This window comes from Orcinus orca, chromosome 16 (genome assembly GCF_937001465.1).
Source record: "Orcinus orca chromosome 16, mOrcOrc1.1, whole genome shotgun sequence".
Classification (NCBI taxonomy): Eukaryota; Metazoa; Chordata; class Mammalia; order Artiodactyla; family Delphinidae; genus Orcinus; species Orcinus orca.
The window spans coordinates 52009175-52115782 of record NC_064574.1 but is presented as its reverse complement, the minus strand read 5'-3'; the positions used below and the strand labels follow the sequence as shown (position 1 = coordinate 52115782).

At 47.5% G+C, this 106608-nt stretch overlaps 4 protein-coding genes and 11 non-coding genes across 28 annotated transcripts; 4 read left to right on the top strand and 11 right to left on the bottom strand.

Annotated features, from left to right (window-relative positions):
* The first annotated feature begins 3203 nt into the window (after positions 1-3203).
* Positions 3204-16404, top strand: ZNF200 (zinc finger protein 200). 3 transcript variants are annotated; one of them, XM_033428989.2, is made up of 6 exons: positions 3204-3396; positions 4114-4440; positions 5071-5162; positions 5461-5584; positions 5731-5798; positions 14123-14313. In XM_033428989.2, the coding sequence occupies exons 2-6, from the start codon at positions 4194-4196 to the stop codon at positions 14168-14170; spliced, it is 579 nt and encodes a 192-aa protein (XP_033284880.1). In that variant the 5' UTR covers positions 3204-3396; positions 4114-4193; the 3' UTR covers positions 14171-14313. The 3 variants fall into 3 exon arrangements, with proteins under 3 accessions (XP_033284880.1, XP_004270300.1, XP_033284878.1); XM_004270252.2 differs by lacking the exon at positions 5731-5798 and having other exon boundaries at positions 3211-3396; positions 14123-16404; XM_033428987.2 differs by lacking the exon at positions 5731-5798 and having other exon boundaries at positions 3212-3396; positions 4033-4440; positions 14123-16404.
* Positions 16405-28389: 11985 nt separating this feature from the next.
* Positions 28390-29341, bottom strand: LOC101274594 (olfactory receptor 1F1). Its single transcript, XM_012533141.1, is given in 2 exon segments — positions 28390-28506; positions 28508-29341. Coding segments are annotated over 2 exon segments (951 nt in total).
* A 24434-nt stretch (positions 29342-53775) lies between these two features.
* On the bottom strand, positions 53776-53848 carry TRNAR-UCU (transfer RNA arginine (anticodon UCU)). The gene has a single exon. It is a non-coding gene; the product is annotated as a tRNA-Arg (tRNA).
* A 3630-nt stretch (positions 53849-57478) lies between these two features.
* TRNAK-CUU (transfer RNA lysine (anticodon CUU)) lies at positions 57479-57551 on the bottom strand. The gene has a single exon. It is a non-coding gene; the product is annotated as a tRNA-Lys (tRNA).
* A 5188-nt stretch (positions 57552-62739) lies between these two features.
* On the bottom strand, positions 62740-62811 carry TRNAP-UGG (transfer RNA proline (anticodon UGG)). The gene has a single exon. It is a non-coding gene; the product is annotated as a tRNA-Pro (tRNA).
* An 851-nt stretch (positions 62812-63662) lies between these two features.
* TRNAK-CUU (transfer RNA lysine (anticodon CUU)) lies at positions 63663-63735 on the bottom strand. Its single transcript has one exon. It is a non-coding gene; the product is annotated as a tRNA-Lys (tRNA).
* A 4140-nt stretch (positions 63736-67875) lies between these two features.
* Positions 67876-67948, top strand: TRNAR-CCU (transfer RNA arginine (anticodon CCU)). Its single transcript has one exon. It is a non-coding gene; the product is annotated as a tRNA-Arg (tRNA).
* Positions 67949-69889: 1941 nt separating this feature from the next.
* On the bottom strand, positions 69890-69962 carry TRNAP-CGG (transfer RNA proline (anticodon CGG)). The gene has a single exon. It is a non-coding gene; the product is annotated as a tRNA-Pro (tRNA).
* A 1157-nt stretch (positions 69963-71119) lies between these two features.
* Positions 71120-71192, bottom strand: TRNAK-CUU (transfer RNA lysine (anticodon CUU)). The gene has a single exon. It is a non-coding gene; the product is annotated as a tRNA-Lys (tRNA).
* A 2195-nt stretch (positions 71193-73387) lies between these two features.
* On the top strand, positions 73388-73459 carry TRNAP-AGG (transfer RNA proline (anticodon AGG)). The gene has a single exon. It is a non-coding gene; the product is annotated as a tRNA-Pro (tRNA).
* Positions 73460-78174: 4715 nt separating this feature from the next.
* Positions 78175-78246, bottom strand: TRNAP-AGG (transfer RNA proline (anticodon AGG)). Its single transcript has one exon. It is a non-coding gene; the product is annotated as a tRNA-Pro (tRNA).
* A 10893-nt stretch (positions 78247-89139) lies between these two features.
* Positions 89140-89212, bottom strand: TRNAR-CCU (transfer RNA arginine (anticodon CCU)). The gene has a single exon. It is a non-coding gene; the product is annotated as a tRNA-Arg (tRNA).
* A 304-nt stretch (positions 89213-89516) lies between these two features.
* LOC101285938 (mediator of RNA polymerase II transcription subunit 10-like) lies at positions 89517-90561 on the top strand. Its single transcript, XM_033429458.2, has one exon. The coding sequence runs from the start codon at positions 89579-89581 to the stop codon at positions 89984-89986; it is 408 nt and encodes a 135-aa protein (XP_033285349.1). The 5' UTR covers positions 89517-89578; the 3' UTR covers positions 89987-90561.
* Positions 90562-91211: 650 nt separating this feature from the next.
* ZNF213 (zinc finger protein 213) lies at positions 91212-106107 on the bottom strand. Of its 12 annotated transcripts, XM_049699013.1 has the most exons (10): positions 105756-106098; positions 103762-104261; positions 102883-103006; positions 102623-102690; positions 102298-102421; positions 100602-101241; positions 98226-98354; positions 97602-97689; positions 94767-96439; positions 91212-94374 (listed from the first exon to the last, which is right to left on the bottom strand). In XM_049699013.1, the coding sequence occupies exons 2-7, from the start codon at positions 104158-104160 to the stop codon at positions 98306-98308; spliced, it is 1404 nt and encodes a 467-aa protein (XP_049554970.1). In that variant the 5' UTR covers positions 104161-104261; positions 105756-106098; the 3' UTR covers positions 91212-94374; positions 94767-96439; positions 97602-97689; positions 98226-98305. The 12 variants fall into 12 exon arrangements, with proteins under 12 accessions (XP_049554970.1, XP_049554971.1, XP_049554966.1 ...); XM_049699014.1 differs by having other exon boundaries at positions 91212-92044; positions 94300-94374; positions 94767-98354; XM_049699009.1 differs by having other exon boundaries at positions 94767-94886; positions 96176-98354.
* On the bottom strand, positions 92115-92187 carry TRNAR-CCG (transfer RNA arginine (anticodon CCG)). Its single transcript has one exon. It is a non-coding gene; the product is annotated as a tRNA-Arg (tRNA).
* Positions 106108-106608: the final 501 nt, after the last annotated feature.

Genomic DNA, 106608 nt, shown 5'->3' with positions numbered 1-106608 from the left:
TTCAAAAGGGACAGATTAGCATGCACACAGCTAGTTAGCATGACCTTGGTGTCTGGGAAGAGAACTTCATCTTCAAAGGAGTACCAGCACTGGCATCGTGGGGGCGGGGAAGGGGGGGCACTTATCCCTATCTTCAAAGTGGAATTCTAAACAATCTGGTAACTGTATTCCTTTTTCTTTTTTCAAATGGTTAAAGCAGGGCTTCCCTGGTGGCGCAGTGGTTGAGAGTCCGCCTGCTGATGCAGGGGATACGGGTTCGTGCCCCGGTCCGGGAAGATCCCACATGCCGCAGAGTGGCTGGGCCCGTGAGCCATGGCCGCTGAGCCTGCGCGTCCGGAGCCTGTGCTCCGCAACGGGAGAGGCCACAACAGTGAGAGGCCCGCGTACCGCAAAAAAAAAAAAAAAAAAAAAAAAAGGTTAAAGCAGATGTATAATGTATGTTTGACAGGCCATAAGACAGGCCTATTCTAGTTAGTATAAAGGTCAAGCCAAATCACGTATAAGCCAGAATGACTTCCCTATACTTCAACATGTGAAAATTGCTTCCATCAAGTCTATAAAAATGGTACAGGTCCTTTAACTACTTGCCATGTGGACTCTAGATTTTGAACTTAGTTGTCTGTAGTACTTCTTCATAAATATTTTACATACTAAACATTTGTATTTGTAGGACGTAATTTTCCCTGTCTGGTGGTCTTTTTTAATTGAGATATAATTCTCATAGCATAAAATTCACCCTTTTAAATACACAACTAAGTGGTTTTTAGTATATCCACAATGTGTACAAACATCACCACTAATTCCAGAACATTTTTATCACCCACAAAACAAACCCTGCACTGCTTAGCATTCACTTGCTATTCCTCTCTGCCCCCGGCTACCACTAACCTTTTTATCTCTATGGATTTGCCTATTCTGGACATTTCACATAAGAATCACACAAAGTCTTGTGTCACTGGGTTCTCTGGCTTAGCACAATGTTTCAAAGTTCATCCATGTTGCAGCATGTATCACTGCTTTGTTCCTTTTTTACTGCTAATAACCCATTATACGGATATACTATATCTTGTTAATCTGTTCAATAGACAGGTTGTTTCTACTTTTCAGCCATTATGAATAATGCTGCTCTTCAGGTACAAGTTTTCACTTCTCTTGGGTTTATACCTAGGAATGGAATTGCTGGATCCTATAGTAAGTAAATCTATGTTAACATTTTGAAAGACTGCCAAACTGTTTCCAAAGTGGCTAAGCATCTTTTCATTCTTTCTTTTCTTTCCTTCCTTCCCTTCCTCCCTTTCTCTTTCTTTCTGCCACACTGCATGAAGGGGCATGCAGGATCTTAGTTCCCCAACCAGGGGGGGGGAACCCATGCCCACTGCAGTGGAAGCACAGACTCCTAACGACTGAAACACCAGGGAATTCCCATTAAGCATCTTTTCAAATGTTAATGATCATTTAGTTTTCCTCCTCTTTGGAATGACTTCATAGCTTTTGCCTTAGTCTTTGGTCAGTTAGCAGGAGCTCTTTGAATGCCGGGAATGCCTTAGTCTTTATCTGGTTTATCTTCTACAATTATGTCCCAGTCTACTGCTTGATTTTATTGTTTTCTAAAGTTTTTTTTTTTTAAATACAGTCACACAAGCTTATATTTTACTTTAAGGCACCTCAGTTTCCTATTTTGCCCAATATTAAACTTAACCTTCTCTTAAGCGTTCTTTCATTGGCTATTAAATTCCATCTTTTTGTATGTAGTGTAAAGACAAGAGCCTTTTTTCCCAGAAGAATCATTTCTGCTAGCACCAAGTTAAATGCTATCCTTGCATACAGGTCGACATATATTCAGATCAATTTTGGCTATACTGTTCTATTTATTCACGTGTAGTTCAAACTACACTGCTTTGATTAAAGAAGGTTTTTTTTTTGTAATTTTGATGTCTGGAAAGACAGGTATTCGTTTTGTTTTTTAAGTTTTGTTGCCACACAGTTTTTTCTTTCTTTCTTTTTTATTTTATTGATTGATTAACTGATTGCTGTGTTGGGTCTTCGTTGCTGCGCGAGAGCTTTCTCTAGCTGTGCTGAGCAGGTGCTATGCTTCATTGCGGTGTGTGGGCTTCTCATTGCGCTGTCTTCTCTTGTTGAGGAGCACGGCCTCTAGGCACAAGGACTTCAGTAGTTGTGGCTCAGGGGCTCTAGAGCGCAGGCTCAGTAGCTGTGGCACACGGGCTTAGGTGCTCCGCCGCATGTGGGATCTTCCCGGACCAGGGCTCAAATCCGTGTCCCCTGTATTAGTAGGTGGACTCAACCACTGCGCCACCAGGGAAGCCCCTGCCACACGGTTTTGACACTACTCTCTTTATAACATGTTTTAGATCACAGCTGAGTGAGTCACCTACAGTTACCGTTAATAAACACAACTCATATTTTCACTTTAGTCATCCTACCTGAGGCTGGCGTTTACATAGAATAAGGCAATCCCTGCTCTTGTGTGGCCCCAATTCCTGATCACTGCCTCACTGGAAAATGAACCGAGTATGGGAACAATGCAGAAAGAAAAGACGAATTGAGGACGGTAACGGAGATGGACAGCTAGAATTCCTGGGAAAATAAGATGGCCGGTCCAGACCTCTGTGTAGAAGTTGGTCAATAGAGGAGGGGAGCTTCGCCCGGCTCTGACCGAAGGGCCGCCCCTGCCGAAAGGGACGGCTGTAACAGGACCCTAGAACCAACAAAAACCACAACCTACCACCACCTCGCCGCCACCGCAATTTTTTGATAGACCCAAGGGTCTGGGGCGGAAACTGCGTCGGCCTCTCACAGACCTTCCGGTCCGTCAGACGGCCCGCTTCCGGTCGAGCCCCGGCCCTGCTCCGCCCCAACCGCGGCGCCTGGCGATCTCCCATTGGCTGTTTAGCACCGAACTACATTTCCCAGTAGCCCTTGCAGCTAAACCGTCCGTACCTGGAGTGGTGCCAACCTGTCTTGGAGGGTTTGAGCCAGCCTTCTGCTTTCCATTTCCCAGGTACAGCCGCAGAGAGAGTGGCTGCTGCCAACCTGACCTCCCTGCGTCCCTGAGAGCTCCGCCGGCCGGCCTCGAGCCTCGCCTTCCCAAGCGCAGACCGCTCGCTCCAAGCGAGGAGACCAGGCTTCCGCACCGGAAACGGGGCACCGGGCGTGACGTCACTGCTGCCTAGGCGCCCGGCCTCCCAGAAAGCACCGCGTCCCTGCCGTCCTCGCCAAGTGACGGCGGCGCACGCCAGTAGTCGCCGGCAGCCTGTGAGGACATTCCGAAGGGCGAGGGGTGGGCTTGCCCTCTCGAGCCTAGTTTCCCGGTCTCTCCCCGAGTCTGGGTCTTTGGGCTGTCCCCAGTGAGCGCCAGGGGCGGCAGAACCCCAAGAGGTGAGGGACTCCGGGAGGGCGGGAACCAGGCTGAGGCGGCCTCTGGGGAGCGGAACAGAGTCTGTTGCTAGGGGAGCCTGGCCGGATAGGTAGCCGGGAGCGCACCCCAGGCAATGCCACCAGCTGGGCTTTGCGGTGAAGGTGCCCCTTGGCCACTGGGAGAGGCTGCAGAGCGGGCCTGGCCTGGTGGGCCCTACTGGGATGTCCCCTGTCGCTCTTACAGGGCTTTGAGGGCGGAAAGGAGTCAGCAGGCCACACGTAGACACCTCATGCGGCCTTGCGTTTGCTCCTTGAACCATCAGCAACCCCCGGAAGGGCATCCGAGGGACCTGCGGTCCAAGGGACGCAGTGAGGCCAGATTCGGTGGCCACGTTGACTTGTAAACAGATGCCCTCGGTATTGGACCCCGGATTTCCTGTCTTCTGGCCCATTGCTTCTTCTACCAGCATGAGTTAAACCTTTCTTCCCAGTGGAGTTTGCACTTCATTTTCTCATGAGGATGGCCGTTGAGGTTTGAACATCTTATGCTTTCATTCTCAGGATATTCCTTTCAGGCCTTGCTAAGAGTATCGGGTCAGGGATCTTCCTTACGGTTGTGAGTTCCCTACCGTAGTTTATCTTTCCTTTTTGATTTAGATCTCATGTGGCCTCACTTTGCAAGACACATACTGGAGTGCAGGCATCTCCAGCCTGACTCATGGTTTCTCTCATCTGCAGCGTGACTGACAGGTTTCCTCCAGTAAGAGGTGACTCTTGAAGCTCTGCAGAAACAAGTGTGTGTGTGATTTCAAGGCACGATGGCTGCAAAAGTGGTTCCTATACCCCTAAAGCCAAAGAGGTCCTTTATACTGAGAGTTCCTCCTAACTCCAAGCTGGGCCAAGATCTACTCCGAGATGCTACTAGTGGGCCCAAGACCATTCACCAGCTGGTTCTGGAGCACTTCCTCACCTTCTTGCCCAAGCCAAGCCTAGTCCAGCCCAGTCAGAAAGTCAAGGAGACCTTGGTTATTGTGAAGGATGTGAGCTCAAATCTTCAGAACAGAGGTAAGAAGCACATACTGTTTTACTAGAAGAGAAGGGGATGGTACTGGGGGCTGAGCTAGACTTCCTTGTTAGTAATGAATTCAAGTTAGGTTGGTGGGTGTCGGAAAAAAAGAGTTGATTCCAATAAGTCAACGTGCCAGGGAGAGGGAGTATTTTTTTTCTCAAGCTGGAGCTTGAATGGTTTGCTAAGTGTGTGTAAAGCCACAGAATAAACAGTGTGTATCTTTTCTGTAGTGTCAGTTTTACCCAGACATTGGGGGAGGGGGAGTATCTTTTTAGGATAAAGGAATGTGGATGAATTATTGAATTGACTTCAGCTTATGTGGAATTTTGTTAACTTTTGTGCTTGCTGTGGGCATCTTCAGACTTTACCTTTCCCTATCCTTCCCCTTAGTAGTAATGGGAATTGTAAAAGGTGCTTAGGGGAATATCCTTTTCATAGTGAAGAGACCCCATATAGGTTCAAGACCCTGTGGTTTGTGGATTGATCTCTGACTGGGCTCATAGGAACAGAAAAAGCCTTGAGTTACCTACCAAAGGAATGAGGACAGCCTGGATTCAAGGTGTGGGTAGAGTCTCCATATTAGAGTCACTGACTTTTCTATTAACTACAGCTTCCTCTTTCCCCAGTGCAACCTCATCCCTTAGTGAAGCTTCTACCCAGAGAAGGAATCCAGCAGAAACAGGAGACAGTGTCTCTGTGTTTGAAAGCTGAGTCTGAGGTGGGTTCAGTTTTCCTGTTCAGTGTTTGAGTGCATCACCTTCTCTACTCTTGCAGCCCTCCCGTATATATAAACCCACTTTTGGGAGTCAGCAGGGAGATGGGGCTCTTTCTTCACTGCCTCCTTGGACAGTCATCTTTTTTTTTTCCCTCTGGCTCCTCTCTGAGCCAGGCTTTCCTGTCTGCATGGGACTTCTAGATCCCTTTTGCCATCCCTTCCCTGATCTTGGTCTTTCTTAACAGCAGGGCTGTCAAGGAACCTCTGTTACTAAGAGGAAGGGGGCCTTTTGCTCTTTCAGGAGCTGGTGGTCTTTGAGGATTTGAATGTATTTCACTCCCAAGAAGAATGTGTAAGCTTGGATCCTGTTCAGCAGCCCACCTCAGAGATTCAAGACAACAGCATTGGGGAGATGATGTTACTGGGTAAGAAATCAAGTCTCTTGTGTGTTCAGATTGAAGGCTATGGGAAAAGCATGTTCTATTTCATCTCAGACTTTTTTGAGACATTGTTCACACCAGCTAAGTACATGTTTATGCACATTTAATTTTTGATTTATTCCATGTGGCAGAGCCTTCTCCAGCTGTGAGTGGCCATTTTCCCTGTATCTTGGGGGCAGTAAGGAGGGGACTTCTCTTGGTAAACAAGACTTGAGGTTGATATACTCACATCAAATATTTAAACAGATAGAAAATGCGAGTATACTGTTTCTGAATCTCTGCACCCAGTGGTATTCTCCCCACAGATATATTTTACATCAGTATATTTATTGGACACATGACTAATTCTTTTAAGTCTTTTTTTTTTCTTGATGTTCAATAGCTGTGAAGCCTACTAGTGAAAGAGAAAATATATCCTACTTTTGATGGAAATAACATCTGGTACTTACTAAGCACTTGTGTGCCAATATGTGCTAGACACTTCTAACTACTTTGCATGCATTTATTATCTCATGTAATTCTTATTATAGTACTGTGGTGTATAGGAATCATTACAATTTCATAGATGATGGAACTGAAGCAGAGAGAAGTTAAGAAATTTGCTAAAGGTCACACAGCAGTAGGTAGTAGAGCAGGGTTTTGGACTCAGGGAATCTAACACCAGAGCACAGTCTTGGCCCAGTACAGTACTGCCTCCTTGCTGCATTTCTCTTAGTTTCATCAGTGAATTTCCTATATGGTTGGTGAATGAAACCTTCTTCATTTGTACTCATTTCCCAGTAGTGGCTAACAGGTGCTACATAGGAACTCATCTGGCAGCAGCTTCTCTGTAAGCTGCTTAGAGATGCTTCAGTTTTTCCCTAGAAATATACTGCTACCCTAGAGCCAGGGTCCCTCAAAAATCATTTTGCTGAGTGCCTAATACTTTTTACCTTGCCTTCAAGACTGGTTCTGAGGCTGAGGTTTTGTGAGTTGCCTAGGGTGACAGAAATACATAATGATTACTCAACTCTGTAGTTGTCTTATCCTGTATGGTTGGGGTGGTGGTACATAATAGGCCTGGTTAATTTCCCATAGATTATTATATGTAATATTTTATTTTAGGAAACTGTATAAACAGATCAGATTTATTACACTGAGTTTTTCCTGAGTCTTAGGCAAAGCTAGCATTTATTTTGGGTGACTGACTGTTGGGCATGTTGCCAACTCCAGGAACACTTTGGCCCTGCACGTTGAGGACCTGAGACCCAATCCTCACCCTCTCCTTTCTTCTCCCTTATCCATACTCTGAAGCTGATGATTTAAGCTTAGAGTCATTCACCACATTTAATAAATGCTGTTTTACCCTCAGGCAGGGTTGGGTTTTGGAGTTGATATTCAGGAGGTTAAAAATATATATAATGCTCCATTTCTACTCTCTAAGAGCTTCTAAATTACAGCTGTAAAGAGCTTTGATAAGTCAAGGCAGGATTTGGACCCAGGAGCAGAGTTTGGAAGAACACGGATTTGATTTTAAATGAGATTCAGTCCATGGCAGGAAATAAAATGAGGTTATCCTCTGGGCACTTGGACATTGGGGATTGGAGCTCAGATGTAAGGATGTAAAGATTTGGGAGTCATCAGCATATAGCTGATAGTTGAAATAGTAACATTTGGTCGGTTTGCAAAGGCAAAAGTGTAAGGGAATGAACCTCGTGGGGACAGGAATCAAAAGGAAGGCCCTTGACAGAGGAAGACAGAATTTGTGTTTCAGTCCAAGTAAACCACATGAAAACAACCAAAAAGGTAGAGCACTTAAATTCTCAGTGAGATAGTTCTTATGGTTGTATCTGCCCTCTACTGTGGTAAGAGAATATACCTTTCCAAGATTGATACAAATTGACTACATACTATGCAACAAAAACACAATAGAGTCCAAAGAGTAGAAATTATACATTAGGATCTATCACAATGCAATACAACTAGAAATTAATAATGAAATCAGAGAAAACAATTTCTTTCTACCAGTAAAGTTTAAAACTATTAAGTAACTTTGGGTCAAAGGAGTAATACAAATTAAAATCACATAATTTTTCTGCATAACACTGTATCAGAATCTATGGTATAATCTAAAGTGGTACTCATAAGAATATGCAGGGATGAAAAAAAATGTATACTGGTTTACAGAAATTAATTAAGCCTCTGATTTACAGTTAGGAAAACAAGGTAAGGGAAAACAGGAACAAAATATTAATAAATACAAACTTAGAAATCAATAAGTTAAAAATAGAAAAAGTAGAGGAACTAATAAGTAGAATGATTTACACACAAATAGATAAACCAATTTCCATAGAGGAAACTGAAATTGTCAGAAAACTAGTCCCACACACAAGAAAAAGGACCAGCCTTAGTTTCACAGAAAATTCTTGTAAATCTTTAAAAATCTGACAGTTCAAATTCTGTGAGAACTTTCAGAGTATAGAAGAAGAAGGAAAACTTCCAGGTTCTTTTTATGACATTAGTGTAACAAAGATATCACAATCTGATGAAAATTGCAATGACCAAATAAGATTTATTCCAGGAATACAAAAATGATTTAGTCATAGAAAGTCTATTTGTTATAAGTCTATCCATCTGAAAATAAAAAGAAATAGCCTATGATCATTTTCATAGTTATTGAAAAGATACTTGACAAAATACAAACCTCTTCATAAGAACACTTAACAAACTAGTGACTAATGGATACTTCCTTAATGGGCTACATATCCTTTCAGCCAGCATCATCTTTAATGGGAAACACTGGGGGCATTCCCACTAGAATTAGGAATACAACAGTGAAGCCCACTACCACTACTACTGTCTAATATTTTGCTTCAGGTATTACCCAGTGCAGTTAAATGAGAAGGAAAATAGCCGTATTATAAGAACTTAAGAGAAAGATAAAACTACACCTATTTACATATAATATAATTGTGTAGCTGGAAAATCCTAGAGAATGTCTGAAAGCTTATTCCAGATAATAAGCATTTAGTAAGGCAATGAGATGTAAAATTATTATACCGAAATCATTCATGCAAACACAATCATTTAGAAGGTATACAGTAGGAACAAAAAAGATTAAACACCTAGGAATAAACTTAAGAAGTGCGCAAAAATTGTGAGGAAAACTTTAAAACACTTCTAAAGGACACAGAAGTAGATTTGAATGAATGGAAAGAAGTATCATGTTCTTGGTGGGGAAGATTTTAACATAAAAAAAGGTCAGTTCTCCCCAAATTGATTTATGAATTCAATGTAATCCCTTTAACAAAACCAATAGGATTTTTTCCCCTGGAACTAGGCAGTCCGATCTCAAATTCAAATGGAAAAATAACTACAAGTAACGGAGAAAATTGAAAAGAAGAGCAGTGGTGCAGGAGGGTTCTAGCCGTATCAGGTATTAAAGCAGCCTCTAAAGCCTGTCATGAAAACAGTATATAGTATTGGCATGTGACTAGATAGATCAATGGGATGGAATAAGAAGTCCAGGGACCTCCCTGGTGGCGCAGTGGTTAAGAATCTGCCTGCCAGTGCAGGGAACATGGGTTCGATCCCTGGTCGGGGAAGATCCCACATGCTGCAGAGCAACTAAGCCCATGCGCCACAACTACTGAAGCCCGTGCGCCTAGAGCCCGTGCTCTGCAACAAGAGAAGCCACTGCAATGAAGAGGCCGCAGACTGCAACGAAGAGTAGCCCCCGCTCTCTGCAACTAGAGAAAGCCCCACGCGCAGCAACGAAGACCCAACGTAGCCAAAAATAAACTAATTAATAACAAAATTAATTAAGTAAAAAAAAAGTGCAGAAATAGGTTCAAATACACATGAGGACTTAGTTTGTGATAAAGTTGGAATCTCCAATCAGCAAGGTAAAGAGGGACTTTTTGATAAAAGGTGTTGTGACAACTTAGTAGCCATTTGGTGAATCATACCTTATTTTGCACACCAAGAAAAACTCCCAGTGGATCAAAGGGTGAATTCCTTTATAACTGTGGCCTAGGAAGGCTTTTCTAATTAAGACTCAAAAATCCAGAAGTCTTGAAAGAAAAGATCAATAAAGTAAATACATAAAAATTTTAAGGGCTTCCCTGGTGGCGCAGTGGTTGAGAGGCCACCTGCCGATGCAGGGGACACGGGTTCGTGCCCCGGTCTGGGGAGATCCCACATGCCGCGGAGCAGCTAGGCCCGTGAGCCATGGCCGCTGACCCTGCGCATCTGGAGCCTGTGCTCCGCAACGGGAGAGGCCACAACAGTGAGAGGCCCGCGCACGGCAAAAAAAAAAAAAAAAAAAAAAAAAAAATTTAAAACTTCTGTATGACAAAATAAAAAATATCTGAGCAAATAAAATGCAGTAAATTGGAGATAAATATTTGCACCTTATATCAGACAAAAGCCTAATTTATTAAGAATTTCTAGAAATTGGGAATTTATTAAGAATTATTAAGAATTTCTAGAAATTGGGAACAGAAAGATCAACAGATTTTCTCAGAAATACAAATTACTCTAAAATACATGAAAGAGGGCTTCCCTGGTGGCACAGTGGTTAAGAAACCGCCTGCCAATGCAGGGAACATGGGTTCGAGCCCTGGTCCAGGAAGATCCCACATGCTGCGGAGCAATGAAGCCCATGCGCCTAGAGCCCGTGCTCTGCAACAAGAGAAGCCACTGCAACAAGAAACCTGCACACGGCAACAAAGAGTAGCTCCTGCTCATCGCAACTAGAGAAAGCCCACAAGCAGCAATGAAGACCCAACGCAGCCAAAAATAAGTAAATTAATCAATAAAAGAAATTTTAAAAATAAAATAAAATACATGAAAGATGTCCAGCCCTTCTCATAATTAGAAATGCAAATAAAACCTTTACTGAGTTACCTTTTTTAAAAAAAATCTATCAGATTTATAGAAATCAGAAACTTAACACATTGGTGGTGAGGTTGTTGGGAGATGGGTATATTGCTGGTGGGCATGCAGAATGGTACAGTTCCTGTTTATGAGAATCTGTAATTCCCCATATTACAGATGCATTTACCTTTTGATCTAGCAGACCCACTTCAGGGAATCTGAATTACAGATAATAGCAATAGCACACATTCAAAATAATGTACAAACAGGGTTTATTCATTGTGGTATTGTTTGTAAAAACAAAGTTGAAAACAATCCAAGTGTTTCTGCAGGGGGCTGGTTGAATACGGTATGTTTCCACACATCATACCATGATAATCTCTGTGCACTGGAATATAGTGACTGAAGTAAGGCAAGTAGCAGAAATATACATAGTGTACTACCTTTTATGTAAGAAATGGGGAGAAAAAGAAAACGTATTGCCTAAAGAAACAATGGGAAAACAAAAAGAAATTAATAAAAACTGCTACCTGTCTGGGGAATGAATAGAATGGATGGAGAGGTATGAGAGTAATGCTCTCTGTGTATACTTCTTCATGTTTTGACTTTTTGAGCCATATAAATATATTAGCTACTAAAATTATTTTATTTTTAAAGTTAGTACAGTAAAGGAAGGTAAAATACAGTTTCCCATGAACAACACAGGGATAAGGGGTGCTGACCCCCCCAGCAGTCAAAAATCAATGCATAATTGATAGTCAGCCCTCCATACCCGCTGTTCCTCTATATCCATGGTTCTGCATCTGCAGATTCACCCAACCTTGGATTGCACAGTACTGTAGTACTTATTGTTGAAAACATTCTGCATATAAGTGGACTTTCGCAGTTCAAACCTGTGTTGTTGAAGTCGACTGTATTTTCATTGACCCTTTCAGAAAAATCAGAAAAATCTTATGAGTTTCAACTAATTGTTCTGAAAACAGATATTTAGCTCTTTAGTATAACCTAATGTTTATAATCATTCATAAAACGCTGATGATAATTCCTGAAAACTGAGAATAAAGAAACCTGCTATCACTATTAATATCATTAACTAATTTTCTAAAGCAAGAAGATAAGAAAAAGGGGTTGAGAAGAATGAATATTGGAAAGAGAGGGAACCAAAATATGATTTGTACTTAGAAAATCTAAAAGGATCAACTAAAACATTATTATATTTAATAGTTTTAAAGTAGGTTGATAGGAATAAGTATTTAACAATCAATAAATAACATTCTTTTTTTTTAATTTATTTTTGGCTGTGTTGGGTCTTCATTGCTGTGCGTGGGTTTTCTCTAGTCATGGTGAGAGGGGGCTACTCTTCCTTGCGGTGCACGGGCTTCTCATTGCAGTGGCTTCTCTTGTTGCGGAGCACAGGCTCTAGTCTTGTGGCATGTGGGCTCAGTAGTTGTGGCTTGTGGGCTCTAGAGCGCAGCCTCAGTAGTTGTGGCACACGGGCTTAGTTGCTCCGTGGCATGTGGGATCTTCCCGGACCAGGGCTTGAACCCATGTCCCCTGCACTGGCAGGTGGATTCTTAACCACTGTGCCACCAGGGAAGCCCAATAAATAGCATTCTTAAATAAACACAAAATAATGAGAGCTGTCATTCAGAATGACTGTAAGATAGGAGTAAACTAGAGAAATGTTTTATTGGTAAATAGAAAAGAAGATTCTTAAATATTGGAGAGAAACAGGTCTAAACTGGAAAACTAAAATCATGTAAAATAAAGATAGCAGTGCCCTCCAAATTTATTTATACTGTAAATACACTCAGTCAAATTTGTGAAAAGGTAGAAGTGGATGTTCTGACTGGTTTTACCAATATTAGACATGTTACAAACAACAAACAGTGTGATACTAAACTCCAAATGTATTAGACTTAACTGTAATAATAAGGCATAAAAGAATGGCTAGAGGACTTCCCTGGGTGCACAGTGGTTAAGAATCCACCTGGTAATGCAGGGGACACAGGTTCAATCCCTGGTCCAGGAAGATATCTCACATGCCGCAGAGCACCTAAGCCTGTGCACCTAGAGCCCGTGCTCCACAACAAAGAGAAGCCACCACCATGAGAAGCCTGTGCACCGCAACGAAGAGTAGCCCCCGCTCGCCACAAAAAGAGAAAGGCTGTGCACAGCAACGAAGACCCAATGCAGCCAAATAAATAAATTAATTTAAAAAATACCTTTTTAAAAAAAAGTGGCCAGGAAACAATAGAAATTTATCAGATTTTAAGACTAATTTTTTTTTCTGGTTTTAAGTTGTGGAGTTATTATAGAGGGAGACTTCCATTAATATATCAGTAGTGATTGATAAAGTCTCAGCCCAATAGATAAATTACTAGTTTGCAGTAATCAAAGTGCAAAGTAAAGCAACAATGAGAAACCATTGTATACCTATTAAATATTTGAAAATTATATCTACTGCCAGCAAGATTAGGTAAAATTGATAACCACATGTTGATGATTGTATTGAAATTTGTAGAGCTTGTTTGGAAAGTAATATAACAGTTCATACCAAGAGCTGTGATAAAAATTGGCATGTGCTTTGACCCAGCATTTTCATTATCCTAAGGGAATCATTAAAAGAAATAATTTAAAAGAAAAAATTCTATTGGTGTGAAACTGCTAAATCCAGCAGAGATTCATATTCTAGCTTCAGGTTCAGTCACATTATCTAAGTGGTTGATTTAATCCTTTACTTTAATCTCAGTAAGTTGCCTAGAGTTAGACAAATCCCTTGTCACGTCACCTGTTCAGACCATACTTTTTTTTTTTCATTTTGTTGCCTAGTCTTTATAATTTGATTTTACACAGACTTTTTTTGGGAAATGCAAATGCAGAAAAGTCTACAGATCCTAAGTGTACAGCTCAGATTTTCACAAAATGTACACATTTATCTAACCACACCCAAAATTGACTATTCCTAACAGCCCAGAAATCCCTCTGTGCCCCCTGCTCAGTCACTGCTCTCCTTCCTCCCCCAAAATGACAACTATTGACTTCTAACATAGTTTCATTTTATCAATTGTAGTAATGCTTTAGTGTCCAAATAATAATCCATTGTGTGAATTTGCTGTACCTTCTTTAGTTGTGGTCATTTGAATTTTTCCAGTTTTTCACTATATTGGATATTATAATATTCCCTAATACTATAATATTTTAATATTTAATGTAGTGAAAACCTGGAAGTAACTCATCTTACCATTCACTTACTAGCCTCCTAAAGATTACAAGTAGTACCCTTTAGTATTTATGTCCTTCATCCCCTGGTCCTTATTAGCTCAGTGCTCTACACAGAATATAAGGTCAGTATGAACTTGTTGAATGAGTAGTTGGTGCTTATTCAGAAAACAAACAAATGAAATATTTTAATGTAGTCCCACTCATTCCAATTTTTAAAGAAAAGTAAAAAGAGGACTGTGTGCTTGCATTATGGGGTATGCAAAGATTTATCAGTCATGTATCCCACCCTCATTAAGGGTAGAAAAGTGTTGATGGCAATTATCAGCCAGTCCTCAGATTTCTGACTTTCAAGGTTATTGTTTCATGAGAAATCTGACTTGTTTTTTCCTGCCTGGTATCATAGCCCTCAAAAGTTATTAAATTCTCTCTCTGTTTCAACAGTCAGTGACAGTAATCCTGAGGGTGAAGATCTTCAGAAAGAACCTGTAGAGAATGAAGAACAGAGAGAAAAGTCTTCAGATTGTGATGAAATTGATTGCTCCGTGGTCTCTGAGCAACCTCCAGATTGCCAGAAAGAGGAAGGACTAAATACATGCATTCCAAAGGAAAGGAAAATGAGAAATCTTTTAGTTACCATCGAAAATGATACTCCACTAGAGGAACTCTCAAAATATGTGGATATCAGTGTTATCGCACTTACCAGAAATCGGAGAACAAGAAGATGGTATACTTGTCCACTGTGTGGGAAACAGTTTAATGAAAGTTCTTACCTTATTTCCCACCAGAGGACTCACACTGGAGAAAAACCCTATGACTGTAGTCACTGTGGGAAAAGCTTCAATCATAAAACAAACCTTAATAAACATGAGCGAATCCATACAGGAGAGAAACCTTATTCATGTTCTCAGTGTGGGAAAAACTTTCGTCAGAATTCTCATCGGAGTCGCCATGAGGGAATCCATATAAGGGAGAAGATATTTAAGTGTCCAGAATGTGGGAAAACCTTCCCAGGAAACAAAGAATTTGTGATTCATCTGCAGAGTCACGAGGCTGAGAGGCCATATGGTTGTACAAAGTGTGGGAGGAGGTTTGGTCGGCTGTCAAACTGTACCCGGCATGAAAAAACCCATTCAGCATGTAAGATCCGAAAACAGAAGTGGGATCGGGAAAGGTCTGATGGTCCTGCCTCAACCTGAAATATTCCTTAAGGAATTCTGAATTCCCAGGCCATCTGAAAAGATACAGATAAGAAAACCTCATTATAGCCAAAATTGGATAAATACCCATGTTTGCTGAAACCTCAAGTTTTTAGAAAATTCACAGGGGGGGAGAAAACAAAAACAAAAACATCCTCAAGGGCTATACCTCAGTTAGCAACCAGGCTTTTTGGACTAGAGCTTTTGTGAACTTTTATAACAATGTACAGGTCACAGACCCCTTCCCTGAAAAATGCTTTGAAATATAAGTCTGGGGGCTGCTTACCTTCAAGGTGAAGAGTGATGAGTGTCCTGAAAGTATATCCAGCTTTTCCCCCACATAGGAATTCACACTTGAGAAATAATGTAAACGTCCTTATCTGGAACTGTGTTCCCCTAAAAGAACCAAACTACTGATTTGTTAGGTCAACAGCTTGTACTAGCAACTCATATAACCCTCTAAGGATACCCTTAAAGCCTGAGAGTTGAAAGGGGTTGTTTACTTTGGAATTTAGGAAAATACAGCAAGTGAATGTCAAGGACTTACTCTGTCATTTGTATGTGATCTAATGATGAATTTCAATAACATTTGCAGTTTGTGGTGAAAAGTGACTGTTTTACAGAAATCCTTTTCACAGCATTATTTAAAAGTGTCTGCTGTTCTCACTGTATTTTGTTCCGCAATTAATTGCTCACACGGCTCTCTCATGCCTTTCCCTTGCCAAAAGAAGTTTGGGTTGCTCAGGCCTGGCCACCCAGCCCCGCTCCTGGAAAAGCTCTTTAGAATCTTGCCCCTCTGTTGAGTCTAGAAGAAAACCTGCTAGGAAGGAAACCGCAAGAGGAGGAGGAGGACGTTGGCTTGGATCCATGGCTGGTCAGTAAACTTGCCATATGCGTATTTCCCATCAGACCTTTGGCAATGGGTGGTCACTACCTCACAAGCAAAGTGTTTTACTTTTAGAAATTATGTCTCCAATAGCTAGCTCACATTACCCCTCAGGAGACAGGGTTCCAGTGTCCTCATTGTAGTGGATATTTGTTCTCTTTGGCCTCCTGATACCCAGACTCCTGACTTGTCTGCCAGAGGCAGGGCCAGCGGTGCCTTCACGGGACCGATCCTGTGGTGCGTCATTTTAAGGATTCTTGATCAGTCTTGCTATTCTTAGATTTCCTAAGGTTTTACATTGGTATTTTGATTGGAATAGGTTAAAATCCTATATATCAGTACTATTGGGGGAAAATTACCTTTACAAATTTTGTTTCCTATCCAGAAACATATCTTTCCATTGATTAGAGTATTCCTAAGTTTTTCTAATTTTCTTCATGTAAGTTCTACACAATTTTGTTACTGTAAATAGTTTTTTTCATTATATTTTTCTAGTTGGTTATTGCTCTTACATAGGAAAGTTATTTTTAATTATATATTTGCAAAACTAGCCACTTCTCTGAATGTAATGTTCAGTAATTTTGTAATTTCTCAGTTCTGTTAAAATTTGTGGTTAAAAATTATACCATCTACAAATAGTAGTTTTGTTTCTTCCTTTATGCGTATTGCTCTTTTTTGTTAAAATATGTGGTTCTTAAGCTTTGTTGTTGTACAGAGCATGCTAAAAGGACATTTTATGATACAATTCAGTCCTGAGTCCTAATTAAAGATAGAAAAAGAAACCCCAACATTTAAAGCCACACTAAAACAGCCTTTATCAATGTTGTCTTTCAAGCCTACTGTATCCTTTAAAATAAGGGACAAAACTGGCTGCCAGCATTATTCTCTTATTCCTTTGCAAGTCTGGCCAGAGTCCACCCAGTTATTGTGCAGAGGGACCCACCTGTGCACCCAGAAAACTTAAAAGGCTAAATGGCTGCCGGGCAGTGACAGGAGAGGGTGAGGTCCTGGGGGCAAGATGGTCCTGTTCCCTGCCCAACAGTCAGGCCACAAGGTCCCCAAGATGTTTGGGTTGGTGATACTCCCGTGACCCAAACCCCCTCCCTACACCCAGCAAGTGTCTTCCGTGCCCTGCCAGTAAAGTGTGCAAGGTCGAGGTCCCTGGGAGGGCACCCCGAGAAGCTGTTGGACAAGTAAGTGCTTGATAAGGAGCCTGACAACAGCTAATGAGAAAAAGTAAACACAACAATGAATGGTTTTCCAGTAGAGCAGCAAAGTCCAGTTAGAAAATATGAAGGACCAAAGATCCTATTCCTACAGCAGCTATAAATCTAAAGCACACATCCTCTAAAGCCTTGGCACCAGGCCCTGGGTTGTAATGGGGAGCAACAAACCCATGGAGTTTCCCAGGGTGTGGGGTGCCGGTGGGGGAGAAATTCAGTAAATCTCAAAAACAGGTATGCAGCTACACACAAGTGCTAGGAAGGAAAGGCTGCTAGGAGTGATACCGGTGGGTTTTCTAGGGAGGACGTCTGGGGAAGTGACATTTAAACTGAGACCAGAAGGATGAGATGGGGGAGGAAGGGAGCAGCGAAGGGATGTTCTAGTAATAAGACATGAACAGATAATCTTCAGATAAACATGAGTGGCTAAAAGAAATACATGAAAGAACGTTTGGCCTTAATAGTAATCTAAGAATTATATATTGAAAGAACAAGATACCATTTTAGGTGCATTAAATGAGCAGGTTTTGTGTGTGTGTGTGTGTGTGTGTGTGTGTAAATGTTTGGCTTGGCAGAAGAGGGATGACAGCAGCATCCATTTACTGTGACAAGAATGTTAAAACTATTACTCCTTGACCCAGCAATTCATCTTCTATGTACAAGGGGAGGTATCACAACATCATAGTGCTGAAAAAATTAGAAATGACCTAAATGGTTGGATAAATAGGGTGGCATATGATAAAGCTAATAAAAATAATGGTTTTCATTAACCTTAGTCATCAGGGTGAGTCTCATCCTCTCCACTCTCTCGAGCCCACTCCAGCTTCACCTCCAATTCCAACACTTCACTAAACATATATAGAATATTTCACCCAACAAGAGCAGAATACACATTCTTTTCAAACTCACATGAAGCATCACCAAGATAGACCACATCTGGGCCATGGAACACACCTCAGCAAATTTAAAAGAATAGAAATCACAAAATATGTTCTCAGATCACAATGAGATTAAACTAAACTAGAAGTTAATAACAAAGTTGGCTGAAAAATCCCAAAATATTTGGAGATTTAACAACACACATCTAAGTAACAAACGGGTCAAAGAAGAGGTCTCAAGAAAAAATTTAAAATATTTTAAAGTAAATGAAAATGGAAATAAAACTTATGAAAATTTTGGGATGCAGTGAAAGCAATGCTTAGAGGGAAATTTATAGCATTGGATACATATATTAGAAAAGAATAAATATCTAAAATCAATCATCTAAGTTTCTACCTTATGATCTACAAAAGAGGAAATTAAATCCAAACAGAAGAAAAGGTAAAATAAAAATTAGAAAAGAAATCAAAGAAATTAAAAGTAGGAAATCAACAGAGAAAATCAACAAAATCAAAAGCTGGTTCTTTGAAAAGATCAATACAATTGATAAACCTCTAGCCAGGCTAACTAACAAAAGAAGAGAGAAGGCACAAATTACTATTATCAGAAATGAAAAAAGGGGGCCATCACTATGAATCCTGTGGGCAAGAAAATGATAATAAAGGAATATTATGAATAACTCTATGCCTATAAATTTGATAACCTAGAGGAAATGGACCAATTCCTTGAAGGACACAATCTACCAAAACTCACTCAAGAAAAAATAATCAGAATAGGCCCATATTAAAGAAACTGAATAATTAATAACCTTCCAAAACAGCACTGGGCACAGATGGTTTCATTATGAATGCTATAAAATGTTTAAGGAAGAAATTATGACAATTCTCTACCATCTCTTCCAGAAAATACAAGCAAAAGGAACACGTCCTAACTCATTCTGTGAGTCCAGCATTACCCAAATACCAAAACCAGACAAAGCCATTACAAGAAAGGAAAACTACAGCTAATATCTCTCACGGATATTCACACCAAAATTCTCAACAAAATATTATCAACTTGAATCCAATAGTGTATAAAAAGAATTATCTATGACGATCAAATGAAATTTATTCCAGGTATGCAAGTCTGGTTCAACATTTCAAAAGCAATGAACGTTAAAAAAAAAAAAGAAGAAGAAAAATCATATAATCAGATCAGCTGTAGAAAAAGCATTTGACAAAATCCAACACCCATTTGTGATAAAAACCCTCAGCAAACTAAAAATAGAGGGAAACTTCCTCAACTTGATAAAGAACATGTATAAAAACTTACAGCCAACATCATAATTAATGGTCAGAAACTAGATGCCTTCCCACTAAGATCAGGAATAAGAAAGATCAGGAACAAGGATATCCCCTCTCACCACTCCTATTCAACACCTACTGGAAGTTCTAGCAAATGCAATAGGACAAGGAAATAAGGACTTCTCTGGAGGTCCAGTGGTTAGGACTCCGCGATTTCACTGCTGAGGACCCAGGTTCAATGCCTGGTTAGGGAAATAAGAGCCCACAAGATGCACGTTGTGGCCAAAAAAACAATTTCTTTGATCCTAAGACCAATGCCACATATTTTAGGCTTTTGTTACGATACTCTCCACATCTCTGTACTGAATTAGTCAGTTATTGCTGCAGTGGTACTTAGGGAAGATATCCCAAAACTCAGTTGATTATAGTAAGCATTTGTTTTTCTCACTCCTGGGTCTACAGGTTGGTTGAGGTGGCTCTGCTTCACCCTAGACTTCAGGTTGGATTGAGGTCTGATTCTCGTGTCACGTTCTGAAACCTGGACTAAAGGGGCAGCAGCTACTTGGTGAAGTCCTTCTTGTGGTAATCATGGCAGCGCAAGAGCCAAACCAAGCTGCACAAGCAGATTTAAGGTCTCATGTTTTGACTACTCACATTTTGCTAAGGAAAGTCACACAGCCAAGTTCAAAGTCAACAGAATAGGAAAGTATATGTTACCCCAAGGGGAAGTGAGTGGGGACTAAATATTTGCCAAACAATAATAGAAAAGATTAAAATCCTTGTCCTCGTAGAGATTACATTCTAGTAAAAAGGATAAATATAGACAACTCAGAAATGAAGATAGTGTGGTCAGATAGGATATTCTCGCAAATGTAAGCAAAGGTACAGACACAAGGATGTCTTACACAGCACATTTGTAATGATAAAACACTGGACAAGGGGCTTCTATGGTGGCACAGTGGTTAAGAATCCACCTGGCGATGCAGGGGACATGGGTTCGAGCCCTGGTCCTGGAAGATCCCACATGCCACAAAGCAACTAAGCCCGTGCGCCCCAACTTCTGAGCCCGCATGCCATGACTACTGAAGCCCACGCACCTAGAGCCCATGCGCCACAACAAGAGAAGCCACTGCAATGAGAAGCCCGCGTACTGCAACGAAGAGTAGCCCCCGCTCACTGCAACTAGAGAAAGCCCGTGTGCAGCACCGAAGACCCAAAGCAGCCAAAAATAAATTAAAAAAACAAAACTAAACTAAAAAACACTGGACAACCTAAATGTTCATCAATCACAGCTATTTAAATAAAATAATATGTCAACTAAATAGACTGGTGGGGAGGTTCTTTATTACTTATTTTGATAAAATATTTTGAAAAATATTTCAATTATTTTGAAAAATAAATGGTATACATTTCCTTTAGAAACAAGGTTAAGTCCGTATGTATTAACATGAAAAGGTGGAACTGATGAAGAGGTTTGGGATATCTCTCCTAAAATGTTTATGCCAATATAATCCTTTATTTTCATCTACACTAAAGAGATGAGTTTGTAAAACACTCCTTAAGTTATATCTTGGGAATTCTTTGCACATCAGAACTTACAAATCTACTACAGTCTTTGAGTGGCTGTACTGGATTCCATAAGGATGGATCATAATTTACTGAATTGCTCCCCTTTAGATGGACACTTGGGGTATTTCCAAGTGTTATATCTATTTAGTTTTACAATAATAAACATTTCTATACATGCATCTTGGCATAATTTTGCAAGAATAATCTACCAGATATTGTGAAGTATTATAAACTTTTTAAAAAGCCTCAAGCTAAAATAGCATGGTATTAGCCCAATAATAAAAGCTCATATCAGTGTATCAGAACAGAGAATCTAAAAATATATCTATATCTCTCTATACCTATATTTATATATCTACATCTATTCATCTCTATATGAATTTATAGAGGCATTCAGAGGATGGACTTGGTCATGGAGCTGGATATGTCAGAAACCTGATTCCACCATGTCCTAACTGTGGGACCTTGAGACAGTCATTTAATCTCCTTAAACCCAGGGATGTCCTTGAGTGGGGATGATAATGATACCCCATGGCTGCAATATTAAAATAGATATGAAGAGAAAAGTCTCGGCCAACTGGCTAGCACATATTAAGTTCCCAATGCATATTAGATACAATGATCAGCATTTTACAAATGATAAAAGTGGTGTTACAAAGAGTGAAGTATGGAAAGGTTATTAAAAAGTAACTGGAGCAATTTTGTAAATATACGAAGAAATGAAATTAGAACCATAAATACAATTTATCGATTTAAACTGCAAAAACCAAAAACAACTAGAAGAAAATATAGCTAAATATTTAAGTAATGAAAGAATGGGGAAGAAAAGCCTAAGAGAACTGGAAGAAAATGCAGCACTTTCTGGTTATAATTATATGAAATTAAAATATATCCAAAAATAAGCAAAACTGAAAAGTATAAACTAGGGAAAGCTAGTTGTAGTATTTGTGAAAGGGTGTCTGACATGCTCAAAAAATATGGTTCAACAATTTGCTATGAAGTCAACATTTAAAGAAATCTCACAAATAACAATAAACAATTTAAGGCTTCCCTGGCTCAGTGGTTAAGAATCCCCCAGCCAATGCAGGGGACACGGGTTCAAGCCCTGGTCCGGGAAGATCCCACATGCCGTGGAGCAACTAAGCGCGTGCACCACAACTACTGAGCCCGTGCGCCACAACTACTGAAGCCCACGCGCCTAGAGCCCGTGCTCCGCAACGAGAAGCCACCGCAATGAGAAGTCTGTGCCTCACAAGGAAGAGTAGCCCCCACTCACTGCAACTAGAGAAAGCCCGCGCACAGCAACAAAGACCCAACGCAGTCAAAAAAAAAAAAAATTTTAAGTGAAAAATGCCCAGGAAGGAAAATGTAAATCAAAGATCCTATATCGAGCAAAGCTTTCAAAAAAAAGCAGAACTGCTCTACAAAAAATACTAAAGGAATTCCTTCAGGCTGAAAGCAAGTGACCCCAGATGGCAATTAAAATCCACACAAACAAAGAGTGCTGATAAAAGTAGGTAATTATAAAAGATAAGTGTTTTTTTTTTCTCCTTTACTCTCTTAAGTGATTTTGAAAGCAACTGGATAAAATAATATGTAGGTAGTGTATTGTTGGGTCTATAGCACAAAGAAATGTAACATATGTGTAATATATTTGCCAATAACAGCACAAAGGAGTTGGGTGTGAGTAGAGCTGTAATGGGCTAAGGAAATGACCACAGATGGTAAGGTAATAATTTAAGAATGTATTGTTGAGTTTATAACATTGATATAATATGTGAACTGATAATACACAAATAATGCTTAAAATGGGGAAAGGGAATAGAGCTATATAGGAGAAGCTTTTCTTTATTTATTTTTTAAATATTTACTTATTATTTTTTTATTTGGCTGTGCTGGGTCTTAGTTGCAGCACGTGGGATCTTCGCTGCAGCATGCGGGATACTTTAGTGGCAGCATGAGGGATCTAGTTCCCTGACCAGAAATCGAACCCAGGCCCCCTGCACTGGGAGCATGGAGTTTTAACCGCTGGACCACCAGGGAAGTCCCGAGAAGCATTTCTTTATATCACGCGAATTAAGTTAGTATAAATCTGAAGCTGATGTTGATAAGTTAAAATGTATATGGTAAAACCTAGAGCAACCACTAAAAAAATCCAAAAAATATAGTGAAAAAAATTACTGGGGTTAAAATGCTACATTAGAAAATATACAATAAATGCAAAAGAGAGCATTAAAGACACACAAAAGACACATAGAAAACAAAGTTAAATGGCAGACATTAATATTAAAGGTGAATGGGTTAAACAATGCAACCAAAAGTCAGAGATCATCACACTGGATTAAAAAACATGATCAAAGTATATGTTATCTACAGGGTACACACTTTAGATTCAAAGACACATTAGATTGAAAGTAAAAGGATGGAAAGAGATGTGTCATGCAAACAGAAACCACAGGAGAGCTGGAGTAGCTATACTAATATCAGACAAAATAGACTTTAAAACAAAAAATGTTACTATAGATAAAGATGGATATCTTATAATGATAAAAGGATAAAACAAGATTATATAAAATTTATAAACACACATGTATCTAATAACATGTATCTAATACATAAAACAAAGGCTGGAGGTGTCTTTCAAACTTTCAAGGAACAGGTACTGTCCATCTTATTATAAAGAATTCTTGGAAATATAGACTAAAAATTGAAAATGCTACCATTTATTCCTTTAGACAAAAATATCAATACACAATTATGGCAAACATAAAAAAGAAAATCATATGAAACTCAGAAATGGCCTCTGATTCTGAATTTTGTCCATTTTCATACAAGATATCATCTTACCTATCTCTCTGAAATTAAGGGGAACTGCCCTGTTTTCCTCTTTGTTCCTCAAAATCCAGAGCATTCTGCTCAGTGATGTTTTAACCAGTTTCATCTATTTGTCAATATTTTATTCTCTGCAATCATTTTCAAAATAAATTTAAAGTCATACTTTCAAATAGTAGTAAATTTCCTTTATGTTTTAATTCAAGAACAGGATTACTAGTGAGTACATTTTGCTAGAACAACTTGAAGGAATTACTAGGGGCTGGAAAATAAAATTGTGGAGACTATCCAGCAATTTAGAAAGGTTTTATTACAAAATGTAAGTGGAAAATCAGGATATAAATAAGTATCTGTGTAAAATATCACAGTGCATTGACATAAATGGAACAGAAGGTGGAAAAAATGCAGTTGATTAACACGACTGGGCATTGAGAATTTTGGAGGATATTTTCTCCTTGTTTAACTTACTCATGTGCCTGTCATAATGTTGCGTGATACATAAAGCTCAGATACAAAGGTAAAAAAATAACTAGCTTGATAGGGGTGGTGACGGCGGTGGTGGGATGAATTGGGAGATTGGGACTGACATATATACACTAATATGTAAAAAACAGATAACTAGGGCTTCCCTGGTGGCACAGTGGTTGAGAGTGCGCCTGCCGATGCAGGGGACACGAGTTTGTGCCCCGGTCCGGGAAGATCCCACATGCCACGGAGTGGCTGGGCCCGTGAGCCATGGCCGCTGAGCCTGCGCAAACCAGATAACTAATAAGAACCTGCTGTATAAAATAAATAAATAAAATAAAATTCCAAAAAAAAAAAATAACTAGCTTGAATGTGTGGCAGAATTAGGGCTTCCTGGAGCCCTTAAATGAACCCTCTCCTTCCTGCCCCAACACCAGTCCGACCCTCTCATCACAAGTGCCTGTATCTCTGTGTCTCTGTTGTGAGAAAGAGAAATCAGCCCTGATATCCAGGAACCAGCCTAGCACTCACAGCTAGGTCTTGGTACTTTCTTTCTTTCTTTTTTTTTTGCTGTGCCATGCAGCACGTGGGATCTTAGTTCCCTGACCAGGGATTGAACCCATGCCCCCTGCACTGGAAGCACAGAGTCTTAACCACTGGACTGCCAGGGAAGTCCCTTGGTGATTTTTCTTTTTTTTTTTTAACATCTTTATTGGAGTATAATTACTTTACAATGTTGTTTTAGTGTCTGCTGTATAACAAAGTGAATCAGCTATATGTATACATATATCCCCATATCCCTTCCCTCTTGTGTCTCCCTCCCATCCTCCCTATTCCACCCCTCTAGGTGGTCACAAAGCACTGAGCTGATCTCCCTGTGCTATGCAGCTGCTTCCCACTAGCTATTTTATATTTGGTAGTGTATATATGTCCATGCCACTCTTTCACTTCGTCCCAGCTTACCCTTCCCCCTCCCCGTGTCCTCAAGTCCATTCCCTACGTCTGTGTCTTTATTCCTGTCCTGTCCCTAGGTTCTTCAGAACCTTTCTTTTTTTTTCTTTAGATTCCATATATATGTGTTAGCATACGGTATTTGTTTTTCTCTTTCTGACTTACTTCACTCTGTATGACAGACTCTAGGTCCATCCACCTCACTACAAATAACTCAATTTGTATGGCTGAGTAATATTCCACTGCATATATGTGCCAAATCTTCTTTATCCATTCATCTGTTGATGGACACTTAGGTTGCTTCCATGTCCTGGCTATTGTAAATAGAGCTGCAATAAACATTGTGGTACATGACTCTTTTTGAATTATGGTTTTCTCTGAGTATATGCCCAGTAGTGGGATTGCTGGGTCATATGGCAGTTCTATTTTTAGTTTTTTAAGGAACCTCCATACTGTTCTCCACAGTGGCTGTATCAATTTACATTCCCACCAACAGTGCAAGAGGGTTCCCTTTCCTCCACACTCTCTCCAGCATTTACTGTTTGTAGATTTTTTGATGAGGGCCATTCTGACTGGAGTGAGGTGATACCTCATTGTAGTTTTGATTTGCATTTCTCTAATGGTTAGTGATGTTGAGCATCCTTTAATGTGTTTGTTGGCAATCTGTATATCTTCTTTGGAGAAATGTCTATTTAGGTCTTCTGCCCTTTTTTTTTTTTTCATTTTAACATCTTTATTGGAGTATAATTGCTTTACAATGGTATGTTAGTTGCAGCTTCACAACAAAATGAATCAGTTATATATATACATATGTTCCCATATCTCTTCCCGCTTGCGTCTCCCTCCCTCCCACCCTCCCTATCCCACCCCTCCAGGCGGTCACAAAGAACCGAGCTGATCTCCCTGTGCTATGCGGCTGCTTCCCACTAGCTATCTACCTTACGTTTGGTAGTGTATATATGTCCATGCCTCTCTCTCTCTTTGTCACCGTTTACCCTTCCCCCTCCCCATAGCCTCAAGTCCATTCTCTAGTAGTAAGTCTGTGTCTTTATTCCTGTTTCACCCCTAGGTTTTTCATGACATTTTTTTTCTTAAATTCCATATATATGTGTTAGCATACGGTATTTGTCTCTCTCTTTCTGACTTACTTCACTCTGTATGACAGACTCTAGGTCTATCCACCACATTACAAATAGCTCAATTTCGTTTTTTTTTATGGCTGAGTAATATTCCATTGTATATATGTGCCACATCTTCTTATCCATTCATCTGATGATGGACACTTAGGTTGTTTCCATCTCTGGGCTATTGTAAATAGAGCTGCAATGAACATTTTGGTACATGACTCTTTTTGAATTATGGTTTTCTCAGGGTATATGCCCAGTAGTGGGATTGCTGGGTCATATGGTAGTTCTATTTGTAGTTTTTTAAGGAACCTCCATACTGTTCTCCACAGTGGCTGTATCAATTTACATTCCCACCAACAGTGCAGGAGGGTTCCCTTTTCTCCACACTCTCTCCAGCATTTACTGTTTGTAGATTTTTTGATGAGGGCCATTCTGACTGGAGTGAGGTGATACCTCATTGTAGTTTTGATTTGCATTTCTCTAATGATTAGTGATGTTGAGCATCCTTTAATGTGTTTGTTGGCAATCTGTATATCTTCTTTGGAGAAATGTCTATTTAGGTCTTCTGCCCATTTTTGGATTGGGTTGTTTGTTTTTTTGATATTGAGCTGCATGAGCTGCTTATAAATTTTGGAGATTAATCCTTTGTCAGTTGCTTCATTTGCAGATATTTTCTCCCATTCTGAGGGGTGTCTTTTCGTCTTGTTTATGTTTTCCTCTTCTGCGCAAAAGCTTTTAAGTTTCATTAGATCCCATTTTTTTTTTGTTTTTATTTCCATTTCTCTAGGAGGTGGGTCAAAAAGGATCTTGCTGTGATTTATGTCATAGAATGTTCTGCCTATGTTTTCCTCTAAGAGTTTTATAGTGTCTGGCCTTACATTTAGGTCTTTAATCCATTTTGAGTTTATTTTTGTGTATGGTGTTAGGGAGTGTTCTAATTTCATTCTTTTACATGTAGCTGTCCAGTGTTCCCAGCACCACTTATTGAAGAGGATTTCTTTTCTCCATTGTATATTCTTGCCTCCTTTATCAAAAATAAGGTGACCATAGGTGCATGGGTTTATCTCTGAGCTTTCTATCATGTTCCATTGATCTATATTTCTGTTTTTGTGCCAGTACCATACTGTCTTGATTACTGTAGCTTTGTAGTATAGTCTGAAGTCAGGGAGCCTGTTTCTTCCAGCTCTGTTTTTCTTTCTCAAGATGGCTTTGGCTATTCGGGGTCTTTTGTGTTTCCATACAAATTGTGAAATTTTTTGTTCTAGTTCTGTGAAAAATGCCATTGGTAGTTTGATAGGGATTGCACTGAACCTGTAGATTGCTTTGGGTAGTATAGTCATTTTCACAGTGTCGATTCTTCCAATCCAAGAACATGGTATATCTCTCCATCTGTTTGTATCATCTTTAATTTCTTTCATCAGTGTCTTATAGTTTTCTGCATAGAGGTCTTTTGTCTCCTTAGGTAGGTTTATTCCTAGGTATTTTATTCTTTTTGTTGCAATGGTAAATGGGAGTGTTTCCTTAATTTCTCTTTCATATTTTTCATCATTGGTGTATAGAAATGCAAGAGATTTCTGTGCATTAATTTTTTATCCTGCTACTTTGCTTGGTGCTTTTTTGATGAACACAGAGAGTTGCACAGAATATCAGTGTCACACAAGGCCATTCTGTGACTGTTACAAAGTAAGACAAAAGAAGACCACTCTGTAAGCATGTGAACACTAAAACATGAACACTGTCCAAGCCACAAAAATGACCAAACTCCCCCTGTGCTGGTGGATATGAGTGACTGCTACTTCTTTGCCAGTCACAGCTTTGGCCTCAGTCTAGTTTTCCCTCCTTCTAGATAAAATATATTAAGATAGTGAACCAAAATTACCCTCACTTTGTGACATCTTTGAATCCAGAGCAAAGACCCAATCCTTACCAAAATCACCTTATACAATCCCAAGTCTTTTAATAAGTCCTTTTGAGCACCTTCCTACTAAGATACCTCACTATTCCCCCCATGGTATGTGTAACTCCCTTGTTACATGAGTAATAAACGCAACTTATTCAACAAGAGGTGTGCTCCTAATGGGTTTTGGCTGGAGGGCACTGACGGTTGGAATAGTCAAGTTATTTGGTACATGGATCTCTCTTTCCATCTTTAACCTGAAGAGGCTGTATCAAGTTTTGTACTCCCAAGACAGATAGTAGATGATTCTCTTACAAAAGACAAATGTTAACTTTTGCATAATCAAAAAAACAAAAACATGATTTTCTTATAAATTAGTTCCCTCCATGATTTTCTTAGTCTATTTCACTACTGAGTAGAAAAAATTAATAGCAACCACTTTTCCAAGAGCCTCTTTTATGTCCTGGTTTCTCAGGCTGTAGATGAAGGGGTTCAGCATGGGAGTCACCATAGAGACATCGCATCGCAGCAGCTGCTATGTCTATCTCAGCTGAGTGGGAGGATAAAGGGTTGAAATACAGAAATATCATGGTGCCATAGAAGAGGAAAACCATAGCCAGGTGGGAGCCACAGGTGGAGAAGGTTTTCCATCTTCCCTTTGTGGACTGGACTCTCAGGACAGCACAGTTGATAAGGATATATGATACCAGGATGCAAACAAATGGGGTGCTCATTACTGGCCGTGCTTCATTTAGAATCATCACCTCACTGAGGTGTGTATCAGAGCAGGAGAGTTTCAGGAGTGTGGTCACATCACAGAAGAAGTGGGGGATGGCATTGTCTGCACAGAATGAGAGTCAAGCCATCAGCAGGGTATGCAACAGCATATCCAGGTTGGCAATGACCCACGATCCAGTAACCAGCAGGGCACAGAGCTGGTGGGTCATCTTTGTGTAGTAGTGTAAGGGGTGGCATACAGCAACAAAGTGGTCATAGGCCATCACAGCCAAGAGGAAATTGTCCATGTCCATGAACGTGAAAACAAAATACATCTGCGTGAGACACCTAGAGAAGGGGATGGTCTGCTTCCTGAGTATGTGGTTGGCCAGCATCTTGGGGACAGTGGTGGAGGAGAAGCAGATATCCACGAAGGACAGGTTGCAGAGGAAGAAGGACATGGGGATGTGCAAGTGGGAGTCCGTGCTGATGGCCAAGAGGATGAGCAGGTTTCCCAAGACTGTGGCCAGTTACATGCTCAGGAAGAGCACGAAGAGGAGCTGCTGCTGCTAGGGCTGCCTGGAGAGCCCCAGGAGGAGGAACTCAGAGTTACTTGACTGGTTTGTCTCTCCCATGGGGCTGGACTCAGATGCAGAGAAGAGAAGCAGAAGTCAGAAACCTAGAAGCAAAGGGTTTGGGTGCAATAACCCAAGCTCCAGCCATGGTCATGTTAATAAAACCTACATTAGAGTTGCTCAGTCAGAATCTGCCCCTAATCCCTAAACCCTCAACTTCCGACCTCCAGTCCTAGATGATGCTGGTTCCACTGGACTAATTTTTTTAATTATATGAAATACAACATAAAAACAACACACAGGCACATACACAGTCCTTCCCTGACATTATGTGCATCTCTATGAACATTCCCAGGCTTTTGCCCACTTAGTAGATCGTAGAGAGAAGAGAAACAGCTCATTGGTACTGGGTTTATCACAAGCAACAGATGAGGGATTCAGGACTTTTACTACTACTCCCTGGATCTGGAAGATTTAACAAAGGAGGTTCTTCAGAGAACTTCACCGGGGACTTCCCTAGTGGCACAGTGATTAAGAATCCACCTGCCAATGCAGGGGACATGGGTTCGAGCCCTGGTCCGGAAAGATCCCACATGCCTTAGAGCAGCTAAACCCACGCACCACAACTACTGAGCCTGCGCTCTACAGCCCGTGAGCCACAACTACTGAAGCCCGCGTGCCTAGAACCCGTGCTCCGCAACAAGGGAAGCCACTGCAATGATAAGCCCAAACACCACATGAAGAGTAGCCCCTGTTCGCCGCAACTAGAGAAAGCCCGCGCGCAAAAAAGAAGACCCAACGCAGCCTAAAATAAATAAATTATTTTTTTTTAAAAAAAGAACTTCACCCATAAGTAAAGAAATATTGACATCCCCACTGTTACAGTCTTACCTGGGAGAAGTTCGTGCTGTTGCTATCAAGTGTTCTTCACCTTTGAGGAACTGGACAGTGCTCCTCTTTATTATAAGGTTTGGAAAGTCTTGGAAATATAGGTAGGTCCTAAGCAAATGAGGAGCGGAGATTCATGGCCTTAGCTCTCCGTGCAGGATGTTTGGGGGTATCAGAGATGGATATTTACAGTAGCCTCCATGGCCACTGGGACCAGATTCCCTGAGAGCCTTATTAGAGACAAGCAGAAAGTAATTGTCCCACCTATTTCCTGGTCCCCATGAGCCCAACCATGATGAATGACAAAGCATATGATCTAACTCCTGGGTCAGAACTTGGAGATAAAGCAATCTGGGTGGAAGAAGTCCCAGAGAAAACTCCCTGAGATTTCCAAATTCATCACCTTGCTGATCTGGGCTTATGTTTATGTATTTGAAAGTTCAGTTATTAAAAGATTTTTCTTCTCATTTTCTAGCTCAGAAACTGGGGTTATTGCAGTGTTATCTGAGTCAACCCCTAATATCTATCCAGTCATTTACTGATTAGAGCTAGTGATGCATTTGCAGACGGGGATGCTGGGGTTGGGTGGGGGTGGAAGTACAGAGTTGTGCTTAATCCTGTAAAGCATTTGATGTAAAGGATTAACCTCGTGGGAGAGATGTATCAGAGAGCACAGCATACCAGGATTGAGAAACTCCAGGCTCCCAGAGTAGACTTCTTTGGAGATGTCTTTGCAGCTCACAGTGGATCACCCTTTTCTGAGGATGGTCCCCAATCCACAGAGTCACAGGGGTGTGAGCTCCAGCAGCCCAATCTATAGTCCACCACCTCCTGCCCAGTGAGGATTCACGATTGGATTTGGGAACCTGGCACTGAGGTGCGGACCTGCGGGTCATTCTCAGTATGACTTGGCCTGGATGTGGAAATCCAGAAGCTTGCAACTCTCTCCTGACTGCCCCATAGATGGAGAAGCAAAAGTCTATGCAGAAAGGCCAAAAATGCACACACACAGAGAGAAATAATGATGAGATGGAAAGAGTACTAGTGGTGGCCCAGTTCAGGGTTCAAGTCCTTTTCTGATGATTGGTTACATTGTGGTAGTTCTTAGACGAAAATAATAAAACCAAAGTCATGCTGATTAAGCAGAAAAGGATTTCTTGAAAATGATAGCTCATACTTCAAAACCACGGAGCAACTGGAGAAGCAGGCTCAGGAGGTCACTCGGTGCCCAAATCATACCACAGCACAGGTTTGATTAGCATGTTCCTGCTGCCTCCAAGCATAAATCTTACAGTTCATGGCTCTGACACAGCTAGCCACTGGACATAGGGTGCCACCAGTAGCACTGTTACCCGGGGATCCATTTTGCTGCAATGGCTGCCACTGCTAGAAAAATTTCCTCCGTGTCTCCCTTTCTTTGTGTCAAAGGCTGAGTCAGGATATCTAATGGGTAGGCACATGCCCACAGCTTAGCTGCTACAGGGGCTGTGAGATAAGTTATTCAGGGTTTCCTGTGATACAGGAAGAAGTAGGCTTTTCTTCCCAACAAGAATGATGAAGTAGGGTATTACCTGAGCTTTGGAAGGGGTCACAGAAGTTGGGAAGCCAAAAAACAAGATAAATGCCCACTAGAATCCACCCCTCCAGTTGTATAACATTAACACACATCCCTCTTACCAACTTACCCTTCAGTAGAATAGCAATTCTCTGGTCTAACATAATACAACTATCCTTCTCACAACAGGGGAACAACTCAAAATCCCATCAGTTACTGTATCCAGGTCCCAAACCAAGATCTTTCCTGATCCAATCATGATCCCATCCTGACATTCTATAACTTCGGAATCAAACCTGAAAGCTAACCAATAACTACATATCCTATGTATATGTAAAACAGAGGGAGGAAGGGAGAGAAAAGAAGAAAGCTAGGTAGCTAAAATACATAAATATATAGGTAACAAAGGAAGGAGGAAAATATGACTGACAATGTAATCTTCATTTCCACAGGTAGTCATGAACAATTAATTGATATTAATAATGTTCCTTAACTACAATCTAATTCATGTTCCCTTTATCTTTAGCCAGCATCTCAGCTACGCAAGATTTTAAAAATCTGAATAGTGACTTTAATTCTCGTGTGGGAGAGATCTGACATCCTTATGATCTTGCCCATATAAGATTGTCCTAGTCTTTCATTAACTGCCATCACTGGACATGGCAATTCCAGAATCCTCTCAAGGAGATCTTTCCATCCATTATCCTCTCTGCTACCACTGTGTAGCAGAAAAACTATTTTCTACTGATAGTCAAAGTTATAACAATATTAGAATCTCCTTTTGGTCAGTTTATCCAAGTAGCAAAAGGAGCCCAAATTGGCCAGCAAGAAGTCTCTTCAGAGCCCAGTGTTGCTGGGATAAAAAGCAAAATTTTGCAAGTAGATCATTAGGTAATACAAAAAGAGGTGCCCACTTTTACCTCTTGTTTCCTTGCCCCATAAATTCCTGGTTGGGAGAAAGTTCAGCACATATTGTCCACTGGTATGAAACTTATACTGTATCCTGTAAAACAGCACCCTAACCTTACAGGGTAACATCAAAAATTGAGGTACCAAAATTGAGTCTTTAAAAGACCATTTCTCTGTTCCATAAGGTCAACTGCTTCTGGTGATGGTGTAAAAGTAAATGCTCGGACTTTCCTGGTGGTCCAGCAGTTAAGACTCCGTGCTCCCAATGCAGGGGCCCCAGGTTTGATCCCTGGTCAGGGAACTAGATCCCACATGCTGCAACTAAAGATCCAGCATGCCCCAACTAAAGATCCCACACACCACAACGAAGACCCTGCCTGTCACAATTAAGACCCTGTGCAGCCAAATGAATGTATTTTTTAAATTTCCCCCCAAAGTCCTTTAAAAAAAAGAAAGTAAATGCCAAAGAATCCTATGGACACTAGCCTTATCCCTTGTATTAGTCATCTATTGTCAAGTAACAAGTTACACCAAAACTTTGCAACTTAAAACAGTAAACATTTATCTCACACAGTTCCTATGGGTCGGGAATCTGGTAATGGTTTAGCTGAATGGTTCTGGATCAGGGCTTCTCATGAGATTGCAGTTAAGTTATCTGCAGGGGCTCAGTCATCTGCAAGCTTGACCGTGGGTGGAGGATGAGTGTCCAAGATGGCTCCTTCACATTGCTATTGGCAGGAAGCCTCAGTTCCTCTCGTGGACTTCTCCATAAAGCTAACTTGATAGGTCCTTGTAACAAAGTAGCTGGTTTCCCCCTGAGCAAGTGATTCAAGACAGCAAGATACAAGCCACAATATCTTTTATGAGGGAGCTCCAGAAGTTAAACAGCAACATTTCCACAACATCCTATAGTTCACACAGTGCTACGGATTGAATGTGTCCCCACAAAATTCATATGTTGAAATCCCAACCCCCAGGGTGATGGTATTAGGAGTTGAAGCCTTTGGGAAGTGATTAGGTCATGAGGGGAGAGCCCTCACCAACAGGATTAGTACCCTTATAAAAGAGGCCTGAGAAAGCTCCCTTGTCCCTTCCACCATGTGAGATGGAACCGCTATCTATGAACCAGGGAGTGGGCTCTCACAAGACAACAAATGTGCCAGCATCTTGATTTTGGACTTTCCAGCCTCCAGAACTGTGAAAAATAAATTTCTGTTATGTATAAGCTACCTAGTCCATGGTTTTGGCTGTGCTGGGTCTTCGTTGCTGTGCAGGTATTTTATCTAGTTGCGCTGAGTGGGGGCTACTCTTCGTTGTGGTGCACGGGCTTCTCATTGTCGTGGCTTCTCTTGTTGCGGAGCACGGGCTCTAGGTGTGCAGGCTTCAGTAGTTGTGGCATGTGGGCTCAGTAGTTGTGTCTTGCAGGCCCTAGAGCTCAGGCTCAGTAGTTGTGGCACATGGGCTTAGTTGCTCCGTGGCATGTGAGATCTTCCCAGGCCAGGGCTCAAACCCATGTCCCTTGCATTGGCAGGAAGATTCTTAACCACTGTGCCACCAGGGAAGCCCCCAGTCCATGGTATTTTGCTACAGAAGCCCGAATGGATTAAGACACAAAGTCAGCCCAATTCAGGATGTGAAGGGATTACACAAGACTAGGATCGCTGGGGACCATCTTGACAACTGTCTACCACATTCCTTTTATTATAAAGTGAGTTCCTTGGTTAGAAACGATGTTGGTGGGATGCCAAGTTGATGAATAGATCCATTCATCCCTAACACACATCCTATTAGTCTTTTTTTTTAACATCTTTATTGCAGTATAATTGCTTTACAATGGTGTGTTAGGTTCTGCTTTATAACAAAGTGAATCAGCTATACATATACATATGTTCCCATATCTCTTCCCTCTTGTGTCTGTCCTATTAGTCTTTCAACCTCAGGTTGATTAAGCACTTCCTGTGTACATCGGTTGGTTTTCCTTTCCTGAATACTTCTGCACATTCCAAGATACCCATGCTCACCATAGGTTTTCTACCTATATCATCTTGATTAAGTAGTAGGTGATGCCTGGGATGTCATAAATATCCCGAGTCTGACTCACAAGGCTCAAATCTTAACATCTCCTTTACGTCTGCAGAACCAGCCAATTACATACATCAACATTGCCTCCTAGACTAGAAATCTTGGGAAGCTTAAAACAACGATTCTCAAACATTAACGTGCACAGAAATCACCTGCAATGTTGTTAAAGTGAAGATTCTGACTCAGGAAGTCTGGAATGGAGCCTGAGATTACGCATTTCTAACAATCAGCCAGGCAATGATGCCTGGTCCTCGGATCACACTGAGTAGTAGCAAGGGCTCAGCACTGGAGTAAAAGGAGCCTTTAATCTAAGATGGGTACACCTGTTTTTGCGATACTGGCTTCCCAGCCAACCTCGCTTTTTGAAAGGATTTCCCGATTGGAAGTCAGACCTTGACTTCCGACGGTCCCAGCCTGTGGAAGCAAGAGACAAGAATCTTGAACACCTCGTGACCCATCCTAACCGGGAAGGGCAGACAGAAGGGGCAGAGACCAAAAGGACCGGGATCAGGTGAAATGTGGAAGGCTCATGGGACCCGCCAGTTGCCCAGGTTTGGCGGGCACCAACCCCTGAGTTTCTCCTTATACCATTTCGGGGTAAAGAGTCAGAGCCACTTACTGCAACGCAGAACACCCGCTCCTTACTGGAGCTCCCAGCCCGCAGTACTTTCGGTGAATGACGCAGTTGCGCTTTCCCAAAGAGATTGTGCAGAGCTGAGGCCCCGCCCCCTCCTTTCTAATTGGGCAGGAGCACGTGGGGTGTGGGGGTGGGGGCGCTGGTCCGCTATTATTGGATAATTAAAGAAAGGTCTGCAAGGGTCGGGGCAAGGAGAGCCATACAACGCAGCCTCTGATTGGTCCCGGTCGGTCGAGGGCGTGTGCAGCGCTTCGGGGAAAGAGGTCCGCCGAGTCTGCGCCTCCCGCACTGCGCCTGCGCGTGAGGGGCCAGAATAGGGAAGTCCTCTTACGTGCGGAAGACTCTTGACACTGAGGGGATGGCAATGGAGGTGCAAAGCTCTAGGGGTCCCCAAAAGCTTAATATTCAAGATAAATCATATTTCAATGCAGTGGTTTTAAAAGCAAAATTAGTGCAAGAAATCTTCGAACAAAATATCAAAAATTTAAAGACAAGATCAGTAAGATGGATGTTAATTTAATAGTATTTAAAGAGCTTCGGTTGATTGAGAAATTGTCAAAAATGGTAGTTCTCTCTGTTGAGACCGAGTTGGGCAAAGAAGTAGATTTTAAAAATATTACTGATGTTTGGGCTTCCCTGGTGACGCAGTGGTTGAGAATCTGCCTGCCAATGCAGGGGACACGGGTTCTGAGCCCTGGTCTGAGAAGGTCCCACATGCCGCGGAGCAACTAGGCCCGTGAGCCACACTACTGAGCCTGCGCGTCTGGAGCTTGTGCTCTGCAACAAGAGAGGCCGCGACAGTGAGAGGCCAGCGCACCGCGATGAAGTGTGGCCCCCACTCGCCGCAACTAGAGAAAGCCCTCGCACAGGAACGAAGACCCAACACAGCCAAAAATTAATTTAATTAATTAAATTTTAAAAAAAGAAAAGAAACTTGTTTAAAAATATATATATATTACTGATGTTTGGTTCCACTAAAACTAGTGTCAAATATACACACTAGCCAGACATTAGTTAAAACAGTGAAACCGATTTTATTACAGTAGTTCCCCCATTTATCCTTGGTGGGGGTAGGGTCCAAGACCCCCAGTGGCTGCCTGAAACTATGGATCTACTGAGCCCTATGTATACTATATTTTCATACACATACATACCTATGATAAAGTTTAATTTATTAATTAGGCATAATAAGAGATTAACAATAATAATAATAAAATAGAACAATTATAACAATATACTGTAATAAATGTTATCTGTTATGGTTCTCTCTCAAAATAACTTATTGTACAAGTCTAATGCCCGTCCATCTTAACTAAGCACTCATTACACACTGTGGCATATTTTTTATAAATGGCATATTCATTTCTAATATGTATGTATATAAACTTATTTATTCATCTATTTTTGGCTGCGTTGGGTCTTTGTTGATGGTTGCAGCCTTCCTCTAGTTGCAACGAGCGGGGGCCGCTCTTCGTTGCGGTTGTGCAGGCTTCTCACTGTGGTGGCTTCTCGCAGAGCAAGGGCTCTAGGCGTGCGGGCTTCAGTAGTTGTGGCACATGGGCTCAGTAGTTGTGGCTCGTGGGCTCTAGAGTGCAAGCTCAGTAGCTGTGGTGCATGGGCTTCACGGCATGTGGGATCTTCCCGGACAGGCGGATTCTTAACCACGGAGCCACCAGGGAAGTTCCATGGCTGTAACTTTTGCAATTTGGGGTGCAACAGCAAAACTAGTGGGAGGCCCGTGCACCGTGGCGAGGAGTGGCCCCCGCTCGCGGCAGCTGGAGATGGCCTGCGCGCAGCGGCGAAGACCCAACGCAGCCAGAAATGGAAGTGAATGAATGAGTGAATTTATTAAAAATAAAATAAAATACATTAAAACATGCACATAGGCTTCAATATGGCTTGAAAGGTGGTAGAGAGCTGAGACAAGCCCATCAACCCCTTCAGGAAACTTTCTCCTCTTCTCCCCATACTGATTCAGTCATATAATCATTTACTCAGGCAAATAATAATTGTTGAGCAACCACTACATCCCAGGTACTGTTGAAAAAACTGGGTTCCTGCGGTCATGGAGATACAGCCTAGTCAGGGTAGGGGGCATGAGGAGAGAAACAAAAAACAAAATAATTTCTTCAGGGTATTGATTTCTGCTATTTACTCATTCTTCATGAAACATTACACACTTCACGTGAACCAGACCCAGCGCCCAACACTGAGTGTACAAACGTGAATAATGACCCATTTCTTATCACAAGGATGGAAGACCCAAGAATGAATGCAAACAACTGCAGGAGAAGATTGTACAGGAAAAGACAAGCAATTCTACTGGGATGACATTTAATTTCCAAGGGCTGCCATAACAAAGTAGCACAAACTAGGGGCTTCCCTGGTGGTGCTGTGGTTAAGAATCTGCCTGCCAGTGCAGGGGACATGGGTTCGAGGCCGGGTCCAGGAAGATGCCACATACCGGGGAGCAACTAAGCCCATGCGCCACAACTACCGAGCCTGCACTCTGGAACCTGCAAGCCACAACTACTGAAGCCTGCACGCCTAGAGCCCGTGCTCCACAACAAAGAGAAGCCACCGCAAAGAGAAGCCTGTTCACCGCAACGAAGAGTAGTCCCCACTCACTGCAACTAGAGAAAGCCTGTGTATGGCAACAAAGACCCAACGCAGCCAAAAATAAATAAATAAAAAAATTTTAATGCTACAAAGTACCACAAACTAGATGGCTATAAACAACAGAAATTTATCTCACAGTTCGGGAGGCTAGAAGTCCAAAATCAAGGTGTTGGCAGAGTTGATTCCTTCTGGAGGTTCTGAGGGAGAACCTTTTCTACCTTCTGTAGCTGCAGCAACACCTGGGATCATTTAAGGTTGCTTAGTGCCAGCAATCCAGGTGATGCTTGTAAATGCATGCCTCACTCCAATCTCTTGTGTTTACAAGAACTTCACAACCACTGGGACCAGATTCCCTGAGAGGCTCATTAGAGAAAAGGATAATTGTCTTGCCTACTTCTTGGTCCCTTTGTACCAAATGATGATGATAAAGAATATTGTTTAAGGTTTAGATGTAACTCTTGGGTCAAAACTTGAAGATATTACAAATGAAGCCAGGGCTATGGAGATAAATCCCAGACAAAATTCCCTGGGACCTCAAACCTGGGACCTGGCTGATCTGGGCCTGTGCCCATAGATGGGGAAATTCAGTTATTAAATCCTAGCTCTCCTCACTTCCTGCGTTCAGACCTGGGGCTATTCTTGAGTTTCCTGTGTAATTCTTGCTTTCTTATGTCTGGTTATATCCAGAGAAGATAAGTGATGCCTAATCGTCTCCATTGTGCAGATGGGAATATTGAGAACCCATTACAGAGCTGAGCTTAATTTATGATCACACCTGGGTTAAAGGACAACCTGATTCTAAGGGAAGTTGTCTCCAGGAGAACGCAGCATACTGTGATTTACGGACTCCAAGCCCCAAGGCAGATACCTTTTGGACTGTCTGTCCAGCTTACATTGTTTACCTTTTTTCTGAATGGAACCCCTAATTCACATAGTAGTGACCGTGGGGCCCCAGCAACCATATTTATACCACATCCCTCTCTTCATCATAGCTGGTTAGACCAGGGTATTTGGAACTAGGCTGAGGGAGAGCCAGTCCATATCACTATGTGGCTTGGCTGGAATGTGTAAATCCAACCCTCTTCTGCCTGCCCATTGCTATCCTATGGACTGAGGAGCAGAGAAGTGCTGAAGGAACAAACACAGAGAGAGGAGAAGATATTAGTTGGAGAAAACCCTCATGGTTTTCTAATTCTGGGTTCGAGTCTTTACCTGATGACTGGTTACATTCCAGAATGTTTCACTCAGGGTTCTTAGTCACAAATAATAAAAACCAATATGGCTAATCTGAGCAGAAGATTTAAAAAATTAAAAAAAACTTCTGGGCTTCCCTGGTGGCGCAGTGGTTGAGAGTCCGCCTGCCAATGCAGGGGACGTGGGTTCGTGACCCGGTCCGGGAAGATCCCACATGCCGCAGAGCGGCTGGGCCCGTGAGCCATGGCCGCTGAGCCTGCGCGTCCGGAGCCTGTGCTCCGCAACGGGAGAGGCCACAACAGTGAGAGGCCTGTGTACAGTAAAAAAAAAAACTTCTAAAAAAATATTGAGTCCATCAAAGGATGAATGGATAAGTAAATTGTAGCTGGGTGGAGGAATAGATTGGGAGTTTGGGATTGACATGTACACAGTACTATATTTAAAAATAGATAACCAACAAGGACCTACGGTATAGCACAGGGAACTTGGCTAAATATTCTGTAATAACTTAAATGGGAAAAGAATTTGAAAAGAATGGATACTTGTATGGGTATAACGGTATCACTTTTCTGTACACCTGCAACTAACACATCATTGTTGATCAACTATACTCCAATATAAAATTAAAAAATTTTAAATTGTATAAATAAATAAATAAATAAATAAATTTTATTTATACAATGGGATATTATTCAGCCATAAAAAGGAATGAAGTCATGATACATATTACAACCCGTATGAACCTCAAAATCATTATGCTAAGTAAAAGAAGACAGACACAAAAGGTCACATACTGTATGATAGGACATCCGGGTGGAGGGGCCCAAGAGTCAGATGTTTTGGACCTGTGACTCAGGCAAGGGTCCAGCTTCACATGGTTCAGTAGTCATCAGCACATAAGTTTATCTGAGGCCATGAGAGTGAATGTGATTGTCCACGGAAAGGGAGTAACACGAGAAGGAAAAAAAAAATCCAAGAATAAAACCCATGAGGGTAATAACATATAGTGAGGTGACAGAAATAGAGGCCAGCAAATGTGATCTGTAAAGGTAGAAATCAGGAAACAATCAGTGTACAAGAAGGAAGTGGTGTCTCAGAAGCCAAGAGCTAAGTTTCAAAAAAAAAAAAAACCATATCAGTAATGTATTATCATAGTAATAGTATGTGACAAAACTCTCCAACCTCAATGGAATAGAAAAGCAATAACCTCCTATTCACTGGTCTCAAGGTCAAATTCAGCTTCAGACTGTGGGCCATCTGGGCTTGACAACAGGCTGTGGGCCAGGCTCACGTCCTCTCTTCTTGTGTCCTCCTGGGTCTCAGGCTGGAGGGACAGCAGCGACCCAGAGCATGGTCTCCTGATGGAGCAATGGACTGCGGGTGGGCAAACCCAACCCCAAGTCCATTTGAAGCCTCTCCTTAGGTCACCTGCACTGATATCCCATTGGCCAAAACCCAAGTCAAGGGTCAGGGAAGGGCACTCCATCTGCCATGAGGCCATGTAAAGGGCATGGATATATAATGGTATTATAGGCAAGTGAAAGACTGAGTTTCATCATTCATTCTACCATACAAACCTAGTGGTAAACAATGCCAATGAGACAGATAAAGTAAGCAAAGAAGTAGACGACATCAATTATATTTTGTAAAATTATTTTTTAAAGAAAACACTACGTGATGTTTTCAGAGTATAATTTTATAATACGGTAAATGCAATCCAGCCTGGTAGTTAAGCATATGTGTTTTGGTCAGCCAACATGGCTTAGTTGTACTTATTGTTAGAATATCATTATAATTAAAATGTTAAATGAAAAAGTGAGATAGAAAAATATTCAGAATGCAGGGTTTTTAGATAGTTTTCTTTCTTCGTAATAACTCTCTGCTTTTTCCAAAAGTTTCTTTAATAGGCATTGTGAGAACTGTGAGGGGTCTGAGATTTTTCCCTATTAACTAGTCTAGTCTTTCAGGTTCATGGATGGTAGCAGAAGACATAAGACTGTTAGGTCAAAGACAAAGAACTTTAAGGCATAACTCAGAGATATTGCGGTTCAGTTCCAGACCACCAAAATAAAGCAAATATCAAAATAAACGATGTCACATGAATATTTTGGTTTCCAGTGCATATACAAGTTATGTTTACACTGTATTGTAGTCTAGTGTGTGCACTAGCATTATGCTTTAAAAAAATGTACGTACCGAGCAGAAGCAAGAAGAACTACAATCCTGCAGCCTGTGGAACAAAAACCACATTCACAGAAAGATAGACAAGATTAAAAGGCAGACGGCTATGTATAAGATGAAGGAACAAGATAAAACCCCAGAAAAACAACTAAATGGGGCTTCCCTGGTGGCGCATTGGTTGAGAGTCCGCCTACCGATGCAGGGGTCACGGGTTCGTGCCCTGGTCCGGGAAGATCCCACATGCCGTGGAGCGGCTGGGCCCATGAGCCATGGCCACTGAGCCTGCGCATCCGGAGCCGGTGCTCTGCAACGGGAGAGGCCACAACAGTGAGAGGCCCACGTACCGCAAACAAACAAACAAAAAAACCAACCAAACAAATAACTAAATGAAGTGGAGATAGGCAACCTTCCAGAAAAAGAACTCAGAATAATGATAGTGAAGATGATCCAGGACCTTGGAAAAAGAATGAAGGCAAAGATCAAGAAAATGCAAGAAATGTTTAACAAAGATCTAGAAGAATTAAAGAACAAACAAACAGAGATGAACAATACAATAACTGAAATGAAAACTACCCTAGAAGGAATCAGTAGCAGAATAACTGAGGCAGAAGAACGGATAAGTGACCTGGAAGACAGAATGGTGGAATTCACTGTTGTGGAACAGAATATAGAAAAAAGAATGAAAAGAAATGAAGACAGCCTAAGAGACCTCTGGGACAACATTAAACGCAGCAACATTCGCATTATAGAGGTCCCAGAAGGAGCAGAGAGAGAGAAAGGACCTGAGAAAATATTTGAAGAGATTATAGTCGAAAACTTCCCTAACATGGGAAAGGAAATAGCCACCCAAGTCCAGGAGGCACAGAGAGTCCCAGGCAGGATAAACCCAAGGAGAAACATGCCGAGACACATAGTAATCAAACTGGCAAAAATTAAAGACACAGGAAAATTATTGAAAGCAGCAAGGGAAAAATGACAAGTAACATACAATGGAACTCCCATAAGGTTAACAGCTGATTTCTCAGCAGAAACTCTACAAGCCAAAAGGGAATGGCATGATATACTTAAAGTGATGAAAGGGAAGAACCTACAACCAAGATTACTCTACCCAGCAAGTATCTCATTCAGATTCGATGGAGAAATCAAAAGCTTTACAGACAAGCAAAAGCTAAGGGAATTCAGCACCACCAACCAGCTCTACAACAAATGCTAAAGAAACTTCTCTAAGTGGGAAACACAAGAGAAGAAAAGGGCCTACAAAAACAAACCAAAACAATTAAGAAAATGGTCATAGGAACATATATATCGATAATTACCTTAAACATGTATGGATTAAATCCTCCAACCAAAAGACACAGGCTTGATGAATGGATACAAAAACAAGACCCATATATATGCTGTCTACAAGAGACCCACTCCAGAACTAGGGACACATACAGACTGAAAGTGAGGGGATGGAAAAAGATATTCTATGCAAATGGAAATCAAAAGAAAGCTGGAGTAGCAATACTAATATCTGATAAAATAGACTTTAAAATAAAGAATATTACAAGAGACAAGGAAGGACACTACATAATGATCAAGACATCAATCCAAGAAGATATAACAATTATAAATATATATGCACCAAACATAGGAGCACCTCAATACATAAGGCAACTACTAACAGCTATAAAAGAGGAAATCGACAGTAACACAATAATAGTGGGGGACTTTAACACCTCACTTACACCAATGGACAGATCATCCAAAATGAAAATAAATATGGAAAAGAAGCTTTAAATGACACAATACACCAGATAGATTTAATTGATATTTATAGGACATTCCATCCAAAAACAGCAGATTACACTTTCTTCTCAAGTGCGCACGGAACATGCTCCAGGATAGATCATATCTTGGGTCACAAATCAAGCCTCAGTAAACTTAAGAAAATTGAAATCATATCAAGCATCTTTTCTGACAACAACGCTATGAGATTAGAATCAATTACAGGGAAAAAAACGTAAAAAACACAAACACATGGAGGCTGAACAATACATTATTAAATAACCAAGAGATCACTGAAGAAATCAAAGAGGAAATCAAAAAATACCTAGAGACAAATGACAATGAAAACACGACGATCAAAACCTATGGGATGAAAAAAAAAAAAACCTATGGGATGCAGCAAAAGCAGTTCTAAGAGGGAAGTTTATAGCTATACAAGCCTACCTCGAGAAACAAGAAAAATCTCAAATAAACAATCTAACCTTACACCTAAGGGAACTAGAGAAAGGAGAACAAACAAAACCCAACAACAAAACCCAAAGTTAGCAGAAGGAAAGAAATCATAAAGATCAGAGCAGAAATAAATGAAATACAAACAAAGAAAGCAATAGCAAAGATCAATAAAACTAAAAGCTGGTTCTTTGAGAGGATAAACAAAATTGATAAGCCATTAGCCAGACTCATCAAGAAAAAGAGGGAGGACTTCCCTGGTGGTGCAGTGGTTGGGAGTCCACCTGCCGATGCAGGGGACACGGGTTCGAGTCCTGGGCGGGGAAGATCCCACATGCCGCAGAGCGGCTAAGCCCGTGCACCACAACTACTGAGCCTGTGCTCTGGAGCCCACGAGCCACAACTACTGAGCCCACGTGCCACAGCTACTGAGGCCCGCGTGCCTGGAGCCTGTGCTCTGCCACAAGAGAAGCCACCGCGATGAGAAGCCCGTGCACCTCAACGAAGAGTAGCCCCTGCTCGCCGCAACTAGAGAAAGCCCGCGAGCAGCAATGAAGACCCAACGCGGCCAAATATAAATAAATAAAATAAAATAAATTTATTTAAAAAAAGAAAAAAAAGAGAAGAAAAACAGGGAGAGGACTCAAATCAATAAAATTAGATATGAAAAAGGAGAAGTTACAACAGACACCGCAGAAATACAAAGCATCCTAAGAGACTACTACAAGCAACTCTATGCCAATAAAATAGACAACCTGGAAGAAATGGAAAAATTCTTAGAAAGGTATAATCTTCCAAGACTGAACCAGGAAGAAATAGAAAATATGAACAGACCAATCACAAGTAATGAAATTGAAACTGTGATTAAAAATCTTCCAACACACAAAAGTCCAGGACCAGATGGCTTCACAAGTGAATTCTATCAAACATTTAGAGAAGAGCTAACACCCATCCTTCTCAACTCCTCCAAAAAATTACAGAGGAACACTCCCAAACTCATTCGATGAGGTCACCATCACCCTGATACCAAAACCAGACAAAAATACTACAAAAAAAAGAAAATTACAGACCAATATCACTGATGAATATAGATGCAAAAATCCTCAACAAAATACTAGCAAACAGAATGTAACAACACATTTAAAAGATCATACACCATGATCAAGTAGGATTTATTCCAGGGATGCAAGGATTCTTCAATATATGCAAATCAATCAATGTGATACACCATATTAACAAACTGAAGAATAAAAACCATATGATCACCTCAATAGATGCAGAAAAAGCTTTTGACAAAATTCAACACCTATTTATGATAAAAACTCTCCAGAAAGTGGGCATAGAGGGAACCTACCTCAACATAATAAAGGCCATATATAACAAACCCACAGCAAAATCATTCTCAATGGTGAAAAACTGAAAGCATTTCCTCTAAGATCAGGAACAAGACAAGGATGTCCACTCTCACCACTATTATTCAACATAGTTTTGGAAGTCCTAGCCACGGCAATCAGAGAAGAAAAAGAAATAAAAGGAATACAAATTGGAAAAGAAGAAGTAAAACTGTCACTGTTTGCAGATGACATGATACTATACATAGAGTATCCTATATATGCCACCAGAAAACTACTGGAGCTAATCAATGAATATGGTAAAGGTGCAGGATACAAAATTAATGCACAGAAATCTCTTGCATTCCTATACACTAATGATGAAAAATCTGAAAGAGAAATTAAGGAAACACTGCCATTTACCACTGCAACAAAAAGAATAAAATGCCTAGGAAAAAACCCACCTAGGGAGACAACAGTCCTGTATGCAGAAAACTATAAGACACTGATGAAAGAAATTAAAGATGATACCAACAGATGGAGAGATATACCATGTTCTTGGATTGGAAGAATCAATAAAAAAAAAAATTATGTACCTTACTTTAAAAATATGTTTTTGCTAATAAATGCTAACCTTATCTGAGCCTTCAGAGAGTCATAATATTTTTGCAATAGTAACATTAAAGATTACTGATCACAGGTCACTTTAAAAATATAATAATAATGGAAAAGTTTGAAATATTGCAAGAATTACAAAAATAAGACACAAAGTGAGTAAATGCTGTTGGGAAGATGGCACCAAGGGATTTGTTTGACACAGGGTTGCCACTAACTTTCAATCTGTAAAAAAGTGTAATAACTGTGAAGCACAATAAAACAGGGCATGCTTGTATTACTCACAGCAGTAGCAGGAGCCAGAGTACCAGCATTTACAACAGTTCCCTAAGCCTTGATTCTCACAGGATGATGTGAATAAGGCCAAGCATCACCTGCATACACAAGGGATGTGTTACAGGAGCCTAAGCTTAGGAAATCAAATCTTTTATCATTGAGAATAAGCCTGCCTGAACTTTGCCCCAGAAGGATACATTATATTTATTATACCGGACAGTGAAAAATCTTCCCTTTGCTCTGGAAAGACACACCATTCTATCTTCCAATGCTGTTCATTATATAGACATCCTTGGAAAAGTGGTCTAGAACAAAAAAGTGAATGTCTATGCTCATAGAATATGCAGAAAAGCAAGAGACACATGGAGAACTGTGTCTTACAAAGCATGTATTCATTCTCTACTCATAAAGTTTCATTTGTTTTTAACAGTGTATGGGAGATGGAGGCATTCATTGTTGACTATTCTTTCTAGGTACAGAATTATACTCTCTTTTTATCTCATGTACTGGAAGCTTTAAAAAAAAAGATACTGACAGTAGGAAAAGAACCCTTCAGCAAGTCAACTATTGTATTTATTTTTAAATTTTATTTATTTTTGGCTGCATTGGGTCTTTGTTGCTGTGCGCAGGCTTTCTCTACTTGTGGCAAGCGGGGGCTACTCTTCTTTGGGGTGCTCGGGCTTCTCATTGTGGTGGCTTTTCTTGTTGTGGATCACGGGCTCTAGGTGCACAGGCTTCAGTAGTTGTGGCTTGCGGGCTCTAGAGTGTGGGCTCAGTAGTTGTGGCACATGAGCTTTGTTGTTCTCTGGCAAGTGGGATCTTCCCGGACCAGGTCTCGCACCCATGTCCCCTGAATTAGCAGGTGGATTCTTAACCACTGCACCACCAGGGAAGTCCCAAGTCAACTATTTTAGAGAGTCTGAGAGAATGAGTCAACACAAGCTGAAAGGAAGTAGAGATGTGATATTAATATTAACTAAAGTATGCTTTAAGATGAAGAAAGGATTAAAGAGGATGAAGATCTTTCAGTTACTAAAAGATACAATCCATAATGAACGTGTAGCATTCATGAACCTCTATTCCCTCCATAACCCAAAATCAAATCGAAAGGTAAAACTAGGCTTCTCTGGTGGCTCAGTGGTTAAGAATCCGCCTGCCAATGCAGGGAACCGGGTTCCGGAAGCTCCTACATGCCGCGGAGCAACTAAGCCCGTTTGCCACAACTACTGAGCCTGTGCTCTAGAGCCCACGTGCCACAACTACTGAAGCCCACGCGCCTAGAGCCGGTGCTCCACAACAAAAGAAGCCACCACAATGAGAAGCCCACGCACCGCAGCGAAGAGTAGCCCCCGCTCGCCGCAACTAGAGAAAGCCTGCACACAGCAACAAAGACCCAACACGGCCAAAAATAAATAAATTAAATAAATAAAATTTTTAAAGTAAAAGCTATTAATATACAGAAAGAACATAGTTGAAATGTTCATTACCTTACAGATCAATCAAAGAAACATTAATTATCCAAATATTATGATCTTCATATATACTTATTTCAATTCTATTTCACAGATATAGCTATGATATAGAAGAAACCTGAAGTCCACTCCATATAAAAAAGATCTCAAGGATGCAGCAGGAATCTCAAAGGTAGGAGGGTAAATCTGAGCTGAGTGTTCATGGGCAGAGCTGGTTTGACACAGTGGAGCTAAAAGTCCTGCTGTGTGTAGCCACCATGGCGCAGGGTCAGAATTTAATGGAGAATAAAGTAAACTTGAGCTCCGATAGCTGCGACCTGAGACCATAGGCGGGCCCGAAAAGGATGTGAGCCACAAGCATCAATTCTGCAGCAAAACAGGCCTCAAGAGATCAAACAAGACCAAGGTTTGGGAGCTACACTGGGTGCTAGCAACTCACACAATCATGCCAGTGGGCAGGTCCAACTTCTGGTTCTCTCTCTACACCTGGCAGTGGAAAGCGAGAAGGGCTGACTCTTTGAATGAGCTTCTGGGATGCTTTGACACCAAGAGAGTGACACTGGACCCCCTGCTAGTATTAACAGGTGGGGTGGGACAGAAACAAGGAAGAAATAAAGGAATGATGACCTTAATTTTTACTCCAAGCTGGGGAAATAGGTCATGTAGGCTACCTATGACAGTAAGGAACACAAAGATTTATACACCAGGAAGTGTGCAGCAGCATTATTTATAGTACAGAAACACTTGAAATCGTCCAGAGTCAAGGAATGGGTAAATTATACTGCACCCATGAATGGATAAAATATTATGCAGCCATTAAAATCACATGTCTAAGACCTTTATTGACATGGGAAGAAGGAGGTGGAAAATCGGAACACAAAGTTATTTGGAAAAATTGCAGCCAACCTTTCTAAAACTTGTGTATTACCGTGGTTATCTTGGAGCAGCAAATTTACAGGTTGTTTTAATTTTCTTCTTTATGATTTTTATGTTCCATAATTAGGTATTACCTGTCAAATAACAAAAGTGATTTTTTTTAATGAGAAAGTTTTAAAAACCTCTTCTCAAGCAAGAATGTCCAAATTAGAAATTAGCCACAACTAAAAGTTCACATGCCATAACTAAAACATCCCGCATGCTGCAAGGAAGATCCCGTGTGCTGCAACTAAGACCCGACACAGCCTAAATGAATAAATATTTTCTTTAAAAAGGTATTAAGTGATATTTATATCCTTTGCTCTCTGCTCAATCATCTGTATTCTGCATAAATATAATTTGGAAATAGTGTCACATGTTTATCTTCATATGTCAATAGTCTTTTTTTTTTTTCGGTACGTGGGCCTCTCACTGTTGTGGCCTCTCCCGTTGCGGAGCACAGGCTCTGGATGCGCAGGCTCAGCGGCCATGGCTAACGGGCCCAGCCGCTCCGTGGCACGTGGGATTCTCCCGCACCGGGGCACGAACCCGTGTCCCCTGCATCGGCAGGCGGACTCTCAACCACTGCGCCACCAGGGAAGCCCTCAATAGTCATTTTTATAAAGGACCAGTTGACAAGTCTTTTATTCTATATTTTAATTTGGGGGTAAATGAGGTAGAAATAGGAACCATTGCTGAGTTCAGTTATAAGCTGGTAGAACATGGGTGCCAATGAGGAACCGAGAATTCCTGAGTCCATTATGTATCACTCTAGTTGTTCTGAAGGCAAGATCTGGCTTTAAGGTGCCCATGAAGGTCTTGATCTTATGCATTGCAAAGTTTACTTTCCTGAGTTGATAATATTAAAGAGTTACTCATAAAAACCATACATCTGGGTCAGAAGTGGCAATTGAATTCCTAAAAAATATCTCCTCTGGAAACCAGAGTGTTCCTCTAGCTAATTCTTCCACTTTGGGTTATTTATAAACAATATATTCCTCATGCTGACTATAGCATCTTAATAAATATCTTTAACCTCCTCCCAGTAACTCAAAATAAGAATCTCAGGGCTGTAATGAGACTTCATGTCTCCATCAGACATGTGTTATGAGATCAAGTTCTCTCCATTCCATCTCCAAAAATAGGCCAACCGCCCCACACACAAAATTATCAAAGATCTGGGGAGGAAGGGGAGAATAGTGACTGGATTAGTAAAGCCATTGTTTACAAGTGATAGAAAACCAACTCATATCAGCTTAAGGAGAAATAGAATCTACTGGTTGATGTAATTGCAAAGTCCAAAGTTCTTCATGCAAAGCCTGTGTGTTTCAGGCAGGGCTAGATTCAGGGACCCAAGTAATGACATCCGGACCAGTATTTCTCTATCTCTCTACTCTGTTTGCTTCTGTTCGACTTCATTCTACAGACTGACTCTCCATGTGGCAAGAAGGCAGCCACCAGTATCTCTGAACTCACATCCTCCCAGACTAGCAATCACAGGGCACATAGAACTTCTCTCTACCACTGCTTATTGGCACTGTTGTAAGGCAAGACTGTCATCATCCCTATTTGGATCATATACCCAAATCGGAACCAACAATCCTGATGGGAAAGTGGGGTATCCTGGTTATCCGGGGTCATAACCCCAGTCCATTCCATGTGGGAATTCAGTGATGGACATTTATCACGAAGACTAAGTGGAGGAGGGGAGGAGTTGCCCAAACAGATCCAAAAAAATGGAAATGGGAAGGAATGCCCTGGAACTAAAAAATTCGAGTTATCGGACTTCTCTGGTGGTGCAGTGGTTAAGAATCTGCCTGCCAATGCAGGGGACTTGGGTTCGAGCCCTGGTCCGGGAAGATCCCACATGCGGCGGATCCACTAAGCTCATGCACCACAACTACTGAGCCTGTGCTCTAGAGCCCGCAAACCACAACTACTGAAGCCCGCGAGCCTACAGCCCGTGCTCCGCAACAAGAGAAGCCACCGCAATGAGCAGCCTGCACACCGCAACGAAGAGTAGCCCCCGCTCACCTCAACTAGAGAAAGCCTGCGCGCAGCAATGAAGACCCGATGCAGCCAAAAATAAATTAATTAATTAATTTTTTAAAAATCGAGTTACCATGATCCACCAGAGTCAATCCATCAACTGACCTGAGTTGAGCAAAGGATTGGAGAAGGAACACTTAAGACACAAGAATAAATTAGTAAGCTATTTTAAAAGTTAAGGTGAACTAAACAAAAACAAAAACTGTAATTAATGACAACCCGGTATCATTGAGCACACCTAGCACCCAGATCTTGGTTTCCAAATGCCATTCCCTACTAAAAGGAAATTGGATTCCTTAGAGAAAGGGCTGATTCCAGATCTGGGCAGAAAAAAACCAAAGTGAGTCTAGGACATTATGTGTGTGCCAGAAAATAAGGAAATGCTCAAAGTCCAATGTGAACATGCAAATGACTTTCATATGTATCATCATATCCATATATGGTGTTTAAAGTACTATTCTTTCAACTTTTCTTCAGGCTCGAAATTTTTCAAATTAAAGATTTGTGAATAAACAGATTTTTAAAAAGGAACAAAGATGCTAGCTTGAAAGGGCTCTCCCACTGGCTAAATTTGGAATAATTTGAGCATCAAAGAGAATAATAGGGAATTCCCTGGTGGTCCAGTGATTAGGACTCCGTGCTTTCACTGCCAAGGGCGCAGGTTCAATCCCTGGTTGGGGAAATAAGATCCCACAAGCTGCGTGGCATGGCCAAAACCAAAACCAAAACAAAACAAATCAAAATAATAATAATAATAATTGTAAGTAATTATAAAATATTAAATATATTACAATCTGTGAATCAATATTAATACTATCTTTAAAAGAGAGAATTTTTAAGGTAATTTGCCATAACTGAAGGTGAAAATTTAACAATTAAGGGAATGAATTTAGCATTTACTCTGTCTTTTTAAAATGATCTGAAGTTCATCATGTGTTCATGGAGAAAATCTCTTCTTTACAGAATAATGCCAGTTAAGAAATATAGAAAAATTATACAACTAGGAAATACTAATTGCAGGCAGGAAAATATACCAATATAAGAACTGCTTTTATAAAGTCACTACCACCAACCATCTTTACCAGCAACACAGCATTTACAAAGTTATCAAATAACATCACTAATACCTCCAATTCCACGCAACACCATAGGATTTATTGAAGCCCTCTCTCTTTCCAGCTCCACCAGTGAGAAATCTGGCTCACATTAATCTCAATATATTAACTTATTTGTGCAGTCCACTGTACGTAGCCTATATCCTGACCCCACCGGGCTGCCTTCTGGGTTGGCCATCTCAGGATGAGTTTCCAGTTGGCCCTGATGCCTGGCCCTGTGCCAAGCCAGCCCTCCTGTCGATCCCATATGTGAACTGTTTGCGCCAATGTTTATGCCCTCAATTCTCTAGACAAGTGGCTCACAACCAGAAACAAATTTACCTCCCAGAGGACTTTGGACGGTGTATGGAGACATTTTTGGTTGTCACAACTATGGGGAGGCTACTGACATCTAGCAGATAGAGGCCAAGGATGCTGCTAAACACCCTGCAGTGCACAGACAGCCCCCCACCAAAGAGAACCATCTGAATCAAGATTTCAAAAGTACTAAGGTTGAGACTATAATACACCTCATTGATAATTTGTATATTATTACATGGGAAATAATAATAAACTGGTTAAAATAAAATATATTATTAAAATTAATTTCATTTTAAAAATTTAATGGGGCTACTAGAAATTTTTAAATTACAAATGTGACATTTGCTGCCTCTAGGATCCCCTCAGGAGGCACATTCTATCTGGTTGTCCTTTTGTATTCTTTTTTCTGTTATTGTTGTTTTCTTGGTTGTCCTTTTTATTGATATAGTATTATAGATATCATCTTTCTAAGTCTTGCTAAACTTAAAACTTTTCATTCAAAGACACCTACTGGGCATATATTTAAGGGGAATCCTGGCTTTGTCACCCTTCCCTGCCGCCTACGGTGCAAAGGAAAAAAGGCACACGCCCAACGTAGAGCTCGAACCCACGACCCTTAGATTAAGAGTCTCATCTCATGCTCTACCAACTGAGCTACCCGGATACACCAGGGCAATGCATATTTTCGGAGAGGAGTATGTACATACTACTTGGCATGACCCTGAGGATGAAGCGGGAACACCATTGACACCTCCTGTGGGAGGAGAAGCTCACGGCAGCCCAGTGGGATTTACCCAGGTCTCCTGGTCAGCGGGTGGAGCCGGGACTCCGCGGGCCTGGAGTCGACGAAACGCACCGGGCCGGGCTGCTCCTTCCAGCTGGGACCGTTCGTCTTCCCGTCTTCTTGTAAGCTCTGGGCCCCAAAGGCGCCCCAACATACCAGAGACCACTCGCCTAATAGAGTCATCCATTCCCTCAAGTGTTTATTGAGCACCTAATGTATACCAGGCACTAAGGGTACAGCAGTTAGCAAATTGGATTTTTAACAAAGAGGAAGAAAGGGGGCCGGATTCCGGATCAGATGAAGTTGCTGCTTTTCATTTTTGTTTCCTTCCTCACCAGGCTCGACGCCTGCAGTTTAACGGAGCAGACAAATATGAACCGCGGTAGGTGTCTTTTTAGGGGCGATTCTCTCTCCCTTCTACGGATACTTGCCCTGCCCTCTTTAGATATTAAGGAAGGAACGAAGGAATGAAGGAAGGAAAGAAGGAAGGAAGGAAAAGAAAAGTAAAGTAAAGAAAAGAAGCATGATGTTTCCGAGGACACAGGGCCATTTCTCACCCCGGAGGAACTATAAAAAGTCACAAAAGTAGCTATACTGAAATAACAGAAATCCAGGCAGAAAATCACCCACAGTCCTAACCTAGATAAAGTCAACGTTATCTTTGGCCCACGTTACTTCCAACTCTTCCATAAGCGCCCATTCAATTCTTACATTCACATATCAAAGGTGCAACGTCTGCTCTCCACATATTCTGTTTACCTTTTGACCGGCATATTTTTGCATTTTGCTAGTCTCTCTTTTTTTTTCTCCCCTTCCCTCCTCGGCCTTTCCACACCCGATTCTTTCTTGGGCAGTCATGCAGGGACAACTGCAGTTTGGGAGTTACCGTTTGTTTTATAAGAACTGGCTCATATACAGCTTTCATAGCGGGATCTTCCAAGTCAACCGGGATAGACTGAACGTTCTTTTCTGAGGTTGAACACTATTAATGAAGCAAAATGTATTCCATGGTCATTTCCCTCTGCCTTTTATTTATTGTTTACCAAACTGTTGCAATAAAACTTCCTACATCGGTAGTTTTGTCTGTTACAGAAGTGGAATTAGAGGATCAAAGAGGTGTGTATACCAGACTGCTTTCCAAAACACAGGGTGAAACCACACATTTTTTCCATTAAGATGTATGGGTACACAGTCTTTCTCCTTCCCTTCTTTTCGAAGTAAACATCTGTAAATTTAACTCACATTCCCTTATGGTCAGTGGCGTATCTTCGAATTTTATAAAGACCCATTTTCCTCTGTGTCTGTAACCCAAAACTCGCCCCTCCACCTAAAGATAGAGTGCTTCCTCATACTACCCCAGGTGGGACTCGAACCCACAGCCCCCGGCTTAGAAAGCCAGTGCCTTAGCCATTAGGCCACTGGGGTGGCTGCTAAAAGTTTTCCTGAGAATGTGAGAAGAAGGAATAATTCGTCAGCACTGGCTAGAAAATGCTCCAGGAATTGGCTTGAGTACTTAAAATTTGGCTGAATCCCTGCAACGTCCCAACCTCTATCCAAGTCTCCAGGAGCGCAGTCGTGAACAAAACAGAAACTGCCGATCCTGGCGGAGCTCCTGTGCAGACCGCGCACTCGCCGCCCGCCGCGCTCTCCTGCCTTTTTGTGGCTCCTCCAGCGCTGGCCCCGCCAAGTCTGGCTTGTCGGGTTCCTCCAGAAGGAGTCCCAAGCTCCGGAACGCCCTGGATTCTCCTCCGGATGACAGATTCAGCGAGCAGTGAGGGACCCTGGCTGGATCAGTGGTGTGTTGGGCCGGACCACCGACTGCAGTGTGTGTGATAAATGTTCGGTCCTCCCGGGCCCCGGCTGGACAGAAGACCCGGGAGAGCTAAGGGCTGGAGGAAGATGGTGCGGGACCAACACCGTGTTCAAGGGGAGGAGATCCCTCCACATCCTCCGAGGCTCACCCGCAGGCGGAAGTCAGAGCCTCTTCCGCAGCCTCCTGCGTAGGGCGCTGTCACTCAGGGCTTGGCCTACGTACAGGAGACTGGGGGCGCGCGGAATGTTCTACACCGGACGTCGCTCTTCCAGGCCCAGAGCCAGAACAAACCCCTCCCCATGGAGCTATACAAAGCCGAAGTCCCGGGTATCTGGACACACCCCTGCAATTTTCCTCGCAACTCACCCTTCTTTATTCACTAAGGCTTGTAATTTATCCAAATGTAAAAGCCCTCCTCCCAGGAGAGCTCCCGGTACCTCAGAGACTCCTCTCGCCACCTCCCCACCCCAAATGTATCTTTTATCTTTGGAGCAACAAGATTGTCTAACGCACAGTCCATTTTCGAATTTCCTCCAATAACATCCTTTATGGCTTTAAAAAAAAAAAAAATCCAGGACAGAATCAGAGAACACACTTTGATTCAGTCTTCTAATCTCCTTTGTCTGGCTGGTCCTGGCAGTCTGGCCACAGGCCCGGATGAAGCGGCGGGAGGGCTGCTGGAGCCGCCACCCCCAAGACTGCACAGGAACCAATTTGGAGGAACGCGGCCTTCACTGAGAGGAGCTAGGACGCTGTAGACGCGGCCCCCTTGCTCCGGGGATGTGCTTCGTCTTCTGGGTGCGCGAGGTCTCGGCACAGGCTCTCCTCTTAAATCGATTGCATTCTAGCAGAAGGCGGGAGGAGGAGCAGACCCCGGGCAACACGCTTTCCAGAAGCAGTTGGCGGCCCGTTGGGACGGGACGGGTGTGTTTCTGTACATACTCATCTTTGAGGGTGACAGATTCAAGGAGGAATCTGCCTTGGTCTAGGAGCGGTCGCGTTTGCCGGTATTGGCAAGTGTCCTTGGTTCGACCGCAGCTTTGGGACTCCAGCATCCCTCTGGTTTTCCACATCCGTTTAAACTGGGCCCGGAATTTCTTTACTTTCCCCAAAACAAGCTCTTCACAGCTTTGAGGTTTGTTTGTTTTTAATATCCAACATTTTCAGTTGTTTTTAGCGAGAGGATTGGTCCCCAAAACCCTGCACATTCGTGTTACTGGAAACCTCAACTCTGCTGGAGTATTTTTCTTTGTAATTTCCTTCAAGCTGTTAATAATTTTTTAACCAATAAATTAAAGTTTAAAAAAATGTTTTTATTTTATTTATTTTTGGTCGCGTTGGGTCTTCGTTGCTGCGCGCGGGCTTACTCTAGTTGCCTCGGGCAGGGGCTACTCTTCTTTGCGGTGTTCGGGCTTCTCATTGCGGTGGCTTCTCTTGTTGCGGAGCACGGGATCTAGGCGCGCGGGCTTCAGTAGTTGTGGCACACAGCTTAGTTGCTCCCCGGCATATGGGATCTTCCCGGACCAGGGATCGAACCCGTGTGCACTGAATTGGCAGGCGGATTCTTAACCACTGCGCTACCAGGGAAGTCCAGTTCCGCCCCCACCCCGCCCCCTCACCCAGGAAATCTAATTCAAGAGTCAGCCTTGGAGTTCTGCGGTAGACTCTGGAAGAAAGAGGAGATTTGGCCTGAGGGGTGACCCCGGCCCACAGTTGCCCCAAAAGCGGGGAACCTTCGCCCTTTACGGAAAGCAGCTCCCTGGGATTGGAATTCCTTAAGGGTCAAAGTCAAACCCCACTGGGACCCCCAGCCGCCAAAAAAAGGGACTATCACAGCCTGACGTCCAGAGCGGGGCACAGGATACCTGTCCTGATGGCGTGGACCCCAGGACTACCCCGCTCGGACTCCAGGAACCCTTTCCCGATCTGGGACAGCGGGACCAGGGCAGACCTGGGAGCGCCCAGGTGAGGGGTAACAAGGAAATAGAGAGAAGAGGAGGAGGAAGAAAAGAGAATAAAGAAAGGGGAGGAAGGCCTGGGGCGCCGTCTCTAAGTGCCTCATCCATCCTCCCAGCTGGGTAGTCACGGTGGATACGTTACTGGACACTTAGCAGGGATGTTTGAGTCTCACTGGAGTAATTGCTGGACTTGAACCCTGAAAGCTATGTGACTTTGGGAGACTGTTGCCTCTCATGGATTTTCTCCCCTACCGGCATTAACCTAATCGAAGCCCAAGGCGCAGCGCCCTGAACCGGGATGTCCGCACCACTGGACCCCCGCCAAGACTCCTACTAAAATTTTAAAAGCACCTGGAGACACATTGAGGCTTTGAAATATTTTCTCTAATTCTCTCTTGCAGTGTTGGGTTCGACGCCCAAGGTTTGGGGCCTCAGGTAGTTCCCAAATCTCTACAGAGGAACTGTTTTTGTGTAAAAAGAAGTGAGCACATCCGGGATTTGAACACAGGACCTTTCACACCGGAGGCGGGAACCATACCCCTAAACCAACGAGCCACACAAAGCACACCCTTTGGCTCTCTTCTAAGACTTCTTGGCGTCCCGGATGTGGAACAGGGAGGCCAGTGAAGTGGTGTGGGGAGGAGGTTCCAACTTCAGACCCGCCGGGAAGTGTTGAGCTCAAAGACCAGTGAGCGAGGCAAGGACCCCAGAGCTCCCCATGCCCACAAAGAGGGAAGCGGCCCCTGCACCCTACCCCCTGACCCAAATCTGGTGGATCCAGAGGATCCCACAGGCCCGGAAGGGCCAGCGATCCGTGCGTCCCCGCCCGGCTCTTATGTCACTTAGCAAACACTCCTTGCAGCCGGGAGTGCGCTTGTGGCCGCGCTGGGGTAAAAGCCAGCAAGGAACTCCGGGTCCAGCAGGGCAGCGTTGAGTGCCTTTTTTTTTTAAAATTATTTTTTAATCATTTAAATTTTATTTTATTTATTTTTTATACAGCAGGTTCTTATTAGTTATCTATTTTATACATATTAGTGTATATATGTCAATCCCAATCTCCGAATTCATCCTACCCCTGGCCACTTTCCCCCCTTGGTGTCCATACGTTTGTTCTCTACATCTGTGTCTCTATTTCTGCCCTGCGTTGAGTGCCTTTTGACGGCAGGTCACAGGAACGCCTTGCTTGGAAAAGCCACTCCCCCAGGTGTGGTATCCTGGTTACTAGTCACTACCTGCTGAGTTTCTCAGGACTCCAAACAAAAGGTCCAAACTAGAAAAAGAGCTCGCCCAACGTGGGGCTCGAACCCACGACCCTGAGATTAAGAGTCTCATGCTCTACCGACTGAGCTAGCCGGGCACCCGGGAACTGCTGCTATCGTTGTACATGTTGATGGGGAGTAGCGCGAAGGTGATGGAATCTAGAATAGTTAATGACTTAGACGAGGGCACCAGGGGCGGGTCAGCGGCCAAAGCTTCCGGGGCTTCACAGGAGGTTCCCCGCCAGAGGTTCCACTCCCCACCGACGCTCCCTGCTGCAACAAGGGTGCTTCTAGTCCAGGACTTCCCTCACCACCCAGTAGCTAGGGAACCCGGTCTGGCCCCTATGCCCACCCGGCCCACCTGACGTCGGGTGTAGGGAGAAGCAGCTGGGCGTAGGTGGATGGAGGGAGCGGCGCCAAGGGTGAAAACCTAGGGCGAGATGTACCACAGTTAGTTTAACGATTGACCCCTTGAGGGACCTCTGGATTATTTCCAGTTTTTTGGGCTGTTACAAGTACAACAGCTATAAACACTCGTGTACAGGTTTTTGTGTGAACATAGTCTTCATTTTTCTGAGATAAATACCCAAATTGCTGGGTCATATGGTAGTTACATGTTTAGGTGGTTTTTTTTGGCTGCGTTGGGTATTCGTTACTGCGCACGGGCTTTCTCTAGTTGCGGAGAGCGGGGGCTACTCTTCGTTGCGGTGCGTGGCTTCTTACTGCGGTGGCTTCTTTTGTTGCGGAGCACAGGCTCTAGGCACGCAGGCTTCAGTAGTTGTGGCACGCGGGCTTAGTAGTTGTGGCGCATAGGCTTAGTTGCTCCGCGGCATGTGGGATCTTCCCGGACCAGGGTTCACACCTATGTCCCTTGCATTGGCAGGCAGATTCTTAACCACTGCGCCACCAGGGAAGCCCCACATGTGTGGTGACCCACTGTCTCCAATAAAATGTTCAATAGAAGTAAAGAGTGTCAGCATCCTTGTTGCATTTCTAACCTCAAAGAGAATGTTTTCAAGGTTTCACCACAAATATGAAATTTGCTGCAGTATTTTGTAGATAATTTGAGAAGTTATGGGTATTTCCTTCTTTGACTAATTTACTACGAATTTTAAAAATCATGAATGAAAGTTGGATTGTATCAGATACTTTCCCCTGAATTTATTGAATACATTTACCAATTTTCTCATGTCAAATCAACCTTGCATTCCCTAGGATAAATTCAGCTTGGCTGTGACATATTATTCTTTTTACCTCTCGTAAGATTTTGTTGGCTAATATTTTAAGATTTTATATTTATTTTCATGAGCAAGATTATGTGCTTTTAAATGTCTTTTTCGTGCTGTCCATGGTTAGTTTGTTATCAGAATAGCGCTAGCCTCATAAAATGTGTTCAGAGGTTCCCTCTTCTATGCAACATTTTGTGTGGGACTAAAATTTTATTTCTTCAATGTTTGTTAGCATGCTCCACTGATGCCATCTGGGTCAAGAATTTTCGTTGGAGGGTAATACTTGACTATTGATTCACTTTATTAGTTTTAAGATCATTTACCTTTTTATTCCAGTTTGATTCCATTAAGGCATGTTTTATATTTCAAAAAATTATATATTTATTTCTAAATTTTTACAAAGTTGTTTAGAATATGCTTTTATTATCTTCTTAAATTATGCAATAAGTGTAAAGTCATTCCTTGATATAGGTTATGTGTGTCTTCTGTCATTATTTCTTAACCAGCTTTTGCAGAGTTTTATCAATAACATTAGCTTTTTCCAATACCTGCCTTCCAAGATTTGTCATTAATCTCTGTTGTATGCCTGTTTTCAACTTCATTACGTTCATCTCTTCATCATTTCTTCCCTTGTTCTAATTTATCTGAGTTTATTTTTGCTGTACTTTTTCTAACTTCTTGTCATTAGCTTTCAACCTGTCTTCTCTATTACACACATCTAAGGCTATCAATTTCCCTCTAACTACTGCTTTATCCATGTCTTAAAGGTTTTGGTATGTAGTATTTTTATCATCATTTATTTCTAAGTATTTTCTAAATCCCATTGTAATTTCTTCCTTAACCTATGGAATATTTAGAAGTGTATTGCTTAATTTGTAATCATGTGAGATATTTTAGGGGTTTTTTGTTTTTGTATTATTTTGACCTATTTTTAGTTTACCATTTCTCTCATCTTTTTAAACCAACTGTTAATACATCTATTGAGTTTTGTTTCATTCTTTGCATACTTTTAATTTTAGAAAAATTTAGTCCTGTTTCATTCTTCTAAAGCATTTTACAGAGCTCCTGTTCTCAAATATATTTTCATTATTGTCTTTCATGTCTTTATACATGGTAGAGATAGTTGCGTTATAGTCTGTGTCTGATAATCTTAGCATCTGAAATCTTTCCAGTTTTATTTCCATTGTCTATTGTTCATTGGTTGTTGCTCATGGTGCCTCATTTCCTTGCTATTTTTCATTGTGAGTAGCCCATTTTCCTTGTGTGGGGAATTCTGTGAGATCTAGAATAAAAGTGTATTTCTCTACAGAAAATTGTTTACTACTTACCAGTCATGGGTCACTTTAAACTAAATTTTCTACTTGATTTCCCCCCACCCCAGTTGGTCCTCAAGTTCCCAGCATTGGATTATTCATGATCCTTGGTTCAAGGCACACAAACTCACCATCCCAAACAAAAAGGAAGACCCTCTGCCACCCATTTCTCTGCTTCCTCCTCTCCAGCGTAACCATCCTTAACGTTCTATGAGAGGCAAATTCTCTTGGCACCCCATGGCACTCTTCTTTCCAGCACAAGCTGAAGGCATCGGCCAGCAAGCACTTGAGACCCCACGGTGGGGCAGGGGGGACTTTTCCTGGGCCAGTGTGCCCAGGGAAGTGGGAAAGGCTGGAGGAGTTAACCTCCCTCCCGATTTCCTCTCACTCCCCAGTACTTTGAGGAAAGGTGCCTTCCCACTGAGCAACTGTTTTGTAGGAATTTGGAGCCTGGAGCCATCCCCACCTCAGGGTTCTGCACAACAGACGTCCACCTCTGTAGAGTTCTTGAACATGTTTTTTTAGGCTTACTCACAGGTCTGAGATATTCTCTGATAGTGGTAAGTTGTGTGTTGGCCTGAATCCGTTGCTTGACGTTATTGAGCTGGCAGGACATGGGGTGGGGGTGTAACCACGTGGGATAATAGCCTTAGACCAGCAACACACCCACTATTGTTCTTCAGATGCTTAGATTTTGAACTTTCCCGTGATAGCAGGTCCTGGTGCTTGGTGTCTGGGCTCCTGGTGTCCACCTCTTGCGCCTCGCGAAGGCGACCCCCTGAGCTGCAGAACAGAGCAGAGGGGACACGGCTCCTGGCGGGCGCTGGGGTCCAGGGCCACGGTACTCCTACTGACCTCGGGCAGGGAAGGAGGAGAGATGCAGCAGGCCACGCCAGGTAGAACAACTGGATTTGGGGTGGGGGCAGGCTCGGGACGCCGGCTGCAAACACCAGCAACACATCGTTTCTCCCCAGGCTAATGCCTCGGCCTCCTGACCGGGCAGTGTGGGCCCAGGCTTGACGTTTCAGAGGCCTCCAGCTGGTGAAGACGGGGCTCCTGATGCACAGAGGAAGGAAAGACCTCTCCAGTCTTCGGTGCCTCGAACCTGGACTGACAGAAGTAGCTTGTTGTGAGAATCGTGGAGATGCTTTGGCTACTGGTCCTCAATGAAATTTTCTAAACCACAGTGGGTGGCATTGAGTGGGGCTGAGACACACAACTGGGGAAAAAGTAGGGCTCGTGTGGAACTTGAACGCAGAATCTGTCGCACCCTAAGCAAGAACCATACCCCTAGACCAACGAGCCACTCGACCTGCATTCTTTGGCTCTCCCCTATGACGCTGTGACACCCCGGGGGTGGGACCGACAAGGCCAATGAAATGGCTCGAAGAAGAGATTCCAATTTCAGACCCACCGGGAAGTGTAGAGTTCCAGGACCCATGGGCAGGGAGAAAACCCAGCGCTCCCTGTGCCGACAAAGTAGGCAGCAGATCCTGCGCTCTCCCCAATGCGGTGGTCCCCGCCGCCTCTCCTCCGCGCTCGGACGACAAAGAGCCCCCGGCCAGGAAGGGCGGCAGGCCTTAAGTCCCCGCGCCGCTCTTCGGTTCCTTTGCTGGCCTCCTCTCAGCCGCGAGCGCGCTGGGGACCCGCGAGGCCAAAGCCGGAGAGGAGCTCCTGGCCGCGCGGGGCAGCCGGACTGCTCAAGAGCCGGCGGGGGCGCGCGAAGGGTCCTTGGGCCGCGATCGCCGGGACGCTCGCTTTGGAAAAAGTCGAAACGCCAAGTATTGGCACCCAGTAATTGCTCACCAAACCCCTGCGGAGTGCACGGAGGAAACGGCCACCACCGCCTCTACCTCCCCTCGCTGCTCCCGCTTCTACCGGCTCCGCTCCCAGCTCCCGCCACGGTGAGATCAAAACCAAGAAAGCGAGCACGTGGGGCCTCCAACCTGAGAGGCTGACTTTGAGAGTCGCTTTGTTCTACCGACTGAATCAGCCGGCCAGCTACGGTCCTGGCCTCGGATGTCCTAGGATGGCCTGGTTGGGGGGGGGGGGGCTTGGCCCCCTAGAGGGATGCGGGTTAGCTCACCAACCAGACCCCACACCTGGGCGGGTCACGATGCCCCTCCCAGCTCACCAAGGGGAGAAGGAGGAGGTTCCTCCGGTCCTGTTGGGCAGCAAGAGGACGCTGCCCTCAGAACAGCGAGAGCCGCGTCCAGGAGTCGGGGGTCGGGTTCCGGGGCACGCTCTGCAGTTGATATGTCCTTCCCAGATGTTCAACCATTCCCCCACCCCTCTGGATACGTCCTTCCCAGATGTTCAACCATTCCCCCACCCCTCTGGATACGTGGCGCCATTTCTTCGCTCTCTCATCTGGGAAGCCCCGGGGCCGAGCGCAGGACCCAACACTGAAGTTCTGCCCACGGAAGCCCGGGAGTCTGTCTCTCTCTCTCTCCCTCCCTCTCCCCACCACTAAAACGCAACTTTAAGTAAGAGTAGGGCTCACCTGCGACTTGAGCAGCGACCATCCCGAGCCATAAGACGTGTACCCCTAGAGCAACCAATAATGCACTTTCCTTTGCTGTTTGCCGGAGTCATCTCCTTTGCGCTCCGATCCCACTCTCAGAGGAAGCCGTCTGCATCTCCCTGACGCCTCCACTGGTCGATCTTCCGTCTTCCGCTGAAAACGCTGAAAGGAAAAAGAAAAAGAGAGGGCGCTACTGGGATTTGAACTCGGGAAACGAGTAGGGCTCGTCCGGGATTTGAACCCGGGACCTCTCGCACCCAAAGCGAGAATCATACCCCTAGACCAACGAGCCGCCACATCAACCTTTTTCTTTTCTCTCTCAGCCCTTCTACAGGTGACTTATGTGAAGCTCGCCCCGACAGCTCAGTTGTTAGCTTGCGCACCTGTGAATCCGACTCAGTGGGTTCGCGGGTTCGCAGCCGCTGTCAGATTTCAGATCGAGGGTTAGATTATCTGCTCCAAGTGCGGCGGGAGCCAGAGGAAGACCGCGCAGCTGCGCCTCTCCGTTCTCGGGAGGCCCCTGAAACCACGGCTTTCCTATTACACATGGAGGCAGGAGACTCGCAGCCCTGTTCCAGGGTGAACAGCTCGCCCGCAAGTGGCCCCACTCGCGGGTATCTACTCCTGGGCCTCGTCAGGGAGGGAGGCAAAACAGACACTGGAACTACTGAACAGCCCTATATTCCTCTACTTGATCGACACCTACCTGATAGACACCTGGATCAAATTCTCCCTCAACGGAGCAGTGTCTCTGAGCGAGAGGAGGAGGAGGTTAGGTGGAATGGTTCATTGGTCCAGGGGTATGATTCTCGATTAGGTACAAGAGGGTCAAATTCCTGGAGAAGCCCAGGTTTTCACACTGGGGACAGTTTTTCCCGAGGAGGAAAACCCTTGTCAGCCTTAAAGAGCATTGGTTCTTGCCTTGTCCTGAGAGTCTAGAAGCTGCCATGAGAGGCCCCACCCTCTACAAAGGAGCAGACAACTCCGAGGGCAGGACCCAGCCCGGATTCCTCCGGTGAGCAGGAATTTCTGTGTTTCAGCTCACTGTGCCTCTAACAGGGCACATTTTAGTCGGGAGTGGACAGCTGGGAGCAGAAAACCAACCCACGTGGGACCGGAATCCACAATAGGCGCCAAAAAGCCCGCCCAACGTGGGGCTCGAACCCACGACCCTGAGATTAAGAGTCTCATGCTCTACCAACTGAGCTAGCCGGGCAACTGTGACCAGTTGACTACGGCCAAGTTTTCAAACTTGACTGGCTGTGGACCATTCCCAAATGACTGGATGGGGCAGGTCCCGGGGTCAGCGGGGACATGGATCCCCTCAGGGCATTCTGTGGGTCTAGACTGCCTGGAATCCTCGGCGTCTACAGGCCAGGAGCAGCTGTGCCGGGTTGGGGGTGAGGCGCCTCACTGACCAACGGACGGACGAACGGCCGGCGGCTCAGCAGCCGCCGGAAGCCCTGCGGCGTGGACAAAACTCAGGGCTGACGCGCCCGAGCTGATCCCGGGACTCGTGGCCCCACGGCCCGAAAATGACAAGGGGCCCACATAGATGCTGTTGCTGAATATCTAGGTTAAAGTCGCGTCTTGGCTCAGGAAGATGTCAGGGTCTGTTCCAGATCATGGACGTTTTCAGCTGCACGCATTGCCCTCAACCCCAACCCCAAAAGTTAGTCTGAGATCCTGGATGGCGCCGGTCGCTGAGTTGAATCCGGTCTTTCTCTGGGCCTTGACACCGCCTGAGGCCCACCTGTTGAGGCCAGGGTCCCTGCACCATCCTGAGGCCAGGGGAGGTGGGTGCGCCAGCTTGAGGTGGCTCCAGGGATGTGGGAACCCAGCCTCTTCCTCAGAGCGACGGAAAGCAGGCCTGACCCGTGGATTCCTCCTGCCCTTGAAATATTTTGCTGAACCCTGACTCTGAGTCCAGCTGGATCACCTGATGGGAGCAAGCCCTTAGGATCCAGAGCTAGGGGTTGCCAATCTAGGACAAGACTGTTCAGGTTCCTGCCCAAAGGGGTGGGGAGGAGTGTGAGGTGGGGAAGCAAGAGGGGCCCCGGGAACTGGGAGGGGCCTCAGGGAGAAAACCTGGGCTTCCACCAGCCCAGAGTTGCCCTGCTCAGGGAGGTGGCTGGGGTGGCCTGGGGTGGCCTGGGGTGGGCAGACAGGCCGGAAACTCAGGCAGGAGTCTTGAGGCACTGTTCTAAATGCTTTACCAAAAAATTAAGTAACTTAAGATCCCAACCAAATCTTTGAGACATGAGCTGCTACTATCCCCACTTTACAGATGGGTAAACTGAGGCCCTTGAGAGCCCAGGCTTGGTGGGTCCAGATCTGTGAAGTCCAGATGAGGAATAGAGGAGCTTGGTCCTGCAACCCTCCTTCAACCCTAAAGGAACTGCCCAGGATTTGTGTCCTGGACCTTCCACACTTATGGGGAGGCTCAAGACCCCAGACCACAAGCCACTTGGCCGTGGAGATTTCCCAGTTCAGGATCTCTCCAGGAAGCACAGAATTCTCCTGAAACTGAGGTTCAGGGATGGAGTCTGTGCACGGAAGTATGGATGCATGGGTCAGGGACATGGGTCAGCCCACAGTATCCCAAAGTGAGACCTGGACAACGAGGGGAGAGGGCAGGGCTCCGGCTCCAGAAACCCCTCTCTTCACTTTCTCCTGTCTCAACCCCTTTGCTCTCCATCATAACGTAAGGCACCTAGAATCAGGGCCCACCATTCCATCCACACCACAAAAGTGTCCTGAGTGCAAGGGAAGGGCTTGTCCAGGATTTGAATCCAGGGCTTCTCACTCCTAAAGCTAGACATATACCCCTAGAAATCCATCAAGGTCAGTTACTTCCCCTGCCTCTCTTCCTTCCTTGGAAGTGGTGTTGCTCCCTGTTAGGTGGGGACTGTATTGTCCATTCTTCTGACAACCATTGGCTGAGCCAGGCCTTGAGCTGAGGCTGGGGATACGCTGAGTACCAACTTGCCCACAGAACCAGTGACGGTAGGACTGTGAATGGCAACAGGGTCTCCTGGATGCTGGGAGGAATCCCTGGAGAGAAGCATCTCAGGGCTGGGGCAGGGAAGGTGGGTGCAGCAGGTGTGGGGCTGCCTGCATTTGAGAGGGGAGGGTAGAAATTGGTCCCTAAAATAAGAGAGAATCTGGCCCCTGATGCTGGGGTCAGGTTTTATTTTAAACATGTCTATTCCTTATTCCTATACTATCCTCTCTGTCACCTGGGCTCCTAGCCTCCTCTGTCCACCCGTGCAGGGGCCAGGGTGTTGCACAGGGCTCCCCAGGGGGGCCCAGCTCTCTCCTGTGGGTCTGAACAGAGCATGTCTGGAAAAGGCCAGGAGGCCACATCTTGGGGTGTCCTATGGGTTATTTTATTTTGTGGATTCCAGGTTGTTCTGGTCTCCACAATGAGATAGTAATATTTACTCATGCTGGGAGCCCAAGAGTATCTGGGTGCAGGCCTCAGTTAAACCCAAAAGTCCAGAGCCGTAAAAGACAGGTCCAAGGTGTGGTACAGACCACATCCCTGAGATAAGAGCCTCAGTTCAGCAACCCACCCTGCATCCACAGTGGCAGCAGCCTTAGGGGGGTAAGGGGGTGTTTTAAGAGGAAGGCAGAGCCTGGTGCCCTGGAGGCAGGTAGACCAGGGAGGGTCCTCAGCTCCTTCCACCTAATTCCCATGCCTTGGGAGCCTCCAGAGACCAGGATACAGGTGTGGGTCCCTACCAGTCTTCAGGCTCTGGCCCAGGGTGGTCGGGAGGAGCAGACTGGTTGAGTTCCTTGGGCTCTGGGGTCAGGGCTGCTCTGAGGCCCTTTGCTTGCAGAGACAGAGGCAGCAGTGGAGGAGGCTGAGGGTGGTTTGAAATCCAAGCCTGTTCCTCTGCTAGGAGCAGGAGTGTGACCACAGATCCTCAGTCAAAGGGCAATGGGATGTTAGGACCCTGCCTCCTGGATGGGTGTCCCCGTCGACCTGGCTTCTTTTCCTCCCAATCCCCAGGTTTGGATGCTTTCCCCTCCAGCACCCTCACTTGGAGCATTCCCTGCGGTAAGACAACCCTACCACCCACCCATAGAGAGGAGTAGAATGTGAGTCTCCTTTAGTGTGAAGATGTAGGGGGCCCTATCGACCCACACAAAGCCAACTCAAGGGTATGAGTGAGGCAGGGAGACCCCAGGCAGTAGAGGAGCAGATGCAAGTAGAGCAGTAGAGGGCAGTGCAAGTGCAGGTGGGGCCCAGGTGACTGGCTACTCCTACTCTTTTTCTTCCCATCCTTTAAGTCCCACAGGCGAGTACAGGCGCCGAATCCTGGAGCTCAGACTCCCACTCGTGGCCCAAGTTCCAGCGCCGCAGAGCAATGTCGGGGTCCCATCCCCGGACAGCGGCCCACTCACCGGAGCCTCCGCCGCAGACAAACCGGGTCCCCTTTGTCGCGTGCTCCGGTGGGGTGGTTTGAGGTCTGAGGTCGCTGAGTCCACAGTCTGGATGCCCGGAATCCGAGGAGCTGCGACCTCCTCTCTCTTCCTGAGCATGATCCCGGGGCCAGGTCCTGGGTCCGAGCCTCAAGGGCGTCGTCGTGGGACAAGGTGCCACGCCGGTCCGAGGACGAGTGCAGAGGCTCCGAGCTCTCCCCGCACCCCCACCTCGGTCCTTGTCCACAAGTCCCAGTGTCCTTCCCAACAGGGTCCCGCGGTCCCCCCTTGCCTCGCCTCCAGGTGAGAAGAGCGGAGGGTGAGGGACACTTACTCCAGCTGGAAAAATCCGAAGCGACCGCCTCCCCTGTGCTGGGCACTAAAAAGGGGAGACCTGGTGAAGCTCCTCCTCCTGGAGGGGGCTTCGAAGCCTTCCCGGTTTGCCCCACCTGAAACAGACAGGGTCTGAAAACTCCCCCAAGGCTAGCACCATACCCTTAAACCAAAAAGCCAGAACGAAGATGCGGGCTCCCGGTACTCGGTCACCCTGGCTCCCCCATCTGGGGCAGAGGCGGGATTCTCCGCTCCAGGGGAGGGAACCTGGGGGAAGTTTCGGTCCCGATACCTCCAAAGGGAGGGTGATGTTAGGCTTGGTGTTCTGGGGTCCGGGGTCCAATCCCGGAGATGCACACGCAGGGCAGCTTCCACCAACGGCCCGGCTCCCTCCTCCATCCCCACCAGGCGCGGCGGGGACTTGAGCGGCCGATGAGCTGGGGAGGCCCCAGGACCCAACGGGGCCGGGCCCGGGGGTGTCCAAGATGGGCCCTAAATAAAGCAACCAGCACAGCAAAATGCTGGAACAGACATCGGGCGCTGGAAGAGTGGAAGGGGGCGGGTCCTGGATGGGAAGCCAGCTACCAGGTAGTGCGCCCCGGTGGCCTAATGGAGAAGGCACTGGCCTCCTAAGCCAGGGATTGTGGGTTCGAGTCCCACCCGGGGTACTCACTCACAATTTTGGCATTGCTATGCTGGGATGGCTTCTGTTGGCAAAAACTGTTGTCAGCCACGTCTCTGAGAGCTGCACCTTCTAGGACCCCCGAGGTTAGGGGACGGGTGTTTCTTTACACCCTTGAAGGTGAGGAAAGAAGGGAGCTGGGGCCACCTGGGGCTGAACCCACTGAGGCTAGCTGGGGGGTGAGGGGCATCTCACAGAGGTGCAATATCTTTAAAGTTCTGATATGTATTTTTAAACTATCTATCTAGAATGTTTACATTTAAAAATCAATGTACATCTTATAGACTAAAAAACGACCATATGATCACCTCAATACATGCAGTAAAGGCATTTGATAACTCCAACCTCCATTCCTGATTTTAAAAAAACTCTCAGCAAACTGATGTTGAGGGGTAGGAGAGAGAGCGAGGAGCTATAAGAAAACTTTTGAGAATGATGAATATGTTCATTATCTTGACTGTGGTGACGGTTTGGGTGTACACAAATGTCAAAACATATAAAATTGTGCACTTTAAATGTATACAATTTATTATATATCAAAACTTTAAAAAATTGAAGTATAATTGATGTACAATATTATATAAGTTACAGGTGTACAATATAGTGATTCACAATTTTAATGCCGCAGAGCAACTAAGCCCGTGGGCCACAACTACTGAGCCTGCGCTCTACAGCCCACGAGCCGCAACTACTGAGCCAGCACACCTAGAGCCCATGCTCCACAACAAGAGAAGCCACCGCAATGAGAAGCCCGCGCACCACAACATAGAGTAGCCCCCGACTAGCTGCAACTAGAGAAAGCCTACGTGCAGCAACGAAGACCTAAAAATAAATTTAAAAAAAAATTTAAAGGTTATACTCCATTCATAGTTACTATAAAAATTGGCTATATTCCCTGTGATGTACAATATAGCCTTGTGGCTTATTTTGTACATAATAGTTTCTACCTACTAACTCCTTGCACTTGTGATACAGGGTCTAAAACAGAAGGGAATGTTTTTACAACTACGGATTCGGTCAGCATTTGGACCTGGGACCTCTGTCCCCAACAACAAAAGTCATGTCTCTAGCCCAGCGCAGTCCATTGTTGAAGGCCACAAAAACGAGCCACATCTGTCATTTAAACTCATCTAGCAGCAGATCTTTTTTTTTTTTTTTTTTTTTTTTTTTGCAGTACGCGGGCCTCTCACCGTTGCGGCCTCTCCCGTTGCGGAGCACAGGCTCCGGATGCGCAGGCTCAGCGGCCACGGCCCACGGGCCCAGCCGCTCCGCGGCACGTGGGATCCTCCCGGACCGGGGCATGAACCCGTGTCCCCTGCATCGACAGGAGGACTCCCAACCACCAGCAGATCTTTTTTTAAGTCTTTAATTTAATTTTATTTCTTTGGCCTCACCACACAGCTTGCAGGATCTTAATTCTCGGATCAGGGATCGGCATTGAGAGCGCGGAGCCCTAACCACTGGACGGCCAGGGAATTCCCACAGATTTAAAAAATATAAGTAAAAAGGTAAAATTAAGTGTAATGTATTTTAATTAACCCAATATATCCAAAGTATCATTTCAACACATACTCAGACTTCTTACTTTTTTTGAACAAAGCCTTCAAAAGCCAATGCGTATTTTTACACTTAAAGCAGCAATCTCAGTCGGACCAGCCGGAGGAAACCAGTGTCCAGCCGGGGAAGAGCTGCCCTGATCGAAGAACACAACGAAGCTGCTTTTGGGGACTGGGGAGTTCAAGGGCTGCCTGGACCTCTGCGGTTAGGTTCCCCGGGCTGGGGAGGAGGGGAGGGACGCGGGGGCGCGGGGGCCCGGGTCAGCAGGGGTGGGCCTGGAGCAGAGCGCAATACGCATGGCCGGATGAGTCTCTAGGCTCGGCCTCTCATCCCGGAGCTTTAAAACAGTGAAAAACCGGGACACACAACTTGAGCTCGTCCGGGATTTGAACCCGGGACCTCTCGCACCCGAAGCGAGAATCATACCCCTAGACCAACGAGCCTCCCTAGTGAATCATCTTCCAGTGCTTCCTTCACAACTATTCCCATCGCCCCGCGACTAGGGTTTATCCCGAAGTGGACTGGGAGGAGCACTGGAATCACAGCGGGGAGACCCAGGAAACCCAGACCGGTAGGGGCAGAAAGAGGGGTCCGCTAAGCCCGGACAGGGCCGAGGAGATTGATTCCTGGACCACAACAGGGGATATATTCTTGCCCCAGGGGAGTGAAGAGCAGAAATGTGGGGGTGGGGGAAGGGCGGGGACGGGAGGCTTGGGTGAACCGAAGAGCACCTTACTCTCCAGGGGAACCCGAGCCTCAGGCTGACAGCCGTGGGGCTGTGGATTGTGGCTGGGGAGCAGGCAGGAGGCAGGGGACCGGCATCAAGTAGGCCCTGGTCCTACGGTGGGGCCCCTGCCCTAGAATCTCTAGGGGAGGAGGAACAGGGGGGAAGGAGGGGAAGGTTCCGCTTTTTGCGCCGAGCTCCAGGGCTGCCAGCCTGCGGCTGGGAGAAGAGAGCTCCGATGATAGAGGATTCTGGCTCTCCCTGTTGATCCCCAAAGCGCCGCAGGGTGGATGACGACCACCTTGGGAGCCTCCTGCGGTTCGGGCAAATCCTTTCCGCGGGAAAAGTAACGCAGAGTGTGGTAAACAGTGGCTGGCTCATTTGAATAATTCAGTGGGTTTTAGGGTGTAGGGGCTGTCCCTAGGGGTCTAATATCTGGCCCTGGGTGATTTGGGGAAGGGGAAATATTGGCCTGGTGTGTGAAAGTTAGATAAGGAGTTGGGTCAGGGTGTGGACTGGAAATTGGTTGGTTTGCAAACTGTCTACTTTCTCTAGAATTAGCTGACCCTGGGGTTGGCAGTCTCTTCCTAGCCAGCAGGCCCCTCCAAGAGGTCAAACAATCATTAAAAAAAAAAAAAAAAAAAAGACCACACAGGTGTCTTCACCCACTTCACCCTGTCTATCCTTCCTTCACCAAGCAAAGGTCCCATGCCTTCTCCGGAGCTCCACGATGGTCTGTAACCCTAGCTCAGGCAATGGTGTGTCGAGGTCCTGGAATTTGTCCAAGGGTCTTGTGATTGGTCTGGCTAGGATTCCGTGAATGCTTGCTTTACAGGAGAGAATCTGAACTCCCTCACTCCAGCTTGGCAAAAGTTGGGCCCAGCGTGGGGCTTGAACCCACAACCCTAAGATTAAGAGTCTCATGCTCTACCGACTGAGCTAGCCAAGCAAAGACAAGAATAATCTTTGACGCCCAGCTTCTCAGAGTCCCAAAGGCAGGTCCTGCAAAAAATGGCAAAGGTGCAGCCGCCCCCGGAGTCGACCTTCTGGAGGCTGGACACAGTCCTTGACTGGGACTCTGGACATCCAAACCCGGCACCACGCCCCCACCCTGCCCCCCTCTCAGCCAGCTGTCAGCGGACAGGGAATCTTTCACCTGGTGTTAAAGTGGAATTTTTGGCGTGGGGCCATTAGCCACAGCCCTGGGTCGGGGTCATTCAGGGTGGTCCTTGGGGGGTGAGGATGGGGGCAAGGAACAGCCTCTCTCGAGGATCAGGGGAGCCTGGGTTGACACTCCCTCTGCTTGCATAAACCCAGATCCTAACTCAGTACTGAGCCCCTACCTATTTATGGCTCCAATTCTTTTAAAATGACCCAAAGAATCAGCCCCCTCCCACTCCTCTGCGGATCTATGTGCAGAGCCACAGAGAGGCCCACGAAGTCCCAGAGGGGAGGGAGGGCTCGTTGGCCAGTTCTGTTTGCCCCGTTGTAGAGTCCTCGCCTCTGTGACTCCACGGAGCCACAGCCTGCCCAAGACCACCAATGTCTTGGGAATATAATGGAAAAATCCGAACCTCTCCTGGGTCCCACCCACAATGGTTCATCTGTCCAGAAGGTCCCTGGGGCAGGGGCACATCGTTTACCATTCCTGCTCAGCTAGGAAAACCGATCCTGGGTGGGATTCTCTTCCTGGCCTCCCACTACTTCCCCACAAAGTCTCAGACTCTAGAAAAGCTGCCGCTACTGAAAAGTCAGAAGAGCTAGACTGAATGAGGAGCCTCTTACCCCCTCCCAGCCCCCCACAGTGCCAAGGATGACAGCCCAGCCTTAGCAAATTAACCAGAACACCCTCATCCCAGCCTCGGGGATCTGTAGGAGGAGCTAAGTTATGCCGATGTCCAAAGCTGGAGCTTCATTTGCCCCAAACCCGGGCAACAGAAACCTTCTCCAAGACCCAACACGCAGTCCCTGCTCCGGGTGGAGCTGGGGCTCACAATCTCTGGTTTAAAAGGCCTGCGAGACCCCATTTGGCCATGGGCCTTCCCCCCACAACAAGGCTGTGTGGTTCCCCTCTTTCCACCCTCCAACCCTGCAGCAGCCCCTCTTCCAACGTGCACTCCAGTCAACCCCACCCACTCTGCCCTTCCCCCATCTCCCCCTCCTCACTCTGCCCCTGTGTCAGGACTTGAACCAGCCTCCCTGCCCCAGCCCGTGACCCCTCCCTTCCAGGTGTGTGCCTCTCCGTGCTCAAAGATCACGGCCTCTCCAGGTGGGGCTGGTCCCCACAAATCTTGTCCCTGCAGAGTTCTCAGCGCGGGGCCTGGCTAAGGATCCGGCGCAGGGGGGTTGTGGGATGAATGCAGAACGGAGCCAGAATGCTCGGTGGAGAGCAGGGTCACCGAGGTCGCAGGAGCAAGAGGGACACGCGAGGGTAGTATCTCAGGTGTGAGAAAGCCCATCGGGATCTAGGCATGAGCTCTTCTGAACATTTTAGTGCTGGCGCTGGGATGCACAGGGAAGAGCGGGCTGGGGACCCTCTGCAGAGCTCTGGAGAGGACAGATCCTCCGGGGCTGGGAGAGGTGGGGGCTGTGGACAAGGCCACCAGCTCAGGGATGGAGGCTTCTACAGGAGGGCCCCGGGAAAGGCCCCGGCCACACTAACTGGTCCTCTGGGGTGACCGGTGCGCCTGGTCCCTAAGCCTCACGAGACGCACATTTCTCTGAATCCCAATTCGCTTCCAGTGGAGGAGAGCGACAGCTGCGTCGCACGTGGGCTCGTCAGGACGGAGGAATCCAGGCACCATGCCTCTAGCTCTGTCCCGAGCCTTGGGCTGTAGAGAGAAGAAAGGACCCTCAAGTTTCCCTGCCGTGGAGGCATCAGTCTTCTGGGCGTGGAGACGCCAGCCGAGCCCAGGACTAGGAGAGGCACAAGGGAGTCCCGGACCCGCAGAGCGTCAGCCTCCGAGACCTGGTGCTCACAGGGGCGGCGACACTGCGCTATCCTCTTCTCGAGGGCTGAGAGCTGAACTTATCCGAGCTCAATACGGGGGCTGCTCGGAATGGGGAAAACGGGGACCTGAGGCTGCACAGGGAAATGGTGTGAAGATAAGCTGGAATAGGCAGTCAGAAGTTCAGGTCTACTGTGGCTCGTTGGTCTAGGGGTATGATTCTCGCTTAGGGTGCGAGAGGTCCCGGGTTCAAATCCCGGACGAGCCCATTCTCTTTTCTTTTTAACCCAAGAACTCCCAGGGTACCCAGCCCAGGGACTCCTGCGGGAACAAAATATGGCTCTGAGGGCCCATCGACCTCCACCGCCCACATCCAGCCCGCCAGCCTGATCGGAAGGGCCAGAAGCCCTGAATCTGAGTCCTGAATTTGGGCTCCATATTAGTTTAGGGAGTGGGAGGTAAGGAGAGAGATCTCCACGCACAGCCGGAGGCCACAGCCTCAGCTTGGGACACCTCGCCCTCCGCCCATCCCGCTGAGGCTCAACACTCCCAGGTGGTTTTCCCCTCTGGCCGCCAGAGGGAGCGCCGAGCCGACGCTGCTGGGCTGGGAATTGGGGAACTTCCACCCGGGCCCCGGTCCGGGAAAGCCCCCAACTGTGTTCCGGGTGAGCTAGGCTCTGGCCGCCGGGCTGCACTGCTTCTGTTGTTAATGACCAGTGGAGGATCGGGGAGCCTCCAGAGACCCCCCCCCCACTCCCACGAGGCGAAACAGGAGAGTTGGGAGGCTGGGTAGGACTGCCCTGAGCGTGCACCTCACGAAGGGGACCCCTTAACTTCGGCCGCAGTTTCTTCTCACTTCCCCTTTCCCTTCCTGGGATCTGAACAGAAACCTCAGAGCCACCTCAGCCGGTGGCCCAGAACCTAGTAACAGCACCCTCACGCTGCATTAATCCAGCCTCTAATGATGGACATCCATGTTGCCCCAACCTTCTCTTTGTCCACATGGGGAGCAGTAAGAGGCGCCCCTTCTCCCCCCAGACAGGGGGCATCAGCCGAGGCCTAGTGGAGACCACGAACACCTACTCCAGCCCAGCAGTGAGGAGGTCCCACCCTGTGTGAATTGCCCGCACCAGACAGCAACAGGGCAGCCCCCTCTTTCCCTACCAGAGGGGCATCTAGTCAGAGAAGGCTGCAAACCAGAAGATTTAAATGAGATCTAGAATCTCATAACGTAATACCGAAAATGTCCAAGATGCAATTGAAAATCACTGGTCAAACTAAGAACCAGGACAATTTCAACTTGAAGGAGAAATGACAAGAGACACCGACTCAAATGTTGGAACCATCTGCCAAGGAGGGTAAAGGTGGGTGAAGCAGCTGTGGTAAAAATGCTTCAAGTAGCAATTACAAGCTACTTGAACAAATTTAAAAAGTGAAAGTCTCAAATAAATGGAAGATATAAAGAATAGCCAAATGGAAAACTTAGAACTGAAAAATACAATAACCAAAATAAAAAGCTTAATTGATGGGCAACAGCAGAATGAACAAGACAGAAGAATCAGTAAACTTGAAGACAGAACAATAGAAGTTGCCCAATCTGAAGAACTGAGAAAATAAACTTAAAAAATAAAATAACAGAGCCTCAAGGATCTGTTAAAAATATATAATATTGGAGTCACTGAAGACCCAAGAGAGGAGAAAAATGGGGCTAAATAGTTTTAGAAGAAATAGTAGCTGAAAATTTCCAGTGGGTTTTTTAAAAAAATAAACTTTAGGAGAGGGTGTACTCACACCTCTCCATTCTTTGATGAAAGAATAAAGTTTTCAAAATAATCCTTATTGTTAGAGTTCTCAAAAAACAACAACAACAAAATCGAGCAGAATTACATAACCCCCTGCCCCCAAACACCACAGCCTCCTCCATTCCCATGTTGTTGTTGTTTTTCTCAGTATCACAACTGTTTATTTCATGCTGGTGCTACCTATCAGCTGCAGTGGCTGTAGCTTGGCTGTGGCTGTGTGTTCATTCCAGGGTCCAGGGTGAAAAAGTAGCCCTAATTGTGCACATGCTGTTCTCACACTGTGGGCAGGAAGGGGAGGGGTGACCCTCACAACAGCTTTTAAAGTTTCTTCCTGAAAGTCAGCTCTGATTACTTTACAGATGCCTTTGAAGTCACATGGCCAAGTTCAACATCAAGGAAGAAAGCCAATAACTGGGAAAAATAGAATCTACCGCCCTTCCAGAACCCACAACCAAATCAAGCAACGGTCCAACAGGAAAACGTAAAGCGACCATAGGTGTCTGGGGTCACGGGAAATCAGGGGCTTGCACCGAATGAGGTGGGGGAGGAAAGTCAGGGAAACTGTTGCCACGACCTCAGCACAAGCACCGAGGTGGATGGTCTGGAGCTCGCGGGGGTCCACTGCCATCCCCAGCCCTGGAGAACCCTCGCCTGTCTCTCGTCTGCAGCAGGGAAGCAGGTGCTTCATGAAAGCTCCCTGGAGAGCAGCCCTGAAACTCAAGGCCACACTTCTGGCTGCCTCCGGATTTCTCCTCGGCAAACTCGAACTTCCAGAGGAATTTCTGGGAAATGCGGCTCCCATCTTGTTACGGGCCGAACGCTGGTGTCCGCCCCAAACCCCTAGGTTGAGGTCTGACCCCACCGTGATGGTACTTGGGGACAGGCCTGCGGGGCTACCAGGCCCAGAGGGCGGGACCCCCCGACGGGAAGGCGGCGGACGCGGTCTCATCTGGAACCGCCCGTAAGACAGCGGCCAACCTGACTGAGCTCTTCCCGGCGCCCGGGGGCGCGGCCTCAAGGTCCCCACCGTCGGGGAGTAGGCGGCGGGCAGGCCCCGAGGCCGCAGCCCCGCGCCTTAGGAGCAGGGACCGCCGGCCGCTCCGCGCTCCCGCCGCCCGCTCCCATGACGGCGGCGCGCGCGAGACACGGCCCATTCCCGTGTATTTTTGAAATCTATCTCCCTCTACTTTTTTTCTGACGTATTTTAAAGCACATATAGCATTGCTTCACCCGTAAAAGCTTTTTGCCTTTTTTTTTCACCAAATATCTCTACAAATAAAGTCCTTTGTTCTAAAATACTCGCAATGCCATGTGCACATCCAACAACATTAACGGTGATGCTGCAGTGTTCTCTCGTGCTCAGTACGCATGCAGGTTCCCGCTGCCTCCTAACCTCCACTCCGCATTTGGCTGGTTAGATTCAGGATTCAAGCCAGGTCCGCACATCGAGGTTGGTGGAATCTGAAATCTCATTGAGTCCTCAGCAGATTCTCCGAGGTGCCCTGTCTCCAGAATTTGGGGTAGGGAAGGAGCAGGCAACCCCTAGGTCCCACTCCCAGTCCATCATGTATCTGAAGTTCCTTTCTGTTCTGGAGAGCCAAGCCGGGAGGGGGCTGGGGCGGGGTTGCCCCAGCCCCGACCTTCCCGGGTCTCACTCCTGGCATGCAAGAATCCGCTTGCTCCCTCCAGTGACGTCTCATTTCTGACCCTGAATCCCGGGAGACTGGATCCTAAAGCAGAGGGCGTGAGCAGGGTAGGTGTCGCGGCAGGCTCCACGGGGTCTCCATTCCCCTCCAGCAATCCACCACCAGGTCGCTGGTTCCAGCAACTCAAGATCGTCCAAAGGACGGACCAAGAAATGTTGGGGCAAAATAAGTTTTTAAATAAAAATAAATTTCTTTTAGCTAATTCAAAGGAAGTATAGATGGAGTTATGCGAACAAGTGGAATCCAGTTAAGTCTAACAATTATTTTGGGTTCACGGGCTTGTTTGCGTAAATATAGTGGTGGGTCCCTTATCATTGCCCCATTTCGGGCCGCGTGTCCGCGCATTGCAGGATCATCTCGGGCTGGCCCGCCCCAAGTTCTATCCGTGCCTCAGGGCTCCCGGGGGCAGCAGAGCCGCTGTCTGTCCTTCCGTCCATCGGTCAGTGTGGAGCCTTACCCCTCCCCCCCCAGCTGCTCTCCGGCTGGGGACACCGCGAATTCCGGGCATTCTCAACACGCAGGTCGCCCGATGGTGCTCCACGTCCCCGCTGACCCCGGGGCCTACCCAGCCCAGTCATTTTGGGTTATCCACAGCCAGTCAACTTTCCAAACATGGTCGCAGTCTACCAAGCATGGGTGCTCGGCTAGCTTCGTCGGTAAAGCGTGAGACCCTTAATCTCAGGGTCCTTGGTTTGAGCCCCACGTTGGGCGTTCTTTTGACAGAATCTCTAAGCAATTCCTGGCATTCGGTTTAGGTACAAAATGCACCAAAGGCTAGTCTGACGAACTGGGTCCAGACGCTGCCACATCTGCAGCCTGTCAGTTCGCAATGAGTCACCCCGCCCAAGCTCTCACAGGCCTGGAGTCTCCTCCTTACAGTGCGTCCGCGAACCCACTTGATTCCTCAACTTCTTTAACCAAAGGAACCTTAGAAATGGGTCCATCAAAGATTTGAACCTGGCTACCAGACAAAAGCCACCCACCAGTTCCTCCTTTGGTTTATTTAGTCGACGGAGCGAGCTGCTACTATTATCTGTGCATCTGCAAGACAGCGTGGTGTAAAAAGCTCAACTTATACTAGGATATTCCTTTGGGGTGTACTGGATTCCAAGTCACAATCGTTTCTCAAACAGGAGTGACCCTACAGGGCAGAGGAGCCCAGACCACTGTGAGGAAGGACGAGGGTGAAAACCAGGGTGGGCATGTCCACATCTGGTGAATGCGACAGCGGTGTGTCCCACATCCCAACTACTCTTTTTTTTTGCGGTATGTGGGCCTCTCACCGTTGTGGCCTCTCCCGTTGCGGAGCACAGGCTCCAGATGTGCAGGCTCAACGGCCATGGCTCACGGGCCTAGCCGCTCCGTGACATGTGGGATCTTCCCGCACCGGGGCACGAACCCGCGTCCCCTGCATTGGCAGGCAGGCTCTCAACCACTGTGCCACCAGGAAAGCCCCCAACTACTCTTTAAAAGAGGGGCTCGTCCGGGATTTGAACCCGGGACCTCTCACACCCTAAGCGAGAATCATACCACTAGACCAACGAGCCACCTCCTGAGGGTCATTTGTTCTCCTCTTGAGTTCAACGTGGTTCTGTCCTCACTGGTCTGGACTGTCTCGGTTTTCTCATCCATGGATCGTTTCCCTTTTCCCCACGAATGTCAGGGAAGGATTTGATTCCATGGACAGGAGGGGGATGGAAAGGCTCAGCATTGCCACACTCTGAGACTCCCAAGTCGGCAAGTCCCGATGCGAGTTTTGGAGGGTCCCGCTCCTCTGCTCTCCTCTCCGCCTGTGGAAAACTGAGACGATCAGCTCAGGAGAAAGTCCCCAGGTCCCTCTTCCGTCACCGGGCTAAGGGCTGGGCAGCGAGTGAAGCTGAGAGCCGGGTTTGGCCCCCCGCCCCTGGCGTGGCGGGCTCCCCGGACGCCCCTGGGACCGCCACCCCCACCCCCACGCCACTCACTGGAAAGACCCGCCGCGGGGTCCCGAGTCTCACACCCCGTCCAGATCAGAGAACTGCCTCCCGGAGCCCCAGACCGGCGTCCCAGTGCAGACAGCAGCTGGGAAGGGGCCCCGGCGAGGGGGTTTAGGTAGGGAGCAAAAGGATGAAGGAGGAAGTTGAGGAAACTCAGGGAGCCCTCAGGGGACACTCCCTGCCCCGCGTTGCCGTTGCCGTTGCCACTGCTGTGACCTGGGTCACGGCCCCTCCATGTCCGCTGAGCACACCCAGACACCAGACTTCAGTGTCCAGGCCCGATCTGGCCACTCAAGTCCAACTGGGATCTGGGTCCGCCACCCCCTGGGCCTGCCACATGATCCATCCTCACAGGCCCTGACCCCACACCAGCCCTGCCAGGGATTCCGTTTCTGCCATAAAATGACAGAAAAAGCAAACTGGGCTCCTCGGGGATTTGAAACCAAAGTGAGGGTAAAAACTCTTCCACAGGGACCTTCCTCTGCAGTTCACACTTCCTGTTCACTGGACAAATGCCCAACTGGAGGCAGGCCCTCGACTGAGGGCATGGGTAGAGGGCAGCAGACACCGGGTGCCAAAGGGGGTTAAGGCAGGCCTGAGGGAGGGACACCACTGACACAGAAGAGGACTTTGCAGAGGAAATAACCTGCTGGTGGAGGCAGTAGTGCTTTCCCCTCAAGAAAAGGGGAGTCTTAAAAGGCTCTGGCTATAGGAGAAGAGAGTGCTGGCCAGGGAGCCTGGTTACCCCGGTTGACCCCCACCAGGCCTCAGGGGTGGAAGAGGCCTCCCTGGACATCCAAGTGGGGCCCGGGGTTCTGTGCAGGAAACCCACTTGCTCGGGGACTTGAGAGTCAGGAGGCATGAAAGGGGCACCCAGCATGCACGACCCTGGGCTTAACTGGAGAAACCCAAGCGTTTAGGTCAGAGAAGAGGCCCACCAGCCCCCTGCCCCCTCTGCATGTTCTGGGAAGATCTGGCTCTTCGGCAGCTTGCCTGGCAGGGGCTCTGTGCCATAATCCCCTGGGCCTGGGATCAGGAAGCTCTTCCCAGATTGGGGGACCTGAAATTTCAACCAAAGCCTCAGTCCCTGCCCGTGTCACACATGTCTTTTCTTTTCTGTATTCTGATTCTTTGATGTCTGGAGCCTTGCTGACTCTGGAGGGAATGCCCCTCCCAAGGTTGGCCAATTCTAGGAGATAGTAAACAATTCCTCTGCCAGCAGGCATTTCAGATACAAACCAACCAATCCAGAGTCCACAACCACCTGTTTTATCAGACTCTTACACTCTGGGCCACAACCCATCTGCCAGAATCACCTCAAGGCTGGGAAACAGACAACTAGGGACAGCACCTATGCCCCAGAGCCCAGTGAAATTATTCAAACTAACCCATTTAAACCTGTTTTCCCTGCCTCACCTGTTTCACCTTTCGTGAAACCACAATAAAGCCTCTTTTGCCCACATTTTCTTCTCATTCCTTCCGCCTCCTGACTGACTCTGGTGCTTCCCCTGTGCCCCCCTCCCCCAACGTGGAGGCGTGCCCCCTCCTCTTGGAAACTGTGAGTAACAAGCCATCTTCTCAATGGCTGGATCTGTTGGCCTCAGAGAATAATAATAAAACCTATGTAAACATTGCCGTTCTTCCAACTTGGAGAAGAGACCCCGTGTCTAGAGCACCGCCCTCTGGACACCTGTGGAGACCCCAGGTCCTTCGCGGTCCCCATGCTCAGTCTCCGATGCGGTTTCCTTCCTTCCCTTGGTCGTGGAAGGCCCTTTGGCAGCCCCTCAAGTAGGAAAAAGACGTTGAAACGTGGGCTTGTCCGGAATTTGAATTTATGACCCAAAGCAAAAATACCTGCCCAGACCAAGTTACATCGTTCTCCAGGTCCAGGCCCGTCTGGCACACAGACCTGGTCTCCAGGGAGCGGAGACAGAAGTGTTTGCCCCCGCCCCGTTCGGGCTCCTTCCCCCAGCGCCAGGCCTCCAGGCCAGTCCCGGAGCCCCAAGGACGAAGCCTCCGGCCTGGAAACACCCGCCCCAAGCGGAGCGATGGCCACTTGGCAGCACGGAACTGGGCGCAGTCCGATCGCATCGCGGCAGGCGGGGACCAAGATCCTCTCGCTTAGGACTCCGTAGAGCTCCGGAGTCTTCAGCCCGAAAACTGGGGATGTCTGAATAAAAGAAACTGGGGCTCAACCAGAATTTGAACCCGCGACTTCTCGCACGCCAAAACGAGAACCATACCCCTAGACCAACCAGCCGACGCCTGAATAGCTCCTGACGTCTGTCTTTGGAAGCCTGAGACCGCGGCTCTGCCCTCCGATCCTGGGCAGAGTTCTGGCGGCCGGGCCCCGCAGGAACTTGCGCCGGAGGAGGTTTCGGTTTCGATTCCAGAAGGAGGAGAGTTGCAGCGCTGCCGGAACCTAACGGAGAGGGGGCTCCCGCACACTAGGGCCCTAGAGCCGCAGAGCCAGACTCCCCCAGGCCACGAGGGCCACCCAGTCTCCAACAGCTAGAGGAGGGGACGGGCGACCAGGAGGAGGAGGGAGTCCCTGTGGCCCAGGTGAGTGTGAAAGTCTCCCAGGCCAGAAATTTCACCCAATATGGGACACAAAGCCAAGACCTCGAGAATGAGACTCTGCCACCTCCCAACCGGCCAGTCCGGGTGAGCCTCGAGCATCTCAGGGTCCCTCTTGGCCTGAGCTCGGCCCCAGAAAACCCTCACAGTTCTGGAACCCTGATGTAGGGGTCAGAACTGGGGTTGGTGCGCGCTTCTTCCTGAACGGCGCTGCCCCGCTAGCAAGGAGTCCAGCATCCACCTGGAAAGGAAGGCCTCCCTGGCTTGTTCCCGAGGCGAGGCCATGGAGCCTTCCTGATTTGCTTCAGGCTACTCGTCCAAAAGAGAGCTGAGAATTTGATGATGAGAAATCGTCCCTTATTGGAACCCGACACCTCCCACAACCTAAGCGAGGATCACACCGCGATCCTTACTAGTCTCTAGTGATACCCAACCACGTGCCCTTGCCCCCGACTTTCCAGCTCCCTGGAGCTGCTGGGACTACACAGACCCACGGCCGGACAGCAGACAGGAACTTGTTGGGGCTCTCGTCCTCTGCTGAAAGGACCCGAGAATTCAGCACTCCAGTGCCCGAGATGCAGTGTGCACAGGATCCAGGGTTTGTCCCTACCATTTTTAGGACAGTAAAGTTCTGAAGAAATACAACTAGTTTGTGAGGAGTATCCTTTTCTAACCCTGCCTGGCTAGCTCAATTAGTAGCACATGAGACTCTTAATCTCAGGGTTGTGGGTTCGAGCCCCATGTTGGACATGACTTTTGCCCTCAGGGCTTGGCTTCACAGGTAAGCAGAGATGATATTACAGAAGTGACCAGATCCATATAAACTAAGCCTCTTCCAAAGGAGGATCTGTTGCTGGTCCAGGGAGGCCCGCATGTGGCCACCAACCTCGAATCTCACTGGAGCAACTTGCTTTTGTCTCATTAATATTTTATTATATACGTTTTGGAATTTAAAAGTTGAAACTTACTCCACAGTTCCAGATACAGCACACAGAGTGGGTCAGGAGCCCCTCTGAGAGGTTCCTTTTCTAAGAACTTTCTTGAAATTCCCGCGATCGGGGCAAGCGCTTATCAGGCCAAGAATTATCGCCCAAAGTAGGACTTGAACCCATTCAGTCTCAGTTCTACACGCGGAACGAGAGCTACAACAGGAGACTTGGAAATGGATTTTCAGCTAACTCTGGCCCTAAGCAGGGACCTACATGATGCTCCATCCAGGGGTGTTCCCCACCCAGGACCCTCGCCTCCCCCAACCCTGTGTGTCCCCACGTGCATTTGCTTCAGTTTTCCTCCCTCCTGAGACAGAGATGCAGCAGGGAAGGGAGCCCCTCATCTGGCCGTTATTCCTGTCCCAGCCCCCTCCCCTTTCTAAAGTAGAAAGAAAGTTGGAAATCGTGGGCTACTCCAAGTAGAGGTTGGGTGTCCCTCTCCTCGAGAGGCAGCAGTGAGGGAAATGTGAGTTCCTTTCTTGGGGTGGGGTAGGGGAACCAGAAGGGTTAGCAACACCGGCCCTGAGGCTCTCATGATGTCGGTTCATCTGGGTATCCAGGTTTCCAAGGTGGGGGCCAACGGGGGGCAGGAGAGGGCTTGGCAGTGGGGAGGTGCCTGCCAGGTTGTGTCCCTCTTGGTGCCTGGATTGGGGCACCCTACTCGTCCAAAAGAGAGAGAGACTATATTCATCAGAGTTCTGTTGTAGTCTATTTTTCTGGAGAACTCAGAGAGAGAGAGAGAGAGAAAGAGAGAGAGAGGAAGGGGAAAGTGAGGGAGAGATTGTGATTGATTGTAAAAATTGGCTCACATGATTGTGGGGATCCCAAAGTGAAATGTGCGGGGTGGGAATTCCATCAAGAGTCCATGTTGCAGACTGGAGTCAGAAGGCAGTCCAAGGCAAAATTCTATCCTCTTGGGGGTAATCTTAGTCTTCTCTCTTAAGACCTTCAGTTGATTGGGAGAAGCCCACCCACATTATGGGAAGATAATTTGATTTACTCAACTCTACTGATTTAAATGTTAGTCACATCTAAAAAATACCTTCACAGCAACATCTAGACTGGTGTTTGACCAAACATCTGGGCACCATAGCCTGGCCAAATTCACACACAAAATTACCCATCACAGGGTCCTGTCAAAGTGCTGGACTTCCTTCCAGACTTGTGGTTGCCAAGGGGGAGGAGAGTAGGGAAGGGATCGATTGGGAGTTAGAGGTTAGCCAATGCAAACTATTATATATAGACTGGATAAACAACAAGGTCCTACTGTGTAGCACAGGGAACTATATTCAATAGTCTATGATAAACCATAATGGAAAAGAATTTTTAAAAGAATATATATATGTATATGTATAACTGAATTGCTTTGCTGTACAGCAGAAACTAACACAACATTGTAAATCAACTATACTTCAATTTTTTTAAAAGTGCTGAGCTTCCTTCTTAATAATAGGAGAGACAAGGTACAAAAGCTTACCTTCTACTTTGGATGTGTCCCAGTAGGCACCATACCAGAAAACAGTACCTCCCAAGCTTCTCAGAGGTGCTGGTGCGTCTCCTCAACCGTGCAAGTCTTATTGCCTCCGTGAATAGCATTTCCTGCAGGCACTGCCAAGATCCCTAGTCTGTTCCACTGCAGCATGCCGTAGAGCCATGCTGGCGAACCAGTATCTCTGTCCCTTCTGATTCCTTCTTTCACAGTTTGCCATGGCATTTCTGGCAATTCTACTCCATTTAATGTAGGCCATTGCTTTTTCCATCCTTCCAAGAGCCATGCCAGCTGAGTATCACAACCAGCTTGAGGGACCATGCCAGGCGTTAAGTTCTGTGTCATGAAAGAGTGTCCCATATGATAATCTCTCCTTTTTCCAGCTTTTTATTCTCCTCACCCAGATCCAGGACCGTCAGGATCCACTCCGGGCAGACTCTCCAGGTCACCGCTGACACGTCATCCAGATCCTACAGAAGCAGTCCCAGTACTTTCCCAGTTGAGTCATGCTGGGATGTGACCCTAGTATTTGGTATGGTGGCCTGGAGGGGAAGTTGGAGCAGGTCTGAAGTGACCAAATGTTTTGTAAAATACCTGCCTCATTTGAGGTTCCTCCTAGTCTCCAGGCAAGGGGGTGGAGGCCTGGGTCCCCACAGCAGGCCCCGAGAGTTCAAGGCTCTCAATGCAGCTACCCAGATATATCCATTCCAAGTTTGATGGCCCCGAGCGTTCAAGGTTCTCAATGCAGCTACTCAGATATCCCCATTGCAAGTTTGAGGGTCCCATTTCTTCCCTATCAGCACCCTGACATTGGTCCAGGAAATTTGCTGAGACTGAGAATTCAAGTCTGCCTCAAGGCCTGCTCTTGAGCCTGGCCTTCAGCTTTATCGGCCCTTCAGCTGTAGAAGATGTAGGTTGCTTTCAATGCTGCCAGAGCAGCCTCTGATGTTCACTCTGCTTTGAATTGGTGATTAGTCCACAGGAGGCTGTCATTCTCGGGTTTCAATGCATTAAAGACATTGAAACATTTTGGTTTCAATGCGTCAACACATAATTCCACAATGCTTACAATGATCACATTTCCACTGTATCTCCAAAATGCCAGAGACATGGGGTGAGCTCCCTCCCATACAGCCATCCCAGTTCAACGGGGACAAAAGGCTTAATAATTGCATGGCTCCAGCATACCCGGGTCTCTCAGAAGTCTACCTACCACCAGTGATGTCCTCCTTGGTGCCAGGCAGCCAGAAGGTGATTCAACCTTGGAATCTTGTAACCGAGTAGGACCCTGTGGGGCCTTCCAGGGACAGATCCCCCCATGTCCTCCGCCTGCCCTCATCTGTAGAAAACATTAGCCTTCTAGGCCTTCCCCAAGTTCCAAAGAATAAATTTAATCAGAGAAGTGAGAAAATGCAGAAAGAAAGGAAAACAGTCAAGCAAGACAGTGGTTTAGCCATTAAACAAAGTCAAGCACCTTTAGCTCCTCCTCAAGGGCTGTAGATAATATTCTGAGCTGTTTTGCAGAGCCCGAAACCCTCACCAGGTGGTAGAAGTTAACTGTAGATTGCCCAAAAGCACCTATGTAGACCCCAGACCGGTTGGAACCAGAAGGTTGATGATGTTGACTCCCAATTACCTCACCACCAACCAATCAGAAGAATGTCCATGAGCTGATCACACACCCCCACAACCCCCATTCCTCACCTTGTTTTTAAAAACCTTTCCCTGAAAGCCATCTGGGGAGTTTAGGCCTTTTGAACGCTAGCTTACTGGGCTCCTTGCGCGATGCCTGCAATAAACGCTGCACTTTCCTTCACCACCACCCGGTGTCAGTAGATTGGCTTTATTGCACAAAGCTGAGCAGACCCAAGTTTGGTTCGGTAACATTCTCATTCTTAGAGTCTGTTTCCAACTATTTTAGGACAAGTTTCCAGGGATTTTTGTGTAATCAGTTCATGAAGGGAACACTCTGAGGAGGCATCTGTAAGGAAGCAGGGGAAGCAGGATAGACCCGTGGGCCAGTATTTAAACTTTTATCCCTCAGCTTCAAACTCACCCTGTAGACCCCGCTTAGTGACACAGTAAGTCCTCTACATACGAACGAGTTCCATTCTGAGAGCACGTTCATAAGTCCAATTTGTTCCTAAGTCCAACAAAGTTAGCCTAGGTACCCAACTAATACAATCGGCTATGTAGTACTGTACTATAATAGGTTTATAATACTTTTCGCACAAATAATACATAAAAAACACAAAATGAAAACATTTTTAATCTTACAGTACAGTACCTTGAAAAGTACAGTAGTACCAGCTACATCATTGCTGTTTTTATGCTTGCTTCCGGACATCCTGGGCTTGAAATAAAGACACTGTACTACTGTCCTCTATACAGTACTGTACAGTAAAGTACACAAAAGCATAACCACTTGTATAGGATGCACGCAGGTGACAATATACGCCAGACACGTGAACTAACTTACGTGATTAGACATGCGAACACACATTCGCATCTTTGAAAGTACGCAACTTGAAGGTTTGTATGTGGGGGACTGACTGTACTGCGCTTTGCCAGAGGATCTGTGTCATATTTTGCCGATAGGAGACACTCGAGAGGCTGAAAGGCTGGCGGAGGAAGAAGGGACTCTACTTCCTGTTTGCTTCCCGTTCCTACTGCCACCCACCCCACCCAGCCTCACTTTTTTATTCCTGGAATAGTAGTTCTTTCCAGAAATGGCAGCTGAATCCAGTTTGTTTTCCCAGCACTCACAGAACCACCCTCATCATGGCTCATGAGAGACACCTGCGCAAGCTGACGGAGCCCCCCCCCCCCCCCCAGGCGTTTGGGGATGCCAGTCCTAGGGGACCCTCCTCTGAGCTCAGCTGAGCTGCCTCTTTTCCAGAGATTGGTGTTTTTTTTTGTTTTTATTTTTGCGTTACACGGGCCCCTCACCGCTGTGGCCTCCCCTGTTGCAGAGCACAGGCTCCGGACGCGCAGGCTCAGCGGCCATGGCTCACGGGCCCAGCCGCTCCGTGGCATGTGGGATCTTCCCGGACCGGGGCACGAACCTGTGTCCCCTGCAACGGCAGGCGGACTCTCAACCACTGAGCCACCAGGGAAGCCCCAGAGATTGGTTTTTAAGCTCCACAATTTCTCTCCAAGCTTCTAACTTTTAATAATCCCAACCTCTTCCCGTGGTCCTCCAGCCCCATGGGTGGTAGCTGCTTTCTCACGGTTCCCTTCTGCCTTCTCAACTGCCTCCTTAACAATGCTTTTTACATAGTTACCAGTTTTCATTAGTCTTACAATAACAAATAGGTTTTCTTACCCTCCCCCAGCTTTATTGAGGTATAATTGACAAATAAAAATGATATATATTGAAGGTGTATAACGTGAGGATTTGATATATCTATACCTCGTGAAATGATTACCACAATCAAGCTAATTAACACATCCATCACTTCACAAAGTTACCTTCTGTGTGTGCATGTGTGTGTTGAGAATACTTAAGATCTACTCTTAGCAATTTGAAGTTAACAATACGGTATTATTAACTATAATCACCATACTGTACATTAGATCCCCACAACTTATTCGTCTTATAATTAAAAGCTTGTATCCTTGTACCAACCTCTCCCCATTACCCCCACTCGCCAACGGATGGGTTTTTTGACTGCTGTGTGGACCCTGGTTTGGTAATGAATTTGGGCTTGAGCTCCTTGCCAATGGGAAATGGGATACTGGTGACTCGTGGCATGCAAGGGCATCGTTATCAAGCCGCCTATCAGCTGGTTGATTATGATGAAGTGCCGACTGAAGCAAGTGCCCTGGGAGACCACTTGGCTGCTGCACTTGACTCTTATGGCAGTAAAGGTGACTACAAGGACTGTGGCATGGAAAGGAGTCTCCTGGGTGCATCCGTTTGCTTAAAGAAAGAAAATGACAAGATCAGGCCTTTAAATTTTCAGCCTAAGTCATGTTCAGAGATCCAGGGACGTTTTCTGGCAGCCGTAAAATAATCGTATAGCTGCAGGGCTGACATTGCTGAAAATCAAACACATAATCGAATGAAGTATGTTGTGGAATGACAATGTAAGTTGAGTTCATAGACTTGGGAGATCTTCCATGTGGAAGAAACGGCATTGATTATGAAGGAGTGGAGCCGAAGCCTGGGGACATCTAGGTAGGCTCAGACCTAGTTGAGAATCTTGAACCCCTGAGTCATTTGGAGCCTCCCTTGCCAGTGAAAGCAGCCTGTCCTCTGATATCTGAGAAGAGTAGCCTTCCTGTGTTTGAATATCCTATAATAATCTCACCTGGAGCATGGCAGGTGAGACACGGGATGACGGTTCTCCTCAAAGCCCACACCAGCCAGCCTTGTTACCCCCTAACACTGGTTGCCCTATAACTACAATCAGATCAGCACGCTGTAGGAGAAGGACAAAGGCCGGCCTGGGAGGAAATCATTCATATGCCAAAAGAATTGCAAATTTTGTTCATTTATGCCAGCAGAGAACTAGGGAATGTGTGTGGGAATGGACCCAAGGATGTTAGAATAAGGAGGATGGGATTTTTGCAACTGGTGACGTTATTTCTCTGGGTGCACTTCCCAGCAAGCCTGTATCTAATGTGTTATCTTGTGCAGCTGAATGTGGCTCTGCCAGTTTTCTTAGTTGGTTGGCTAAGCATGGAACTCAATGGTGGCCTATGTTTAAGGAGATTAAGATTCAAGAATGTTCCTGGCATCATGTAGAGAAAGGAATCCAAAGACTCTGTGAGACAGAAATGCTGGAACAGGTCTATCATACACGAAAAGCACGCCCACCACGCCACTGAGAGGGCCCCAGGGACATTCCCTTCAACAAGGCATTGAGAAACATTGGTGAGGGAAGCACCAGCAGCCTTGGATAGCTCTGTGGTCGCTGTTCTCTGCAGGCCACATATGATGGTGGGAGATGCTGCATTGAGATGAGGTCCCTGGTTTGAGTAGGGATGATGGGACCTCAGGTGCTTGGGAAAGCAGAAGTAAGGCCAGAGCTGGAGGAACAGAAGAGTCCCATCCATGGTTTTTAAAAATAAAAGAGAACTATGTGTATATATGACAAAGCCTCAGCGGCCACCTCCTCTTTGGGCATGTGGTAAAGGAGGCTTCTGATTTTACTCCACCATGTCCTGCAGTTTGGGAGATTTTTACCTTGAGGATGAAGGCATGGATTAAAAAGAGAGAAAACTTTATTATGGGCAAAATCTGAAAACGTGCACATCTTTATCAGAAAAGTAAACCTTGTCCAACTTCGCTATAGGGTGGCATCTAGCTAAACCCCAGGGCCACTTAATTTCCCACTAGGGTAAATAGACAGCTAGCTTCATTTCATTTTTCCTCTGGCAGAAAGTTTAAAATACTACCTCCCGTACCCCGGGTGGGACTCGAACCCACAATCCCTGGCTTAGGAGGCCAATGCCTTATCCATTAGGCCACCGGGGCTCATGAGAAACGTTTTACAACAGTCCTAAACCAGTCTTTCTGTCACTTCCCCGTGGTTCCTGCACATTACGCACAGCCTCCCGGCTCCAGCTCGGCGGGTCCTTGGTCCCCTTGACGTCCGTATTCGGCGGGTGCATCCTCTTAGAGCCCGCCGGTTCCCGAGCATCCTGGGGCTCGGGAGAGGTCGCGCACGCGCGGATGGAGCTGAGGTACGATCCTCGCTTAGGATGTAGGAAGTCCGCGGATCAAGTCCCGGAGGAGCCCTTTCCCCATCTTTTTAGGAGAATCCGAGTCCTGGGATAATTAACATCAAGAAGGCATTCGAGGGGGCAGGAGCGCGCCCGCGGCGGTGCGGACGGCCGGGCCATGGCCGAGAAGTTCGACCACCTGGAGGAGCACCTGGAGAAGTTCGTGGAGAACATCCGGCAGCTCGGCATCATCGTCAGCGACTTCCAGCCCAGCAGCCAGGCCGGGCTCAACCAGAAGCTGAATTTTATTGTTACTGGCTTACAGGATATCGATAAGTGCAGACAGCAACTTCATGATATTACTGTCCCTTTAGAAGTTTTTGAATACATAGATCAAGGTCGAAATCCCCAACTCTATAACAAAGAGTGCCTGGAGAGGGCTCTGGCTAAAAATGAACAAGTTAAAGGCAAGATTGACACAATGAAGAAATTTAAAAGCCTGTTGATTCAAGAACTTTCTAAAGTATTTCCTGAGGACATGGCTAAGTACCGGAGCATCCGGGGGGAAGACCATCCTCCTTCCTAACTCCCTCCTCCGTCTGTCTGAAGATCCTCCTAGCCCTGCACGAGTGGCCGTGACCTTCAGGCAGCCTTGACTGAGCGGCACCAACGCTGTTTCCTGGGCCCATCCTCCCGCCACCTTGTCCTCGTCGTTGGCCTCTGGGGACGGCAGGGCCTGGAGGGCGTACGGGGCTGTGCCACCAGCTGCCCCTTCTCCCTGACGTGCTCTGTTTGGTCCTCTAGCTCTCAGGGGACTGGTGATCACACAACTTTGAGTGCAATGTGTATGATTCTCCATGGCCAAATAGTCTTGGAAATATTAAATATGATAGGTAAAGTAAAAGTTTAAAAAAATTATACCTAATAGTTTTCTTTTAATATACTTTCTGTTCTTTTTTTTTCTTTCTTTTATGGTGTCAAAGAAAGCTAAACAAAAAAACAAAAGGAAAACTTGGTTTAATATAAGTACTTTAAATTCGTTTTGTATTTTATATTTTTAAGTATAGTGCATAAAGAATGTGTTCAATGGAACTGTGTTTCCATAGATTTCAGTTAGTCTAATATAATAAAGTCTTTAAGTACTTAAAAAAAAAAAAAGAAGGTGTTCGTTATGCAAAATGTGGGAGCAGAAGGGAGAGAGGCAACAGCCGGGAGCTTGGGAAAAGTGTCGGTCCCTATCTTCATCCTCCTCCCTACATTGCCCCTTAGACCAAAAGTGTTTTCTGGTTCCAAGTCTGTGCAGTTTTTAGCAGAGCCCAATGGCCTTAGGTCTTTGTCCTAAGGATGCTCCGTAATGGCTCTGTATCTGCCCGGCCAGCTCAGTTGGTAGAGCGTGAAACTAGTATCAGAGGACCCAGCGTTTACTTTCCCACCAGAAGATGGGTATTCTTTGCCATCTCTAAAGTATTTGTCTTACTGTGGCTACCAGAGGCGGGGTGGAGGGAGGCATGGGGAGAATTAGATGAAGGTAGTCAAAAGGTACAAACTTCCAGTTATAAGTAAGTACTAGAGGTGTAGTATTCAACGTGATAAAGAGAATTAACATTGCTGTACGTTATAAGAAGAGTTAATCCTAAGAGTTAAGACAGAAAATCCTATGAGTTCTCATCACAGGTTGATGAATGGTCACTAAACCTGTGATAAGCATTTCATGATGTATGTAAGTCAAATCATTATGCTGTACACCTTAAACTTATACAGTGCTGTATGTCAATTATATCTCAATAAAAGTAGGGAAAATAAAAAAAATGTTTATCTTAATTAAGTTTCTCTTTTTATTTATAAGCCCTTAGTAAACCACTGAGACATCACAAAAACGATAAAGGAGATGGTGACACTCCTCATGACTCCAAGGTCACCTGCGCCCACTGTAGGGGTACACGCTCAGCTGCCATTCCCCCAGCGTTTTCCCTGGTGGGAGGAGGTCCCATCACTTTGGTCATTCCGCTTAGCCAGAATCCCTTGGTAAGAACTCGGTTCCGCAGGTAGAGTCATTTTTTCCAGGTAAAATGATGACTCAATCCTGGGCATATTCTTTACATTTAAATTTTTAAAAAAACATTCACACTAATCATTTAAGGGTATACTCTCACTGCAAGAAATCGAAATAATCTATTAATTTCTTTTCACATTTTTTATTGTGGTAAAATATACGCTTAAGGTTAAATTTGCCATTTTAACCATTTTTAACTGTACAATTTACTGGCATCAGTTACATTTACAATATTGTGCAAGCATCATTACTATCTATTTCCAAAACTTCTTCATCACAATAATCTATTATATTTTTAAATGCCCCTGTCCACTGACCCCTTGGGGATGACCTACCCGTGCAAAAATTCAACCCCTCATCTGTCACAGTTCTCGTCGTCTGAACTATATTCATGCAGCCAGTCCCGTGTGGGCTCCCGGCACTCACGGCCGGTGGACTTCAGAGTCAGCATTCCGTCTGGATCTGAGCACTATAGGTCCTCACAGCGCCCTCGGGGCCTCCCAGGCGTCCCGAGCTACGCAGCTGCAGGTGCAGGGCTACGTCCGAGGGGTGGACATAGCCCGAGGCTCCTAGGCCCGCGTGGGGAGCAGTCTGGAGAGAGGGAAAAGTGTTTGTTTGTTTGTTTGTTTTTTACCCGGAGTAGAAAAAGCAATCTCAGCAACGACCACGAAGGGACTCGAACCCTCAATCTTCTGATCCGGAATCAGACGCCTTATCCATTAGGCCACGCGGCCTTGCCGCTGTTACTATTGCAGCTTTTCTCATAAAGCTTTCTCAGGCGCCTGTTCAATATGCCCTAATACGCATGCTCACACTGGCAAGGAGCCCCGCCCCTCGGGCTCGGTGTGAGCGGGGCTCCAAGCTGTACGACTGAGCGCTACTGAGCACAGCCCAAGTGAGGGTTCGAGCCTGGGTGAGGCTGCCCAAGCCCCTCCTGTCCCGAGAGGCTCCTGATCTCTTCTCCCACGTGCCCCCAGCCCGCAGTGGGTCAGGAGTTGCCCTCTGCTCCCCCAGCCCCTTTGCTTCCCCTATCACAGCACTGCTAAACCTGCCATGCTCTGTTCCAGTCTTATGGCCCCAGAATGGACTCTGACTGCTGTATAGGCAGAGGCCCTGTCCGTGGCCCCAGCGTGGTGTGCAGGTGGGGTGCGCGTGCTGGGAGGATGGTGTGGACCCCACGCTGCCCTTTCCCAGGACATCCAGCTCAGCCTAGCCCATGTTGGGTTTCTTAGAGCCGGAGGCTGCCCTGGCGCCTCCCCTGCTCCCCCTCCTCACCCGGTGGGCCCAGCCTCTGAAGTGCCAGGCACTCTGCATACATTATCTCACTTAGTGTCACAGCTCCCTGCGTGCAGGCGCTATTCACGTGTACAGCGATCATCATGTTTATTCCATGGCGGCTGAGCCTCCCGTGCTATCGCGCTGCTTTTAGATGAGGAAACCGAGGAGCGGATGGGGTCAGGGATGGCGTTGGTGTGTGGCCACCCACAGTCAGCATCCCCTTGGTAGCCGCGGGCTCAGTCAGGCCTGCAGGCAGAGCCAGCACCTCAACGAGCTGCGGATCTCCAGACAGGCCTTGCGGTGCTCATCACAGTCGGGACCCAGGACGTCTAGCTTGCACACCTGCTAATTGACCTGTGCCGACCACACCCAGCCTGTGCCCAGGACTGCCAGGTCCCCCAGCGCCCAGCCTGGCATCCAGCGTATTGTAAGGCCTAAAGTTTCAAGTGTTGCCTTCACATCTTTGGGTCTCATAGGCCCCGTTGGTTTCCCCTGCTCTTGTCAGCTGTACCCCCCAACCCAGCAGGGAAGGCCCCCCCATCCCGCTAGTTCCCCCACCAGCCAGATCAGCCACACTCCACCCCAGTTCCCTGCCAGCCTGTGAAATTATTCAAACTAGTACCCCACCCCGTTACTACAAAGTCCGCATCTACAACCCCTGCTGGTTCCCTGTGCTCCCCAGGGAAACACTGAGTGGCCGGAATGGCCTGAGGTGTCCTCCTCCCCCAGCTGTGAGTATATGTGGTTAATAACTGCTGTCTGTCTCACTGTCCAGGGCCGGGTGTTGTGTGTTCAACCGTCTCATACTATTGAGGGCGGGGTATCCCTCCCTCTGCAATGGGGTGAATAGGAGGTGACCAGAACACCAGGGCTGAGAAGAAGGATGAATCCAGCTCCTCTCCCCAGGAGACCCCCCACCCCCAACTCACCTCAGTCGTCAGCTCCAGGAGGTCTTCCCTGGGGTCAGCTCTGAGGACCTCCACCAGCATCTGGATAAAGTCTCAGCCCTTCTCATCCCGAAAGGCTACACAGCCCAGGCCAGGGGACCAGGGCCAGAGTGTCAGACTCAGGCCCCTGCCAGCTGCCTTCCAATCCCCAGGGGCCTATTGTTGGTGGAAGTGGGGGCAAGCACACAGGACCCCAGTAGTCAGGCAAGAGAATGGGGCAGGGAGCAGGAACTTCTCGCTTCCGGATCAAGTTGTTGCTCAATGTTTGTGCAGTGAATATACAATGGATTCAATATCGAAGAAACATTTACTGTGAACCTACTACGTGCCAGGCACTGGCCAGGGCCCTGAGGCAGACAGAACTGTCCTGCCCTCATGGAACTTACAGCCTAGAGGAAAGGATGTAGGTACAGTGCTTAGCAGAGCCAGCCTTCAATATGTGCTCACCATCGTTACTATTATCATAAATAATATACATGGAAGGAAGACGGCTTAACTGCGACGAGGCTGGTACCCCTGCACCCCAACAGCCAAGCGCCAGATGCCCCTAAAGCCACTTCAGATCTCTGGCCAGGAGGCTAGGCCCTGTGTAATGGGCTTTGTGGAGACCCATCCCCTTACCTTCAGTGGCTGCGTAGACCATCAAGATGTCTGCTTGGTTAGGGCTCCCTGGAGTGGGGCCCCCGGAGAAGCTGCCTGCAAGAGGGACCAATGCCTTTTACCCAGCGTCCTGGGACTCCACCAGCCCCAAGCGTCTCCTCCAGTCTTGCTCAAGGGCACACAGGGCAGTAGAAAGAGTGCAGAGCAGGAAAGCCAGATCAAGTTTCAAATCTCAGCCCTGCTGCTTCTTACCAGCTGTGTGACCTCGGAAAAGCTATTTCACCTTCACTTGTTTCAGGCTCAAGTAGGGGAAGAAACTCTCCATTTTCAAAGGCCTTTGCCATTTAAGGTTTTCCTTCCCATCTTCTTGGCAAAGAGAGGAAGGAGGTGGCAGCAGGATCCCAGCTCAGAGCCCTGGAAGTGCTCTCCAGACAGCTCCCCCCATCAGCCCCGCCCAAGCCCAGGCTCCCTGAGGTAGGTAGACCCACCTTGCACATCAGCATAGATGTGGAGGACATCGGCCGGGGAGGGGGTGGCTGGTGGTGCCTGCAGCCAGTGCCACAACCAGGGGAGAGTGTGCGTCCCACACCAGTGTGCGTCCCTGTGCCCTGGGGAAGGAGGGAACAGTCACGTCCTTTCACTCAGGAGACACCTGGGGGTGCTTCCAGGGCTCTAGCCCCCAGAGCTCCTGGGCAGGCTGCCAGGCTGGAAACATTCAGAACACCGAATGACAGGTGCTGAGGGTGAAGTGCTCAAGTTCATGGACATGACCCCTAGGAGAGGCTGGGAGAGGGGGTGGGGAAAGGGCAGGGCTCACTCAGGCTTCTTGGAGGAGGTGGACAGCAAGTCCTGGGAGGCTGAGGGCTGGGTGAGGAGAGCCAGGGCTGCAGGAGGCTGGCTGGAGAGAAGGACCCGGCCAAGCCTCCAGGGCGGGTTCCAGGCCCTGCTCACCCCACAGCAAGCCTGAAGCAGGAAGATCTTGGGGCAGCCCCACAGGGCCCTACAGCAGCTCAGCTCCTGCACCAGCGCCTCTGGCTGCACCTCTTACCTATCAGCACCCAGTAGCTGCCCCTGAGGCCCCCCGTGGGCCATCAGGGCCACAAGGGCACAGCTCACAGGGCCCCTGCAGGCATCCAGCCACTCCCAGAAATGGACCATCTCCTCCTGGAAAGTCTGGGGGTGGGGATGAGATCAGGCCTGGGCCACAGTCACGGCCTCCCTAGCATCTGGTGGCCCTCTCTCTGGGTGGTTTCTCTAACCCCCTGCCACACTACCTCCCACCTCCTTCCAGCCTCAGGCCCGGGGAGCAAGTCCTTTTACTTTCTTTTTTTAAAAATTAAAAAAAAAAATTTCTGGCGGTGCCGTGTGGCATATGGGATCGTAGTTCCCCGACCAGGTATCAAACCTGTGCCACCTGTATTAGCAGGCAGATTCTTAACCACTGGACCACCAGGGAAGTCCCACAAGTTCTTTTTCTAACCCTCTGGTTGCATGACCTCATTGGAAGTGACGTGGGTCCAGCCTCCTGCAGCTGGTTCTCTGGCCCCCCTGGAGAAGCTGCACCAAAAAGTTAAGAGCTGTGAGGGGAGGGCAGTGAGCTGACAGGTGTCTGGGAAGGAACCTGAGACCCTCTCAGGAAAAGCCTGAGGGTCCAGCCAGGGCCTTGAGCAGGGGAGAGGAGAAATGGCCAGTGTGGGGGGCTTCAGGGTCCCTGGAGACTGTGCTTCCAGAGTCAGGGAAGTGGGTTCTGGATGCGTGCAGCAGGGAGGATGGAGGCTAAACTTGGGGGTGCACTTCCTGCCCACGATTGGTAAGAGGCTAAGGAGAGAGTGCCCAGGGTCCTGGTGGGGGGGTGCCTTCCTCAGAGCACCACCAGAAGTTCTGGGCTTCCCCTCACCTGGGCTGTAGGGTCTGTCTTCAGGGTGGTCTCGAAGCCCAGGGCCTGGCACAGGTCCCCAGTGCCTCCACATCGGGCTGGGCCCCAGGCCGGTCCTGGGTCACGGCCAGGAGGAGGGCGGCCCTGGCCCCAGACAGGTCACACTGAGCGCTGGGGCTGGGTTTTGGCTACAGACAGGATTAAGGTGGATTCAAAGTGGTCTGAGGACCTCCCAGCTCCTCGCCTCCCTGCCTCAGGTCTCCCGAGCCTCTCTCCCAGTCGAAACTGTTGCCACAGAAAAGCAAACATGTATTAAAAAATAAAATAAACCAAGATAAATGTCAAAAAAAAGAAACTGCTGCCACATGGTTGGACCCCAGCCCTGTCCCGCTCATCTCGAGCCCCCAGAGCTCCATGTCCCCTAGGCACAGTGCCCCCCCTCAAGGAGCTCCCAAAGACTGGGCAGTAGGTAGCCCCTGAGGACTCTTCAGCTGTCCAGCAGAAGACCTGGTGGGGGTTAGGGCCGGAGGACTCCTCAGGCAGCCGCTCTGTGCGGGTGCAGTTATGGGGGAGCAGGACCCTGGCTCCAGGGAACAGCTTGGCCAGGCTCCTGGCTACCACAGTCTCTTTGGTAAGGACTAATTTGGCGCAGGTGGCGGCGTGTTAGAGACCCTAACCAGACCCTAACCCTGCCAGACACTAACCCTGACAGAATGGAGGGAGGAGGAGACAGACAAAAGAAAGGGAGGGCCCAAGGGGGGGTCTTAGTTCAGGCTGAATCACAGGATTCCCAGGACATGGATGGCCTCAGGTAGACACTGGCTGCACCATTAGCCATGCTGTTCCCCGGGGTCCAGGGATCAGCGTGCACAGAGATGGGGCGCTCCCAGAGCGGGTCAGGGCCTGTCTGGGAAGGCTCACAGGGTGGGCACCGCCTGGGGAGGCCAGGGAGAATTGTGGAGCAGAGCTGGGGCCCATTCTCACCTCCAGTGACCACCCAACTGCCCACTGAGACCTTTGGGCCTCGGGACCAGACCTGAATCATCCCCAACCCTGGACCCCAGGGACCCACAGTCTGACGAGACAGTCACTGCCAGGTAAGTGTGAACAGGGGTGGATGGGAATACAAGTGTCAACCCAGGGATTGTAAGGGGCATGGTTGACGCCTGGAAGGGTCTGTGTGAGGCTAGGTCGAGAGGGAGGGATGCCAAGCAGAGGGAGCAGCCTGGGCAAAGGCACGGAGCTGAGAATATACTGCAACGTGTGGGGGACCCTGAGTGGGTTGTGAGGACGGGCGTGGGTGGGGGTGGGAGGCGAGGCTTTGAAGCTGACACCCATTGCAGGCAACACGGCCTTATGTTGTGGAATGAATGGGTGGAGTTAATGGGTTCAGGACAACACAGCAGAGCCACAGCCCCCCGCCTGGATGCCCCTTCTGGGCCTTCACCTGGTCAGCAGCTGCAGCAGCGACCAGTGAAGACGACGGCCACAGAGCTCGCCCAGGCCAGTGAGGAACGCTCCAGGCTTGGGGGTAGCTGGGTGGGGAAGCAGCACACAGGCCTGGAGGGAGGGTCTCAGCCTTCCTGCCCACCCCCCAGACCCGCTTTGCCCTGCCCCGCAACTGGGGGTCCCTGGCCAGCCCACTCACCCCCGGGGGGAAGTGGAGAGCAGCAGGAAGACTTGGGGCAGCCCCACCAGCCTCACAGCGGCTCAGCTCCTGGACAGCTGCTGGGGCTGCCTCAGCTGCTCACTGGGGGCCACCAAGGCCAGTAGAGCACAGCCCACAGGGCCCCCGTGGGCATCCAGCTGCTCCCGGAACATAACCAGTTCCCCATGGAAACCCTAGGGCTAGAGCGAGTGCTGGGCCTGAGTCCAGGGAGGCCCCAGGTGGGACTGGGGGCGGAGGTGGGAAGAGGCAGGCGAAGGCTCACCTGGACAAAGGCCTCCCACCTCTTGCAGCTCTCAAAGCCCAGCGTCCGGAACACACCCTCCAGGACAGCGAGTGTAGAGGCTGACACCTCAGGACTGCTGAGTGACAGGGTCACCCTTGGACCCTGCCCACTGTACTTACCTTGGGGAGGCAAGGCCAGAGTCGGGCCAGGGTAGGGCTCAGCTGGGAGCCAGCTGGGCTGGGTCAGGGCGTGCCTCCGACTACCTTTCTTCCCAGGCTGTCCCGAGCATCTGCCATCTGCGAGGCCACCTGCAGGGTCCCAGACACCAGGAAAGCCATGGGGCTATGTGGGGGTTTCCTCCGAGCACAGAGTTCACCTCCCGGGCCCAGTGCCAATGCTCTTGGTCCCAACCCTTGGCCTCTCCCTGAGTCCCATCCTATCAGCTCTGTTTATGAGCTGAGCTGGACCCTGTCCCCTGCCCTGGAACCCTGCGTTCTGGGCCCTACGACCCCAGGCCCTGCTCTGTTCCCTGGCTCCAGCGGGCTGCTTCCTGGCTGGCACTAACACGCCCCCACCTGCACCAGGAGCCTGTATCCAATCCTATTCTTAGTTCCTGGCCCACCTGCTATCTGATCTCGTTACACCCCAGTGTCTCCCTTCTGAGCCAGCCACCAGCACCAAAAAAATTTGTGCACTGCTCCCGCCACCCATCACCCCTACTCACTCATTCAGGGCACCCACACGCGTGCGCGCGCGCACACACACACACACACACACACACACACACACAGCAATTGCCAGCCTGAGGGCATGGGGAGCAGTGAAGGGCATCATCCCAGAGGTAGAAACCCCGGGCTGGACTCAGCTGTCCAGTGAGACCCCGGCAGCTTCATCTGGGAAATGGGGTCTGTCCAGGATGGGTCTGTTCAGGATGAAGCCCAGGTTAAATGGGGGCGCAGAGAGGCTGGCACACACACACTGCGGGACAAAACATCTTGTCTCAGCCCGCCCTCACTGCCTCTCAGGTGGCCCCTGAAGCCACCACCTGGTGAATCAGAAAGGACTCGGTGGGGTAGAAGGTGCTGTCAGCACGTGCCTACCAGCTCCACAGGGCCCAGCCTGGGGATGGCGGGGGCGGGGGGGTCAGATGTGAAGGGCTGGGTGGGGATGGGGCATGGCCCATTTTGACTCAGCAGCACTCTCTCCCTAAGGGATTTGAGCACAGGGTCCAGCTTAGTGCTCCAGATCTTCTACGGGCAGCATGAGCCACCACCCTGACCAGTCACGGACTCTGAGCCTGGTTCCTCATTTCATCAAAGGGAGAGAGGGAGTGGCCTCGTAAAGGCCCCACTCCCAGTCAGCTCCCTCACTCTCCTGCTGAGTAGGGAGGGGTGCCACCAGCTGTCCCATCCTGAGCTGTCCTCAGACTAGGACAGGCACTAGCTGACAGGATGAAGGACCCAGGCTCATGGCAGCCCTTGGGGCCCAGGTGACCTGGAAGCCAAGAATGCGGCTCCACCTGATGACCATCCAGCATCACGTGCCACTATGACCACCAGGCCAGGAGGCCCAGGGGTACGAATTCCAGGTCCCCCCAACCCCCAGCAGCCACCTAAAGAACAAGAATAGCCTGGAGAAAGTTTTCATGTTTATTCAACCTTTCTGCTGCCCTTTGAGGCCAGCTGGGCCAGCTCCTTGGGAGGGCCTGTGGTCTGTCCCTGTGAATGCCCTTCTGCAGGGAACACAGCGCCTCAGGAGTTAGTGACAAGGTGCTGATGGAGTGCTAGTGTTAAGTACCATAAACCCCGAGACTCCAGGAGACTGGGGAGCAGCGGGGGCAGCGGGCCTCCGCTGGCCCTGTTCTTGGTCTGCACAGTTGGCCTCTGTCCCTGGAGCCAACACCACCCTCCCCAGACTGGTAGAGGGTGACTCTTGGGAACTCAGCTGGGGGCAAGCTGGCTGAGGTCAGAGGCAGGCAGCTTGCATGCTGCTGGGACAGCGCAGAGCGGTCAAGGTCTGGAAATGGGAAGGGGTGGAGGCCAGAAAGCCCCTGTGGCTGCACCCAGGACCCAGGTCCTCATGGGTGTGGGCTGACTGACCCTCCCAGAGCCCAGCAGTACCCTAAGGCTTAGCCTTCACCCCCGTGGGAAGGCACAGGATGGCAGGACAGGAGGCCCAGCTCATAGACCCAGCCGAGAAGGCTGGGAACAGAGAGCGACGGGGCCAAGCAAGGCTTAGGGGGTTCTGGGATGGAGACCCCAGACCTGCCCGAGTCCTCATACGTCCCTGTGCCCCAGCTTCTCCCCTGTGCTCACGCCACCAGCCTGGAATGTGCCAGGGCTCCAGGAAACCAGGGGGCAAGAAAAACCCCAGAGCAGTTAGGGGCATGGCCATGAGGTCACAAGGGATTCCATGCCTGGTGGGCGTTGGCCAGGTCCCCAGGTGGGCAGGGCTGATGGGTTCTGCACGTGGGGGACCCTGCAGTCCTGCCGGCAGCGGAGATGGTGGACTGGGCCGGGTGGGGACCCTGCCTGGGCTGCCCTTCCGGCCCTCACCCCACAGGCTGGGCCATCTTGGCGTGCAGGCTCTGGTGGGCGATGAGGTGGGCGCGCTGCTTGAAGCTCTTGTCGCACTCGCCGCAGCCGAAGGGCCGCTCGCCCGTGTGCACACGCCGGTGGTCCAGCAGGTAGGAGCGCAGTGAGAAGCTCTTGCCGCAGTCACTGCAGCCGAAAGGCTTCTCGCCCGTGTGGATGCGCTGGTGGTCGGCCAGGTAGGCACTGCGGCTGAAGCTCTTGCCGCACTCGGAGCAGGAGAAGGGCTTCTGGCCCGTGTGCACGCCCTGGTGGCGCACCAGGTCCGAGGAGCTGCGGAAGCTCTTGTCGCACTCCTGGCACTTGTGCGGCTTCTCGCCCGTGTGCGTGCGCTGGTGGCGCGCCAGGTCGGAGCCCCAGCGGAAGCGCTTGCCACACTGGCCGCAGCTGTGCGGCTTCTCGGCCGCCAGGTCCCGGAACTGCCGCCGGCGCGTGGGTGGCCGCCCCCGCCGCGCCCCCGCTGCCCGCCCCCGGGGCACCCCCGGCCGGGCCTCGGCCTCCTCCAGCCTCCAGGACACGGTCACATCGCCAGCAGCCTGGCCCGGGAGCGCCGTCACCACCTCCTCCAGCCGGGATCTCTCGCTGTGGCTCGTGAGTCCCAAACCTGCAAGCGGGGAGGAGGCGGCCTCTTCAGTGCCACGCGGTTCCAGGGACAGAGTTGAGGGGAGGCAGAAACGAGGCTCCCGGCCAGCGCCTGGGGCTCAGGTTCAGACAGCCCTGGGCTCCAGCAAACTCCAGCCTCAGCTTCCTCCTCCATGGAATGGGGACACGAGAAAATGACGACAGAGAAACCGTTCAGAGTAAGCAGCAAGGGGCTTGCTGGGCGTCTCCAGCAGAGGCACTTACTAACTACAGGGCTAACCAATCTACACCCCCTTCCCACACTGCGATCCAATGTCCCACCCCAAGCCCTGCCTATTCAAATGCCAAAACTGCATAGACTGAGGTCATCTATAAATGATCCCAACCCTCACCATTTGTTATCAGCAACCAAGGAACCACAGGGCTCAGCTAACATGGTTCCTCTCGCTACACAAGCTCTTGTCCTCTCAGCTCAAGAACAAATGGAAGTGGATCAGGAGGGATCTTAGCTGGTCCCACTGGGTTGCACAGATTAAATGAGATGATCCCCGAACAGTGCTTGGGAAGGCCCTGACCTGGAGAGAAACCCAGCAGCGCGGCCTCTAGTGAGCAGGTGTCTCTCCGTGCCTCTTCACTGGGCAGGCTGAGGGGGCCTCACAACCACGTTTGCACGAAGTCCCAGCTCCGTCCCTTCAGTGTCCTTCAACCTCTCTGAGTCTCAGGTCCCTCGTCTATAAACGTGCACACGCTTTCATGCGGTGGGTTGTGAGGATCCCATGAGAAAATGCCTGTACCCGTGCTCAGCACAGTCCTGGCATGTTGCCCATGCCATCACAGGCAGAGAAAAGTGAACACCAGCACAAACGAAACCTCCGGGGGCTCTTAAAGAGACGCAGGGAAAGCCCTCTTTGGAGCCAGCTAAGCCAGGACTTGGGAGGAAGACTGAGGATTCCAGCAGGGTGTGCAGGGGTGGGGCCTGACTGGGCCCACCCATTGCTGCTGGGACTCCAAGGAGGCGAGAGCCTCCAGCTCAAAAGAGCCAAGGACCCCTAGGCCCCTCGCTGTGCCCACTGCTTACCCAGGGCAATGTTCTGGGAGTTCTCCCTTTTTATGTCCCAGAAGAGATCTCTCTGAGCAGGGTCCAGGGACCCCCATTCTTCCCGGGAGAAATAGAAGGGAATGTCTCCAAATGTCACAGGTCCCTGGAATGAGGTGAGAAAACCCAGCTCAGGGCTGCCCTGCTCAGGACTCCCCAGGCAGTCATGGGCAGAGACATGAAGGGGGATGGGAAACAGGACAGGTCCAGGCCAGAAAAGGATGGATGGAAGAGGCCTTGGTGAGAAGGCAAGACCCATTACAGGGACTCATCAGCATCAGAGGGGACAAAGGAACTGGTAACTCACCCCAGAGTCAAAGCAGGTATCTGTCGTCTCTCTGGTGCTCCCCTCTTTAAGAAGAGCCGGAAGCTGGGCTGCAGGGAAAGAATGGAGCCTCAAAGAGGCCAGCCCAGGCCGGGAGTGAGATCTCGCAACTCTCCTTCACACACACACGTACACACCTTGCCTTCTCAGAACAGAAATACCCTTCTTGCTCCCTTTAGGGCAACGTCCAGGAAAGACCCAGGCCCCTGTCCAGCCACTCTGCCACCTTCAAGTTTACTCACCACCATGGCTGTGCTGCTCCCAGGGTACAGGTGGCCGGCTTTGTGTCCCTGCCTTCCGGGGAGGCCCCTGGGCCTGAGATCCCTGGACTGCAGCCTCAGGTTCCGCCCCCTCTGAGGGCACATCCTGTGCAGGAACCACAACATGCTCATCAGCACCAAGACCAGATGGGGGAGACAGAGTTTAATCCCTGGGAAGGAGACACAGGACACATCCCTCAGGAGGCTGGGTGTGGGGAAGAAGGTCAACATAGGGCCCCAGGAAAGACCAGATGAGAATGTGACACCAGGCAGTGCTATGTGCCCAGGGACACTCCCCAACCAAGCGTGAGGCAAGAACCAGCCCCCAAAGGCCAGAATCAAAGAGCCACTTAGCAAGGGGCAGTGGGGGGAGACCTTCCTGTCAAGGGCAGAACCCCACACCCCCGCCACACATTAGCATCTCCCCAGACGCTTCCAGTGTCAAGGACCCAACACCCCACAAGACAGCAGGGTTCACAGGGACAGCTCTACCTTCTCACACCCCCTTTGGTGCTCTCACTATGCACATCACTGTATCCCCAGGGCCTGGCCTAGAGCAGAACACAAATAAACGTTTGCAGAACCTGTGGAGCTAAAACCTGCCTTCCTGGAGCATGCCCACTTTGGTCCTGCTGCTGCCCTCCAAAGCCACCAAAAGAAACCAGATTCACTTGGACAGTGTCCTTCAGAAAGGCCACACATTATGACAAGCTCCTGTGGACGCTCCCTCTGGCTCTCCATGTCCTCCCCCACCCCCAACCCCCGCCCCACCCCCTGGAGGACTCATCTCTATAGAGATGGCCACCTCTCCTCAGTCCAGGTGCTATCCAGGTGCCCCTGGATGCGGGAGGGGCCCCTCACCTGTGGCCAAGCTTTCATTGGCTGCTTCTGCAGGTCCTCCACCAAGGCAACAGCTTCCTCGCCACTCCCTGGGCATCGTTCGCATACCCAGCCCTGGACGCCCACGGGCAGCACGCTCAGGAACTGCTCCAGCACCAGCAGCTCCAGGATCTGCTCCTTGGTGCGCAGCTCGGGCCGCAGCCAGCGGCAGCAGAGCTCCCAGAGCTGGCTGAAGGCCTCGTGGGGCCCACCCGCATCCCCGTAGCAGAACTGCCGAAAGCGCTGGCGGCACACCTCTGAATCCCTGCTGTCCTCTTGCTGGGCAGCGTCCTGCTCCCAGGAGGAATCTTCTACCTTCACGATCAGAAGCCCTTCTCCCTCCCCAGGGGCCTGGTCCTGAGGCTCTTGGGGGGCTGCCATTCCCCTGGCCTAAGGCTCAGGGCTGGTCAGCCTCAACCTGGGCCTTCAATCTCCCAGAGGGATCCCCAGTGGCAGCTGGGTTGGCATCTGGACAGGCACTCCTGAGGAAAGAGCAGAATAGCAGGAGGGGGGCGGTACATGAGCAATCACCAGCCTTGAGGGACATCCAGGGACTCCAGCTCCCTTTCTTCCTGGCCTTGAAGGCTATTTTAGGCTCTCCTATAAAGCCTTGCTCACATGACTCTCTCCTACCAATACAGATCCGCGGCTCCTTATCCTCAGCTCCAAAATCCAAAACTCCCAGGTTTTCACCACCTGGTCTACTGACATGAGATGAGCATATTTATAACCTCAATTTATCTCACTTAATGTAAATGTTCATAGGTTCTATGGGAGAAATATTAATGTATTTGTTCAGTTTGTAAAAATCTATCAAGTTGTACTTCTGATGTATATTTCTGTATATTATTCTTCAATTAAAAAAAATTCTTTTTAACTGGGAATTCCTGGAGGTCCAGTGGTTAGGACTCTGCGCTTTCACTGCTAGGGACCCCGGGTTCGATCCCTGGGTGGGGAACTAAGATCTCGCAAGCCGTGCAGTGCGGCCAAAAAAAATGTTTTTTTTAAACTAATGTTTTGATTACTGAGTGTTGTACCAGATTGCGCTAGCGGCGTTATTTAATATACAATATATGTATTTTTCTCAAATTTTGTATTTTTCTCAAATTTTGGCCCCTAGTGTATCAGCAAAGGGCCCACAGACACCATCCTGAGCCATTTATCCAGATACACATGAACGTGGGACAGTTATACCTTACTGCTTCTCTTCACAACAGTCCTGAAAGGTCTGTATTTTGGAATATATATATGTGTGTGTGTATATATATATATATATATATTTTTTTTTTTTTTTGGTACACGGGCCTCTCACTGTTGTGGCCTCTCCCGTTGCGGAGCACAGGCTCCGGACGCGCAGGCTCAGCGGCCATGGCTCACGGGCCCAGCCGCTCCGCGCCGTGTGGGATCTTCCCGGACTGGGGCACGAACCCGTGTCTCCTGCATCGGCAGGCGGACTCTCAACCACTGCGCCACCAGGGAAGCCCTGGAATATTTTTAATTGCTTTTTGTTTCAACAAAAAAAGTGATACAAACCATTGTAATAAAAGGGGGGGGTGTTAAACAATACAGAAATACATAAAAGAGAAACTCTTCCACACTGCAGCTGCACCCCCATTAACAGTCTGACATATGACCTCCCAAATCTTGCCCTGTTCATTTACTGGAAATATATCCATAGAAACCGGAAGAAAAGTGCTTTGTGCGTGTTTTTACATAAATCAGGTCTTACCGCAATACTATTTTGTCATTTGCTTTTCTACCCAACAATGCTGCCTCAGCCGCTCTAGGAGATTCCGTGGTATGGATATACTCGTTTCTTAATGAATATCCACCCGAGTGAGGCATTCAGGTTGTTTCCAATTCTTTACTACTACACACTAAGCACTTTATTTAGTTTATTCTGAAAGGTACGCTCTCCATGCTCATCCTCCAGTGACCGAGGAGAAGGCTCCGCTCGGACAGAGCCAGGGACTCACCAGGGTCGCTCAGTAGGACTCGGCAGTCGGGAACGCGGACCCGGCCAGAGCCCCGCGCTCGGTCCCAGCAGCCTTGCCTGAGCGGAGATGAGAGGCGGAGGGGCGGGCAGCGGGTGCCGCGCCCCAGGCTTTTCCCCTGCACCTCCCTGAGGTGCGCGCCCCCTTCGGCCTCTGCCTCGGGGCGCTGGCCCCGGCCTCCCGAAGCCCTGCGCTCGACCTCGGAGCCAGGCGGGCCGCGTCGCCTGTCCCGCCCCCCAGGACTCACACCGCCCACAGTCGCCCAGGCGTTCCCAGTTTCCGCCTCCAGGTTTCGGCGCCGGAAATTCGCGCGGGGCTCGCCGGGAAACAACACGGCGCATGCGCCGAGACAGGCACGCCAACTACTCTCCCCAGGAGGGCGTTCGCCTACTGTACCGGCCTTCTCCCTGACGGATGACCAATGAACGGTGAGAATTTCCAGGGATGGCCAATCAGAAGGCAGTGACGTCATGTGGTCAACACCCATGCCCCCAGGCTGAGGTCTGCCCCTAGATTCGCGCTTTCTCCCTCTCGCCTTGTCTTTCAGTTTTCTGTGTTCCTCTGACCCGTGAAGGGTGAAAAGGAAAAGCCAAGGCTGGCCTGCTGGGCAGAGATGTCTCTGGGCCCAGCTACGAGTGGATCGCCTGTTCCGCCGCAAGGGATGCTGGGGCGTGGACTCTTCCTTCCGTCCCCTGCTCTTTCCGCTACACAGTGGGTCGAGAGCTGAGGGGGCCGTGGTCCAGGAGCCGGAACTCAGCCTTAGGAGACTCGTTTATAGCTTTTAGGGTCCCGCACCCACCCAAATAGTCTTTAGCCGCTTCTAGCAGGGCGCGGA

What these genes read in the sequence shown, in the direction of transcription:
- ZNF200 (XM_004270252.2), top strand. Translation starts at nt 4,194, where the DNA reads ATGGCTGCAAAAGTGGTTCCTATACCCCTAAAGCCAAAGAGGTCCTTT. An exon ending in GTTTGAAAGCTGAGTCTGAG is followed by an intron (nt 5,163 to 5,460) that starts GTGGGTTCAGTT and finishes TTGCTCTTTCAG; the next exon opens with GAGCTGGTGGTCTTTGAGGA. An exon ending in TGGGGAGATGATGTTACTGG is followed by an intron (nt 5,585 to 14,122) that starts GTAAGAAATCAA and finishes CTGTTTCAACAG; the next exon opens with TCAGTGACAGTAATCCTGAG.
- LOC101285938 (XM_033429458.2), top strand. Translation starts at nt 89,579, where the DNA reads ATGGCCGAGAAGTTCGACCACCTGGAGGAGCACCTGGAGAAGTTCGTG.
- ZNF213 (XM_049699008.1), bottom strand. Translation starts at nt 104,160, where the DNA reads ATGGCAGCCCCCCAAGAGCCTCAGGACCAGGCCCCTGGGGAGGGAGAA. An exon ending in ATACCTGCTTTGACTCTGGG is followed by an intron (nt 102,422 to 102,622) that starts GTGAGTTACCAG and finishes ACCTCATTCCAG; the next exon opens with GGACCTGTGACATTTGGAGA. An exon ending in AAGATGGCCCAGCCTGTGGG is followed by an intron (nt 98,355 to 100,601) that starts GTGAGGGCCGGA and finishes GGGACCCTGCAG; the next exon opens with GTGGCCTCGCAGATGGCAGA.